General features: G+C 40.2%; 5 protein-coding genes and 1 pseudogene across 10 annotated transcripts; 4 read left to right on the top strand and 2 right to left on the bottom strand.

Annotated features, from left to right (window-relative positions):
* Positions 1-8,325: 8,325 nt before the first annotated feature.
* LOC103049317 (olfactory receptor 2A12-like) lies at positions 8,326-9,288 on the bottom strand. The gene has a single exon (XM_088138614.1). The coding sequence runs from the start codon at positions 9,262-9,264 to the stop codon at positions 8,326-8,328; it is 939 nt and encodes a 312-aa protein (XP_087994740.1). The 5' UTR covers positions 9,265-9,288.
* Positions 9,289-23,699: 14,411 nt separating this feature from the next.
* Positions 23,700-24,626, top strand: LOC103052410 (olfactory receptor 2A12-like). The gene has a single exon (XM_015891039.1). The coding sequence runs from the start codon at positions 23,700-23,702 to the stop codon at positions 24,624-24,626; it is 927 nt and encodes a 308-aa protein (XP_015746525.1).
* Positions 24,627-33,916: 9,290 nt separating this feature from the next.
* Positions 33,917-34,846, top strand: LOC103052172 (olfactory receptor 2A5-like; annotated as a pseudogene).
* Positions 34,847-40,345: 5,499 nt separating this feature from the next.
* On the top strand, positions 40,346-56,405 carry LOC148216223 (glutathione S-transferase kappa 1-like). 2 transcript variants are annotated; one of them, XM_088138576.1, is made up of 9 exons: positions 40,346-40,589; positions 44,286-44,367; positions 46,134-46,262; positions 46,462-46,562; positions 47,528-47,563; positions 48,745-48,861; positions 49,360-49,453; positions 52,009-52,073; positions 53,678-56,405. In XM_088138576.1, the coding sequence occupies exons 1-8, from the start codon at positions 40,461-40,463 to the stop codon at positions 52,050-52,052; spliced, it is 732 nt and encodes a 243-aa protein (XP_087994702.1). In that variant the 5' UTR covers positions 40,346-40,460; the 3' UTR covers positions 52,053-52,073; positions 53,678-56,405. The 2 variants fall into 2 exon arrangements, with proteins under 2 accessions (XP_087994702.1, XP_087994700.1); XM_088138574.1 differs by having other exon boundaries at positions 52,009-56,405.
* Positions 56,406-60,178: 3,773 nt separating this feature from the next.
* GSTK1 (glutathione S-transferase kappa 1) lies at positions 60,179-72,704 on the top strand. 2 transcript variants are annotated; one of them, XM_088138578.1, is made up of 9 exons: positions 60,179-60,422; positions 65,172-65,253; positions 65,474-65,602; positions 65,802-65,902; positions 66,389-66,424; positions 67,606-67,722; positions 68,221-68,314; positions 70,309-70,373; positions 71,361-72,704. In XM_088138578.1, exons 1-8 carry the CDS (start codon positions 60,294-60,296, stop codon positions 70,350-70,352), a joined length of 732 nt encoding a protein of 243 aa, XP_087994704.1. In that variant the 5' UTR covers positions 60,179-60,293; the 3' UTR covers positions 70,353-70,373; positions 71,361-72,704. The 2 variants fall into 2 exon arrangements, with proteins under 2 accessions (XP_087994704.1, XP_087994703.1); XM_088138577.1 differs by having other exon boundaries at positions 70,309-72,704.
* Positions 72,705-73,692: 988 nt separating this feature from the next.
* On the bottom strand, positions 73,693-132,534 carry LOC103055076 (rap1 GTPase-activating protein 1). 4 transcript variants are annotated; one of them, XM_088138573.1, is made up of 24 exons: positions 132,439-132,534; positions 117,247-117,340; positions 114,879-114,914; positions 113,074-113,121; positions 109,218-109,256; positions 108,586-108,777; positions 105,977-106,080; positions 105,519-105,597; positions 104,314-104,367; positions 104,141-104,224; positions 102,985-103,085; positions 99,054-99,183; positions 97,205-97,360; positions 95,838-95,909; positions 94,217-94,303; positions 91,907-92,041; positions 86,401-86,559; positions 83,688-83,791; positions 79,607-79,723; positions 79,215-79,344; positions 79,015-79,117; positions 76,027-76,112; positions 75,830-75,899; positions 73,693-73,899 (listed from the first exon to the last, which is right to left on the bottom strand). In XM_088138573.1, exons 3-23 carry the CDS (start codon positions 114,894-114,896, stop codon positions 75,876-75,878), a joined length of 2,022 nt encoding a protein of 673 aa, XP_087994699.1. In that variant the 5' UTR covers positions 114,897-114,914; positions 117,247-117,340; positions 132,439-132,534; the 3' UTR covers positions 73,693-73,899; positions 75,830-75,875. The 4 variants fall into 4 exon arrangements, with proteins under 4 accessions (XP_087994699.1, XP_087994697.1, XP_025029666.1 ...); XM_088138571.1 differs by lacking the exon at positions 132,439-132,534 and adding an exon at positions 122,190-122,475; XM_025173898.2 differs by lacking the exon at positions 132,439-132,534 and adding an exon at positions 122,190-122,475 and having other exon boundaries at positions 79,215-79,341.
* Positions 132,535-132,747: the final 213 nt, after the last annotated feature.

The following is a 132,747-nucleotide window of genomic DNA, read 5'->3' as shown; positions in this document are numbered from 1 at the left end:
TTAGGAGAAAGCAGCTTGTGCAGAACATCTTGATGCTATGCTCCTAAACATTCACATTATCTAAATGAGACAAAGGGATCCTATGCTATCCATCTATAGGTGTTGCACAGGGGTGGAGTTTTTACAAACTTTGACAGCCTTTTTGGGTGTGATTTTTTTTTTTTAAAAAGCAGAAGTTACTGAACTTCCCTGATGTAAAGGAGACATTTCCTACATAAAATAAAAACTTCTTGATGTGCGACACTAACCACAACATTAAGCTGTGCTGAATTACAAGACTCATCATCCCCACTCAGAATGGTGTGATAGAAGTGTAGTCCAATATATCTGGAAGGCATCAGGGAGGGGAAGGGAGTGTTAGTCTAGAGTTTTAGTAGTGGCTTCTTCAGGATGTCCACGTACTGCAAATTTTCACATCATCAACCCCAGGCCATCTTGGACCTACAGTAAATATCTGCAGTAGAAGAAACTGTAGTTTTCAGTTATTGTCAGAAGGAGAAAAAGCATCAATAGTGGCTTTTTCCTTACTTACCCAGATTAATGGTGATTAAAAGTAAGTGATAAGTTGATTCTGTTGTGGGTTATGTGCTACTGGGATCATTTGTTGAGGCCATACTAGCTTGATTTTGTAGTCATGTTCTTTCCCACCCAATGGGGATTAAGACCAAATAATCCTCAGAGGCAAGTTGAACAAAGAAGGGAGAATCAGTCTAAAAGAGAGCCTTGGCTGAATTTCTGAGGGACCTTTCTAATCTTGGTGTAAAAATCCTGCCACTTCAGGGAGGTGTTTCCAAAGTAATTGTCTGATAATTTTTCATTTTAATGAGCATTTGGGGACTAAAGTTAACCTGAAGTTTAAATCAGAACAGAGACAAATATGGGGACTGCACAATGAATGCTGCTAAATTGCATGAGATGGCAACAGACAGCTCTTTGTGGTGAAACTATCTTTGGAAGGTGTAGCCAAACTGTGTAATACATAGCTGGCAGATGAGGGAGAAATTTAGGGAGAACTTTGTGTTGAAGCTCTGGGCTGGAGCACTTTTAATCATCAGAAGCTCACAAAGAAGTTGTACCACTCGGTTGTAAGGTTTACCCCGTTTGTCTAAAGAAACTCGTGACACGTGTGTTCAACAAAGTTTATTTAAGCGTAACGTATGTAATTACAGACAAAGCCAGGACTGGCTTGGCACATTTTACAATACAATTTACAGTCCCCCTGTTCCCGCGCTTTGCTCCGTTGCTGTGTTACAAATCACCCGCAGTAATTCCCCCCTTCGCTGAAATGGCAGATTAAGTTCAGTTCTTTTGTCTTTGATTGCTTTTACCCTGTGGGCGTGGTCGCACCTTCGTTAGTTCTTTCTGTTGTGTGCAAAGCCCGGGTTTTCCTAATCACGTGCTGATCGCTTTGCCGCTCGCTGCCGCTCAACCCTTTGTCTGCAGCGCCCGAGGCTAATTGGCGCCAATGCAAAACATCCCCTCTGTGGTTTTAGTTAAGTGGTCCCAGCTGGCCCATTAATCAGTTCGCGGGAGTTCCACTTCCCCTTTTTCCTTTGTTTGCGCTCGGGCGGTGGAACTGACTCAGCGCGGCTGGGCAAGTCCCTAGCCGTGCCGCACCAGCTGAATCTGACATCGGTCACATCCTTTTCAAAAGCCATAAAGACATGGATCCAAATTTGTGGAGGAACAGAAAAATGGTGGAAAACCAGAAAAAATAATATTGTCTTCCTAATGGAAGTGTAACAGTTAAGAAAACTGTCTTAACAATATTCATTCTGTCACAATAGTACTCACCTTTAAAAACGTTTGTTTGAGATGCTTTTATTCAATTGCACTATTGCCACACTCTGAGATCCCAATTTTTAGGAAAATAATGATATTAACTGCAGTAGCTTCTGCATGTATAGAAAATGTTCTATGGTATTCGTCAACATTTCACAGAGGAAGAAGGCAACAAGGCCTTAACGTCCAGATCCATGGCCCCATCTTCCCTACCTCTTATCCTACATTTTCACTCAAACTGGAAAAATATTCCAAATAATCAGGGTCTTCTTCCTCCTGGCTAAGAAGGTGGAAGATGTTGGAGGAAGTGATTTTGTTTCCTGGAAGCAGGAAGCCAACCTCAGCAAGGACTAGCAAAGCAGCTGTTTGTAACTTTGACAGAAAGGCAGTATTTCAGAAAAACATGGGTGGGTGGGTAGGCAAAGCCTATGTCCCTTCTAGCGATATCTGATGAGAGAATGTCTGGGAGGGAAGATCTAGGCACGCAGGAAGCAGCTGAGAAAGACGGACAGAGCAAGCAGAGAGAGAGAGAGAGAGAGAGACAGAGAGACAGAGAGACAGAGAGAGAACCTCAAAGGCATTCCTGGCTCTCTGACTATCCCTGGGGTCAGTAGGTTGAGCAGTGCTGAAGGGTCACTTCCACTGAAGAGAGAAATGGACTGCTCATTGTCTCATAGGGACTGATCAGTTGGTGACCTCTATTTTCAGTAGGGTCACACAGTGTGGTCTCTCTCTCTTGTCTTTTCTTTACACTCTCTTTTCTTAATTCTTCTTTATCCTTCTTGTAATGATAATTCCTCAAAATCCAGCATATCTAGATCACCAACCAGGCAAACGTTATCCTCTACCAATGAGTTTGATCCTGAATCAGACAATGAAAATCAGGAAAAGGAATCAGCACAAATGGATGTCTCCACAGATAAACATTGATATGTTCTATAACTCACATAACTTGCATCTCAAAAGTATGTGTGGAACAAGAAATACCTGCTTCAGGAGTACCTTGTTTAAAATTGGTAATTAAATGTCCTGATGGACATTTACATAGGTGCCTTGAACATCTGTGTAGTTTAGAGCTTTCTGTTTTTTTCCAGAAGAACGTTGATCTACCTGTGCTGAGGATGATTGTCATTTTCCAGAAGCAAATTTTGCATGATAGAGAATAGTTTGCAATGTTCCAGACATGGCCCCATGCTCGGTTCGTGTCCTCTGATGTCAGTTACATACATGGGCAGCTATTATTATGGTTGGTCACACAGTCAGCAAGATGTTTAGACTGGATTTGGCATTTTTATCCACCGATCGAGTCCTTTCCAAGGACCTGGGATAGGCAGATGCTGTTGTTTGATGGTGTTAAAGGTATCGTCTCAGGATATAAGCTGTTCCATGTAAAGCTGCCTTTTGCAATTGACTGACAGTGATTTTGTCAATGCCGATGGTGCTCAAGTGGTGCTCCCGATACTTGGGGATTGCACCCAATGTGCCTATTACTATTGGTACTATCTTCGCTTTTTTTTTTTTGCCATTGTCATTCTACTTCTATTTGCAGGTCTTTAGTTGTTCTACTTCTATTTATTATTGATAAGTTTAGACCATACAAAAGAATAGATGCCAAAGGGAAAGTGAAATTTGTAAAAAAATATTACTGTTATGATTATTATCATTCATAAGCTTAAATAGTACAAAAGGAATCTGAAAAATATTTTAAAAATTAAGTGAAAACATTTTGAAGAAGAATTTTTGGTGGCACATTCTCCCCTTCCCTTCCATTCTTTTTCCCAAAAATACAGAAAGTTTTCTAACAGTTTCAAAGAGATTTTTAATTTTTCCCTCTCTAAACAGGTTATCTGAGGACCCGTCTCGCCCTCGTTACATCAGCCCGCCCCACTTGGTCCAGCAGAAGGGTCATGTTGTGGGCCACACCAGTCAAGGAATTTCGACTGGTGGGGTCTAGGAAGAGGGCCTTTTCTCCCATGGCCCCTGGTCTGTGGAACAGCTTACCACCTGAGGTGCGATGTGCCCCCACGCTCATGGCCTTCAGGAAGAGTGTGAAATCTTGGCTGTGCCAGATGGCCTGGGGGCCAGATGGGGGCTCGTAGCATTGGAATTGGCTCATGGGGTAATTGATTCTACCTCCCCGCATCATCTTCAATGTTTTTAGTCTTTTTTATGTATATGGCCTTTTTATATACAGTAGTTTGACTTTTTAACTAAATTAATGGGGATATTTATATTTTTAACTGTTATCGGGTTTTACTTTAATTGTGAGCTGCCCAGAGTCACCCCCGGGGGAGATGGGTGGCATATAAATTTAATAGATAAATAATAAATAAATAAGTAAACTGGCTTATTTCTGTGTGATAAATTATTACATTCAGATTCTGCTTCTTGAGGAAATGTTTAGAATGGTCTGTGTTTTAGTCCACTGCTGTGGAAATAATTAACAATGGAAGCAACCACTGACACCACATGATCACATTTTAAAACTTTACTACACAAAACTTGCACATGAATAATGCAGGGGTGTTTGGTGATTTGTCTTCTGGTGTAGTGCTCCAGAAGAGCAACCACTCCAACCTTTTTGCCATTCGTAGCTGATGCCCCAGTTTGCAGACATCAGGAAGGGCAGTTCATGGAACTGGCTGATAAAGTCTGATAAAGATTGCCCAATCTTGTTGTAAGGGTTGAAAGAATATCCAGAACATTTAGGCTACAATTTATGGCACGAGTACTTCAAAATTAAACATAATAATCGTGGGCATGGGATTATATCTGGTGTTCCCCCTTTGTTCCCCCAAAAATGACGATCACAGTTTTCTTGTAAAGAAAAGCAGAAATAACGTTTACTCACATGAAGTATTTCTTTCTTTTCAGAACAGCAGTTACAGTAGCAAGAAATAAATAAACAGCAAATTTAAACTATTAACTCAATTATAAGACTAGGCCATACTTTAGGCCATACTTTATCTCTGAGCTGAAGAGCTGAAGAGCTCAGACCTGTGCTTTTTCTTGAGAGCATGGTGGAGGAGGAAGTAACCTCACAGAGTCACCGCTTCCTTCCATGTGTCCATCCAGGAACACAGGATCTGTGTGTTTTGACTGCATTTTTCCTACAATAATAATATCACAACAGGAAACAAAGGTACAGCAACATATTGGGTAGAGGGACTGTGCATAGACAAACACTTCCATCAGACCCATCCATCAGAATTTGAAAAATAAGTCTTTCTTTGTCATTGTGTTACTGTAGTGCTGCATCATTCTGGCTATGAAACAAGGATATGCACAAACAAATAAGTGGCATTCCTTAAGAAGTGAGGAATTTGCAGATCCCCCCATTTTTAATCCCTCGAAACTCCTTCAGCCATGATTTTGCTGACATTTTGCAGTAGGAAAAATCAGCCAAACAAGTGTGAGGCCTAAAATAAAGTTTAAAAGGAAGGGAGAGGAGAAATACAGAAGGAAAATCTAGGCCTGTGAATACGATTTGGCAAGACACACGCCTAAGTCCACAGGGGACCACCACACCAAGAGCAAGGTGTGTAATATTCTGAGAGGTCTCAGAAAAGTCCAGGGTAAGGAACTAAAGACCTTGGTGAATGTCATGAGACCACCACCAAGAGAACACTAAACAACAATGGTGTGCATGGCAGGATTGCAAGGAGAAAGCCACACTCCAAAAAGAACATTGCTACCCATCTACAGTTTGTGAAAGATCACGTGGATAAGCCAGAAGGCTATTGGAAAAATGTTCTGTGGACAGATGAGACCAAAATATAACTTTTTGGCTTGAATGAAAAGCATTGCATTTGGTGAAAGGCAAACGTAAGCATAAGAACCTTATCCCATCTGTGAAACAGTGGTGGCAGTATGATGGTTTGGACCTGCTTTGCTACCTCTGGACCAGGACAGCTTGCCATCATTGATCAAACTATGAATTCTGAATTGTACCAGCAAATTCTATGGGAAAATATCAGGGTATCTGTCCATGAACTGAAGCTCAAGAGAAAGTGAGTCATGCAGCAAGACAACAACCCAAAAGTCATACAACCAAAGAATGGTTAAAGCAGAAAAAAGTGAACGTTTTGGAATGGCCAAGTCAAAGTCCTGACCTTAATGTTGCAGAAGGGCCTGAAGCAGGTGGTTCATGCGAGGAAGCCCACCAACTTCCCTGAGCTGAACTTGCTCTGTAAGGAGGAATAGGCTCCAAGGTGATGTGCAGGACTGATCAACAATAATGAGAAACATTTAGTTGCAGTTATTGCTGCCCAAGGAGGGCACACCAGTTACTGAAAGCGAAGATTCACATAGTTTTGCCACACACAAATATATAGCTTTGGATCATCTTTCTCAATAAATAAATGAACAAGTGTAATGTTTTGACTCATTTGCTTAATTAATTGGGTTCTCTTTATCTAGTTTTAGGACTTGTGTGGAAAACAGATCATGGTTTAGGTCACATTTATGCAGAAATTTGGAAAATTCAAAAGGGTTCACAAACCTTTAAGCACTACTGTATGCCATTTAAGTTGTTGCTCATGAAATCTTTTGCTAAATTCTCTCCTAGAACTATGAGGGTATAAAACAAAGCAATAGCACTAAAGTTGCATTGAAGAATGATTTCATTTTTCAACCACACATGCCATGGAAGACCATGATCTACTGTTCTGCTGATGTTATTATTAATCAAAACAGCCCAATGGGATCCAAAAGCATTACGTCTGGTGTTCAAACCCCAAAGGCAATGGAAAGTCACTTCTGTATTGTTACCAATAAAAAAACCATAGTCAAGCTCAGTTTGAAGGACACTTTACTTTTCATTGGACTTCAATGCCTCTTCCATGCTAGTCTAAACATATTAATATATGTTTAGAAATGCCACACATTTCTATTTGATACATGCTATTTCTCTTCTCTCCAAATTGTGTACACTTGATCTAGTGAGTTTCAGCTCTTCTGTCAAGACAGATTGATCAAAACAAGGCAGGTAACTTTTACTGCTTACAGTAGAACACGTAGCTCAGACATCCTGTAGAGTAGGTATTCCATGGCTGGCTGCTTGGACTTGCTGGGTACGAAAGTATGGGTCTAGATTGGGCTTGCTTGGTATAGTAATATAGGTCTTGAGTAGACTTGAGAGGTACCATGTTCTAAACCTAGATTGGGCTTGAGGGGTACTATAGTTTGGGTCTAGGGAGCATCTAAAATCATTGCTTTCATAGTAGTCAAGTAGAATGACTATTTATGCTACTATGAATGGAGGAAACTTCTGCAAAGAGGACGAAAAAGTGTCTTCTCTCAGTAATGTGCATAATATATGAACGGTTCTTGAAAACTAAACAAATCTACAAGAAGCCAGAAGCATTTTTCAGGGACCTATTTATTTAGCCCTTTATTGACCTATTTCTCAGATAGCATTAAGAGCAGGTCAGTTTCCCTTCCAGCAAAAAGAGAGCTTAAATAGATATCCTATCTTTTCTTGGTAGGAGAAAACCTCTCAAGAAACTTGTGGAAAGCCAATATTTCAGACAACTACTACTGACAAGGAAGCAGACCAACCTCCAGAGAAGTGTAGCTTCGTTCATCTGGCTATGCAAAGTGCAGATGCCTATGGAAGAGAGAAGGTCAACCAATTCAGCAGGACCATGGTGTGATTGCATAATTCTGGGCATTTGCATATAACCTAAAAAAACATATTCTAGGTGTCTTAGTTTGCCTTGCTGTGTGATCTCTATCTGTGTCTTGATTTTTAAACTTGCCTCGCAAAGAGCTTTTTTTTCCCCGTCATAGCAGTCTAAAGCTGAAAGTGTTGCCTGTTCTATTTCTAATGTTTGATATCCAGTTATCCAGAACAGGCATGGGTAGAGCACTTGTAATCTAAAATCCAAATGTTTCAACACGTACCAATGGTGTGACAGCTACAAAGTGGCAAGGCAGGACGGAGAGATTGCAACCCTTCCCTGCAGTCTTTGTTGGTTTGTTTTAATTTTGTCTTCTAACTGAGGACAAGGAGCATTTTCAATTGCTGTCACATTAATGTAGTCACATTTAGTAAGTTGGAATAAGGCCAAAAGGAAAACAAAAGCTGGCCATCGCAACAGTTGATTGACTTTTCTGCTTCTAGGAAAATCAGGTAAAGACATTTCCCCTTAACAGGACCTGTACTACATTCTTTTGGAGCACCAGTATGGGAATGATTTTTTCCTCCACTATCACACATCATCTCCTTTCCTCTCCAGACAAGAGTCTTCATAAAGGTGACCCTAACTATTGTGTTATTCTTTGGTCCTTTTCAAAATCTTTATAGTTTTCTATTCCATCCTTCGTTGTCATTCTCCAACTGCAGGGTCTGAGCAATCTCGTCCTACTTTGCCTCCAGCCCTGCATTTGGTAAGACCCTAAGAAGGCACATATTGCTTGGCTGGGATTACACTGTTATTAGGTCACTGGACATCTCAACGTTATCCATATAAAGCATCAACCAACACTTTCCAGTTAGACCTTATTTGTGCTGAACATTGCATTCTGATCCCCAAACAACTTTTAAGCCCCATGACAGACTTTGCACCTCTGCAGCATTTTCAGCATGGCCCCCTTCACTTCCTTATTCCTTAGACTGTAAATCATGGGGTTGAACATGGGAGTAACAACGCTGTAGAACAAGGAGACCATTTTATCCTGGTCCGCTGAGTGGCTTGAGCCAGGTCTCATGTACATGAACATAGCACTTCCATAAAACAGTGCCACCACAGTCATGTGGGAGGCACATGTGGAGAAAGCTTTGTGCCTGCCCTGGGTGGACTGAATCTTCAAAATGGCTATTACAATGTGGATATATGTGATCAGTATAAAGGAGAAGGGACACAAAAGAAAGAGGACCCCAACCACAAACACAATGATTTCATTGAGGTGGGTGTCAGCGCAAACAAGTTTCAGCAGAGCCAGGATGTCACAGTAAAAGTGGTTGATGATATTTGGACCACAATAAGGCATTTGAAGAGTCTGGACTGCATGCACCATTGCAAACAGGAAGCCGAATAGCCAGGCTGCTGCAGCCAACTTGATGCAGACTTTCTGGTTCATAATGAGGGTGTAGCGCAGAGGGTAGCATATGGCTACAAAGCGATCATAGGCCATGACGGCAAGAAGGATGCATTCAGTGATGGCCAGGCCTAGGAAAAGATAGATCTGAGCACCACAACCAGCAAATGAGATGGTCTTCTTTGGGGTCCAGAGGTTGGTTAACAGCTGAGGGACTGTGCTACTTGTGTACCAGATGTCCACAAAGGAGAGGTGGCTTAAGAAGAAATACATGGGGGTGTGGAGTTGAGAATCCAGCCAAATGAGCATCAGGATGATCACGTTGCCTGTTAAGGTGATGCTGTAGACAACCAAGAAAATCCCAAAGAGAACTAAGCGTGTCTTTGGGCCACTTGAAAGACCCAGGAGGAGAAACTCTGTCACGGTGGTTCGATTTGCCATCTCTTCCCCACACTGCAGTGGAAGAATTAACTTCCCCTGTAAAAAAAACAATGCCGTACACTATCAAATATACTAATCCCTGGACAGATCATATCAGAATTTACCACATTACTTCACTTATATTAAAACCAAAGTCATGAATAAAATCTTTATTAGGTTTTCTTTGTTCCCAAAAACTTTGCTGGAGTCAGCCCTGTCTGATAATCCATTATTACAAAATCTTAGTACGTCATGATAGTAGTACTTCATTACCAAATGTCTGAAAAATCCTTTTCCATTCTGTTTATCCATATATTAATACAAAGGCCCACGTGATTGAAGAGGCAGTCCAACACAGCAAAGATCCTATTAGAAATTGGGCCATTTGCTCACTTACATTAAGACCAACCAACCAACAATAACATCTTCACATTTCCTTGTTCCAAAAAGAATTACTGGAGGTGCATGTTACCTGGCAATATCTATAATACATGTTATAAAATCTGAAGGCTTTTATAATCATAACTTTAAATATATAAAGGAATTATATTCATTCATTTATTGAATTTATAACTTGCATGCTTTAGTCACAATGGTCTTGGGGTGACACGCAGTAAAAATATCATTTGAATTCCTTGTAAACACAAGAAACAAATGAACATTTTAAGCTTAAAAGGAGTCAAAGCCATAGCCAAAATGGAAAGGTGCATGTAATAAAGTGGTGAATTAATATTATGGCATGGAAAATTGATCAAACATTTATCAAATGATGCAAACATGAGTATCATTAATTTGTTCTCAAGGGAAGAAGAAGCAAAGTTTGTCTTAATGAACCTTCTTATTCATTAATTCTTCCACTTAAATTCATGATTTAGGAGAAAGCAGCTTGTGTAGAACATCCTGACGCTATGCTCCTAAACATTCACATTATCTAAATGAGACAAAGGGATCCTATGCTATCCATCTAGAGCTGTTGCACAGGGGTGGAGTTTTTACAAACTTTGACAGCCTTTTTGGGTGTGATTTTTTTTTAAAAAAAAGCAGAAGCTACTGAACTTCCCTGATGTAAAGGAGACATTTCCTACATAAAATAAAAACTTCTTGATGTGCGACACTAACCACAACATTAAGCTGTGCTGAATTACAAGACTCATCATCCCCACTCAGAATGGTGTGATAGAAGTATAGTTCAATATATCTGGAAGGTACCAGGGAGGGGAAGGGAGTGTTAGTCTAGAGTTTTAGTAGTGGCTTCTTCAGGATGTCCACGTACTGCAAATTTTCACATCATGAACCCCAGGCCATCTTGGACCTACAGTAAATATCTGCAATAGAAGAAACAGATCCCTCTGTAGTCTTCAGTTATTCTCAGAAGAAGAAAAAGCATCAATAGTGGCTTTTTCCTTACTTACCCAGATTAATGGTGATTAAAAGTAAGCAATAAGTTGATTCTGTTGTGGGTTATGTGCTACTGGGATCATTTGTTGAGGCCATACTAGCTTGATTTTGTAGTCATGTTCTTTCCCACCCAATGGGGATTAAGACCAAATAATCCTCAGAGGCAAGTTGAACAAAGAAGGTAGAATCAATCTAAAAGAGAGCCTTGGCTGAATTTCTGAGGGACGTTTCTAATCGTGGTGTAAACATCCTCCCACTTCAGGGAGGTGTTTCCAAAGTAAACGTTTGATAATTTTCATTTTAATGAGCATTTGGGGACTAAAGTTAACCTGAAGTTTAAATCAGAACAGAGACAAATATGGGGACTGCACAATGAATGCTGCTAAATTGCATGAGATGGCAACAGACAGCTCTTTGTGGTGAAACTATCTTTGGAAGGTGTAGCCAAACTGTGTAATACATAGCTGGCAGATGAGGAAGAAATTTAGGGAGAACTTTGTGTTGAAGCTCTGGGCTGGAGCACTCTTAATCATCAGACACTCACAAAGAAGTTGTACCACTCGGTCACATCCTTTTCAAAAGCCATAAAGACATGGATCCAAATTTGTGGAGGAACAGAAAAATGGTGGAAAACCAGAAAAAATAATATTGTCTTCCTAATGGAAGTGTAACAGTTAAGAAAACTGTCTTAACAATATTCATTCTGTCACAATAGTACTCACCTTTAAAAACGTTTGTTTGAGATGCTTTTATTCAATTGCACTATTGCCACACTCTGAGATCCCAATTTTTAGGAAAATAATGATATTAACTGCAGTAGCTTCTGCATGTATAGAAAATGTTCTATGGTATTCGTCAACATTTCACAGAGGAAGAAGGCAACAAGGCCTTAACGTCCAGATCCATGGCCCCATCTTCCCTACCTCTTATCCTACATTTTCACTCAAACTGGAAAAATATTCCAAATAATCAGGGTCTTCTTCCTCCTGGCTAAGAAGGTGGAAGATGTTGGAGGAAGTGATTTTGTTTCCTGGAAGCAGGAAGCCAACCTCAGCAAGGACTAGCAAAGCAGCTGTTTGTAACTTTGACAGAAAGGCAGTATTTCAGAAAAACATGGGTGGGTGGGTAGGCAAAGCCTATGTCCCTTCTAGCGATATCTGATGAGAGAATGTCTGGGAGGGAAGATCTAGGCACGCAGGAAGCAGTTGAGATTCACAATGTCCTGGAAAGAGCAAGCAAAGGTAGAGAGAGACAGAGAAAGAGAGAGAGAGAGAGAGAACCTCAAGGGCATTCCTGACTCTCTGACTATCCCTGGGGTCAGTATGTTGAGCAGTGCTAAAGGGTCACTTCCATTGAAGAGAGAAACAGACTGCTCGTTGGCTCACAGGGACTGATCAGTTGGTCACCTCTACTCTGAGTAGGATCACACAGTTAGTGCTCTCTCTCTCTCTCTCTCTTCTTTTGTTTACACTGTCTTAATTCTTTTCCCTTCCCTTTTATTTATTGATTTATATGGCTGCCCCTCTTGCCACAGCCAGTCTGGGTAGTGAAGAGAATTTAAATCAAAACCACAGTATAAAACCTTACAAACCTGCTGTGCTAAACATATAATTCAAAACAAAAAGGGCAGCCAAGAGTAGAAAGCAATGCAGAATAATATTAACAGCCCCAGGCTTCACTAACTGAATGACCCCCGTGCCTGGGTAAAGAACCAGGAAGGGTAGCAGGAACTTTTCCTCCTTTTCTTTCCCCCCTCTATAGCCGTTCCTGCATTTTGATGTAAGCCGCCCAGAGTCCCCCATTGTGGAGAGATGGGCGGGACAAGTCCACTAAATAAATAAATAAATAAATAAATAAATAAATAAATAAATATTAATCTCTAGTGATTTGGCTCATACTGTGGATGAGTGGGAGAACCATTTGGAAATGATTGATTCTCTTGCATACTTCTCCCCTGTGTTCCCACTTGGGGACATTGATCATGGTAGGAGACATGATCTGGAACATGTAGGTACTTCCCTGTACCTGCATGTCAGAATGTAGGTACTTCCCAGCTCCTCTTAGGATTGGGTCTGTTACATTAGTTGAATATAACTGGATTTAACATTTTTTTGGTTGTATGTTAAATTGGTTTTTGGGATAACCTTCATACATTCCAAAACAGTCTAATGAGAATTGGTTGTTTCTTGTCTCAACACATTAGAATTTCCCTGGGATTCTTTGAAGTTAATTTACTGTTTAAAGATTGGGCTGTTGAAGTTTTGTATACATCTAAAGTTAAGAACCTGACTTTGAAGAATTCTAGCAAAGTTTTGAGATTGGAATCATTTCTGCATTTTTATTACTTCATTATTTGTAGGGAGGTAGGATGCTTTTTTTTAGTTAGTCTTATTACCTTTTATGCATATAGTTCATCTCACAATAGTTTTATGATTTACATAGAAACATGCTGGTCAACAATGAGTGGATTAAGTCAGGAGATCATTCATAACATTGAATGTGATTTCCTATGACCAATTTCAAGAAACCTGTTGCATTTGTTTCTCTAGATTTACAAAAGTCTTTTGATTTACTGGAATGGGCCTTTTGATTAGAAGTTCTTCTCTGTAAGGCTCAAAAGGCAAGGCATGCCCAGGCTTGTTCAGTGCAGGTGCTGAGGGGTGGCGGGGTGTGAGTGGGCACGCCCGCTTTGGTGACCTACCCAAAAATGATTCTGCGCAACGCTGAGTGGAGGGCAGGCACGCCTAGACTTGTCAGGCGGTTGTGAAGTTCAACGGCTTAAACCCCAGCTTGCTTTTGAAAATAATATGACAACCTCAGATTCCAAAGAAGGTTCTACAGACTTTAGACATTGTTAGACCAACATATGGGGCAATTCAAGACCTCTTTTGATAGAATGCAAGAAAAACTGTTGTCGGGGTTTTGATGAAGAAAATGATTACTTTAGCCCAAATTTGTAGGGATGTTGTAAGCTGTGCTGTAATTTTAGTGATGTGGAGCCACAGAAAACCAACGAGATACCTGGTAATACTTACTGGGAAGAATGTGAAAGGCTAAATAGAACTTCTTTAGCTCCCAGCAAAGGATGTGGAGAGGGTAAGTAACTGTTTTTATATATTGTTTTGTAAATTCTGATGGCTCAGATAGCACAGTAACAGGTTGTGCGTTATATTTTGCAGTCTCTGAATTAACAACGCGTAGGAGGTAACCGGTTAAAAGCACCCTGCTTTTACATACTGGTGGAAACTGCAGCTGTGACAAATCTTCTATAGATTTTTCTGATCTAGAATATAGCAGCGACACTGTTCTATTAGAAAAGCCATGCTATTTGCACAGCGAGTTAAAGAACAGCAGCTCAGGTGAAGATTCACTTACTTGTGACTGTGGGCATGGCTTGTGGGGTACAGAATGTCACCCAGAAAGGGCAACTTACTATAAAATACCATGTTATGAGTCTTTATCTACTGATGATGATGAAGATAGTGATGAAGAGGGGCATTTTTCCAATGTCCTAGACATGCCCAACCATGCGTGAAAGGAAAATATGCAATCATTTGTCAGTGGTGTTTCGGTAAAATGGAGTATGAAAACATTGTAAGGGATGTTTATGATACACCTGGCTGTGTGGGGAGCTGTGGTGGTGTGAACACCCTTTTTCAGGAGGGCAGGAAATGTGATAAAAACCTAACCCTGAAGCAGGTCAAGACATGGTTTTCAGGACAATATTTTTATACCCTATATAAGCCTGCAAGAATTAATTTTCCTAGAAATAAAACAGTGGTGTCTGGCTTAGATCAACAATGGCAGGCTGATCTCATAGATGTCTCCAAATTTTCTAAGGAAAACCATGGAAAAAGGTTTATCTTAACAGTTATCAATATGCTATCTAAATATGCCTGGGCCTCCCCTTTATCTAATAAGTCAGAGTGTGAGGTGGCTGCAGCCTTCCAGAACATCTTTGATGCAGGACATGCACTGCAAAAGATAGACAGAAGCCGGTAAAGAGTTCTTAAATGTTCCTCTGAAGAAACTTTTAGCACGTTATGCCATTCATTACTTTGTCACCCATAGCGAGACTAAAGCAGCCATTATAGAGAGGTTTAATCGTGCCCTAAAAAATAAACGCTGGATGTCCTTTACAGCTAGAAACACTCACTGGTATGTGGACATTTTACCTGCTATTCTTCAGGGGTACAATAGCACCTTCCATCATAGCATCCAGGCTGCTCCTAATACTGTAAATTTGTCTAACGAAAGGGAGGTGTGGATAAGACCGTATGGGGATGTTTTAAAAAGTAAAAGAATGGAAAAACATCTTCAGGTGGGCGATCATGTCAGGTTATCCTGACTGAAGGGGAAGTTTGAAAAGGGCTATCAGCAAACTTATACAGATGAAATATTCATCATCAAAGAACTGGGGACAAGGGGGGAAAGAGTGGTGTATAGATTAAAAGATTATGCCGACAACCCTGTAAAGGGGTCTTTTTACCCAGAGGAGCTCCTAATGACCCACAACGTGTATACAGAATTGAAAAAGTGATCAGAAAAAGAAGGCGGGGGAAAAATAGAGAGATTCTAGTCAAATGGGCAGGCTGGCCAGAGAAATTCAACAGCTGGGTTAAGGAAAGTGAAGTACACTTTGATATGGTTGGGTTTTATATCACCCTTCCCAGCAGCGCTTCAGCTGCTGCTTTTCCCCGAAACAAAAGTTCTAATTTTGCTATTCAATTAGAGAGGGCATTGGATCTTCCAGGTTCGTGGGAAGTAGGATTAGTAGAGATACAGTACCCATATAGTTGGAACACACTAACTTCAACCAGACATTTTGGAATTCTTACCGAGAGAAAGAGGTGGTATTTTTCTTTGAAAAGTGGGTATTATGCCAGCATTGAGCAGTTGGTAGAAAATATGAACTAGCTTATATCAGACATTGAGAATGACCCTGAGGTGACCCTGCAGTATGATCATAGTTTGAAAAATTAATCTTACAGGAGGTGGAATATATACCATTCCAGTAGGTGAGGAACTTGGTCATATATGAGGCTCGTTCCCAGGATTCTGCGCCAAAAAACTCCCCTTTGCCGCAGATGTGACCGGAGGATTCAATACCTTATATGTTTATACAGACATCGTAGACCCCCAGATAGTGGATGACTTCCACGTACTGCTACTGCGTTGTGTGCTTGTGTGGGGGCAAGATAACAATTTCATTACAGTGACCTATGGTCAACCACATTATGTTCCGGTCAGCAAGCATTACATTGACACCATTACTGTAGAAATCAAAACCGATCAAAACAAAAACGGCCGCTTTTATCACAGGAAGGTGGTTGTGAAGGTCATTTTAGGCCTCAGAAAAGCGAAGGATGGCCTATTACATGGCGCAAGTCAGTCACAGCCTTGCAGTTTTCCAAGGAATCTGTCATATATGGGACAGGTTTAGGGGGGGTGTTTCGTGGACTTTTTCAAAAAGCAATGCTGTTTCTGAGGAAAGGATTAGATATCATTAAACCACATGTGAAATCTGCAGCCAAGAACATCATCAGAGATGTGGCAGGGCAGATTGTATCCTGTGTTGTTGAGGGTGGGCAGGGGGTCTTGGGTATGGTCGTGGCCAGGAAAAATTATGCAATGAGGCCACCTATTTCATTTAAAAAGAGAAAGTTTGTGAAAAAACCCAGCATACAAAGAGGAGACATGCACAGAAGAGGAAGCGCTGTGACAAGTGAGACATATTGTAATACAAAATGGCATTTATCCATGAGGCTTCAGAGGAATGTGTGAAATCAGAACTGGATCTTTTTCAGCTGTCACCTACACAAACCAGTATTGAAAACAGCATGTATGTTGAGATCCCCCCTTTATCCGCGCTATCACCCCATGCACCCTTGGAATTTTTTATCATGGGAAATGGTGAACATTACATGGATTTAAACAACACCCTGCTGTAGATGAGTTGCAAGATTGTAAAGGCTGATGGTACAGATATCGGTGATGGTGCCAGGATGGCACTGACCAACTACCCTATAGCATCGCTGTTTAACCAACTGGATGTCACCTTGAGAGATCATCTCATTACACAGAGCCACCATTGCTATTCTTATTGGGCCATCATTGAGCTGATTCTGAACTTTGGTGGTGATGCACTGGGTACCTAATTTACAACAGGTGGTTTTTACAAAGGTGACTTAACACTCATGGAGAGTATTCTGCTGACACCCGCAGGCAACTCGGGTTTCTGAGCGACAGCAAGACACACCCAGTGGACATAAATGGGACCTGCTTGGGCCTTTGCAAGGCAACCTCTTTTTTCAAGACAAGCTGCTGATTAATGGAGTAGATGTGAAAGGCAAACTCACAAGAAGCAGGAATGAGTTTTGCCTGATGAAGGATGACAATGAGAATTACAAAGTGCAAATCCTGTCAGCTTCTCTCGTAAAACACGTAAAAGTGGCACCGGGAGTGTGCTGGGTCACGCAGAAGCTTTGCTCACATCCAATGCCAAATATCTCATTGATCAAGTGGGAATGAAGGTTTACAGCATTCCGTCAGGCAGCCTTGTGTGTAATCAGGAAAACCTATTTCTGGGCCAGCTACCTAAACAATTAGTGATCGGTTTTGTGGACAATGCATCCTTTAGTGGAGATTATGAAAGAAACCCATTCAATTTTCAACACTGCAGTGTCAATTTTTGTGCCCTGTATTGTGATGGTGAACAGATCCCTGCAAAGCCTCTTCATCCTGATTATGAGCACAACCTTTTTGTGAGAGAGTACATGCAGATGGTGCAGGTATCAGGCAAAGGAATGAAAGATAGGCTGTTGTTAATCAGTCGGGAAGAGTTTGGCCATGGCTATACTTTGTACTGCTTTGACTTGAGCCCTGATCAGGGGTATTCTGAGCACTATTCTTTGATCAGGAATGCTAACCTCAGAGGAAAAATTAGATTTGCACAACCCCTCCCCAATACCGTGAAATGATTCTGTACGCAATCTTTGAAAACCTTATTGAAATAAGTCACATAAGGAACATGCTTTTTGATTACATGTGAGAATGGACTCCCTACAGCTCCTCTGTTTGTTCTCTGGAAATACTGCCTTTCTAGGAGTCTACTCTTGTGACCTGCTACCCAAGAGAAAAATCTCCAAAAGACCTTTTGGGTTCATTGTAAACACCCATCCTCAAACTCTGCCTGGTGAACACTGGCTAGCCCTCTACTTCCCATCTCCTGGATATGGTGAATGTTTTGATACTTACAGAAGACCGCCAGATAGCCCCAACTTTCCTGGATTCATAGTGAAGTTTTTAGAGCTGCAAGCTGAGAAGTACACATTTCACCAAGCGTCAACTGCAACACTCCCGTGCAGTGACTTGCGGACAACACTGTGAGTTTTTTCTCTTCTTTAATCCTTGTTCAGTTGTGTAGTGCACAACCCATAGGTTGAATCAAGTAAGCTGTTGAAGTCCTTTGCAGAGTAGCAGACAGGACAACCATGAAAAAACCAGCCATTAAATTCAAAGGTTGTTGGGGTTCCATTTATGATAGCAAAACCATCCAAAAAATAATTACCCACTTGCTTTTCACCTCCTTGCAGGGCATGCTGAATATTGAGCTTTTCAGTGTGTGCTATATACTGTACATCAGCCATTGTATGGCAGGTGCAGAATACCTTTTCTGGGACTTCTGGTCCCAAGGGGTTAGTGCAATGACGTTATTTTCCAAATACATGAAGCAGAAGCGTGCCATGCAGACAGAGGCCAATGTCAGGTACTGGAAGGGATCAATGCATCAAATCTCAATCTCCTTGGCAATATCTCCTCCGCAACCATAAAAGTATGGTTTTATTGTCATTTTTTTCTGTGTTTTTTACTTTGTGAACCGCCCAGAGTCTCTGGGAGTTGGGTGGCATACAAATTCAATAGATAATAAAAATAATAAAGAAATAAGGTTATAATGTTGACCATGAAAGACCTACATGCTCAGTGTTCTGGAATACTTGATTAGTTCATTGAAGGAACATTTCCTTTTCTTTCTTTTTTTTTGTATAAATTTTATTAAAAGTTTTAAAGAGAAGATAAAAACTAAGAAAAACTAATACAGAATAAGGAAAACAAAGAAAGAAAGAGAAAGAGACAAAAGACAGAAAGCACAGGTAAAAAGAAATAGAAAGAAGACGCTTTGTAGCAAATACAAGTATGATTACAAAGTTCTCTCTTACTCTATGGTTACAAAAAAAAAAGCTCACTTTTTTCTATTATCTAATTTTTTTTCTAATCATCAAAACCACAAGTCAAAAGTATATTTTTTTCTGTTTCATGCAAAAAGTCTATAAGGGATTTCCAGTCAGCCATAAATATACTTGTTGTCTTTTTCTTTAATCAAGGAAGTCAATTTAGACATCTCTGCAAATTCCATCATCTTCACCAACCATTCCTGTTTTGGGTAGCATTGAGCCTTTCCACTTTTGAGCATATAATAATCTTGCTGCAGTTGTTATATATAAAAACAAAGTTCCATGTCTTTTTTCTAGCTGTCTGTCCATTAGTTCCAAAAGAAAAGCCTCTGGTTTCAATTGTATATTAGTCTTTAAAATCTTCTGAATTAGTGTAGATACCTGTATCCAATTTTTTGGGGCTTTTTTACATGCCCACCAGACATGATAAAATGTCCCTTCATGTTGTTCACATTTCCAGCATAAATTCAAGGTACCTTTATACATTCTAGACAATTTCTCTGGTGACAAATACCAGGAGTACATCATTTTAAAAATTCTCTTTAAGATTAGAACATTATGTAGATTTCAATCCTTTCAACCACATATTTTCCCATTGATCCATTTGTATATTATAACCAAAGTTCTTAGCCCATTTTATCATACATTCTTTTACTTGTCTTTCTTCTGTCTCAAATTTCAACAAAAGCTTATACATTTTAGCAATATCATGTTCATCATTTGTACATAATTCTTTAGCTTTGTCATACCATAGATATACATGCCACCCAAATCTCAGATCATGTCCTTCTAACTCAAGTAGCCTTCTATTTCTCTGTAATACCCACTCTTTCACCCAAGCTAAATAGCACACAGCAAAGTATAACTTCATATCAGATAGACCCAATCCTCTTCTTTCCTTTGTATCTTGTAATACCTTTTATTTAACTCATGTTTTTTTCCCCTGCCATACAAATTTTAAAATATCTCTTGGGACATTTCTTGTTCTGGAAAATCTGTATTTATTCTTTATCCGTTTCTGTCTCCATATTTTCCTCCTCCCAATCCAGAAAGTTTGCCAAGACTTTAATAATCTGTTCTCTAATATCTTCATCTAAAACCTCTGGAACAGCTCTGAATCTCAAACAAAATTCTTTCTCTCTCAATTCCAATAAAGCCAGATTATCTAATTCTCTTTCCAGCTCTCTGCCTTGAACTTCTGTCTTACTCTTTATCATTGATTAGTTTTACCTCTCTAGATACTGGCTTTATAGATCTTTCCATCTTTTTAATATCTTCTTTCATCTCCTCTCTCAACTTTACAAATCTTGCATCCATTCTTTTGTCAGAAGCATCCCATTTATTTCCCATCTGTTCAAATAATTTCTGAAGCATGTCTGGTGTAATTATTTTTTCTGCACATTGCTCTACTGAGCCTCTCTTGCCCTCTCTTGCCATTTTTCTGGTAGCTGCCATGGTATATTATAATCCAAAAGTGAAACTGTCTCAAGCAAGCAAAAGGAAAAGACAAGCCTCTCCTTTTTTTTTCTTTTTCATTTTAGTAGCTCTCCGTAATTTCAAGCCACAACACGCACCACATTTCCAGACATCACAGTCTAGTTCATCACCTTATCTTTTGTTATGTAGAGTCTACCAATTGGATGCAGTCTTTAACAATAAACAGCAAGCATTCCCATGAAGGTCTGGTCTCTTTAACTGGCTTAGTGCAAATTTATACCAAAGCGCTTTCATCAAAAGTAAAAATGATAAAAATTAAAAATTAAAAAAGACTATCCTCTCATCCTTTTTAAAACTTTCTTAAATCTTCTTTGTTAAGCTTTTTACAAAAGTTTCTTGAATTTTTAAATCAAAGTCTCTCTTTCTTGTTTTTTTGTAATCCCAAAAGAAGGTTTAACTTACCACAAAGAATCTTATCTTTGCCATAAAGGAAATTTCTTTATATCTGTAGATTAATTACTTCCCCAAATGATTAAGAAATGAGGAAGGCAGGGCTTAATGTCCGTATAGGCTATACCACAGTTAGGAGCCTGGATAGAATCCCAGGACTCCCAGAAGCTCAACTCCCAAGCTGATTGCAAAAACTCTCATTTTTGCAGTTTACTCACAAGGAGCCGTCATTGGAGTGCAAATGGATTATCTCACAATCTCCCTTTGATTCACAGGGATTGCACTAGCCAGAATCTGCCTTTCAGCCAGTATTCTTGACTGCAGTATCTCTCCGCTCCTTCGGAGACATCAGCCCATCATAATTCCCCATCAGAAACCTTGAAGGAACATTTCCTTAAGTCCCACATGGCTTAAGGTCAGTAAAAGAAGAATGCTTGCTAATACGGCAATTATTTTTTGTTTATTTGTGCTTGGGTGTGCATTATTTGAGAGGGGCAGTAAAGATTTTAGATAAATTCCAGAAAGAATACCTATGTTGAACGAAAATACTAACTTGGTTATTTCTTAGAAAGTAAAGTATTAAAAATAGGGATCTAATAATTATTTAGAGATCCAAGAATCTAAAGGGATCTAAGATGGATCAGCACATATTTGCCAATGATCTTTTAATCTTTTGATTTACATAATGATCTGGATGGGTCCCATTCCATGGATTCCTCCATTTTCCTAGGAACTTATCACCTATCATCTCGTAAGCATTATACATCAGTATTTCACTAGGGCAATTAAGTGAAGTGGGATTTAATTTTCAGCCCAAGTTGTTATAGCAAGGAAGCATGGGACAAGCTCTCTGAGGGAATATTTGTGTTTCAGATAAACAAGTTGGAAAAGGAGTGGGTTGGCACAGCTTCCGCTATTCCTTTTTCAGGAACACCTTGTTGATCATAGCAGTGCTGCAAGTAAAGGGACAGTCCCAAGCCGCAGTGAGAATAGTTATCTGATGATGGTTCCTTTCTGGCATATCCAGGAAGAGGTCTTTAGAAAGGGTTGATCTACACATTACATGCAACTCTGGTAGTTGGGTGAGATTTGCATGAAAGGCCACTGGGAGGAGCACTGGGAGCATAGAACGGGCAGGTAAGGGTTGAAGACTAAACTGAGAGAAGAACCCAAAGGGAAGATGGGCATAACTTATTAAAAGTACTGCTAAGGTAGGTATTAGTTATGTGTAAGAATGCTGGAATAAAGAGTTGGAACATCCCATATTAATAATTCAATGCCTAAGCTCTTACAGAGTATTAAAATGTTACTCATAATATTTAGATGAAACTAATTCAACAAACGTTTTTCTTTTACATTTATTCGATGCCTGAAACCAGTGTTTTTCAACACTGGCTGGCTGAGGGAGTTGAAGTCCACCCACCTTAATGTTGCCAAGGTTGAGAAACACTGCCTTAAACTATGATGCCATGTTGAGATATTGTTAGACAAAAGGATTGACTGTTATGTTGGAATTATAAAACAGAGGAAGGGCACTTATTCATGATAAGGGCCTGTCTCTCATTTCATCTGATGGCAGCAAACTCTACAGTTTAAGTATGGGTGTGCCCAGAAAAATTGCCTTTTGTAAGTCCAGAATCCCCCCACATTTCGTTTCAGTGAGTTTTGATATTGTAAAAGAAGGGGAGAAATTTCATTATCCCATTTCTATAATTTGTTTGGTCATGTTTGTCCTTACTCAACTTTGTTCTGAGATTAAGAGAATGGGTCACTGTTCTGGCCCCCTAACCATTTGGGGTTTGGGGGCAGTTATCTTTTCCAGCTCTACCATATTTTTTGAGGATAGAATTCAGAAGTGTATACAGCATACCAAGTGTGTTCTCACCATAGATTTATGAAAGGGCATTATTATATTGGCAGTTTGCCTTTCAGCTCTGTTCTTATTAAGTATGAAGTTTGCCTTTTTTACGGCAGCTGTACACTCTGGACAGCCCCAGTTCCATTCATGTATATGTGGAATTTGGGTATTTAGAGCCAATATTGTTGTCTGATGGATGAAAAATTGCAGCTATACAATAAAATTACATATACTGATCAATAGCCTTAGCTTTTGTATGAGCTGGTGATAATTCGTGGTTACTTAATCTGTTTCACCATAAGAGGTTATAATTTACCAGATGTGATAGACTGGAATGGAGGAAGGGGGGTGAAAACGGTGCTCTCGTCTCTAGAGCAACGCTCTGGAGATAAGCGGAGAAAGCTGCCGCATCCCTAAACATTCCAGAAGATAGTGAATAGCTGTGCCTGGGAACTAGTGGTCAGTCTGAGAAGATTTCTGTAAACAGGCGCTGGCTAATAAACCTTGCTGATTGAACCTGCATGGTCTCCAGGAGTTCTTTGGGCTAGGCCTGACATCAGATTTCTCACCCCTTTCCCAAGCACCTATGGCTTTATTATTGCTATATTAAAAAACTACCTGTATTATGACCTTTAGAGTATCGTATACCCGCGGATGTTTAAGAAATCATGATCAGCATCGCATATCTCATAGCCATAATGTTTTTTCTAATGGTCATCCACACATGTATCTTATGGTTGGAAGAGGAATGGTACTGCCCAATGCTCTGTGATCACTGCAGTGTCTGCAAAGGGAGATCCTTGCAGGTGTGCATAGTCTTTGACAGTCTTTATCGTGCAGGGGTCCTGGTTGCATGGAAGTGTATGTCTACACACGTAGGCTTCTTTCCCTTTTCAAATATTGAAGTTAATGCTGAAAATATATAAGAAGGCAAGGTTTTTTTTCACACATTGGGATACATTGGGCAAATTGTCTGAAGATGTTTGTATAAGATTTATAAGCATGATCAATGGTTTTTGTTCCTCATGTATATATGTACAGATCCCTGCCCATACATCCAATGAGACCATAAAGACATCATGAGGAACCAAACATCTGTGACTGAATTCCTTCTGCTTGGTCTTTCCAGGAGCTTGAAGATCCGTCTTTTATTGCTTGGACTTTTTTCTGTAGTCTATGCTCTCACTCTGGTGGGAAACGCAATCATCCTGATGCTCGTCTGGCTGGATGCCCGACTCCACACCCCCATGTACTTCTTCCTGAGCCATCTGGCCTGTGTGGACATCTGCTATACTTCCAGCACAGTCCCCCAAATGCTGGCCAACCTTCAAAGCCCAAGACAAACCATCTCATTGGCTGCATGTGCCATACAGATGCATATTTTTCTGGCATTGGCTATTACTGAATGCATTTTGCTTGCAGTAATGGCATATGATAGGTATGTAGCAATATGCCACCCACTGCATTATGTCTTCCTTATGAACAAGACAGTGTGCATGAAATTAGCCATGACTTGCTGGACTAGTGGCTTTTTCTTGCCAGTGATCCATTCAGTTCTTACTTGGCAGTTGCCATTCTGTGGCTCTAACTTGATAGATCACTTCTTTTGTGAAATGCCGGCTTTGGTGAAGCTGGCATGTGCCGATACCCAAATGGTTCAAAAGGTTACTTCAGTGGGGTGCATTTTCACCTTGCTTATTCCCATCTCCTTTATCTTGATGACTTACATCCGCATCCTAGCAACCATCTTGAAAATCCAATCTGCACAAAAACAGCGCAAAGCTTTCTCTACATGTGGTTCCCATATGACAGTTGTGGTGCTTTTCTATGGCAGCGCCATATTTATGTATATGAGACCAGAATCCAGCCACTCTCCAGGCCAGGACAAAATAGTCTCTCTTTTTTATAGCATTGTCACTCCCATATTCAATCCCATGATTTACTGTCTAAGGAGCAAGGACGTGAAAGATGCCTTTCTAAAAAGGCTGCAATGGTACAAACTTTGAATGACGACTGGATTGCAAAAAGGGCTGCTTTCTGAGCTATAATGCCATGTTACCCAAATAACAGTCTCACTCTGGCACTGGAATAAATATAACCTGTAATGAACAATAGTCTGTATTATTATTACTATTGATCAGAAATGATTAAAGGTAATCTATATGAGTTTTGATTAAGTAATTCTTCATAAATGTCCACATTAGAGAAATAATGAGCAATTTCTGACCAAGCCCATTTCTCTGTGAGCTATCCACACCGGTTTTAAAGGATTAGGATGTCCTCTGGAAAACATTTTGGGAACGTACAAGATGCTGCTGTGCTGGGTAGGGAAGAGCGACCAGGATAAGTCCATTGTGCAGGTAGCAGTCTGCCCACATTTAGACACTATTGCAAAAAATCGTTCCTTTGTTTTTAACTATATAATTGGGCATTTATTTACATTAGGTAGCTTCTTAGAAGCAGCATTTCCTTAAATGCACTAAAGTAAGAACTGTTTATGTAAAACAGCACTGTATTTGTAAGCTTTTAGTATATGCAATCGCTTTTTTGAAAATAGAAAATCTGTTGTCTGATCAAGAAGAAAACTTTTAATCAATAATCAGTAATATTTCCACAAAGTACCATTAATTTCATTATGCTTTCTCCCTGGTTATATTTGACAAATCCATTAATCTGTACAACAGAATTAAACATTGCAGCGACAGTGATCAAATATCCAATCCAAAGACCTTTACAGAAAAACCTAATCTTCCTTCTCCCAGACTTAACTGATGATGGACTAAACCATGTTGATTAATTATCATTGCTGCTGCCCACCCTGGTAACATTTGTTGCAGGCAAATCACAGGAGACATGTAACTGCAGTAGCAAGTTCACACATCCTCATGAATTACGGTGAATAGCATCAAGTACTTTTGTATGTAGACAACTTGACTTCTGAATAATCAAAGGGATGGACTTTGCAGATGAATCCCATTATTCCAACATCACCAGTGCAGCAGTGGAAGCTAATAGCACCATAGCCATTAGAAACAAATGAGGGTGGAAGAACTGCAGTGTCTCCTATATGCTCATGCAGTGCCTAACGTTCTTCTGGCACTGCCAGAGCAAATTTAATTTATCCACTCAGATTAAAAAGATTGATGCTGGTTGAAATTATTGATGGACAGAAGGTAAGAACTGGACCAGTGCATAAAGCCCAACTCCCTTGCAGCTGATGATACAGGATCACAGAGAACTCTTACTGCTCTATGTGGCAGTTTCCTTACAGGTGCCCATCGTGCTAGGAATTGATTGGCTGCAGTTACATAATCCAGATGTGCACTGGGAACAAGGAACTATTTCATTCCCATCACCAAAATGTCAACAACACTGCTTATACGTTTTTCAATCTCAACCTCTCTCCCCAACTATGCCCAGTCAGCACAGGGACTCTCCTGCCTTGCGAGGGAAATATTCTGGCTTGGCAGATGTGTTTGGGGAGGAGGAGGCTAGGGCATTGTAACCATCTTAGGGAGAGAGTTGGAGTAAATTAGACATATGCAGCTTTATGCATTTATTTGAAGCATACTCTTAGGGATTAAAAGATGGACAGCCTTGTCTCATAAATGGTGGAGAGTGTTGGAAAGCAAACAAAATCAATGCTATTCTGGAGACTTGCCTAGCTGCAGTTTCAAGCAGGGAGTTGCATTCTGTGCCATCGCAGCTCCACATAGAGCCAAATGCAGTGGTCCAACTGAGTGATGCTAAAGCATGAATCACTGTCTTGTCCAGGAATAGTGGACTCACTAAAGATGACCAAAGGCTCTTTTAGGCACAGTTTTCACCTGCTCTTCCAGCAGGAGACATGAACCTTCAGAGAGTAGACCAGCTATTTCAGGGAAAATGTAAGCCCATCTAGAGCAATAAATGGAATATCCATGGAACCAGAGGGCTTCTGTACTGAAAGTAATTTTGTCTTGCTAGGATTCAGTCTTAGTCAGTTTCACTCCATCCAGTCCCTCATAACCTCCAGGCATCTTCCACTGCATCCCCTGCTCAGCTTAAAATAGAGATGTAAAGCTAGGTATCATCAGCATATTGATGATGCCAAATCCCAAACTGACAGATAATTATTCCAGAGACTTTGTATAGATGTTAAACAAGATGGGAGAGGACCAAGCTCTGGGTACTCCACACTGGACTGCCCAAGGGCTCAACCACTCTTCCTGCAGCAAAATCAAATGGAACTACCAGGAAGGATCAGAACCCCTGCAGAACAGTATCTCCAATCTCCAACCCTCACAGATGGTTCAAATGGCTACCATGATTGATAGTGCTAAAAAAAATCTCTGAAAAAGCCACTGAAAAATCTCATAAAACAAGAAAAGGTGGACCACACCCCTCAAAGTCTTGCTGCAGGTCATCCACAAGAGCAACCAATGTGGTTTCAGTCCCACACCCACACCTGAACTCTGCCTGGAAGAGATCCAAATAATCTGTCTCATCCAGGACCCCAACCACCTTCTCAAGAAATGCCCTTGAGATTGGAGACTGTCCAAGTTACCTAGGATTGCTGAGTAAAGATATAGCTTTTTGAGAGGGGCTACATCTTCATCTCCTTCAAGACAGACAGAAACACCTACTGGGATGTCTTATTTTGAAAGATCAGTCTGTACTCTCTTTAGAAGGAATTGCTGATTCCCCCACAGGTTCCCACCTAGTATCCTGTTCTAGCAGTACGCTGGCATGATTAGGTAAAAGGCCTCAAATATACAATTGATGGCATATCTGTATTAGAAACTTAGAAGGGAATGGATGTTTGCTACAATGGTGAGCACAGAAACTTAGGGGAATACTAGCGCTTTACTTTATTATTGTGAAAAGAAGACAAAGGTACATGCTTTGGCGCAGTCGTGAAGGAATAGAAAGTAACAGTTATTGATCAAAAAGAATGACCTATGTTTTCTGCGTGCAACTACAGTATTTACGCAAAAGGACAAGCACTGATTAACTGGTGGTTCTTTAAATTTTAGACAGACAAATTACAAATGCACCAGGGATCATACTTATCTTTGTGTCCCAGTAGATTTGAAAATAGACAACACATTATAGGTGTAGTTAAACTGAATTCAGTGGATTGGTAGATGGAAAGGTTGATATTATGAAGAGAACTTAGTCATATTTTGAGAGGATCCATTGACTTCAGTAGTTTTCTGCTCCATATATGATGATCTAGATCAATGTTTCTCAACCTTAGCAACTTTAAGATATGTGGACTGGGGAATTCTGGGAGTTGAAGTCCACATATCTTAAAGTTGCTAAGGCTGAGCAACACTGGTCTAGATCTAAGAGCAGGTCTCCAGGGCATCACACAGCAATTTTTATTACATAAGCTCCATTGAACTTGAGGTCTTCTTCAGAAGAAGTATGTGATCTGCCACTGGAGCCCTAGTCCCTCCCAGAGCATCAGAGCTTTAAGAGTGAACTGAAGAAGCCTCTCTGCCCATAAATGAAAGCAGGAAGAAACACTGCATGCAATTCAGGCAAAAACAGAATAACTCTTTTCACAATATTGAAACCAACAGGTGGGTGCATTTCAGTACTGTGTTTGTATTTTGGTTGAAAAACAATATACAGTTTTAACAAAATGTTTAACTTTTAAAATATATATATATTTTAAATACAAAATAGAAAAAAGGTACAGTACCAACATAAAAAAAGTTAAATTAAATATGATAAATTAATATCATTTTAAATCATAAGATATATATTTTTATGGACCCATTGATTCTCCAAAATTGGGTATTCTCATTTTTCATTCCAAAATTTAGATGTATAACTAATACTAACTGTCATTTTACTTTTAAGTTCCTTTTCATACTGAATTGTTGGTTTTATTCAAGTACTGCCTCTCTTAAAGATCTTTAAACTGTAGGTACCATGCCGAGCAAAAGTTGTAGGAAAGTCATATTCATCATACAATCTTTCAACATCTTTAAAACAATCATTAGGAATCCATTTAAAGTACTGACTCCTTGCTTGGCCTAAGCATTCTGGTAAACATTTTGGTAAATCTTTGTGCTATTTTCAAATTTGTGTCATTCTACAACATCAATTTCTCCTGATTCGGAATCAGAACATCAATCTGCTTAGCAGTGTTCAAGGCTGGAAGGGAAGATCCCTGTTTAATGTACCTGGATCCTAACCCTTGTCAAGTTTCCAGGGGTGTAACAAACTTATTCTCCAAAAAGGCCCACAGAGAGGAATATTCATAAAAATCTATGTCCTAAAAGAGTATAGTTTAAAATCTATAAAAATGTTCTAAAAGAGTATAATTGTTAAAATAAATGCCCAATTATATAGTTGAAAATCTATAGCCACCATCATTGTAACTGATCTCAGTTTGGCCAAGGATATTCAGGGGCTTTAACCTGCCATAAAATATTTTCTCATTAACTCTCTATGCATGAAAATATCTAATGGGGATTAATATTGAATACCTCTTAAAATACATGTTAAGCTCCATGTAGTATTCATTTTGATATTAACCTTACCTCAAAACTTAATGGAAGTTTTAACCACTGAGTTATATCTACTGAAATTGTAGCTAGAAAACTGAAATGTATCTAATTCAACATATTGTATTAAGTGTACATGTTATTGTTATGGTCTACTCAGCCATCCCTGATTCCTGGTGACTGCATGGAAAGTCCCTGCAGTTTTCTTGGCAACATTTTCAGAAATAGCTTTGCCAATACCTTCTTCCTACAGCTGAGAGATAAGGAGTGGCCTAAAGTCACCCTGTGGGCTTCCATATGAAGACTAGACTAGAACTCATGGTCTCCTGGCTTCTAATCCAGCACCTTAACCAATAGAGTAAACAAGCTTTCTAATAATATATACTTCTATTATATTAATAGAGATGTCTAAACCTATAACAGGGATTTCCAAATATTTTAAATTTAAAGAGCTGAGCAAAACAAAACAAAAAAACCCCCCCAAAAAACAAAAAACCCCAGTCCTTAACTGGGGAAAGAACAGTACAAACACATTTCTTTTTAGTCTCTTATCAGAGTTCTCTGATGATTCCTAATGATAAATTCCACTACTATATTACAGGATGAACCCTCAGTAAACACTGTAGGGGTTAGCTTTTGTAAAAGTTTTTAAATAGTACTATTATAAGATTTAATAATATTTGTATAAGCAGCTCAAAGATTGTAAAGAGTTAGGTAATAGAAATGGGACTGGACCCAGATTGAATCATATTTTTAGACCAACTGAAGTCAAAATAAATTAAATTCCTTGAATCTATTTGAATTTAGTGAATCTTAACCAGACTTACTAGACAATCTGGCAAGTCTTCAGAAGAGTCATGTAGTGGGATTACCCAGGTAGGAAAGAGACAGCAAATCTTGGTAGTAGGTAAATTTCCATGCACCCTGAATCTATGCCATACATTCCATATACCATACCACCTAGCTGGTGGAATGCAGGCAACAGCACACTGGCTTGCAAGACAGTCTCTAGATTAGATATCCCAGCTTGCATAGAGCAGCATGAGAATGCTTGGGATACATCTGGGCTTTGGTTGAGCTTGTGGGATATTGGCCAAAGTGTGCCAAAACTGACTGGTACTGCCCTTAGTATAAGCAAGGAATACTGAATGGCATGCCTCCTAAGGCAGTTAACCTTCCTTGTTATGCTAGAGAAGCATTATATGAAAGCCATAAATGTCTAATGATCAATATTTATGAGCCCATCTGGTAACAACCACAACATATGGAAGATTGTGACTTTGAATGTAAGAGAAGTAAATGGTAAAGAGCATGGATGAAATGAAATGAAATAAAATAAAAACAAAAATGTTGTGTGCCTGTGAAGTTAAGAAAAAAATGGAAGGATATAATGCATCTGATTGAAGGTGATCAGATCTTGTTAAATTGAGTTGATAAATACGTGCATGGAGCTGAAATTATAAGTTTAATTATGAATAAATTGGCAAAAATATCAGCAAATATGAACTGGAGACATCTGGATTGGAGACAGATGCATGTCATACTCTAGTGAATGAGGATAATGAAAGAACAGGAATAAATTTGGGGAAAAATTGTTCAATATTATGAATGAATACAATTCTGGGGAGAAAAATCTTCTATTAGGTGGCATGAGTGGGTGGGTGGAAATGAAATGGGAAAATACAAAAAAGTAATTGGGCGATTCAGAGATGCATGAATGAATAAGAACGGCGACAATTTGGTATCTGTTCAGAAACAAAATCTGTTTTTAAAATGCAATTTAGATTTAAGTGTATCCACATACACACATGCTAGAGGAATGAATAAAAATGCATGATTTATTTAATTGTTTATGAAAAAAGATTGAGGAATTTAGTGACAGATACAATGATGACAGATTCTGAATGTGGGACAGACCATTATTTGTAAGTTTCAAAAGTGAGATTTAGGAAAAACGATGGGGGAGGGGGAAGAAGAAAAAATGGAAGAAAAAGAAGGAAGTGAAAGAAACATGGAATCTTGGAACAGAGTGAAAAGAATGATGTTACAGCCTTCCAGACTGCCACAGAAGTGCATGGACTTATCAGAACTAAGAAATAGGATGCTCAGTAGAATAAGGTGAAAAAAGCCTTCTATTATATCACTAAACAACTAACTCATAAAGAGAAAGGAACAGATCTGTGATTCAGGATTGTAAATCTGAGGTAGCTGCATCTTTCCAACATTGAATAGTGATCTTCTTTGCTATCTGCAATGCCCCCTTCCCCTCCCCCAATTCAAGTAAGTGATTCACATTTTTGGTGCATAATTCAAATGTTCATTCATATCCTTAAGTGGTAATTATGTTTTTAACAATCATATAGCTATGAGCCAATAATCTTATGGATGTTAAACAACTCCCAAGATATTAAACAAAAATAAAATGTTAACAAAAAAGGCCCACAGAATATAAGCATCTCCTCATCCATGTTACATTTCCAGCATAATTAAGTTAATAATCACTCCTTTCAAAACATTTTCTAGAGAGTCTAGTAAACCAAAAGAATAATTAATGTATATTCCATTGATGATACTAACAGAATGCTCAAGTCATTGACTGTAATAGAACAGAGGAATAGATGTGGAAGGCAACTCCTACATACACAGTTCACAACTCAATAATTGTAAGATTAAACAGAGGAACATCTGGACCCAAAAGGTGAACACTTAATGAACTTTTTTACTATAAGAGGATATTTATTTATTTATTTATTTATTTATTTATTAAATTTATATGCTGCCCATCTCCCCCAGAGGGTGACTCTGGGCGGCTCACAATTAAAATCCAAAACAGTAAAAACAGTAAAAATATAAATATCCATATTAAAATTAGCTAAAAATAATTCTATATAAAAAGACTATATACAATTCAAGATATCAGAAGTGTCATTGGGAACTAAAAATCTATTCCAAATTTATTCCAAATCTACTTAACCTCAATGTTTCTTTATCCAAATATGGGGGTCTAGTAAAGCACTTATGAGAGGACTGTTTATCTCTCTGGCATCAGACAGAAGTAAAGCGATGCAGAAACAGAAGGACATATTGCTGAATGATTTTAAACAATGAGAATCAAGACATTAACATAATTCAATCTGAGATTTAGAATAAATAAATAAATAACAGCATGCCATAATCAGTTAGATTTAATTGAAGTAAATGACACTTATAAGTTGAATTTTGTTAAACAGAAACATTTTGAAAAGGGTAAGAAGGAAGATAAATTGCAGCTTTATCAACTGCATAAGATTTTAAAAACCTGTTACCTCTATTTGGGATGGAATTAGAAAGGTTTCTGCAACAAAGGAGATGAGGAAACAATTTGTTAAATATTATTCTACATTATATAATAAACAGACATCTGATCTGGAAAATTATCAAAGGATATTTGAAAAAAGCATCGCTTACAAAATTTACTGATCAACAAAAAGAAGTTATTAATCATCCTGTAACTAAAGATGAAACTAAAGAAGCCTGAAATTGAATGAGTCTGATGCAAAGATGTTTCAGAAACATGTCTATTTCTTTTTAACAGTTTCAGCAAAATAGCCAAAATGTATGGATGTCATGGAAGTGGGGATTATACATTTTATTTATATTATAAACTGACATACAAGTCCAACATTTTATTCCATAGTAAAGAACCTTTGATTTAAGAATACAAAGTAAGAATGCTTCAATACCGATCGTTTTAGCTTAGCCTGCAAAAGTAGATGGCATTTGTATACAGGAAAATAATTGCCTTTGTCCTCCCCTGTCTCGTATATGAATGCTAAATTTTCTATCTGCCTGAGCTCAGTTACAAGCAGATAGGAGGGGAAATCTATGAGGCGCTGCATAGCCAGCGGGCAGCTTAGAGGAATGTTTAAAGCCACCATTTTTCTTCTTCCCCCAAAACACAGTAATGGGGCTCTTGTTCTGTCATGGAGTCCACACAAAGAATCAATACAGGCAAAGTATTACAATTCTTATATTGATTCATTCTGCAATCATTGTTTTCCTCCACATAGCCTTTCCTTGACGTTCTCAAAAGCAGATGGCAGGGAGTTCACAGAACAAAAAATATCTGTAATGAAAAGCAAACTCATGTTTAGGCCAGGAAAAATGGTTTTCTGTACTGAAATGCCCAGAAATGTTTAAGCTGTTTCCCCTCCGATTTTAACCAATCACCACAGGTATATATGTATGTTTTTATTTATTTTAGTAAATTCCCTTTGTTCCTAGAGAAGAGCCAACCTCTCATGTACTCAAATTTTCATGGCCCTTTGATGCACTGCTTGCATTTAATGAGACAGACATCAAGTTCTGATAAAATGAATGGGGATGTATTATGTTTGCACTGAATATGCTCCTCCCACATCCTATTAAAATATTTATTTATTTCATTTTAACAATTTGTTTCCAATTCTTTTACTTGCCTTTGCTTTGGGTGACTGACATTTCTGTTGATCACGAAGAAATGTTTGATTTTCTGTTTGTTTCTTAGTTATCCATGTAAAATGGACCAACAACCCTGCAGGAAAAAAAAAGGGGGGATTACATACTGGTAAATAGCAAAGAAAAAAGGAAATGTATATAGATCAAGAACGTTTGATAAATGTATTTAATCCTGACTTTTATGGGACACATGACATTTCAGATATTAAGTCAATTTCTTTTTTTACAGCAATGGAAGAGACTGATATTCACTGCTTCAGACATACTGTAGTTGAGAGAATTTCCCTCTTATGCACATAAAATGAGATTGGGAAGCTATAATGGCAAACCAAACATTCGTGGCTGAATTCCTTCTGCTTGGTCTTTCCAGGAGCTTGAAGATCCGTCTTTTATTGCTTGGACTTTTTTCTGTAGTCTATGCTCTCACTCTGGTGGGAAACGCAATCATCCTGATGCTCGTCTGGCTGGATGCCCGACTCCACACCCCCATGTACTTCTTCCTGAGCCATCTGGCTTGTGTGGACATCTGCTATACTTCCAGCACAGTCCCCCAAATGCTGGCCAACCTTCAAAGCCCAAGACAAACCATCTCATTGGCTGCATATGCCATACAGATGCATATCTTTCTGGCCTTGGCCACAGCAGAGTGCTTTCTCCTTGCAGTGATGGCATATGATAGGTATGTGGCAATTTGCCATCCACTGCATTACACAGTCCTCATGAACAAAAGAATGTGCATCCTTATGGCCATGACGTGCTGGGCTGGTGGCCTTGTCCTGCCAGTGATCCATTCAGTTCTTACTTGGCAGTTGCCATTCTGTGGCCCTAACTTGATAGATCACTTCTTTTGTGAAATGCCAGCTTTGCTGAAGCTGGCATGTGCTGATACCAGAATTATTGAAAAGATTACTTCGGTGGGGTGCATTTTCACCTTGCTTATTCCCATCGCCTTTATCCTGATGACTTATATCTGCATCCTAGCAGCCTTCTTGAAAATCCAATCCGCACAAGGGCAGCGCAAAGCTTTCTCCACATGTGGTTCCCATATGACAGTTGTGGTACTTTTCTATGGCACTGCCATATTTATGTATATGAGACCAGAATCCAGCCACTCTCCAGGCCAAGACAAAATGATTTCCCTGTTTTATAGCATTGTCATTCCCTTGTGCAATCCCATTATTTACAGTCTGAAAAATAAGGATATGAAAACAGCCTTGGCTAAAATTCTGCAGCTGTGAAGGTCTTGTTGAGTGCCAAATAAATAAGATGCCTTGTAGTGGTCTATAAAGCCCTGGGCTGTTTCTTCTTTTGGGCAACAGGTCTTTATGGTTTCAGGCAGGATCTTTCTGCTATCTATGGTTGCTGCTCTTTTTATTTATTTATATTATTGGTGATAGGGACTTAATCTGGAATCTTCTAGGACAGTGTTTCTCAACCTTAGCAACTTTAAGATGTGTGGACTTCAACTCCCAAAATTCCCCAGCCAGCATGGGGATACAGCAAGTCCACACATCTTAAAGTTGCTAAGGTTGAGAAACACTGTTCTAGGAAGTATTCTATTCTGATCTATGATCCTCCTCTTTCTAGGATTAAGTGAGAATATACTTTAAAATTTTGAAACAAAAACTTTAGTCAACTTTTGTTACATTCATCGAATAAATGATTGCTGCAAAAAATACTGTAGTGCGGCAGCAACAGGAGATGACACGTACAGTTCTTAGTTTAAGAAATTGGAGATTTGCTCAGATAACAATATAATGGTACTATTTCGTTCTGGTTTCTTAAGGCATACCCCCACAAGATCTTTGCAACACTCCAAGATTACTTTTGCATTTGTCTGATCTCTGTCATTGACACCTGAGTTCAGCTGCTGAGCCAATTTATTTCTGGCTCAGACACAGTGTATTTGAAAGAATAAACACAATCTTTTCCTTGAAACATTGTGTCTTGATGGAGCTTGTGGGCAATCCATTTATCCTGTTGGCAGGATCACTTGCTTCATTACACCTCCCAGCTCTTTAAAGACAAAAGATAGTTTGACAGCTTTGCAATTCCCTCATTTAGGTTTTTTTAAAATAGGTACAAACGCACATGACATAAAATATAGCTGGTTGATGATAGAATGGAATTTTATTTCCTGTTTGCATGGAGTGGGGGCTGAGCAGATTTTTGTTATTTCAGGATCTGTGACAGATCAGGCCAGGGCTGTAAGTATGTTTGGTTTTTTGCTCCTTGTTTTCAGTGTTTCAAGGTCAGCGAAAGTAAAAAGGATCAGAGATTGCTTCAAACTATTTTTGAGGGGTTGGAGAAATGAAACAATTTTGGCATTTGGCAAGTACCTTTCCATTCTTTATGCTGATGTATTTTTTCTTGATGTCTTGCATGGATTACGTCAAGCCCCGTACTGTGATCAAGGCAGCAAGAATCACACAGACTTCAGTACATAAGGAGTTTTAATGAAAGAATCCAGGCAAACACAGATTTTTGGAAATTGTAATAGGAGCCTGCAGCTCTCATCCGTAAGTGGAGTCTTTTTGAATGTTTAAATCTCTTCTTCCCTGGCTTTTGGCAACTGTCTGAGCTGTTGTTTTTGAAATACAGCTAACAAATTTCTTGTCCATCTGTTGGTTGCTTATGTCTAACATGTTTCCTGATACTTTTATTATTATTTATTTAAATTTATTGGCCGCCCAACTCCAGTGGACTCTGGGCAGTGTACAAAACTAGAGAAAACATAAAAACAATTAAAAACATTAAATCAAACAGGCAGCCCAGACTAAAAAAATCTAATAGCAAAATCAACAAAACCAAACAAAGGCCATTGAACAAATAAAAAACATTAACCCCAGGCCTGGGACCAAAGCCAGGCCTTTCATAGCCTCTTCATAAGCTCCCACAGAATATTTTATTTTGTTTGTTGTTCTTCTTTCAGATTTGCTAGCTGCAAGAAGGTCAGCTAGTACTGCTTCCACTCCCTGCATGGAAACAGAGTTTTTGGTTTTTGTTTTGCTTTGCACCATGCAAAGGGGAAGTGGTGGGAAGGAAACCTTTTTGGGATATCCTCGGAGCTGGTGAAAGGAGGCTTGGAGTGTAAATAAAACTTTCCTGATGAGGAAAAAAAATGCTTCTTTCTTTTTCAAAAGAATACAGCCAAAGTGTTAGTAAAGGATGCTGAAGGATTTTTTTTAAGGAAGTCCAATCACTGATTAATCCTAGTTTTATTATGATAATGATAATCTGTATCTGCTAAATATGAGTATTCTATTCTCAACCAGACAGTCTCTTGCTAGCAAGAGAGACCACATGCTCCCAAACTTGACAATATCTACATTGTCAAGGAGATCTCCAGGCTTGTCAGCAGGCTGAGGACCACACCTCCAGTTTAGGAAGAGCCCGGTGGAATAGCAATTTAAATAGGCAGGGCTGGGATTTTTCTTGCTGTTTTCCTGGATTTGGGAGTCGAGTTTTGATCTCCTGCCTGCCTGCCATGTTAAGCCTCCAATTAACCTTACTTTCTACATGTTCTTTGCCTTTCTTGCCTTAAAATGGCAGAAAACTACTGTAGGGAACTCAAGCATCCCATGAGTGCATGTCAGCATTCCTAAGAATGAGAATCTGACTTGAGCAATGATTCGTAAGGTGGATTTTATAACCTAAAGGAGCTTTAGTTACTGAAAACACATTATAGGGCTAGACATTATAGTGCTCTAGACATGTGAGCCTGTGAAGAAAGGTAGAAGAAAGAGATCACGATTAGCAATCTCCTTTAGAGCAGGCAGAAAGACAGACAAAGAAGGGACACTGCCACTGCCCTCATGTGGTCAGTGGAAAGTGGATTCACACCTTCAACAGCCAGACCACCTGTTTTCAACAACTGTGATGAGAGAAAGCATTGTGAGCCACAAAAAGCGGGATGGCGGTGTTTGCAGGCAGCCTTGAGGTTGCCAGTTGCCCATCCTTGCTGTAAACCCCTTGCTGCAATGATAACCTGTGTACTAGACCAATTTGTTCATATAGTTCAATATATATATTAAAAAATCAACTTAGGAAACTGCATTGTGTGGAGGCAGCTTATTTATTTATTTATTTATTTATTTAACAAATTTATATGGCTGCCCAACTCCCACACAGTGACTCTGGGTGGCTTACACAGTAAAATCCCCAATACAAACCCCCCATCAACTCCCACTCCCTGCAGTGGCCAAAAACACAGTCAACACAACCCCTTGATCGTCTCCTTTCCACTTGGGGTCCCCAGGCCCGCTGGCAAAACCACATCTTCAGGGCCTTCTGGAACAACATCAAGGTGGGGGCCAATCTTATCTCAAAGGGAATAACATTCTACAGGGAGGGAGCCACCAAAGAAGAGGCCCTTCTTCGTGGTCCCATCAGATATACTTCCCTCAATGATAATAAGTGACTGTCAACAGATTCTTGATTTAACTAATCAGCATTCCTGAAGCCATTCTATGCTCTCATGTTTCAAGAAGTTTGGGATAAAGAACACATGTCTGCAAAGCATATGTCTACAAATCAGTTATGGTGAATCCCCTTCTAACATTGAAGCTTCTTACAACCTACCAAGAGCTGTCAGATGCTCAGTCATGCTGGGCAAGGAAGGGGATGGACCCAGAAGCTAGAATGCCATTACTTGGGCAGAGAGTTGAAGAAAGGGATGGTGTTGCCGATCAAGTCAGGTTTTGGTAAATCAATTAAGGACAGCAGAAGAAGTGGTAAAATCTAAGGGGAGGTTTGATTATTTTTTTTTTAAATTCAACCCCCGTCTCCTTCTCCATCATGCTCCACTCTATGACAGCAAGCAGAAGTCATGCATGTGCTCAGAGAGGACTGGTGTGACCTAATCTTTGCCCTCATCATTAATACTTTGTTTCCAGAGTTCCGACCCAATATCTGTTTCTTATCCCTGTTTTTTGAGTCTTCTCCAGGCTTCAAACAAAATAGAGGAGATCAGATTCTCATATCATATTTCATTTGGAGAAGAAGAGAGGTGGTATTAATTACATTTCTTCTTAACAATATTTTGAAATGACCAGATCTCCACTCTTTGTTTGGAGAGAAAGAGGGATAATTTTGGTGCTTTCTTCTAGAACAGTATTCCAAAGTGTATATTCAGAGTAATACTCTGAAATATATCTATCCAGGGTGTGTGCCAATTCCCTGCAGGTACTTCTGAATTAGTGAGATGCAAATGAAGTCACTCACCTTTTACTGGAGGAGCATAACCTCCATAAGGTTTCTGCACCTTATGGAGAAGAAACTACTCCCATCCAGCACTGGACAGCAGAGTCCACAGAAAACCCTGAAACAATCCAAGATAGAGGACTTTTTACCAGCAAACATAAATGATGGTGCTCATATTCAAAAATAAATTTGACATATTATGCCAACGTGAGTCACACATCTCCCTCCCACACCATGTTATGTTTCTTCAATACACCTCAACAGGTTGTGTGATACCAACAAACTATTCTTAAAACTAGAAGTTCTGGAGTAAAATATTGCCAGATGGGAAGACCTCCTTTCTCTTTATATAGGAAAATGTTCTTTTTATTATCCACTCACAGTTGAACACAATGTCTGAAGGGTCGATGAAAGTCCTTGTTCCTTTCAAAGACATCACCTGGTAGCCCAATTTGGAGGGGAATTTTTCAAAATGCAATCTCTAACCAATCAAGACACCATTTCTTTGAGGAAATCCAGGGTTTTCTATCAACTGATTGATTGACAGAGGATCAGTAATTTCACAAACAGCAACTATAACAGAACACAGGTATAACTCCAGTGAGCTTCTGCGGCTGAGGAGAGATTTGAACCTTTTAATCATTGTGAAGGGATGAAAAAGTTTACAGACAAAGTAGAAAATATTTTCTGTTGATACAGAATAGAACAGCCAATTCTATCAATATGTCTCCATTTTTCCTAATGTTTGCACAAATGCAGAGGATTCTAAGTATTGTAACATATTTATTTGAGATAAGCACATGGGGAAATTTCAAATTTCGCTGGACGAATCTCAAGTGAGTAAGTTTGCATAATACTGTACATGGGGGGGGGGGATTCTCTCTATTTTTCCCTGGGTTTGGGAGGTAGTGTGTGTGTAGTCTTTGTTTTTATAAACCAAGTTAAGATTATTTGGGGTGTATCCTGCATTTTTTCTTTCCTAACTCAGAGTGATAGGAAACTACTATACCACTGATTTTCTCTAACTCTGGCTGAAGGAGCTCCAGGGCCACAAGGAAAAAAAACCCCAGAAAACAAAAACGGAGGGGGGCAGTGCTTTAGCGTTGATTCAGTGTGTGTGAATCCAGCCTGTGGCAGGGTAACACAGTGCCAACATTACATAAAGTATCTTGGTGTCATGGTGTTTTTAGAAATTACTCATAAAACACAAGGTATTCACTTCCTATTGTAAAAGTCAAACAATAGGCAACATATGAAACTCTTTTCTCAACGACATTTCGTTATGATCGTGGAATCCTAACCACCCTGGACTTGAGATGACCAGGAAATAAAATTTGCTCAACCTGAGGCAGTTTAGAAGCGTTGCACTACGCTTCTCGTAATTCTCAAATCTAACAGACTGGAAAAGCACCAACTTGCGGAGGGTCCATGTGTGCAGATTCCAGTCGCTGCACGCAGCCTCCTGTATGTTTGAGGATACCAGCGTTTCCCTCCGAGCAAAGCCGACAGTTGTTACTACTGCTGCTCCCGCCGCCCACGTGACTTTCCCACGTGCCGAAGGGAACCGCCGGAGGACACGGGAGTGGGTCGCACCCAGAAAGCAGCAGGAGAGGACGTAAAGTGCGTCTTTGGAGCTGTGTGTTTCCCTTTCGCTTTGCACGCATGTTAACTCGCAGGCTTTCCCCCCTCAACTTGGCTTTCCGACGGAGCATGGCTACGGCGCGCGAGAGCAAGAAGACGGTGGAGTGTTTCTACGACGTCATATCCCCGTACTCCTGGCTTGGCTTTGAGGTAAGAGCGCTGGGAAAAGCCGTGCTAAAGCAAGCCGCTCCCTCTCGCCTCGCGTCTTCCAGGCCAAGCAGAAGCTCGGCTGCTCAGAAGCCTTCCTGGGGGGCTTCCGTCCGATTTCCTGCCACGTTAGATACGATTTGGAGTAGGGTAGCAGCAATATTCGTAGTTTTCTTTATTATGCGCGTATAACTAAGCGCAGCGAAGACTTAGAAGAGTAACTCTGCAGTGCAAGAGAGATCCGCTCGGATTCCTGTACTGTGAATTGCAGCTTCAGATGACCAGAACTTTATTGTTTCAAAGTCCAGGGTCATGCTGTTGCTAATGTGGAAATGCAGGGCAGGGACACTGGCTGACGGCCTTTTGCAAACGGGACCTGCTTGTATCTGCAACTTGCAGCCTGGAGTGCGCCTCCTCTCTCCTTCCGTCAGCTGGGCCGTCCCCAAGAGACTTCATTTTAATATTCTTTGTTCCACCGTTTAACTATTTTTCTTAACAGTTACTATGTGTTGTTTGCTGTCTGTCCTGTTGCTGTCTCCAGTAAGTTTGTACTTCTGCAACTTTGGAATTCCCCCAGCCCTGCAGAAAAGCCTCTGTAGCTCTTTGCCCTTGACAGAGGTTTGCAACTTCTGGATAATGTTCACTCTGTCATAAAATCCTCATCTGGAAATACTCCAGGCTGGAAAAAAGGGGAAAGGAATAGAGGAAAGCATTTTTTTAGAAGAGCTGTCAGCAGTTTTCACAAAGGCTTCAAGGGCTCCCTTGGTTTCAACTTTGACCCACTTTTCTCTGGCTGCTACAAACGTTGCAACATTTATCATGTCTGCTACATATATAGATTGTGGGTGTGTCGGAAATTTAGTGCAATACTAAACCAAGCTGTGTACCACTTGATTGGCACATAACTCTGACTTATTTGAAAGAGGGGTTTGAATTTTAGGACATTGGAAATATTTGTGAATGTGGAGTATGTTGCTGTGAGTTAGATGAAAGCAAATCCTGTCATATATGAATAATACCTCAAAATGCTCTTGTTGAAATGGGGTGGAAGTGGATCGTCCAGCTCACTTGCTCAGTATCACACATGGATTCATTAGATACAGCACGGCTAGTATATTTGGTCTTCGGGAATCCAGGTCTAGATGTCTGGGGGTTTCTGCATCTTTGTGCTGCCTTCTAGTGATGATCCCTATTTTTGCAGTCCGTGTATGGGGACCCTAAAGTATGCCAAATTCAGTGCGATGTGAGGTCAGTATGAATATCGAAAAGCAGATCAATGGCTGTCCTGTTCCTCTCTCCAGTAAGTTTGTACTTCTGCAACTTTGGGATTTCCCCAGCCCTACAGAAAAGCCTCTGTAGCTCTTTGCTACAGGAGTAGCAGTCAGGAGTACATGCTATATACAGTATTCCAGTCTTGTGTATGATTACACAATATGGCTTTCACTGCCAGTGTATCCATAAACCTAATGTATTATTTCTGAACTCTGTCCACTTTACTTCAGGTATGAAAATGAGTTTAACTTAAAGCATCATAATATTGCTCCTGAATGCTTGCTTTTCTCAGTGCAATTGCAATTCCTGCTCTGAAAGATCTGGTTTGTAACTAGCAAATGGGTAACTTTGTTTATTAGGAAAAGAAAGCCATGTTCATTATGATATTCTGATTTCTTTGTCTTTGCTAATATAGATTCTTTAATGCTGCCTTTTTCCTGCCAAGAATGGTTTACATCTTGGGTGGTTTTATGTCAGTGGTCTTTGATGCATAGCATCACTTAAAGCATCAAACTACTTTATTCTTATTTCAAATTCCAGTTATATTCATTAGGAAGAACCAGAAAAGGTACCTACGTTACTAGTATGTTGCAATAAAAATAAATATTTGAACAATATAGAAGTTAACTAAATGTAATATTTGTTCCAAATTAAAACTGGTACGTTTTTGTACACTTAATTTTAATAACTTAAGAGTTTCTACTCCTAAGTGTTTCCTCCTATAAAATTGTGTCCTGCTTCTCATATTATCCCACTTTAAACCATTACTAGGAACATTCTGGGAATGACCTAGTCAAAGTTCAGCACTTTCCATTTTGATCAATTTCTGTTGCACAATCATAATATAATATATAATAATAATAATATTTTGTTGGCACCATTGCTGTTGAGATCAATGGAACTTTTACTTGGTTGGATCATTCCCAAAGTTTGGCGGCCACCTCTTTCTCTGGAGATTGTCTCTTCTGGAATCTGTAGAAAATTAGGGAACTCCTGTCAACCCTACAAGGTAGACTAGATTAAGAAACATCTCTATCTTCCTGTGGCTTAAGCCACATTTATCTGTTCATTGCCGTTGTAATGGATCTTCTCTCTCTGTTCGTCAAGGCCATCCTCTCTATAACTCCTGAACTTCATACCAACTATAGTTTTGACAAAACTGGAAATATTCAAAATAAAAGTAGTTCCTGGATTTTTACACCAGGTCACCAAATGAATTAGTGTCCTCTTTTACTCATCCAGACCTGCTGTGTCCATTTATGTGACTCTGTTTTTCCTCACTCTTTCCTTCAAGAGTTTCTCTTAAATATAGAAACCTTGTCCGGTACAAAGATCATGACTAGCACATATGCAGTAATTGTGGTAGCATATAGACCCCAGGTGGGTTAATGGTGCCCTGGGGCCCCTCCTAGCTAGGAACTCTCAAGATGTATTAGATTTCAGTGACCATAGTACTAAGGATAATTGGAGTTATATTCTAAATCTTTTAGAGCAGCGTTTCTTGCCCTTTCTTCTCTCAGGACCCCTTCCCACTTTTAAAAATTATAGAGGACCCCCAAAGAGCTTTTGTTTGAATGGGTTATATTTATCAATATTGACTGTATTAAAAATTAAAATTGACGCATTTGCTGCTGCTACTGCTTCTCATGATTGTTTGATGGGATTTTAATACTGTATTATTTTTCAGCCTAGGCTGGCAAATAATTTTGATTTTGCGGACCCCGGGGAAGGTCTTGGGAGACCTCCAGGGGTTCCAGGACCACACTTTAAGGAACACTGATCTAGGGGGCCTCAAATAAAAGACAGCTGATTGTTCCATTTTGGAATGTATAGAATATATGTTTTCTCCTCCCCCATCTTCATCCCCAATTAATTCTGTGCAAAAGCATTTTTAAAGTAATAGCCACATTTTGTGCTTAGTTCCTGTGATATTTTATTTTTATTGGATTTATCTCGTAATAAAACCTATACCTGCTTTTCTATGTACATATTCTGGTAGTGTTGCCTATGAAGGTTCATGCCGAATGATAAACTCTTTGCTTCTGGAGTATCACCTTTAAATAGATGCTTGTGGAACCAGTGTGGTGCAGTGCTTAAGGTATTGGGCTAGGGGCAGGGAGACCCGGGTTCTAGTCCACCCCAGCTATGGATATTCTGGTGACTTTGGGCCCGCCCAGCCCAGCCCACCTCGCCTCACAGAATTGTTACTGTGTGGAAAAATAGGAGGAAAGGGTGCTATGTATGCCAGCTTGAGGTCCTGAAAGAAAGGTGGGATACAAATCAAATAAAAAAAGTGCATTCATGACAGCTCTCTTTTCCTATTGCTAGAGCACACACACTCTTTTAACATCTAATCTTGCAGATGTTGCTTTCCGTTTTCTGATTTCTAGTTCTAAATAATTTTAATAATCCCCATCATCCCTGTAGATTATTTGCAGGTACCGTCCCATCTGGAATATAGATCTGCGTTTCCGGCCAGTTTTCCTTTCGGGGATACTGAAGTCAACTGGTAAGTACTTAATTGTTCAACTGATCTTAATTGAAGATTAGACACACTCCTGTACCAACTAGTTACAAAAGTTCATTCTAGATCAGTTTTTCTCAACATTAGCAACTTTAAGATGTGTGGAATTCTGGGAGAAGTCCATATAGCTTAAAGTTGCCAAGGCTGAGAAACACTGCTCTAGATCAAAGAGGTTGGTGAAGCATTGCATATTTGTTTTTCTCGTGTCTCTCTTTAAAGGCTTGGGAAGAGTGTTGTCATTTCCCTGTATTTTAAGACCTGAAAGTCCAGTCTCACTTGGTGTTTATTTTCATTGTTTCTCTGAATTTGTTTTTAGAATGACTTGTTCTCTGTTTTTTTTTTTGTAATAATTTTACAAAGCTTTTAAATAGACATAGCAAAAACAAATACAAACTAAACTGAAATATTAAAGAAAAGTAAGGAAAGTTTAAAAATTTCAAGAGAAAGAAAAAAAACAAAAAGAAAAAGAGACAATAATAACGAAGTGGCTTCCAACCTTCATCACACTGAGCACATGCTAACATAATAGCTCCCCACCCTCTTTTAAAATTACAAACAAAAAACTCTTCTTCCCATAATCTAACTCTATTCACAATCCAGAAATCTTCATCTTTTCAGACCTAGGTCAGCAAAAAGTCTGTTAGAAGCTGCCAGAAATATCAAACATATAATTTATCCCTAATCAAATACTCCAACTTTATACTCCTTCCTTTTGCATTTTACAATCTTGGCCTTTAATTCATTCCAATGGAGTTGCAGGATTTGATCTTTCATCAATCTTTGGCATTCTAAAAGATTCTTCAGATCCTTTTCTAAGCTACTTTGTAAATCCAGTAAATAGGCACCGTCCAGGATCTCTTGTCGCAACTTCTCCTTTTTAAAATCTCCCTTAACATCTAGAGTTTTAACCATTGGAATCTTTATGCTTTCTTAAATATTAGTTATTAATATCTTAGTCCATTTTTCAAAGAACTCTTTAAGTAACTCAAAAGTTGCACCAGAGTTGGCTATTTTAAAACTTCAGTTTAAATATTGATAGATGCACTTTTTCTTCTTTCTGCCTGGTCCTTTAGTCCCCTCTAGTGTCCATTTGCAACATTCAAAGAATCTCAGTTCCTAATATGGATTTAGTTTGGTTCCCACAGGTGTATTATTTAATTATATATTTATTTTTCAAATCTTACAGCAACAGTACAAGTTCTTCTGGTCTCTTTATAACTTTCTTAAATCAATGTTTTTGCCAATTATATATTGTTTTTACACTCTTAAGTCTCTATTTAAAATTCCTTGTATCAAAGAAGATAAAACTCACCAAGTGTCAAATTAAATTTGGCATTTTGAAGGTCTCTAATATCCATGAGCTAGTTAAATAGATCATTTCCGAAAGTGACTAGAAAGTGAGTGCTGTTGGCTTAGTGTCCTTTTTAAAGGCTCTGCTACAGTTGAGAGCAAGATATTGTCCTGCAGGGAACCGCTGTTTTATGATCCCCTCACGAGAGCTGCCTAGAATGACTTGTTTTCTGTTAACGGTATACTTGGCTATTCTGTGACAGCTGAACTTGATGGGGTTTCTTAAAGTAAAACACAACAAAATATGTGATTTCTTGTCTCCAGTAAAACTGATGTAAGTGCCCAGTGTTCAGGTTTCTCCAGTCCTATCCTACTCCAGCTTCCCATACTTTGATGGAGGAACACAAAATTAAAGGCTTAATACTGAAATTGCCTTTTGTGATTTGCTGTTTTTGCTACAGGGAACCAGCTTCCAGCGGTGCTTCCCAAGAAAGCAGAGTATGTTATGAAGGATATCAGACGAATGGCAAAGTATTGCCAAGTGCCACTGAGTTTACCGAAGGATATCCTAGACACTGTGGTTGTGAAAGGTAATGAAGGAGATTGCTTTCTCCAAATTGGTGCCAGTTAGGCATTTTGGAGATGGTGGTTTCTACGCATCGGGAGGACATCAGGAAGTAGAAGGTCCAATGAGTCCTTTTAAAAGTAAGGGAGAGGGTGTGTTTGTCTCCCCATCAGCATTCATGCAGCTTCTCTAGCGCACCTTTGTGTCTCTCTCTACCTCCACAGGAAGTCTGCCTGCCATGCGTTTTATCACAGCTGTGGATGTAGCAGAACCCCAGTTTTTGGAGCCCGTTTCTAGAGAACTTTGGATGCGCGTTTGGTCCCGGGTAAGTACAGTGGTACCTCGGGTTACGAACGCCTCTGTTAACGAACTTTTCGGGTTATGACCAGCTCCGGCCGCAAAAATTTACCTTGGTTTGCGAACTCTGCCTCGGGGTATGAACAGGATACGCGGCCATTTTCCCTCCCGTGACACGGTCCGCGGCCATTTTTCCGCCCTGACACGTGGTCCGCAGCCATTTTTCCGCCCCTGACACGTGGTCCGTGGCCATTTTTCCACCCCTGACACGTGGTCCGTGGCCATTTTTCCGCCCCTGACACGTGGTCCACGGCCATTTTCCGCCCCTGACACGTGGTCGTAGGGAGGGGGACTCTCCCTCCAAGCAATAGCCGCCTCCCTGTCCTCCACACCAGAACGGATTAACGGTAATTACATTGAACCTTATGGGGAAATTTCCTTCGGGTTGTGACCAATTCGGGGTGCGACCAGAGTCACAGAACGAATTAAGTTCGTAAACCGAGGTTCCACTGTATTCAGATCGTGCAGACAACTGTGTGTCTCTAGGCATTTCTCTGTCCCTTCTGCTGATCTCTTTAGGATGCTTAGGTAAGAAAGTTGAAGCCACCTGAACTAGACTTGCACACATTTCAGCCAAGTAAGCCAAGTACAGACCTATATGGGGGCCTCCAGGAATTTAAGCATTGAAGTTGTTTCTGACATCCAAGAACTGCGACAACAAATTGTTGTGGGCATCTTTAAGACCAGATTAAATGAATAGGGCAGTCTGGAATTTCGGCCATACCTCACTTTTCTCTTCATTCCCTCGGTTTTAGGTAGGTTAGGTTAGGGAGACTGGCCTAGTGGTCCAATTTCATTTAGACAAAGAAAATGGCCATGGGGTTGTTGTTTTTTTCGTCTGCTTGTTTTGTTTTCTTTCGCTTACTTACCTTAGTGTTTCCATGATTCATCTTATCCACGAGCGTTATTAATCAGTTGCTGTACTTTTTCCAGGATGAAGACATAGTTCAGCCAGAGAGTATATTGGCAGTAAGTTCCTGCTCCTCGTAATGCTCTTCTCCTACAAGGTGCCTGTTCTGTGGTTTGGATGCAAAGGGCTGGTCTGTGGAGGTCTGCTGGGTGGATAATTCTTCCATTTTGAGAGAAGTTTAAACTGCAGAGTTTTTAGAGGCCTTGCCTTCCCACTCTGCTGTCCTGCGTGTGGCACTCTTGTACTGTGTAATTTGCTTTTGGGGCAGTATTGCTGTCAGGGAGGACTGTCCATGCAGAAGGGAACTTGTGTGGCTTTGTCCTCTTCCTCAGTCATGAACTCCTTGAAGGATCTAGAAGCGTTTTATTCTTTTAAATTAACAAATCAGGAGAAAATTATTTTATGACTAGTATTATCACTAGGTCTGACACATGGAAATGCAGTTTTCCTAGGCCTTAGACTGACTATTGAATCCCATGTGATCTGTAGCTTATTTTTCTAAAGTATTGTGTGCTGCTTAACTTACATAGGGGATGAGCTCAAGGTCAGTAATTGCTCTGCATGTCGAGGGTCTCAAATTCATTCCTAGGATCTCTAGGAAGGACGATCTCAGCCTCACACGCTGGAGAGCCCCAGAGAGAAGAGGAAAACCCTAGCTAGATGGACTAATAATCTTACTTGGAACAAAGAAACAGGAGGAATCTGGTAGTACCTTTCCAGGCAACAAATGTTATGAAAAGGCATACACTTCCATGCGCTGCAGGTTATTTCATCAGACTTCATCATGAATTGCAGCACACAGAAGCTTATGCCCTTTCGTAACATTTGTTACTCAGAAAAGCTGGTAAAAGACTCCTGATTTTGGACTACCGTAGGTTGTCCTCTTAACGTTGGAGTAAAGAAAGAAGACTTATGTGAAAAAAGAGTGCACTGTCTATAGAGAACTTAACTACTTTAGTAGTTAAGAATAGAAGTTGTATCAATGCCAGCAAACCACAAGGAAGGTATTCCACAGGTGTTGAACAGTTTGAGTTGGGTCACAGTTTAGTACATCCCCTCTGTGCCAGGCATTTGCTTTCCAGTTCTATTAAGGAGTGTCAGTGTGGGGTATTTTTGCAAACCTCTTCTTTCCTTTAAAGTATCTCAGGTGGGTTCTGTGTCTCTCCGTATGGAAAGCTGCCTGAGGTTTTATCCAGTCAACTTGGGCTGCGTGTTCTAGGATATCTGTCTTTTTTCTCAGGCTGCAGAGAAAGCAGGGTTGCCCTCAGGCAAAAGCCAGGAGCTTCTGAAAATGAGCAGCTCAGCTGAGGTGAAGAATCGCCTGAAAGAGACCACAGACGAGGCCCTGAAGTTTGGGGTAAGGGCCAACGTTTTGTGAAATATATCTGCCAGTCAGAGTCCTTTTCCAAAAAGATGATGTGGGGATTTGGGAAGCTGAACTCTTTAGCGCTCTGATGAGCAACTTTATTGGGTAATGACGTCACCTCAGAAGACTTCATCTGCAGAGAACCTTCTGGCTTTTATGCATCTTCCTAGCTATTATCCATGGCTGGCATTGAAATATTGCTGCCAGATTTATGAAGAGCAGGGAAGATGGGCAGCCTGACTACCTATTACTTCCCATTGAGCGAGTTATTTCACAAAACTATTCCACGCACAGTAGATGCTGGCATCTGAAGTGGCGTGAAATCATGCACAAGATCTGTTTATTAGGAAATGCGGAATAAATGTGCAGCTACCTAACACAGAAGCTAACTGGCACATTTCAACTCTTTGGTTTGCATCTGTTACCCTAAGCTGGTTAGATGAAGTACAATTTTCTTCTTACATCTTTGTGTTGGGTTTTCCCACGTAGGCATTTGGAGTGCCGTGTTTTGTTATCCAGATTGATGGAAAGCCCCAGCTTTTCTTTGGTTCAGATCGTGTAGAAGTACTAGGAAGTTTTTTGGGTGAGTGTTACTAATGTTTTTGTTGTTTGTTATTGAAGAGTTTTTTAGGCTCTACAGTGGACCAACACATTACAAAAGTGGGTCTTGTTTGTTTGCGGCTCCCATAAAAATGAAAAGGAGGAAAATGTTTTGCCACTGCCTTCTTCTGATTTTTTTTTTTTTTTTTTGACTTTCCAGTTTGTCCACAGCCCTAAATCCTGGTTAGCTTTCTCAGAACACCCAGGTTGGCTAGGTGCTGTCATCCAGCTGGGCACCCTGTTACTTAAAATAGCTTTTTATTACTGTGCTCTGTCTCTGAGGACCTTAGAAGGCATATATAAGTCTTGTGAAAAGAAAGGGGAGAAAAATATTGTGTCTAACCAGAATTTACACTAAAAAATGCTAAATCCCCATTTTGTAAACATTATGGAAATGGGTTGTAACTTACCTTTTGTATAATTCTACTTTTGTTCTAAAGCTCATGAGAGAGGAAGAGAAAGGGAACTCAATTTTTTCCCTGACTATTGATGCTTTGATCCAAATTGCTTTCCACTCAGGAATCACTTTAGACAGCAAAAGTAAAGAGTCTGAATGGAACTTCACTGGGGCAAACCTGGAGCGGATAAACTTGGAGCAGAGAGCAATTTCTTTTCTAAACTGCCAACTTCCTTTACAGGGGGAGATAATCTATTTTGGTGTTTCTATAATTGAATTGACCTAATAGGGTTTTTTTTAGTGGAAATGTTGTTAAGGTTCTCCCTGTGCATTTTAATCTGGAAATACTGTTTGAATGCAGAAGGATTTGAGTTGTCAGAAAGCAGTCTAAAATTGGGTGAGATGATGCAGAGTTTCAACTAGCCAACAGATAATCCTTTGGAGACACTAGAAGAAAGCTGCTGGAACATAGTGGCTAGAAACGTCCTCTGTCCAAAAGCATTTAAAATTCATTACAAAATTTTCCAGCTGAGACTATCAAACAGACTTGGTTTATCCATTGGTGTGGATCTAAGCCTCATTCATATGTTACTGCAACAGAAACACTCAACAAGTGAGCATTCTAGATACATTCTGCTCTGGGCTGAGATCACTCAAATGATGGCAGTGTCTTGCAGGCAGTTGTGCATTGTGTAAATTTAATACCAGAAGATTTAGGCTGACTTATGAATTCAATCAGGCTTTTTTGGAGGGGGGTTTGGCTTTATAAGGTGGGGAGAATCCTTGCAAACTTGCTCTGAATTGAATTTATAAACAACCTTTTTGTACAACTTGTACACCTGAGCATGGTAAAAGAGAAGACATGGATCTATATAAATGTGATTTTTTGTGTGTGTTCACACTTTTACAATTGGATGTCTTTCCGTCATGCCAAAAACCAAATATGAAAGAATAGCACAAGTAGTAAAAGACAGGAAGTCCTCAAAGTGTCTGCAAAGTGCTAAGTATAGATCAACCATATTTCAGATCTCAGAGCCTTCCTTTGCTTTGTAACAAAGTTCCTCTATTTCTCTAATTCTGGAGGAGTTTTCAGTACCTTTGATAAAAGTTCTGGGGTCTGAAATACTTTGGGCTGCACAATAAATACTTCTCAGATACTTAGAGGATCACCTCTCCATCTCTTTTTGTGTCTCCATACTGGTATTTTAGGGTCAGGGTTAGAGTAGATTAGAGTGTGAGATTTGCCCCGTTCGACAGAGAAACTCTCGTGACGCGTGTGGTTCACAAAGAAGGTTTACTCATGCGTAACGTAGTAGTCACAAGCAAAGCCAGGACTGGCTTGGTACAATTGCATCACTTGTTATATTCCCCCCTTCCCGCGCTTTTTCCCGCCTCGTGATCGCGTTGCGGCTGTGGGCTATTAGGCCCCCCAATGTCCCCCCTGATCGTTCATGATGGCAGGGTCGGTCAGAGTCCATTGTCCTTGATTGCCAGTCCCCCTCCGGCTGGGTTGGCCCCTCCCTGCTACGTGCAGACCCGCGGGTTCTGTGCTGCGTTACGATCTTGTTTCGCTGCCCTGCGGCCCCGTTCCTTGCTTGCTTGCGCCGTTATCAGTCCGTAATTAAAAGCTTCCGCTGCGGTTTTCCTGTTTAGCTGGCCGCAGGTGGCTCGTTAATTAGCGGCGCTTTCGGTTCCTCTTTTCCCCGCTAGCTACCGCCGGTGGATTCCGCGTGGTCTGGTTGCGAGCTTCCCTGCAACCCCGTGCTTCCCTGAAACCTCGTGCTGACCGAACCTGACATAGAGTAGGTACAAATCATACCTTGGACTCAGGTCTTGGACCCAGTTGGGTAGCCTGGAATTCTGAATCAAACTGGGTCTTGTGATGTAATGTATTGAATTTAACCAAATTTTGTATTGATAATTAGAGGTGTGTGTAATACTTCAAGCTCAAACCATTTTAAGCTCAAAATGCATTCTGACTTTGCTAGAAGTGTCCCAAGTTCCAAACGGCCCTTGGAACAGGGTTAGAACACTTCTGGTACGATCAGGACAACTGTTCTGTGTTTGAAAGGATGAACCTTTTAAGTCCTCTTTGGTCTTCTGAATTTGATTTTTTTGTCTGGTATCGATTTGCTTTGCAGGAGAGAAGTGGCTGGGGCCGGTTCCCGCATCTTCTAAGCTCTAGTTCTCAGGAGCAATGAGAAAAGTAAGCAACGTAGTACAGTTGTAGGCATCCTACCCTTCCTACTTCCACAAGATGACTGGCATTCGAACTGGCATAATATAAAACGTCATGATAGCTGCCTTCAAATATCATGGATCTAACTAAACCTAGAAGATTTCTACATGAGTATTTTGCAACAGTTTTTCACACTATTAAACAGGATTAAGAAAGTACTTAGCTGTTCAATTAGCTTTACTTATATTATGAATGTGTCCTGCAAGGTAAGCCAATGCTATTATCTCTACAGGTAGTCCCTGCTTAATGACCGTTCGTCTAACGATGGTTTGAAGTTATGATTAGCTCAGAAAGGGTGCTTTACAGCCTGTAAAGCATTTTATGGGCCACAATGCTCTTTCGGCCATTGTAAAACGTCACGCTGTTCCCCTTGTGGTCATGTAGCCGCTTGGCAACTGGCTCACACTTACAACCGGTTGCCAAGTGCCCTGCGATCATGTGATTGCCCTTTGCAATCTTCTCTGCTGGCTTCCCCAGAAAGTCAGCGCAGGGAAGGTTCCAAGCGGAGGGGACGAGGGAAGCCTCGTAGCAGTGTGCAGTAATGGAGCTCAAATCCTGAAGATTTGAGCTCTGTTCCTCCAGCCCCATGAAAGACTTCCCCGGTCCACTGAGGGGAGGGCAAACCCTTCGGCAGGCTTCAGGAACATTTGAAAGCGAAAGGGCTGCCTGCTGGGCAGCAGAGCTGAAATCCTTCAGCAGACAGCTCTTTCGCTGTGTCTGCTTAACGACTCAGGAGTGCCTTAACTGCATCCGGGAGTGCCTGCGTTGTGGTTGTTGAGCGAAGCAGTCATGGGGCATCACACTTAAAGAGCACTTTGCTCAGCGATTGAGATTCCTGTCCCAATTGTGGTTATTAGGCGAGGACTACCTGTATATTGATAGGTCATGCTTTACAGCAGCCATTCAGATGTCTGTGTGTATAGCCAAACAAATCCACATCCACTTTGGTGATTTCACATACTTTATTTGCTTTTGACTTTTTGCTTGTCTGTTCAACTGTTGAGCCTCCAGCACAGTAGCCTGGAGGAGGAGTGTAATGTACAAGAGGGTTGTCTGTACCCCTTCTCTTTGGCTGGAGATCAGCAGGCATGCAACCTTTCAATCCCTGCTCTCTCCCCCCAACTGCCTGGTTAGGGTTATTGGTGAGGTTGTGGCAGCAATTTAGTTTCCTTCCATTTTGTGTGTAGTTTGAGCAAATGTTGCTCCCGAATAGTCTCTCCCTCATACGCTAGAGGCTATCAGAAAGATCTATATAGTCCACCTCCCCTTAAGCTTTCAGAGTGGAGAGTTATGGATAGATAAGCCTGTATATATCCCTTCCTGCAAGCCACTGAGTGCCAGGACCTAGATGGTTCCTAAAGGTAATGCACCATATATTGTCATTTAACTGCAAAGGTCCATGAGTTCAGTTCCTGGTAGAATAACATCTGTCTACCTACAACTGATGATTCCCGGATGAAGGATGAAACCGGTAACATGGTGGTCAAGGTAACTGACATTCTCCTGTTGATCAGCCAGAGAGACAGCACTGATTGGCTTATGGTGTTCCCTACCTGTTTTCTGTGTTTCAGTGTTTCATTGAAGATCATCACAGGTTGTTGTCAAATTGGAGTAGAAACACTGCAGTGGAAACGCTCATTTATTTGAATGCATTATTGTGTCTGTCAGTATATTGTACATGTTTATGGGTACTAATATGGCCATTATGTGAAAGCTTGATTTCAGAGGCCAATTATGAGGGAGGGGGTGTCCATTAGAACACAAATTCCATCATTCATGGTGATTTACAGTACATTTGGAAAGTGTTCAGACCCCCTTCACTTTTTTCAATTTTCTTATGTTGCAGCCTGACAGTACAATCGTTCAAATTTGTTTTTTTTCTCATTAATCTACATTCAGTACCCCATAATGATGAAGTGAAAACAGAATTTTAGAAATGTCTGTAAATTTATTAAAAAGAAAAAACTGAAATATCACATTGGCATAAGTATTCAGACCCTTTGCAACAACACTTGAAATTTAGCTCAGGTGCCTCCCACTTCTCTTGATTGTTGCTGAGCTGTTCCTACACCCTGATTGGAGTCCACCTGTGGCAAATTAAATTGATTGGACATGATTTGGAAAGGCACACACCTCTCTATAGAAGGCCTCACAGCTGACAATGCATACTGTGCCAGAGCAAAAGCCATGAGGACAAAGGAACTGCCTGCAGAGCTCAGAGACAGGAGTATTGTAAGGCACAGATCTGGGGAAGGCTAGAAAACCATTTCTGCTGCACTGAAGGTACCCAGGAGCAGAGTGGCCTCTATAATTCTCAAATGGAAGAAGTTGAGCACAAGCAGGACTCTTCCAACAGCTGGTCGCCTGGCCAAACTCAGCAATCAGGGGAGAAGAGCCTCAGTAAGAGAGGTGACTAAGAACCTGATGGTCACTCTGACTGAGCTCCAGAGATCCTGTGTGGAGATGGGACAAAGTTCCAGAAGGACAACCATCACTGCAGCCCTCTACTGATCTGGGCTTTATGGCAGAGTGGCTAGATGGAAGCCTCTCAGTTGAAAACACATGAAAGTCCACTTGGAGTTTGCAAAAAAGCACCTCTCAGACCGTGAGGAACAAGATTCTCTGGCCTGATGAAACCAAGATTGAACTGTTTGATCTCAATTCTAAACGTTATGTCTGGAGGAAACCAGGCACTGCTCATCACCTGCCCAATACCATCCCAACAGTGAAGCACGGTGGTGGCAGCGTCATGCTGTGGGGGTGTTCTTCGGCAGCAGGGACTGGGAGACTGGTCAAGGTTGAGGGAAAGCTGAATGGAGCAAAGTACAGAGATATCCTCAATGAAAACCTGTTCCACAGCGCTCAGGACCTCAGACCGTGCTGAAGGTTCACCTTCCAACATGACAACGATCCTAAGCGCACAACCAAGACAACACAGGAATGGCTTAGGGACAACTCTGTGAATGTTCTAGAGTGGCCCAGCCAGAGCCCTGAGTTGAACCCTATTGAACATCTCTGAAGAGACCTGGAAATAACTGTCCACTGACGGTCCCCATCCAACCTGATTGAGCTTGAGAGGATTTGCAAAGAAGAATGGCAGAAAATCCCCCAATCCAGGTGTGCAAAGCTTGTTGCAACATACCGAAAAAGACTTGAGGCTGTAATTGCTGCTAAAGGTGCTTCAACAAAGTACTGAGTAAAGGGTCTGAATACTTAAGTACATGTGATATTTCAGTTTTTTCTTTTTAATAAATCTACAGACATTTCTAAAATTCTGTTTTCACTTTGTCATTAGGGGGTACTGAGTGTAGATTAATGAGAAAAAAAGCAAATTTGAATGATTGTAGTATCAGGCTGCAACATAACAAAATTGAAAAAAGTGAAGGGGGTCTGAATACTTTCTGAATGCACTGTATATCATGTGGGTGGTATTGTCCTTGACCAAGTGGTGTAAATGATGTCATTTCCATAAATTGACATGAATGACACAATTAGTCATTTGCAGGATGACATCATTACACAAATAGTGTAGATCACTACAAATGACATAAAATTAGCATAAATGTAACTGCCTTATGCAGAATATTTTGAAACAATGGACTTTTAAGGGGATGGCCAGATAGAAGTTTGGTCCACGGCCTCCAAAGTAGTCTGGATGAGGCACTTGAATGGGGTCTCTGAAACTGAGGTTTCCTTTTAATACAGAAGCTTCTCTTTCAGTTACTTCTCATAAGTTTATTTGTTTCTTCCTTGGCCCTGGAAAAGCAGTTGGACAAGTAATATCACAGAACCAAATTCTGTGCCATTTTAAGACATATATTAAGCCAGTTACAAAAACCACTGCAGGTGGTGCAGGGCTTGAGCGCCCGCAGCTGTCCTTGGGGCATCTATTGATTGAAATATAGATATAATATGCAATTTTGCATTTAATTTCTCTGGAAGGGCAAGGTTTGAGGAAAGGGACAAGATCTAGTCTGAGGGGTGGGCTGAATGAATTCCCACTTGCTCATGAGGAGGGTTTATGAAAACATCTAGGCTTATTGCACCAGTCAAAGAAGTTAAGAGGTTTTCTGATCGTAATACAACTGAGAACAGTCTTTGATTGGGTACAGGAGAATTTTAGACTGGTCGTTCCGCAAAAAAAAAAGGTTGCTAAGACCTTCATGCCTTCTATTCACACTGTGCTTTCTTTGCTAAGATTTTTCTTGTATTAGCTATTATCTTTGTTTTCTGATTTACCTGAATGTTTTAAAAAAAGTGTTTTTATCTCCAAATTAAACATTCAATTTGAATCTTAAATTGTGGTTTCTTATTTGAGAAACTTAGGCGGCTTTAAATCTGGAAGACCTACCCCGCCTCTTTCTTTAGCATCCTGTAAGAATCTATATTTTATTCTTGGTTTTTTACCTTGCATCTTTCTTTAGCATCCTGTAAGAATCTATATTTTATTCTTGGTTTTTTACCTTGCTATATAAATTTAGAGATACCTTTTTGCCATTGTTTAAATGGTAGATCAGTTTTCAATATCGGTATTGTCTGGAAAACAAATAATCCAGGTAAAACATTCATCTGAAATTCTTCCTAATAATGACAGTGGTAACTTATCCCATCTCAGTAGATATTTTTTGATATCATTCCAAGCTTTAACATAATTATTTTGATACAACATGCAATTCATATTAGTCAAGTATTTAAATTAAATTAATATTAAATTAAATATGAATAAATAAAGGTAATCATATTAGCCCAAGTATTTAAAATTTAATGAAGTTCTTTAAAAACTGAGAAACTTAGAAGGGAAGTCAGAGCTAGGGATCTTAGCTATGGATCCATTCAGACTTTGTAAACCCTTAGCTTGGGTTTACAGAACACGCTTCGATTGGCTACCAAGTAAACTCATTTTCTGAGTCAGACAATTCATTCAATCATAAACTAATCAAATTGGCTGGACTTCTATATCACACCAAGCCATAGAAAAACTAAGTAGGATTAACATGCCAGTTCAGCCATTAAAATGCCATGTAAACCCAGTCATTCTCTTGATTACTCTCTCTCTAAAGTTAGAGATCTTCAAAGCTGCAGATGGATTGTACATTATGAGTTGCAAATGGGGCCATTCCAAATGTGTTGGAATGGTTTCCTGGCCAGCACGGGCTGAGACATCTTGCCTGTGAGATTCTCCTTATGCCGCTGATAATTAAGTAGCGTGCCTATTTGTACTGCTAAGGGGTGGCTCCTACTTTGTTTCTAGTCATACAACTGTGAAGCTGTGCAAGCAATGGATTTGATAAAACGTATGAACAAACTGAGAGACAAGTGGTCTAATAAGGCAGGAGAAAAACACTGAAATAGTAAAATGTTCTTCTAACCTTTTGTGTGGGAGTAATTGCTTTTAACTTCAAGGTTTTCTTCCGTTCATGTAAACATGTTTCCTCAGGTATTTTAAGCTGACTGGTATGTGCTATTTTGTGTATTCTGCCTTTATTACTGTAGTTTAAGGTAGGGAGCCTATGATCCAGGTAATTTCTCACCATTTTGCCCCCCTTCAGACTACAGGTAATCCTTGTTCAGCAACTGCCTCGTTCAACAATTATTTGCAGTTATGATGGTGAAGAAAAAGTAACATTGCGACTGGTCCTCACATTTACGACCTTCACGAGTCCATAAAGCAAAGGAAAGCTGAAGTAAGGTCATAAGGACAGTCGCGGTTTCATTTAGCAACTGCTTCACTTAATGACCAAGTTGTGGGGTCCCATTGTGGTCACTAAACGAGAACTACCTATAAGGCCCTTTTCCTCTCTGTAGTAAAAGTCTGCCCCTTGACCATACTGCTTCAAATGTTTCTGTGATAAAAATGAATGTTTTGCTTAGAATGATGTTTTTGTTTCAGACAATACCTGTTTTGATAACTGATGCACCATTTAAACAGTGGCAGAAGGATATATCTAAATTTGTGTGGCAGGGGAAGAAACACCAGTTAAATATAAGGTATTCCAAGATGCAGAGGAAAGAGGAGGATGGGGTTTACCTGACTTGAAATTGTATTTTGCAGCTTGTTGTTTGGTTTGGATGAAAGAGTGCGTGTTGCTGAGAAATAGAAGGCTTTTGGAATTAGGATGACACGACATGAAATTGGGGTGGAATGGATATTTGTATTTGATAAGGATAATGCTGAGAAGGGAAGGACCAGTGGGAAAAGGACCAGTCAGTTGTCAACAATCTATGATACACTACTGGCACTTTATCTGGGATGATGCTCATCTGGTAATGCGCCCTAGTAAAATTCTACTTTTCTTTTTACCATTTGAAGGATATTTGAAGATGTTCTTTTGATTTGCAATTCCAGGATTTAGAATTTAAATTTCAAGGGGGAGAAGAACATATCTTCCTCGGTATATCTAGGAATGAGAAAGAAATTAATCTGATTAACTTTTTAAGGTGAAGTTACCCAGTTTGCACTGAATGTGTATGCTGAGATCTGCTCTTGGCTGAATATTGTGAAGCAGTCTATTACTAAAAATACACACACAAGGGAAACTGTAAATGTGTAATAATGTATATTAGAAAAATACTAATAAACATGGTAGGGAAAAGTCCATTCCAAAATGCAATCCTTCAGAAAAATGCATACAAATGTTCAAACTTATCCTAAACTGAGGAATCAGGGACACCAGTCTTGTCCTGGTCATCAAGTAAGACCCTCCAGAATTTATCTTCACTGAAATCCAGAACAACCATAATATTCCATGTTTTGGTTCTGCCAAACTGTAGCCCACCCAAAACAATTTGGCAGTCTTGAGATACAATGTATTCATTTTGGGAATGAACTCATTTCAGTGTTTACCTGGTGAGCTGGTTCTACTAGGTGTACAGACACTGTACCATGCTTCTGGGGACCTTCAAGAGAACAAACACATCAACTCTTGCACAAGAAAAATGGGAAACAGCTTTAGAGGGCACTTAGAGTATAGCTGGAAGATTGCTTCTATGAAAGGGAGTAATAAAAGATCCCACACTGACCGCTTCATTCTCCTCCTCTGATGTTTCATTCTCTCTCACTGCACTACAACAGCTGGATGAAGAACGGGAAAGGGGCTGCGTCACGCAATACCCTCACATCTGATTGGAGAGGCCTCTGCTGAAGGAACACAAGCTCCACAGAATCACTGTCACAATCCTCAAAAGCTATTTGCCCATCCATGTGTTGAAGTCCACACATCTTCAAGTTGTCAAGGTTGAGAAACACTGGTCTAGTTTGATAAGAAAAAATGAATTCTTGCCTTGTGTTTTAATAGGAATATTCTTTATTCTGTTTTTAAACAGCCAGAACAAAACAAAAAAACAACCACCTGGTTTTATATTCCTTCCAGTCCATGAGCTACTTTGACCCAATCCAGCCCTCCAATTCCTTCCTCCAACCCATCTCCAGGTGACATGTTTTGTATCTGTGCACTGCTCAATTACAAACCAAGATGTAGGATTAGAAATCCCATGTTGTGTGACAACCTTTCAACCTTTCCTTAAAAGGTTTTCAGAGAATCAGCTGGAAGTTGAAGGACTCCCAATACAAACCAGCATGTCTTGGGGAATGTCCAAGCTTTGCATTATTCTGAGATAATATCTATACTTCAGCTATATCTATTTTATATGAACTTCATATTAAGGCTTTCTAACAAAGAAACCAAAGACTGAAGTTGCTGAGAATGATCAGTTAGAGGTCTGTAATACCTAAATACTTACAAAAGAGTATGACCATTAAAAATGTAAAGCTACAGTCCCAAGCACGATACCTAGCGAGTATTTCCCATTAAAGGTGGTGGGATTCCCTTTTCATCCTGCCATCACTCCACTCTGCAGTCTGAATCGGTATAATTGTACAACAGCTCCTCCTCCAGTTCTTTTTCCCTACCTCATGACTGGGAGCGAGGGATGATACCATAAAAAGATTTACCCTAGAAAGGTAAATGGAGTCACCCTTATCCAAGTGTGAGCGTATTAGCGCTTCCCTCCCAGCAAAGTCAGGTGTTTTTATTGCTGCCGCCGCCGCCCCCCACGTGACTTTTCCCTTCCTCCCACGTGCCGAAGGGAACCGCCGGAGGACACGGGAGTGGGTCGCACCCAGAAAGCAGCAGGAGAGGACGTAAAGTGCGTCTTTGGAGCTGTGTGTTTCCCTTTCGCTTTGCACGCATGTTAACTCGCAGGCTTTCCCCCCTCAACTTGGCTTTCCGACGGAGCATGGCTACGGCGCGCGAGAGCAAGAAGACGGTGGAGTGTTTCTACGACGTCATATCCCCGTACTCCTGGCTTGGCTTTGAGGTAAGAGCGCTGGGAAAAGCCGTGCTAAAGCAAGCCGCTCCCTCTCGCCTCGCGTCTTCCAGGCCAAGCAGAAGCTCGGCTGCCCAGAAGCCTTCCTGGGGGGCTTCCGTCCGATTTCCTGCCACGTTAGATACGATTTGGAGTAGGGTAGCAGCAATATTCGTAGTTTTCTTTATTATGCGCGTATAACTAAGCGCAGCGAAGACTTAGAAGAGTAACTCTGCAGTGCAAGAGAGATCCGCTCGGATTCCTGTACTGTGAATTGCAGCTTCAGATGACCAGAACTTTATTGTTTCAAAGTCCAGGGTCATGCTGTTGCTAATGTGGAAATGCAGGGCAGGGACACTGGCTGACGGCCTTTTGCAAACGGGACCTGCTTGTATCTGCAACTTGCAGCCTGGAGTGCGCCTCCTCTCTCCTTCCGTCAGCTGGGCCGTCCCCAAGAGACTTCATTTTAATATTCTTTGTTCCACCGTTTAACTATTTTTCTTAACAGTTACTATGTGTTGTTTGCTGTCTGTCCTGTTGCTGTCTCCAATAAGTTTGTACTTCTGCAACTTTGGAATTCCCCCAGCCCTGCAGAAAAGCCTCTGTAGCTCTTTGCCCTTGACAGAGGTTTGCAACTTCTGGATAATGTTCACTGTGCCATAAAATCCTCATCTGGAAATACTCTTAAGTTATTTCCTCCTGTACAGTTGTGTCCTGCTTCTCATATTGTCCCATTTTAAAGAATTACTAGGAACATTCTGGGAATGACCTAGTCAAAGTTGAGCACTTTCTATTTTGATCCATTTCTTAGCATCATCATCATCATCATGCTGTAATGAAAGGACTTGTAATAACAGCAGAAATGGTGGAGAAAAGAGCAAGGAAGATTAAGAATTGGACAGCACCAGATGAAGATGAACTGCATGGTCTTTGGTAGAAATATCTGACTGCTCTGTACCCACTCATTGCTAAGCAGTTTAACAACATACTGCAAGGAGGTGAAATTGAAGATTGGTTAACATCTGGCAAAACCTACCTGATAATGAAAGATTCAGTAAAAGGGGCAGCACCAGACAACTACAGGCCAATTACCTGCTTGCCAACAACTTTCCAATTGCTAACTGGTGTGGTAGCTGATGCAGTCCAACAGCATCTAGTTGAAAACAAGCTCTTTCCATCTGAGCAGAAAGGAAACTGCTGAAATAGCAAGGGACGAAAGATCAGCTCCTAACTGACAAGTTGATTTTGGAAAACTGCAAGAGAAGGAAGACCAACTTGAATATAGCTTGAATTGATTACAAGAAGGCATTCGACTCCTTGCCACATGACTGGATAATCAGGTGCCTAGAAATAACAGGAGTCATCAGTAACATCAGAAGCTTTGTGCAAAGATCAATGGCACAGTGGAAGACACGGTTGTTGGTCAGTGGCAATAGACTGGGAGAGGTTAATATCAAAAAAGGAATTTTTCTTTCAAGGAGACTCACTGTCACCGCTAATGCTTGTCATTGCATTGATTCCTCTGTCAACAATACTGAACAAGGCAGGCCATGGCTATCAAACATCAGAAACATCTGCTGGGTTATCGCAGCTCCTTTACATGGACGGTCTGAAGCTGTATGGAAAAAAACCATCTGAAGTGGAATCACTGCTCAACATTGTCTGAATATACAGCTAAGATACTGCAGTGGAGTTTGGACTGGACAAATGTGCCACCCTTACCGTCAACAGGGGAAAAATAATGAAAACTGAAAGAATCAAGATGTCCTATGGAAATAGCATCACGAGTCTGGATGAAGAAGATTACTATAAATACCTGGGCATCCTTCAGGCTGACAACATCAAGCACACTGAAGTCAAGAAGCAGGTTAGTAGTGAATACATCAGAAGAGTGAAGAAGATCTTAAAGTCCAAACTCAGTGGTGGAAATACCATCAAGGCGATTAACACCCAGGCAATTCCAGTCACTAGATACACAGCTGGAATAGTGGGCTAGATTCAAGCTGAACTAAAAGCCCTGGATAGGAAGACCAGAAAAATAATGGCAATGAATCATGCCCTTCATCCACACAGCATTGTTGACAGACTCTACTTACCAAGGAACATAGGTGGGCGTGGAATGTTGCAAGTACCCCAGGCAGTTGAAGAAGGAAAAAGGGCATTGGAAGAATATCTGAAGGGCAGTGCAGAAGATGCACTGAAGCTAGTACACCATGAAGGCTTACTAAATACCAAAGAGGCCAAACTGGCCTATAAGAAAGACCAAATGAAGAACAGAAAAGAGACACGGCAAGGCAAAATATTACATGGTCAGTACACACCCACCCACACAAAAAATAGCAAGCAAAGCAGATAAAAGCAAAACCTGGCAATGGCTAACAGCATGAAAGTTGAAGAAAGAGACAGAGGGGCTAATTCTGGCTGCACAAGACCAAGCCTTAAAAACAAATGCATATAAAGCCAGAATTGAGAAGACAGCAACAGACAGCAAATGCTGCCTCTGCAAAGAAGCTGAAGAAACAGTGGACCACCTAGTTAGCTGCTACAAGAAGATCGCACAGACAAACAGTGGCATGACAAAGTAGCCAATGGTGCATTGGAATATCTGCAAGACATACCATTTGCCTGCAAGCAAGAACTGGTGGGACCACAAAACATACAAAGTAATAGAAAATGAAGAAGCTAAAGTGCTCTGGGGCTTTAGAATTCAAACAGACAAGCACCTGCCACACAACACCCCAGACTTAACAATTGTTGATAAGAAAGACAAAAAAGTCTGGATAGCGGACATTGCAATACTTGGAGACAGCAGAATAGAAGAGAAAGAACTGGAGAAAATCACAAAATATAAGGACCTGCAAATAGAAGTAAAATGATTTTGGCAAAAGAAAGCAAAGATAGTACCAATAGTAATAGGTGCCTTGGGTGCAATCCCAAAACATCTGGAGCACCACTTGAACACCACTGGAATTGACAAAATCACCATCAGTCAATTGCAAAGGGCAGCTTTACTTGGAACAGCTTAGAACCTGCAACAATACATTTAGCATCATCAAACAACAACATCTGCCTATCCCAGATCCTTGGGAAGGACTTGATCAGTGGATAAAAGTGCCAAATCCAGTCTAAACATCTGGCTGACTGTGTGACCAGCTATAATATAATTATTATATTATATTATATTATAAAAATAACAATTTTTATTGGCATCATTGCTGTTGAAATCAATGGAACTTTTACTTGGTTGGATCATTCCTCTTTCTCTGAAGATTATCCCTGCTGGAATCTGTAGAAACTTAGGGAACTCCTGTCAGCCCTACAAGGTAGACTAGATCAAGAAACATCTCTGCTTCCTGTGACTTAAGCCACATTTATCTGTTCATGCCTTTGTAATAGATCTTCTCTCTGTCTGTCAAGGCCATCCTCTTTATAACTTCTGAACTTCACACCAACTATAGTTTTGACAAAACTGGATATATTCAAAATAAAAGTAGTTCCTGGATTTTTACACCAGGTCACCAAATGAATTTGGGATCTAGCTGCTTAGTCTCTGATGATTGGATGATCTTTTACTCATTCTGGCCTGCTGTGTCCATTTATATGACTCTTTTTCCTCACTCTTTCCTTCAAGAGTTTCTCTTAAATATAGAAACCTTGTCCAGTACAAAGATCATGACTAGCACATATGCACTAGTTGTGGTAGCATATAGACCCCAGGTGGGTTGATGGTGCTCTGGGGCCCCTCCTAGCTAGGAACTCTCGAGATGTGTTAGATTTCAGTGACCATAGTACTAAGGATAATTGGAGTTATCTTCTAAATCTTTTAGAACAATATTTTTACCCTTTCTTCTCCCAGGACCCCTTCCCACTTTTAAAAATTATAGAGGACCCCCAAAGAGCTTTTGTTTGAGTGGGTTATATTTATCAATATTAACTGTATTAAAAATTAAAATTGATGCATTTGCTGCTGCTACTGCTTCTCATGATTGTTTGATGGGATTTTAATACTGTATTATTTTTCAGCCTAGGCTGGCAAATAATTTTGATTTTGCGGACCCCGGGGAAGGTCTTGGGAGACCTCCAGGGGTTCCAGGACCACACTTTAAGGAACACTGATCTAGGGGGCCTCAGATAAAAGAGCTGATTGTTAAGTTTTGGAATTTATAGAATATATGTTTTCTCCTCCCCCATCTTCATCCCCAATTAATTCTGTGCAAAAGCATTTTTAAAGTAATAGCCACGTTTTGTGCTTAGTTCCTGTGATATTTTATTTTTACTGGATTTATCTCATAATAAAACCTACACCTGCTTTTCTATGTACATATTCTGGTAGTGTTGCCTATGAAGGTTCATGCCGAATGATAAACTCTTTGCTTCTGGAGTATCACCTTTAAATAGATGCATGTGGAACCAGTGTGGTGCAGTGCTTAAGGTATTGGGCTAGGGGCAGGGAGACCCGGGTTCTAGTCCACCCCAGCTATGGATATTCTAGTGACTTTGGGCCCGCCCAGCCCAGCCCACCTCGCCTCACAGAATTGTTACTGTGTGGAAAAATAGGAGGAAAGGGTGCTATGTATGCCAGCTTGAGGTCCTGAAAGAAAGGTGGGATACAAATCAAATAAAAAAAGTGCATTCATGACAGCTCTCTTTTCCTATTGCTAGAGCACACACACTCTTTTAACATCTAATCTTGCAGATGTTGCTTTCCGTTTTCTGATTTCTAGTTCTAAATAATTTTAATAATCCCCATCATCCCTGTAGATTATTTGCAGGTACCGTCCCATCTGGAATATAGATCTGCGTTTCCGGCCAGTTTTCCTTTCGGGGATAATGAAGGCAACTGGTAAGTACTTAATTGTTCAACTGATCTTAATTGAAGATTAGACACACTCCTGTACCAACTAGTTAGGATGTGATTTCTTGTGTCCAGTAAAACTGATGTAAGTGCCCAGTGTTCAGGTTTCTCCAGTCCCATGCAACTTTAGCTTCCCCTACTTGGATGGAGGAATGCAAAATTAAAGCCTTAATATTGAAATTGTGTGATCTGCTGTCTTTTGCTACAGGAAACCAGCCTCCAGGACTGCTTCCCAAGAGAGGAGAGTATATGCTGAGGGATATCAGACGAATGGCAAAGTATTGCCAAGTGCCACTGAGTTTGCCGAAGGATTTCCTAGGCTCTGTGATTGTGAAAGGTAATGAAGGAGATTGCTTTCTCCAAATTGGTGCCAGTTAGGCATTTTGGAGATGGTGGTTTCTACGCATCGGGAGGACATCAGGAAGTAGAAGGTCCAATGAGTCCTTTTAAAAGTAAGGGAGAGGGTGTGTTTGTCTCCCCATCAGCATTCATGCAGCTTCTCTAGCGCACCTTTGTGTGTCTCTCTACCTCCACAGGAAGTCTGCCTGCCATGCGTTTTATCACAGCTGTGGATATAGCAGAACCCCAGTTTTTGGAGCCCGTTTCTAGAGAACTTTGGATGCGCGTTTGGTCCCGGGTAAGTATTCAGATCGTGCAGACAACTGTGTCTCTCTAGGCATTTCTCTGTCCCTTCTGCTGATCTCTTTAGGATGCTTAGGTAAGAAAGTTGAAGCCACCTGAACGAGACTTGCACACATTTCAGCCAAGTAAGCCAAGTACAGACCTATATGGGGGCCTCCAGGAATTTAAGCATTGAAGTTGTTTCTGACCCCCAAAAACTGCGACAACAAATTGTTATGGGCATCTTTAAGACCAGATTAAATGAATAGGGCAGTCTGGAATTTCGGCCATACCTCACTTTTCTCTTCATTCCCTTGGTTTTGGGTAGGTTAGGTTAGGGAGATTGGCCTAGTGGTCCAATTTCATTTAGACAAAGAAAATGGCCATGGGGTTGTTGTTTTTTTCATCCGCTTGTTTTGTTTTCTTTCGCTTACTTACCTTAGTGTTTCCATGATTCATCTTATCCACGAGCGTTATTAATCAGTTGCTGTACTTTTTCCAGGATGAAGACATAGTTCAGCCAGAGAGTATATTGGCAGTAAGTTCCTGCTCCTCGTAATGCTTTTCTCCTACAAGGTGCCTGTTCTGTGGTTTGGATGCAAAGGGCTGGTCTGTGGAGGTCTGCTGGGTGGATAATTCTTCCATTTTGAGAGAAGTTTAAACTGCAGAGTTTTTAGAGGCCTTGCCTTCCCACTCTGCTGTCCTGCGTGTGGCACTCTTGTAGTGTGTAATTTGCTTTTGGGGCAGTATTGCTGTCAGGGAGGACTGTCCATGCAGAAGGGAACTTGTGTGGCTTTGTCCTCTTCCTCAGTCATGAACTCCTTGAAGGATCTAGAAGCGTTTTATTCTTTTAAATTAACAAATCAGGAGAAAATTATTTTATGACTAGTATTATCACTAGGTCTGACACATGGAAATGCAGTTTTCCTAGGCCTTAGACTGACTATTGAATCCCATGTGATCTGTAGCTTATTTTTCTAAAGTATTGTGTGCTGCTTAACTTACATAGGGGATGAGCTCAAGGTCAGTAATTGCTCTGCATGTCGAGGGTCTCAAATTCATTCCTAGGATCTCTAGGAAGGACGATCTCAGCCTCACACGCTGGAGAGCCCCGGAGAGAAGAGGAAAACCCTAGCTAGATGGACTAATAATCTTACTTGGAACAAAGAAACAGGAGGAATCTGGTAGTACCTTTCCAGGCAACAAATGTTATGAAAAGGCATAAACTTCCACGCGCTGCAGGTTATTTCATCAGACTTCATCATGAATTGCAGCACACAGAAGCTTATGCCCTTTCGTAACATTTGTTACTCAGAAAAGCTGGTAAAAGACTCCTGATTTTGGACTACCGTAGGTTGTCCTCTTAACGTTGGAGTAAAGAAAGAAGACTTATGTGAAAAAAGAGTGCACTGTCTATAGAGAACTTAACTACTTTAGTAGTTAAGAATAGAAGTTGTATCAATGCCAGCAAACCACAAGGAAGGTATTCCACAGGTGTTGAACAGTTTGAGTTGGGTCACAGTTTAGTACATCCCCTCTGTGCCGGGCATTTGCTTTCCAGTTCTATTAAGGAGTGTCAGTGTGGGGTATTTTTGCAAACCTCTTCTTTCCTTTAAAGTATCTCAGGTGGGTTCTGTGTCTCTCCGTATGGAAAGCTGCCTGAGGTTTTATCCAGTCAACTTGGGCTACGTGTTCTAGGATATCTGTCTTTTTTCTCAGGCTGCAGAGAAAGCAGGGTTGCCCTCAGGCAAAAGCCAGGAGCTTCTGAAAATGAGCAGCTCAGCTGAGGTGAAGAATCGCCTGAAAGAGACCACAGACGAGGCCCTGAAGTTTGGGGTAAGGGCCAACGTTTTGTGAAATATATCTGCCAGTCAGAGTCCTTTTCCAAAAAGATGATGTGGGGATTTGGGAAGCTGAACTCTTTAGCGCTCTGATGAGCAACTTTATTGGGTAATGACGTCACCTCAGAAGACTTCATCTGCAGAGAACCTTCTGGCTTTTATGCATCTTCCTAGCTATTATCCATGGCTGGCGTTGAAATATTGCTGCCAGATTTATGAAGAGCAGGGAAGATGGGCAGCCTGACTACCTATTACTTCCCATTGAGCGAGTTATTTCACAAAACTATTCCACGCACAGTAGATGCTGGCATCTGAAGTGGCGTGAAATCATGCACAAGATCTGTTTATTAGGAAATGCGGAATAAATGTGCAGCTACCTAACACAGAAGCTAACTGGCACATTTCAACTCTTTGGTTTGCGTCTGTTACCCTAAGCTGGTTAGATGAAGTACAATTTTCTTCTTACATCTTTGTGTTGGGTTTTCCCATGTAGGCATTTGGAGTGCCGTGTTTTGTTATCCAGATTGATGGAAAGCCCCAGCTTTTCTTTGGTTCAGATCGTGTAGAAGTACTAGGAAGTTTTTTGGGTGAGTGTTACTAATGTTTTTGTTGTTTGTTATTGAAGAGTTTTTTAGGCTCTACAGTGGACCAACACATTACAAAAGTGGGTCTTGTTTGTTTGCGGCTCCCATAAAAATGAAAAGGAGGAAAATGTTTTGCCACTGCCTTCTTCTGATTTTTTTTTTTTTTGACTTTCTAGTTTGTCCACAGCCCTAAATCCTGGTTAGCTTTCTCAGAACACCCAGGTTGGCTAGGTGCTGTCATCCAGCTGGACACCCTGTTACTTAAAATAGCTTTTTATTACTGTGCTCTGTCTCTGAGGACCTTAGAAGGCATATATAAGTCTTGTGAAAAGAAAGGGGAGAAAAATATTGTGTCTAACCAGAATTTACACTAAAAAATGCTAAATCCCCATTTTGTAAACATTATGGAAATGGGTTGTAACTTACCTTTTGTATAATTCTACTTTTGTTCTAAAGCTCATGAGAGAGGAAGAGAAAGGGAACTCAATTTTTTCCCTGACTATTGATGCTTTGATCCAAATTGCTTTCCACTCAGGAATCACTTTAGACAGCAAAAGTAAAGAGTCTGAATGGAACTTCACTGGGGCAAACCTGGAGCGGATAAACTTGGAGCAGAGAGCAATTTCTTTTCTAAACTGCCAACTTCCTTTACAGGGGGAGATAATCTATTTTGGTGTTTCTATAATTGAATTGACCTAATAGGGTTTTTTTTAGTGGAAATGTTGTTAAGGTTCCCCCTGTGCATTTTAATCTGGAAATACTGTTTGAATGCAGAAGGGTTTGAGTTGTCAGAAAGCAGTCTAAAATTGGGTGAGATGATGCAGAGTTTCAACTAGCCAACAGATAATCCTTTGGAGACACTAGAAGAAAGCTGCTGGAACATAGTGGCTAGAAACGTCCTCTGTCCAAAAGCATTTAAAATTCATTACAAAATTTTCCAGCTGAGACTATCAAACAGACTTGGTTTATCCATTGGTGTGGATCTAAGCCTCATTCATATGTTACTGCAACAGAAACACTCAACAAGTGAGCATTCTAGATACATTCTGCTCTGGGCTGAGATCACTCAAATGATGGCAGTGTCTTGCAGGCAGTTGTACATTGTGTAAATTTAATACCGGAGGATATGGATAGGATTAGGCTGACTTATGAATTCAATCAGGCTTTTGCGGGGGGGGGGGGGGGGGTTGGCTTTATAAGGTGGGGAGAATCCTTGCAAACTTGCTCTGAATTGAATTTATAAACAACCTTTTTGTAGAACTTGTACACCTGCCAAAAGAGAAGACATGTATAAATGTGATTTTTTGTGTGTGTTCACACTTTTACAATTGGATGTCTTTCCGTCATGCCAAAAACCAAATATGAAAGAACAGCACAAGTAGTAAAAGACAGGAAGTCCTCAAAGTGTCTGCAAAGTGCTTAAGTATAGATCAACCATATTTCAGATCTCAGAGCCTTCTTTTGCTTTGTAACAAAGTTCCTCTATTTCTTTAATTCTGGAGGAGTTTTCAGTACCTTTGATAAAAGTTCTGGGGTCTGAAATACTTTGGGCTGCACAATAAATACTTCTCAGATACTTAGAGGATCACCTCTCCATCTCTTTTTGTGTCTCCATACTGGTATTTTAGGGTCAGGGTTAGAGTAGATTAGAGTAGGTACAAATCATACCTTGGACTCAGGTCTTGGACCCAGTTGGGTAGCCTGGAATACTGAATCAAACTGGGTCTTGTGATGTAATGTATTGAATTTAACCAAATTTTGTATTGATAATTAGAGGTGTGTGTAATACTTCAAGCTCAAACCATTATTTATTCAATGCTCAAAATGCATTCTGACTTTGCTAGAAGTGTCCCAAGTTCCAAACGGCCCTTGGAACAGGGTTAGAACACTTCTGGTACGATCAGGACAACTGTTCTGTGTTTGAAAGGATGAACCTTTTAAGTCCTCTTTGGTCTTCTGAATTTGATTTTTTTGTCTGGTATCGATTTGCTTTGCAGGAGAGAAGTGGCTGGGGCCGGTTCCCGCATCTTCTAAGCTCTAGTTCTCAGGAGCAATGAGAAAAGTAAGCAACGTAGTACAGTTGTAGGCATCCTACCCTTCCTACTTCCACAAGATGACTGGCATTCGAACTGGCATAATATAAAACGTCATGATAGCTGCCTTCAAATACCATGCAACTGCACAGTTTACATGCATCTAAACCTAGAACATTTCTACATGAGTATTTTGCAACAGTTTTTCACACCATTATATAGGATTAAGCAAGTACTTAACTCTTCAGTTAGCTTTATGTATATAATCAAGTATCCAATACTGTTAGCTTACAATAGTAAGCCAATACTATTATCTCTATATTGATACATCCTGCTATACAGCAGCCATTCAGATGTCTGTGTGTACAACCAAACAAATGTGCATCCACTTTGGTGATTTCACATACTTTATTTGCTTTTGACTTTTTGCTTGTCTGTTCAACTGTTGAGCCTCCAGCACAGTAGCCTGGAGGAGGAGTGTAATGTACAAGAGGGTTGTCTGTACACCTTCTCTTTGGCTGGAGATCAGCAGGCATGCAAACTTTCAATCCCTCCTCTCTCCCCCCAACTGCCTGGTTAGGGTTATTGGTGAGGTTGTGCCAGCAATTTAGTTTCCTTCCATTTTGTGTGTACTTTGAGCAAATGTTGCTCCAGGATAGTCTCTCCCTCATACGCTAGAGGCTATCAGAAAGATCTGTATAGTCCACCTCCCCTTAGGCTTTCAGAGTGGAGAGTTATGGATAGGTAAGCCTGTATATATCCCTTCCTGCAAGCCACTGAGTGCCAGGACCTAGATGGTTCCTAAAGGTAATGCACCATATATTGTCATTTAACTGCAAAGGTCCATGAGTTCAGTTCCTGGTAGAATAACATCTGTCTACCTATAACTGATGATTCCCGGATGAAGGATGAAACCAGCAACATGGTGGTCAAGGTAACTGACATTCTCCTGTTGATCAGCCGGAGAGACAGCACTGATTGCCTTATGGTGTCCCTACCTGTTTTCTGTGTTTCAGTGTTTCATTGAAGATCATCACAGGTTGTCATCAAACTGGAGTAGAAACACTGCAGTGATTGGCTTATGGTGTTCCCTACCTATTTTCTGTGTTTCACTGTTTCATTGAAGATCATCACAGGTTGTTGTCAAACTGGAGTAAAATCACTGCAGTAGAAACGCTCATTTATTTGAAAGCTTGATTTCCAAGGCCAATTATGAGGGAGGGGGTGTCCATTAGAACACAAATTCCATCACTCATGGTGATTTATATCGTGTGTGGTATTGTCCTTGACCAAGTGGTGTAAATGATGTCATTTCCATAAATGAATGAGGCAAATTTCCCCATAAGGTTCAATGTAAATACGGCTAATCCACCCTCCGAATTTGGTCGCACCCCGAGGTAAATTTCCCCCATAAGGTTCAATGTAAATACGGCTAAACAGTTCTGAAACATATGCATTTTATTTTTAAACCTCAAAAACATGAAAAAAAGTACAGTACACAGTATGAAGAGGGAGGTGGGAAGGCAGTTATTGTCCCCCTCCAAAGGGACATCAGGGAGATCTCCTTCAGGGTTTTCCTCTCTTCTTTGCCTCTTAGCTGCAGGCTCAGTTCTGGGGAAAAACCTGTCTAAAGTCAGTTGCCAGCCTGGTCTGCATTTTCTTTGGAGCCATGCTGACAAGCACACCAAAAACCTTCCAAACGCCACAAAACATACCACAAGCCTCACCGAACGTCTCCTTGTTACTGCGATCTCGCCCACAGGAAGCCGCGACCGCGTGGCGGCAGGGAAAATGGCCATAGATCAGGTTCATAACTCGAGGCGGAGTTTGCAAGTAGAGGTAAATTTTTGGGGCCGGAGCTGGTCGTATGTCGAAAAATTCGTAAGGAGGGGCGTTCGTAACTAGAGCTACCACTGTACCTACAGCTGAAGAATGGATATTGAAATTAATGGTGGAGATGGTGAAACTGACTACTTTGCTCAAAGAGAAGACACTGTCTAGCTTTGTTTCTAATTGGAAACCACTCAGATTTTTTGCTTGACACTCAAAAAAATGCAATTTTGATCTTGGGATTTGATGATTGATATTATACTTATAGAAATATCTTGTACAAATTATATGTATTATTGAAATAGATCAATTTTAGGACTTTCTTGAATATTACATCAAAAACTATTTTTCATTATGTAAACTTTGAGATAATAGAATAAGAGGCAAATATATCTTACATTAATACCTGTACCAAGGAAAGTCAGAAGCTACTCTTTCTTTTGTCCTTTTGTCTTTTTTCTTTCTTTCCTTTTTCTTGATTTTTCTGTATTTTAACTTTTTGAAAATATAATAAATTTTTTTTAAAAGAACCCTGATTTACATAGAAGATAAGGGGAAATTGGTGGCAAGTAGTTTTAGTTTAATGTCAATTGGTAATCTGTCAAGTCTATTCTCATTTGTGAATGGTAACTATTAGGAGTTTCTTTAATGAAGAGCATGTGAAATCAGCCCTAGGACTATAAATATAATAGTGATATTAAAATAGCTTCTTACATTCAACAGTTGTTAAGAGCCAGGGATAGCAGAGCTGTTATGTTGTGACACAGACTTTGAGAATGTTTCTTACAGGTTCTGTTCAAATAATGCAAACCATGTTATTGTATTTAAGAGTTTCTATCAAGGCATAATTTGCTGGAATACATTTCTGCTAGGGTTGATGAACTCCCATACTTCAATAGTTTAGCTGAATATTTATCAACTAAGTTACAGATCACTCTGATTCCAGGCCTCCTCCTCTGATACAGGAAACTGATGTTTGTTAGCTTTAAAGAGAAACCACAATAGTGAATTGGTCACAGTAGTCTTTTATTGCAAGCCCAAGACACCACAGACATAACAAGCATGGACAAGGAGTCAAAGATTCACATTTACAGGTTTTGGTTCTTGATGGCACAAAGACTCAGGGAAGAGGGTGGCAGTGGTACAGTGAAATATTTAACATCTGGGGGATCTCATGAATAGTGAAACAAATATTAAATGTCATACACACATGCTTTTTGGCACCGTGTGTCCTGCCTATGCTGCATAATGCACCTCTGATGTTTTGCTTATGAACCAGGTATAATCCTGGGAGCTCTAAGATATACTCCTCCTAAGTTCTTGAGGTCTTCATGCTGAAGAAGGAACACAAATACAGCCTTTCTGAAAGGGGCCTGTAGGACACCCACATCCTTCAAATGGGATCTTGGATATCCAAATTTTAGCTGTAATAACAGAAAAAAAGCACTCCTCTTGTTTGCTTCTAAAGCTATGTCAGATGGGAGGCCCCCCGTCTTTTTTTTTTTTTTTAGATCTAGATTGGTTCTGCCCTCCTGAGGTTGCTGAACTGGAATGATACATATGGGTGAGTAAAATGCCACATTTGGACTCTGATTCCTGACTGCCTGTGGTGCAGCTGTCACTGAATGAAGCAGAAGGGCCAGGTCAGGTGTTTCTGGGAATCCAGCATCATTTCCTCCGAATTCCAAAGTGAACTGCTGTGAGTTCTCACTTCAGCAGCAGATCCTACACACAGAGAAAAGATGAAGATAACTTCAAGAATCAACTGATGGATAGATGTGGTCACTAGATATTGAAGGGACATTTTCCTCCTATACTTCAGCTGAGATGGATAAGCTTAATGAAGAGAAACCATCTCAGCTATGAATGGCCATATAGCTAAGTCTTACACCATTCAGCATAGCAATTGGGAAGCCAAAACATCCTTTTCAGCATCCTCCATAAAGAATGACCACTTGTAAATAAATGCATGGTTGGGTGAATAAAGCTTCCTATAAGGTGGCCTATTTTACATTTGTGGTTTTGAAAATAACAGTCCTGGAAAACAGTCTGGTAATTGACCAAGCTGAAGAAACCTGTGATGTGGTACCTATAATGTTCAAGTACAACCAGAGAAATCTGGATTAAAACTGCTAGTAGACCTTGAGGTTTGCTGGGCAACCTAGGCTCAGTAACCAACTCACCCTACTCAATCTCACATGAAGGCTGTGAGTAAATACAAGGAAACAACCACACAGATTGCTCAAAAGCTTTTCAGAATACTTATTCCATTGCAGAGGATATGGTATTCTACAAAATAAGAATAGGGAAGCTACAAGAAACTATAACCTTGTATTTTATAAGGATAATGCTGAGAGGGAAGTCACAACTCCACTGGGAATGGTTTGGTGAAACTTTTTAAACATAGCTTTAAATTACAAGTTACTAATCAGTTTTGTTGGGTCAGTTTGAAAAAGTGAGCTAATACTGCCATATGACATTTGATCACTCAGAAAAGTGACCAAACTTGGAACAACCAATGATTTTCAGAAGCTATATGAGAAATGCAGGAAAGATTTTCAAATGAGTATAGTAGACTTAAGTAAGGCTTATCCTTAAGAGATCTTCTGTGAACTCCATAAAGCTGCGGGTAACAAGTAGATGACAATGGTCAACCAGAGCTGAGTTCAGAGGGTTGCCTATTAATTGCTGTAACATCTTTTGCCTTATGAAGCTGTCAGAATAACTTGATAACTTGATATCTATTCAGCACTCAAGGAGCTTAAAACATGTCTTTCTGCTATGCTCAGGGGACAAGTAAAGTTTCATCAGTGAAATGTGTTACAAAGACATTATGACTAATGAAGCAGCAGCATATTTTCATTCAAAAGTCCCCTCACCCCTTGGGAACTTTCTTCTCTCTCCCCCAATCTGGACCCATTTCACACCTTCTTGGAAAATAGTAATCCACAATGGATGAACACCTACCAATGACAGTGAAAAAGCAGAAGTAGACAGAAACACATACACAAAACTAGCCAGTGAGCCAAGAGATGATTCAGCAAATAATAAGTCACAGCAATGCAAGGAGATGGGCCGGAAAAGGGCACTGTGGGGATCAAGAGGATATTAAGGAGTTAGCCAAGAGACTGAACTTGATAGATACAGGTAGTCCCCAGTTTAAGAACAAGTTCGGTTCCCAAGGTCTGTCCTCAAATTGAATTTGTATGTAAGCCAGAACAGTATTACTGTATAATGCTGTATAAGCAGTATTGTGTAATGAACACGAATCATTGTGTATTTTAGTCAAATTTGGCTACAATAGGCTCTGTTCTTAACCATGGGTCATCCTTAAACTGGGTGTTCTTAACCCAGGGACTACCTGTGCATGGAAGTGTGTTAACGAACTATGTTGGGCAAGGACAGAGTGGCTGCCTTAAAAAATGTTCCAAATTGTTGTGGGTTGAAAAAAATGGAGACTTGGAAAGTATTATAGGACTAAAAAATATACAAAACCAACAAACTTTACTTTTGACAGCATCTGGCTCTGTTTTTCAAGTAGGAAAGATATGTAGAGAGTAGCAAAGATAACCAATTCTCCTTCTATTACTTTTTCCCTACGTGCCCTTATCCCCCTGTGTCCTAGGGCTTTGAGACCCCCTAGGAAGCAGATTACCTGTGAATTACCCAGCATGCACTGAGATACCCCTCCAGCGATGGCATCACACACAGCATAAAATGGAGGCCTGTGGAACAAGGAAGTGGCAGTTTCTTTAACGTTCTTCTCCTTGCCCTGATTCCCTGTGTATGAAGAACCCACAAATCACCTCCCTGCCTGAATTTCCTATATGCATAAAAAGTATAAAAACATACTGGACTGTAACGTTGAGCATCGACTTTACTGCTTTTTCCCTTTTCCATGGAACCTGCAGCATTGCTAGAAGGGAGCAGCTGAGTTACTGAAAGGAACCAAGCACAAAACAAGAGTACGTTACATCAAGATATTCTGGGGGCACTCAGCAGTGACTGGAAAAAGTTTGAATGGGAACACGATCAGTCAGTTGTCAACAACCTATGATACACTACTGGCACTTTATCTGGGACAATGCTCATCTAGTAATGCTCCCTAGTAAAATTCTACTTTTTTTTTTCACCATTTGGAGATGTTCTTTTGATTTGCAATTCCAGGATTTAGAATTTAAATTTCAAGGGGGAGAAGAACATATCTTCCTTGGTATATCTAAGAATGAGAAAGAAATTAATCTGATTAACTTTTTAAGGTGAAGTTACCCAGTTTGCACTGAATGTGAAATAATGTATATTAGAAAAATACTAATAAACATGGTAGGGAAAAGTCCATTCCAAAATGCATTCTAGCAGCCTTCAGAAAAATGCATGCAAACGTTCAAACTTATCCTAAACTGAGGAATCAGGGACACCAGTCTTGTCCTGGTCATCAAGTAAGACCCTCCAGAATTTATCTTCACTGAAATCCAGAATGACCATAATATTCCATGTTTTGGTTCTGTCAAACTGTAGCCCACCCAGAACAATTTGGCAGTCTTGAGATACAATGTATTCGTTTTGGATTCAAAACAAAATACAGTTTGTGGCTTATGTATGCCCCTACTTTTAAGTAACATATAATGATCTCAGGTGGTGGCAGTGCCTGACCAATCTTGTCTGAGATTGGGTCGTACCTGCTTAGTACCTGGGCTAGAGACCACCAGAGATTTGTAGGGCTGTAGACTAGGCTAGGAAGTTGAGAAAACTTCCTGGAAGAAGGCAGTGACAAATTACTTCTACACTACTTCAAGCAAACAGCATGGATATGTCCATGTACTAATCAAAAGTCAAGCTTACTCAAAGGAGCCTTGACTTGGTTAATGTGTAATGGGTGGGGGAATGCGTCCAAGGAAATATTCTTGGTGCTGTACTTCAGCAGGTTTCTACGTTCAGTTGATTGCATCCCACACTAATAGCCACCTTGGTTATAAAGTTAGGAGAAGCATCTAGAATAATCATAAGCCCAAAATTAGTGGGAAGAACAGTTACACTTTTAGCAACTTATGGCAGAAATCAAGGCCACTTGTAATTGGATCCAATATTGTCACAGGGCTTCTCTGGGGTGATTGACATTGGCTTATGGTTTGCAGATATACTAGCTTGACCATACTGTAGAAGAAAGGAATCCATGCTATCTGGAGGGATGACTGTGGGAGAGAAACAAGCTGGTGAGCATTGGAGGAAGACTGATGCCAGCTGGTCACTCTATTCAGTTTCAGGAGAAAGGTCTAGAAAGGAAACCTAAAAAGTGGCCTATGGCAAATTTCCTGATTTCCTGTTCATACAGAGGGAATGTGAAAGGATCAATAAAAAGCTCCTGACTGAATCTGAAGTCATCTTACTCTTTAAGATACACTCCCAATTGGTCAACCTTCTGTGGCCCTTCAGTCCTTCAAGATGCTCCTTTTTTTGGGGGGCGGAGTGGTCCTTTATCATTTCCTTTCTAAATAAATGTTGCGCTCCCCCCAACCTCTGTGCTTTCTTCTTTCTTGCCTGAATGCTAGTATAGCTTATTTTGGGGGGGGGAGGGGGAAGGGGAAATTCTGAGCTTACATAATTAATAATAAAGCCATTTCTGTCGTAAAATTCTGAGAATTTGGTGATGCTAAATGTGAGCTCAGCCTGGTTTCACCCTAGCTTTAGAAACTCACATAGCTCACAGTTAGGTGCTGAATGCCATTAAGAGAGATCTAGGAAAAAATAGTCACAGTCTGTACATCCACCTCCTGGGGGAGAACACCCATTTGACATCCAAGGTAGTTTCAGCCCCCAAACCAGGTCAAAAATTATGCTGAAATTCATTTAAATAAATGGTTTCATCCAGAAATACTGGAGACCAAGATGTTAATACATTCTGAAACACTTTCATATAAGTTGATTATAATTCAGTTGGGTACTGAAATTAAAAGACTGCACCATCTTTTATTAACTACCTTTAAGATCCATCCAGACAGATTTCTCACATCTTGGACCAACTAGAACTAGCAAGGGTCAAGCATACACATTCCATTTCTGTTCTCTAAGTAGCCTCTCCATGTCCTCAGCTGAACAAGTGAAAAAAAGTTTCCATTCAATTCTACCAGCTAGAACCACTACTGTATCCATTCTAGAAGATGGTAAAAATATTTAAAATCTTTCTGAAAACTCTACTGGTAAACATCTAATGTAGCTGGTTGACAGCAGGTTTAGAAATTGTAATACTTCACATAATACATTAAATAAGTTACAGTGTTTGCTGTCACATGATGTTCTTTGGGCCAAGTGAGCAATAGTCAAATGCAGTCACAAGCTTACAGTATCTCTGTTTTAAAAAAGGAGGGGTCCCACTCAATATCAGGACTGGGGGGGGGATTAATGCTGTGCATCTGTGCCATTTTCTCATCTGCCATTTACTCTAGAAGGGAAGCTGATCATTGTAGAATAGCTGAATCATCAGGGATAGAACTTTACTCATAATGCTTCCCCTCCCAGTTGATCAACCTTCTGTGGCCCTTCAGTCCTTCATGGTGCTCCTTTGGGGGGGGGGGGAGAGTGGTCCTTTAGCATTTCTTTTCTAAATAAATGTTGCGCTCCCCCCAACCTCTGTGCTTTCTTCTTATGCATGGGTTTTGATTACATTTCTCTCAGGGAGGGCCATCAACACAGAAAACTCCCTAATCCGCATGATTCACTACCACTGCAGTGTGGGATGGTACAGGCCAGTTACAGTTTTGTGACAACACCAATTATGTAAAAGGAATCTATTAATCCTGCCTAGCAGATCTGCCCTAGGAATGAACTCATTTCAGTGTTTACCTGGTGAGCTGGTACTACTGGGTGTACAGACACTGTCATCTAACCATGCATTCTGAACCAGGGAATCCTGCTTCTGGGGACCTTCAAGAGAACACATCAACTCCTGCACAAGAAAAATGGGAAACAGCTTTAGAGGGCACTTAGAGTATAGCTGGAAGATTGCTTCTACGAAAGGGAGTAATAAACAATCCCACACTGACCGCTTCATTCTCCTCCTCCTCTGATGTTTCATTCTCTCTCACTCCACTACAACAGCTGCTCACGTTGGATGAAGAACGGGAAAGGGGCTGCATCACGCAATACCCTGATGTCTGATTGGAGAGGCCTCTGCTGAAGGAACACAAGTTCCACAGAATCACTGTCACAATCCTCAAGAGCTATTTGCCCATCCTTAAGATTAATCTTCCCTTCTGATAAAGTCACCCTATGTAGCATAGCAATCTTAATTGCTGCATCTGATGCTCCCTGGTCCTCTAGTAGATTGGAAAAAGTGTCTTCCCTAGTAACATTGGTGAGTGCAATGATTATATTCTGCTGAAATAATCTCAAGTCTTCCCTCCTCCTGCCATATGATCTTTCACATTCAACTCACTTGCTCTTCCTGTTGGGGAATTCTGGTGAACTAGGACTGGAAGAACCATCTGATTTGAGATCAAAGAAGGGTCCAGGACTCTCCAATACCTTCTGTATCCTTTCAGCCACATCTTTGCTAGAGAGAAAAGAATAACTGTTTATTACAGAGAGAGGAGCCCTTCTATGAAGTCTGCAACATTCACGACTAACCTTATAGATTCTCCAGAAGTTCTAATCTCCAGAACAGAGATCGGTCCTTTCCCACAAATCCAACTACTTTTTATAGTCTTAGGATCCCCAGTGTAGAACATGGAATACCAGGATGTTCTGGACAACCCTCTTGGAACTTGTCAGATTCATTGCCCCATATGACTGCTAATAAATAAATAATTAAATAAACAATGGGAAGTTGGCTAGCTGTAAACCAAAATATCAATCTCCTGCATATTTTTTACTTCCAAAAGTGCCTCTGGGCACAGTAGAGTTTCTCAGAAAAATGATGGGCTTCCGCAACTCAGTGCTTGTTCAGAAGTGGATCCTTGCCCAGAAAAAGGACAAAGATAAGCAGGGCTTATAGAGAGTGCCTGGTTTTGTGGTGGTGGTGGTTAGGGGAGGCAGCAGTAGTACTCTGATAAATCGGTCCTTTGAAAGGGGTTAAATTTCCCTAGCAGCCATCATGTGAATGAGTAAGCCTCCCAGCTGCCATTTTGCAAAAGCACTTCTAATATGATAAATTTCTGAAAGCGCCCACAACAGCAAAAAAACTCTTCTTACTTGTTCTTTTCCAGAGTATTTAAATTTTTTTTCATTACAATTATCTTCCCAGTTTGTTGTAAACCCTATGTCCCTAGATTGGGGCTGAGAAATGTTTTTATGGCTGAGAGCTGCACTATTTTTTAAACATACATACATACATACATACATACATACATACATACATACATACATACATTATTAAATTTGCATGCTGCCCATATCCCGCAACAAGTGACTCTGGGCGGCTCACAATTAAAATTATGCTTCAGGTTACCAGAAGCCATGGGCTCATGAGAGTTATGTCCCTCCCAGTTTTTTGTTTAGATAAAGAAAAATACATGTGGACCCCGGCCCACGTTGTATTTGTTTGGACGGCGACTGATCAATTGATAGATTGATTTACGCAATGCATAATTCAACTTTGGAATTTGCTACAATGAGATGTTATGCTGGCTACTGGCTTGACTGGCTTCAAATAAGGGTTGGACTCATTCATGGAAGTCATGGGGATCAATGGCTATTAGCTTTGAGGGCAGTGTGATTGCCTCTGAAAGCTGTCTGCTGGGAGACTAGTGGGCTTCCTTCTGTAGGTGGTTGGCAACCTTAAGAAACAGACTGCTTAAGTCCTTATTCCCATGTTGTCAGAGCTCTTTAGCAGTTCTTTTGGAGGTAAGCCAATTATATTCCTGCTCAGCTCTAGCACAGGAAGAAAGACTGCAAAGATAGTATTGTGATCTCAGGAGACAGGCTGCTGTGTTGCCTATTCGTACTGATATTTACTTTAAAGCAACTACAGCATATGCTAAATTTAATGTAAGCCTAACTGAAAATATACAGTTTTGCTTTTCTTCCTTCAGAAAAGTCACTGAACCCACATAGATTTTTCTTTGTAGGAAGAAAACAAGTTCCCTGAGTTTTGCATTAAAGCAAGAACAAATTCTCTCCAGAAATACTTTTTGGATCTCCTGTCAAACCTAACATGAGTTGATGATTCTTTCACTTTGCAAAAGGTACATTATTGTTGCCACATCTGCCAGCCCAGCAGGAATTGGTTCTACCCTGGGTCCTCCTCCTTATCCCTCTTGACCAGTTGTTGGATTTTATCCTAGATCTTGCCCAGCAGGGAACCAAATTAACTTCATTCCCCAAACACCATTCTGCACACACCAACAGGTATCAGCAAGGGTGGAGGCAAGGAAAGTGTGGAGGTGAACAGCCCAGTTACTTGAACCATGAGCTTTCTGCTCAACCATAGCCTGCTGGCCTCTATCACTTCCTTGGAGGAAGAGGAAAAATTTAATCACCCCCAAATTTAAGAACCGGACCAACTGCACAAATAACACCCCTAAAGAAGGACTTGTATACAAACTTTAACACCAAATTACAGTAGCATGACATTTTCAATGTAGCTAAATTTGCAACATTTTCGCATGATTTTGCAAAAACACATATGTTGCTTTTATGACTGAATACTGCTTCATTTAGAAAGTTTTTATTTCTTGTGCTTTCATTCCATTTTTTTCTTCTTTTTCCATTTTCAGGCTAGAGAGAGAGAGATTTTAGGTTTTGTTTGTTTTTATCCTGAGAAGTTGAAGAGTGTACAACAGTGGCTTTGTTTCCATAAGCTGTATAACAAGCTAAAATGTCGGTGAGGAGCTTCTCAGAGTAATTAACAGTACTGTTCCAAAATAATTACTATTACTGTTCCAAGATAATTACTCTTACTACCAGATGAACAGATTATGTTCATCTGGTAATCAGACAAGCTGAAGCAGGTAAATTAGCCAGAGGAAAGAGGAATATGGTTCAGGTTCATAGTTATTTACAGCTACAAAGCTCATTGTTAATATCCTATGGAATGAATATACAAAGAATATGTTATTGTTCAGCTCTTCAAAAATTACTAGCAATGTTCTTGTACATGTATCTGTCTATCTCAGTGTTTCTCAACCCTGGCAACTTTAAGAGCTGTAGACCTCAGTTCCCAAAATTCCCCCAGCCAGACTGGGGGAATTCTGGGAACTGAAGTCCACAGATCTTAAAGTTGCCAAGAACCCTGGTTTATCTAGACCAGCAGCAGACAATCCAGAGACAATCCCTCATCTTGTGCTCCACCCTCCAAGATCAAGCTACCAAATTTAAGTGAAAAAAATCACCGATGTTCAGTGGCACAACTTTGACATTAGACAAAAGGGCAAAAAAAACAGCAGCATTAAGCCTCCCCACTCAAATATCGAAACCTGTCAATGGGCTAAACAAATTCTGTCTGATTACATCACCACATCATTATCATGCCCTCGTTGGCTCTCAGAGATCACTCTGATTTTATGGTAAGCTCAGCTCCTAGCCAGAAAACATCTATCCTGATCTAAATCAACAAATGCATTAATGTAGTCAGTTTCTTTTATATCTTTTTGTTTAATTTGTGGTGCCACAGTATGTCCCCAAATCAGCTTACTATTATTTTGGAGCATGTTTATATATTTGATCAGAAAAACACAGTGAGTTAATCTGTATGGGCACAAATACAAGCGAGGACAATGCCTCTGTTCTCTCACCTTTAATCCTCACATCAACCATGACATTTGTTCCTTCCTCTCTACTACTTTCCCCTTGAACCTCTCCCATGTCTCTGTTGAGACTCCCTTCTTCTCATGGGTTCCACCTAGTGCTCTGTTAATCTATTTCTTCTGCAACAAAATGCTACATCCTATCCCCACTTCAGAACTCGTGTTTTCAGTTGTTCAAGAAGTTGAATTCAGAATTGATATGAAATTGTCCCATGAAATGTTAACGTTTTATTGCAGAAATCATGCAACTGTTATGAAAGTCATCCTGATACACTCCGGGATGACACACTAGAAAACAAAGCAGCTGACACAGATACAGAGGGAGAAAATGGGGTCAACAGGCTGCGTGATAAACAAAGAGGAATACTCCAGTTGGGTTTGACTAGCAAGTGACTTTGGACAGAAGTGTTCTTGGTTCTTGGAATAAAATCAGAGCCCATGAGTCACAACAGTAGATTAAAAATCACAGCTGAAATTGTTACTCAGTGGCAAAGAAAAGTGCGTTTCACGTTTCACTACAAATTGGGAGCACTAAAGACCTCTCAGGCCAACAATTTACATATACACATACTAACCCCATCTTCCAAAATTAGTGCCCTTCAGGTATATGCAGGCTGCAACTCTCTTACATGTAGGCCATACTAGCTATGAATTCTGGGAGATGCAGTCCCACCACACCTGGAGGGTGCCAGGCTGGATTAACCTTTGCAAAAAACACTGTATTTCCTTCCCCTGCTCTAGTTCTAGCCTTGCCATCCCTCCCATGGTCCATACCTCTTCTCCTCTTGGATGTTCTCAATGCCAATGGCACTACTACGTCTCCCATTGAAGCGGCTGCCTCGGTTGCGTGATGGGCTTCTCCCAGGAAGGGCAAAGGACTAGTGGAGAGGAAATGACAGAAAGAAAAAAAAGAGGGAGGAGAAGGAAAGAAGTAGAAAAGCAAGAGTTGGAACAGGAACATAAGATGGAGAACTAGATTTCCAGATTCTGCCTTTACATTTAATGCTAATCTGTGCAGCATGCCATACAGTACACAAGGTGGAGCTGTCAAACTTAGAAGACTAGATAAGCTAATTCAATAGAGAAAGCGTGGGATAAGAAAAAGCAATACACTAAAAGCAATAAACTAGTAACTAAAGGGACAACAGTGAGAAATACCTTAGATACATAGAGTGATAGTGGCACCGAGACAGAAGACAATATAGATTGAAGGAGAAAGAAAAATAGAGGGAAAGGTATCCAAAGCCACTGTTTGAGCCAAACTAAGCACTAAGGTAAAAAGTTCAGCCACTACTGAAAATGATGCTCTAGTGTCATTCCCTTCCTAAACGCCCAGCAGAGCTTCCCTCCTCCAAGATAACTTTTCATTATGTCACTGGTAACAAGCAACACCCATCTTGAACAGAATGTCAGTGTCTACTGCATCACCCTAGCATTTTTTTCTGTGGCAGCTGCTTTTCTTGCAGGTATGGTACTGCCTTTACCTACAGAATTTCTCCAGATGGAACTTTCCTCTCCTGGCTTTCTTTCCGAACAAGTAGTTTGGAACCTAGAAATGTACAGCTCTGGCCAGAGAAAGGAAGTAATTAGCACTTTGGCACAGATTTGTAACCATGGATCTCTGCAGTGCCATCTTCAGGCTAACAATTAACACTGTAGGCCCCTAAGAGGAGTGATTCCAATCCCTAGGGCTAATTGTAAGCTACAGCGTCACATGTGTGCCCTGCTCCCAGACATGCAAGTTCAGTGCTGAGAGAAAGGCTTGCTCTTGATTAACACTGGAGTGAGCCATGGCTGAATGGAAGAACAGGTGTTTTGAATGCAGTAGATCCCAGCCAAAAACTCCAAGTATATCTGTGCCCAAGTCAGACTAAACATTAATCCCTATATTTTCAGACAACAGTGGCAACTCAAACCTAATTGCCCAGGTTGTCTACAGAAGGGCTTTCTCCACATGCTTTCCATGCCTGTTAGATCAGAAACGTTAACTTCCATACTTAGAAATCCCTCTGAACTAGTTCAGTGCACATCTAATAGTCGATCAGCAGCACTAATGCCTGGTGAAAACAGCTATAAACAAACTTTTTCTAGTTGCTCATATTTCCTTCATCTCAGGCTGTCACCTAATTGTGAAACACACCTTATTTGCTATATACTCCCATCAAATTGTCCTTAGTAAAAACATGTTAAATTAAAGATGCAGAAAACTGCCAAAACAGAAAAGAGCAGGGGAAGCCCAACTGTTTTCATTTGTTCTGACTTTCAGTATCATGGCATTCTTCTATTTGGGTCCCTTCCCAACTTGCACCTAACCTGGCACAAATATGCCCTGCAGTCTCCTTTTTTCTGAGATGCCCCACAACATGGCCAATCAAGAACCCAATGGAATTGGCTGGCAATGAGAGGAAACAGAGACCACAGAAGATAAATTGGGATGAGTAACAGGGATAGTAAATTTCATGCTGGTATAGATTTCTGTTGACTGAAGGATGGGTGGAGAACACTTCAACTCAGCAGTGAGGGAAGGTCTTCAGGTGGGTTGGATGGGGAATTGAGAACATGACGTTTTGGTAGGATTGGTTTTAGAAGGAAGTGCCATGAAATCACAGTTTAGACTAAGGCATTAACATGAAATAATCCCAAAAGGTTCCATCTGGTTTCACACACTTAAGTATCTACAAGAAACCACTCGGTCTGGTCATCTGGGATTTTCAAGGTGCCACTGATATGCTCCTTCATTTAAAGCATATCAGTGCTCACTAATTAAGCCTTGTTACTGAAGACTCAAGGGACATTTTATTTTTTTTCCAGAGATAAAATGGCCAGGATTATCTATATTTTGACAACCATCAGACTACCAGAAAGTGCATATGACAACCCACTATCATGTACAAAGCCATTTACAAATACAGTTCAGAGTTCCAGTGCTTTTCTTGTAAAGCACTCTCCATCTTGGGTCTTGGTTGAATTTCTCCCAACATTAATCTTTCTTGCGTCAAGATCTTCTCCCAAAGCCCTCCTCTAATGCCAGTGGCATCTGAAGCTGGTGGGAAGCAATCTGATATCTTTTGAGTGTTAGGATAAAAGTGTTATTTTCCAAGCTTTTAACATATCTGGGATATTTATGGCGGTAACACTCTTGGTTGACTTTTGCCCTGGATTTTTTTTTTTTTAGTTGAAGGGCAATATATAAATTAATATTCAGTTTCTCCATAAAAGTGACACTATCCCCCACTGGTCAAGTTCTCCCACTGTACCACTTATCACATTAATGGAGCTGGATTCCAGACACAGCGGGCTATGATTGACAAATGAACACAAAGACAGGAAAAATAATCCATACAGACATCCACATAGAGGTATTTTTACAAAATTACAGCTGCCAGCAAAGAGTGTTGACAAGCAGCAGGTCCAGAGAAAAATGGGGAAAAAGGGGCCTGAAGACATGCTGATTAGCTTCCTCAGTCCCCACCCCACAAAACCTTACCGCAGCAATAGCCTTGGGACCCTCGGCGACACTTGGGTTGAGGGCAAGGCCTGCAGTAGCTGGGCGGCTGGGTAGAGTTGATGGGGTCTGCTGCTGCTGCTGCTTCCTCATGGCTATCCCCATAGTGTCCAGGCTCTGGCTACGGCCTCGGATCACCCGCTGGAGAGAAGGACAACAGGGAAACAGACACAGAGACATTGACATACACACACAAGGAAAGCACAGAGAGTACCAGAGATGCTGGTGGGTAAGGACCGGGAGGCAGAGAGAACTAACCCTGGACTTCCTCTCCCTGTTGGCTCTCAAGCAGACAAAGTATTTTTTCCAACCTCCAAGTGGACAGAATCTGCCTGAACTATCTGAGGCTACCGTCTTCACTGAAAACGTTGTTCTTGCTTTCCTCCAAGAGATACTGTCCGGGTATAATTATGATTCTCTAGTATAACACTTTCCTCTGCTATATGAACCTTGAAGGGCCAAGCTGGGACACCAAATCAGCATTACCAGAGGTAAGATGTTAAAACAAAAGAAATACGAATTCATTTTCTAGCTTTTTATGGATAGTTCTATACAGGCTGGTCAACCCAGGCCATAGAACTAACAGTATAATGAACTATTATCCAGAAAACAAGCAGAGGAGTCACATATACCAAATTCCTGAATCTAAGTATTAATTACTCCTTCTGATGCTCTGGGGGGAGGCTCCTCCCCCATCTACCCTTACATTTAACAACTTTCATGTGAAATTTCTATAATATTTATCCCGAAGGTGAATTTACACACACTGGTTCTTATCAGAAAATGTCATCACTAAAAATTATGTTTTCTAAGATAGTACTTCCACTGCAATTACTGAAAAAATTAATTAAATATGAAGTAATTAAATTAAATTAATTTAATAATTTAAAACAATTGATGGTCTGTTGTATCTTAAACCAAGTTACTATCTTAAACCAAGTTACTCATGATCATCTCTTAGTGGCATAAAAGAAAAGTGATGCTGGTTTCCATTAGGTTGGAAGCAGTTTTACACATAACTGCATCCCTATCTTTAACTTTTTACTTCTCTAAGAAACATATTTCTTTCGGTTATTCTACTGCTGTTCCACAAAAATTATGTCATACCAGGCAGCACTGCAAATAAACCAGGATTATGTTGAAATGTCTATCCTCTATCCTTCAATTTTTAGAATATTGACAGTGATAGTATCACTCTCAGCCAAGAGATTGTAAAACTTGCCTCCTAAAGCCCAGACTTCCTCAGCAGTATGAGCATCTAATAAATTATTTCTCACTGATAATATTTATCATATATGTAGCATCCAATGTTACCATTAATCAAACATCTAGTTCAGTGTTTCTCAACCTTGGCAGCTTGAAGATGTGTGGACTTCAACTATGGGAGTTGAAGTCCACACATTTTCAAGTTGTCAAGGCGGAGAAACACTGGTCTAGTTTGATAAGAAAAAAATGAATTCTTGCCTTGTGTTTTAATAGGAATATTCTTTATTCTGTTTTTAAACAGCCAGAACAAAACAAAAAAACAACCACCTGGTTTTATATTCCTTCCAGTCCATGAGCTACTTTGACCCAATCCAGCCCTCCAATTCCTTCCTCCAACCCATCTCCAGGTGACATGTTTTGTATCTGTGCACTGCTCAATTACAAACCAAGATATAGGATTAGAAATCCCATGTTGTGTGACAACCTTTCAACCTTTCCTTAAAAGGTTTTCAGAGAATCAACTGGAAGTTGAAGGACTCCCAATACAAACCAGCATGTCTTGGGGAATGTCTGAGCTTTGCATTATTCTGAGATAATATCTATACTTCAGCTATATCTATTTTATATGAACTTCATATTAAGGCTTTCTAACAAAGAAACCAAAGACTGAAGTTGCTGAGGATGATCAGTTAGAGGTCTGTAATACCTAAATACTTACAAAAGAGTATGACTGTAAATGTAATGTAAAATGTAAAGCTACAGTCCCAAGCACGATACCTAGCGAGTATTTCCCATTAAAGGTGGTGGGATTCCCTTTTCATCCTGCCATCACTCCACTCTGCAGTCTGAATCGGTATAATTGTACAACAGCTCCTCCTCCAGTTCTTTTTCCCTACCTCATGACTGGGAGCGAGGGATGATACCATAAAAAGATTTACCCTAGAAAGGTATCCCACTTCCTTATCCAACTTTCTTAGGGAAATGTCTCTTTACAGCCAGACTTCATGACTTTATATTAGACTTTCTAATATTTTCCTGCAGAAGACTTGCAGGATGTAGACACAAAACTGTATACTATAAGTCTTTTCAAAAACTCTCTACAGATATATGTCAGACACACTTGAAAGAAGGCATGTACAGGTCTTATCATTCTGTGCAAGTACCGAAAAATGGAACACAACCAAGATTTCATTTTTTTGGCAACAAGCTTCCACAACCACAGAGATTAAAATATATATTCTTCTAGCATTTTCAGCTTCTGAGACACCTGAGATATTAGAACAACTTGTTAAATCCTTTAAAACTAAAATACTGACTATTAGTTTGTATAGATATTTGTTATCAATAGATCAATTTGTTATGCAGATGCTAAGGGATGAGTGAAATAAAGAATTAGAGGTTTCTATATTGCCTAGACAATGGGGGAGTGTCTTAACTTCTATACCAAGCATGTCAATGTGCCTTAAATTACAACTTATACAACAAAAAATAATATTTAGAATTTATTGGACTCCACTACGTCTGTATAGAAAAGGATTGTCAAAAACAACTTTTTGTTGGAGATGTGATAAGGACAATGCTTCTTTAAAACATATGTTTTTACAATGTCCTATAAAGCTTTGGGAGACAGTACTGGACTATATAAATATGACTGTGCAACAAAAGCTAAAATTTTCAGAGGATAATATTCTTTTGAACTATATACTGTACCTAGTACATGGAACTTGACAATTGGACAACATAAATGGATTCTCTGTGCCCTTACTATGGCTGAAAGACTGATATTGCAACATTGGAAAGATAAATATATGGCCCCATTTAGTATATGGATTGAAGACCTGATTACACTTGTTACTTATGAGCGGATTGCCTATAGACATAGACTGTGTACGGACAAGTATAATGAAATATGGGACTCATTTATACAAAATACACTGGATAGTCATATAACTTTATCAGAAATATATACTGTATGTACTTTAATAATATTTGTATTAGATAAGCATATATAGAATTGGAACTGTGTACTATTATAATATTAACTTTTTTGTTGTATTTTTTTTACTTTTATGTTAAAGCACTTTTATGTTTTTTTCCTTTTTTTGTAATACACACACACACACACACACACACACATTCTTCTATTTGAATAAAGAATTATATGGCATATATAGTAGCACTGGACAGAAAGCTTTCTTCTCCTCTTGTGCCCAAAGAAAGCTAGCTAGCTAGCTAAATAATTAATAAAAATTTCCAGGCCTGTGACATCAATACAGCAGCTGATCATATACCAAGTGAAAAACAGTATGTCCCCTGTCAGTCTAAAAAACAAAACAATTACCTCTATCATTCCACAGAGCAAAAAGAGCCAATGTAATATTATTTGTGACTTCCCCACCATTGTCCAAAATAAGGCCTCAAACACTAGGCTGAAATCCTTCAAACCCTTGATCTGATTTACACATGAAATACCAGAGTATGCATTTTTATGCCACTACAGGTTGGAGTTGGGTCCTATTTCATAGCCCCCATATTCACCTCACTCAAAGTAAATATATAACATATAATATAATTGATCCCAGCCATTCCTATATAGCTGTGGAAAGAAGTACCCTGTGAAACACAGTTAAACTACCTGTAATTTTGCCTATTTCAAATACAGGAAGGGGGGGGCAAGCAGAGGTGACAAAACATGGACCATGACACCAACTCTACCAACCATTTTCATACAATACAGTGATGCTAGTATGAAAGGGCAGCTCTTATGTTGTGGTATCACAACATACATTTCAGTATTTTGGCATCATCACGGTTAGGAATGGCATCATCATGGTTATGCCTCCAGATTTCCAATATTATTTCTCCAACTTCTCATTCCCATTCTTCTCCACTGTACTGTAATGGGAGTAGGGAATGCAAGGTTGTACATATTGGACAAAAAAAGCATATTTGAGAATTTCCTCCGGAATGTAAAGTGTTTGTTGTATTTCCAATATAAATTACTTGCCCTTCCACCTAACTTACAGACATAGATACAAACACACTCATATGTCTATATGGATATTACAATTTGTCCTCAGAGCCTGCTATGATATAAACATATGTGGTGGGGATTTTCTTTTGCTACTTTTCTGAGAAAAATAAATATACTCATAGCTAACTTAGCAGCTAATAGACTGAGCTCTGAGGTGGGAAATTCTGTGGCTTCCTTGTACATTAGTTGTGTCCATTCCTGGAGAGGAGGCTCTGGTCATGGTCACTCACACCTTGGTCACCTCCCAAATGGACTATTGCTATCAAGCTTTCCATGGGGTTGCCCTTGAAGAGCATTCAGAAGCTACACCTGGTGCAGAATGCAGCTGGGTGGACAGTTAAGTGCACTCCTTGCTCAGTGCACATTACGCATTGGCTTCAGGCTGGATTGGTTGCCAGTGTGCATCTGGGTGCAATTCAAGGTGCTGGTAGTGACCTATAAAGCCCTACATGCATGGGGCCAGGTTATCTGAGGGTCCACCTCTCCCCAGTTACATCTACCGATCTCATTAGGTTTGGGAGGAAGGGCATACTCCAGGTTCGGTTTATTAAGCGAGTGCCGTCTGGTGGGGCTTTTCTATTGTAGCACCTGCTGCTTGGAACATAGCTCCCTCAAGATTAGATTGGCTCGGACTCTGTTGGCCTTTCATGTGGCTTTCAAGACATAGCTCTGTCACTGGGCCTGGGGATCTGGGGGTGCGTCTGAGCTCAAGCAACGGCTGTGCTGATTTGTGTTGCAGTTTTTTTACTTCAGCAGCAGGTTGTTTCTTTATTGTTTTATGTTTATATGCCGTTTTGATTGCTGTTAACTGCCCAGAGTCATGAATTAGAGATGGGTGACCATATAAATTGAAATAAATAAATAAATTTAATATACATTTGAAATAAATAAATTAGAGCCACTTTGGTGTAGTGGTGAAGGCATCAGGCTAGAAAGCAGGAGACGGTGAGTTCTAGTCCCACCTTAGGCATGAAAGCCGGCTGGGGGACTTTGGGCCAGTCCCTCTCTCTCAGCCCAGCTCACCTCACAGGGTTGTTGTTGTGGGGAAAATAGGAGAAGGAAGGATGTTATGTTCGCCGCCTTATTTATAAAAATAATAAAGGCAGGATAAAAAAAAAATCTAAAGAAAACGCTGTCAGGGCACCAACAGCACTTATAAGCATCTTTTAACTGCACTCCCTCAGAGCAGCATGAAATAAGTAAATACAGAAGGACCATGAGAAATTCAGCATTTACACCATCTCTCACCTTGAAATTCTCAAAGAAGCCACCACCCCCGTTCTCTATTTTGTCCTCGTCCCCAGCGGCCAGGCCCATCATACTGCGGCTACGAATTTGCAGTTCTTCGTAAAGGCTCTCCAAGAGCGCACTGCGGGTGCGCTCCTGCCCCAGAAAGAGAGAAACAAAGAGAAGCAAGTGATCAAAGATTTCAAGAGGAAGTATGGGAGTGCATGTGCACACACATACAGCAACAGAGGAAGGCCAAGCAGTGCCAAGGCAGGACAGAAGGCCATTTCATGTCTGGATGGGTTCCAGAATGTGCTGAGTCATCGTTCTGAGCTTACATCCTCCAGTGTTGTCCTCTTTGATGTTGTGTTCAGGTCAAAAGGCCCCTTCTGTTTATTTACTTACAGTATGTTAATTCTGCTTTTCATTTTAAAAAGGCCAACGCTAGAAAATTAGGAGCAAATTAGAGTAGGAGTAAGCAATGGGATACTTATGGCGACATCCTGCCTGCCTGACCCTCCTTCTAAAAAGTAAGAATAAATAGGAACATGGCAGGTGGACATCAGTTCTACTTACAAGAAAACCTCTGGAACCAAAATCAGTCCTGTAGGCATTCTTAGAAAAGAAAAATGATGGGAAACTGCAATGGCCTGATGCTTTGTTTGGAAAGCCTGCTCACCAGTGCAAGAAAAAGAGACTAAAAGACACCTTCCTTTGGGACTACTGTCCAGGGTTGGCGGGCACAGAGCAGCCTCCTCTTTGCTTTCTAGTAAATGGGTATTTTGTGACTGGCCAACCAGAAGGGCAGTCATTTTGGGAGAACACTCAGGCATGCTTTCAACAATCCAAATTCCACTCCAAAAAGACTGCCCACCCCTGCCTTAGGAACTATTTACTCTCATAAAAGCCTGCCTGAAAACTAACATTAATCTCAAAAGTGTCAATCTAGAGGCCTTCTCAGAGATTCAGCAAGAGAGCTTCTGAGAAAGAAATGTTTCTGTGGTGATGCTATGGAATGTTCCCCAGCTGAAATTCACCAGAAAATGAAGACCTGTATTTTGACAAATTGTTGATGAAAATGATAATTACTAGCTTTAAGGTATAATACAGTTTATTCTTGTTGCCAGTAAGTTCATGTTTTGCTTTGATTTTTTTTTTGGTTATTGTTTTTACTCTTATTTTACACATGACATTACTGTATACCACAAAGTCAACAGAAATAACATAATATTATTGAAAAACTGTTTTTCTGGGTGGTTTCACCCTAGGCTCCAAGTAACAGTCTGAACACATTTGCTAAAAACTAGGAACTAGAATGGGAAGGATGGCTCCTAAGCTAAGCTTGGGGAAAATAAAATAAAAATGCCCATCTTCTCCAGCAAAATCTGATCAAGTTTACTATACTAATTAAAAGCTTTCGCAAAAGTATTTTTATTATTTCCATTTTAGTTAGGTAGAAATCTTTGGGAAATGGCAACACAATGAAAAATAATACAAATGCAGCCTTTCATTTTCTTTTCATTTAGCTCTTCTGAACATTCTTTAAAGAAGCCTACTATATTATCAACCAGTTGGATTTTAGCTCCTGTAATCCATAGCCAACAGGGGCAAAAGTGGGCAAATCCAGAAGGCAGCAGGGTGGGTGGCTTTCTTAAAATGAAAATAAGAACATCTTTTTTTCCTTTGGGTTTGCTGAAGCTTTAATCTGTGGTTTCTCAGTTTTGTGAATTCAGTGGTTTAAACTGGGGCACCTAGGAGAAACAAATTAGTAGAAATGACTGTAACTTCTCTATTTAATTTATTTCCAAAAGCTCTATGCCTGTACAACTAAACTAGTAGCAAATTAAGTGAAAGTGACATCTTACTGGACAAAAATTCATGCAAGTAAACTGCCGAGAGCATTCAAGCAGATTTGTATGGACCCAACTGTACAAGGATTTCAGGACAGAGCCTTTAACCACCCACCCCACTTCCAAGTACAGCTGATCTCTGTCCAGCTTCCTCCAAATGCTCCAGGGTAATTGATTATTATCTTAAGACATTAAGGCCAGAACTGGTGGCAAAAAATGCATGCCATTTGATTCTGTCCTTACTTAAGAACTCTCCTTTTCTTGAGGGAAATGTTCATTTTAAAAGGGCATCAAATTCTTCTCATCCATTCCCAACCTTTAGGAATTTAAGTTAAACATTGGGAGGCATTTTCCAAAGCTGGTATTTCAGCATGCAATTTATGTACATTGCTGATTGTGCATTTTATTTTTATTTCTTCCTGCTTTGCATACAGATATTTGCTTCAGAAGTTATTAATACAAATGCAGGTAAGCGACTTACTTCCAACTTGGCAAATTTCTCGGCATGGTAACAGCTATACTCTGCATTGATAAGCTTTGCCAGGAGAAATTCACGGAACTCTGTGCCCTGTAAGAAGGAAAAAAGGAAGGCTCCATGTTGGACGTTCTATAAGGCAGTGTTTCTCAACTTTAGCAACTAAGATATGTGGACTTCAACTCCCAGAACTCCCCAGCCAGCAAAGTCGTCAAGGTTGAGAAACCCTACTATAGAGTCTTTTCTCATTTTAACCAATGATAGTCACAACCATTCTGGTTTAAGAATGGAGGCTTTGGGAATGCTGTTTGGTAAACCAAATTAACTCAGACTCTATAGAAATATCAAATACAGGAACAGAGAAAATCCCAAAGGGCGCCTTAAGAATATGATTCCATTCACAGCATATAGTTGATGAATGCATTGAAATATACTTTAATACAGCCCTGTTTGGACTGTGCCAGTATAAACCCGCCCTCTCTCATGATTATGTACATGATTTTCGTAGAAAAAAAAATCCTCCTATGGGTTTTTGTGAGATTTTTTTCAGGTGTGGAATTCTTTTGCACAGAGGAGAACACAGATGGCCGTGTGTATAAGATCTATAAGTGTGTAAGTGCCTAAGATCTGAGAGGGAACTACACCATCTAGTGGTGAAGTAGACTATTATACGCATGGCTATTGGAGGGAAACCCTGTACTACATGGAAGGCTGAAGGAATGATAGCTAGCTGAGAGGGGGCAGAAGGCTGCATTTCCTACTAAGAGTTTTGCTTATCTGACATCTCACTGAAGAATCTTAATTGATCCTGTTGCCTCACTACAAGATATCTTGTTCACTACAAGATATCTTTCAAGCAGTTGCATCTGACTAGCACACACATAACCTAGGAACAGCAGAGACAAAGCTATAAAAATCCCCCTGCTTGCTGAGTCCTTATTGCAATAAACCCCAAATTCTTGCAGTTGGAATTTGCTCTGTACCTCACTGTTGGATATAGATTGAAATGTCCCCCAAATCTGAGAACATGGGCTTCAAATTTGCCCAGGTGGGTCTAAAAGGTAGAAAAGCAAGGTTTGTTTCTAAAGTTAACTGTATGTTGTTATTCTTGTTGTTAACTGACTCACTGTTTGGCAATGTGAAATGAACTGCAATGGTTGCCTCCAAATTAGATAAACAGATAATTAGATAAAATAGAGCCAGTTTGGTCTAGTGGTTAAGGCACCAGGCTAGAAACTCAGAGACTGTGAGTTCTAGTCCTGCCTTAGGCATGAAAGCCGGCTGGGGGACTTTGGGCTCTCTCTCAGCTCAACTCACCTCACCTCACAGGGTTTTGTTGTGGGAAAAGTAGCATGAGGAAGGACTATTAGGTATGTTCGCCACCTTGAGTTATTTATGAAGTAATAAAGGCAGGATAAAAATTTTTTTTAAAAATTGGGGTGTTATGTTAAAAACAGGAAGATGGATTACTACTCAGACAGCCAAATTGCATACTACAGAATCATGGATTAGATCTGTAAGAATATTCGGCATGAATGTATGATTTTTCCAGTCCTGGACAACTGTCTGCAGGGATATCCAGCCTACAGTGTGGGAAAAAACTACTCTAGGGAGTGGAGATACAAACCTTTTTGAATATTGCTGGATTTGGAAGAGGGGGGCCAAAAAAGGGAACATCATCGCGGGCAGTCACAGAAACCTGAAACAGTCATAAGTAACAGAGTGAGAGAGAGCAGAGAGGCCACAGCAGCCTTAGGACAAGAATTAATAATCACAGAGTAAATCAAGATACACTTCTGTCGACTGGTCTCCAAAATATGGAAACGGCAACATTCCGGTTATAGATCTCAGGAGAAGGAGGAGGCATGATAAAACTGGTTTTAAAAAATCAAACATTTGGTAAAGCTGTTGCTTACTGAGTTTCTATGTTCTTTGCAACTAATTTTAATTTATTATGTTTTGATTGCTTTTCATATTTTTGTGGGTTCCTTTGAACACTTCCTTATTGGAATGGAGAAGTGGAACAGAGTTTTATTTAAAAATGAACATACCTCTACACCCCAATATATTGACCTATACATTTCCAAAATTCTATGGGGGAGGGGGATTCTGTCTTGCCCAGATTTCATGGACTTTATTTTTTTAAAAATTCTGTTTAATATAACATCTACTATGTTATAAAGATGTATAAATATAAATTTACTGATTGTTTAGTATTGGGGATTTCGTCCTGATAAAGTTCTTATTCTACTGATGTTTGGATTTTAAAAGTTCCAGTCAATCCAAGCAGTGCCATTCTGAAAAGCTAGATGAATCATTAGTATCCTTTAGCTTCTTTTACTTCCCTTATCCTTTTTAGGTTTCTGAATGCCTGATCTACATACCTAGTAAGGCCACAGCATCCACCGGGGGGCGTGGTGGTCAAAGCAGCCAAGATGGTGGTCATACCATTGGGATTGAAGACTGACCCCTTTGCAAGCAAACCCACACAAACACAGAAGTTGTACACTACTACTTTACACGGATATTTACAGAGTACTGACTCTAAAGTAACAGGCCTATCGTTTTCTGGCCTGCTTTATTCTCTTATTTACACAATTGCAGTACTTGTAACTATCAATAAGAATAATTTCTCTCACAGTGTTATGGCTAACGGGTATATTGTACCCTACTCATGAACAGAAGAAATGCATATATTTTACAGTGGATCCTCTTTGTTGAGAAACAAGAACAAGAAAGGATTGGAGGTTCTGAAGGAAGAAAAGGGGGAATAAGGTGTTTCTCTTGACTCCTGTTCAGTCTCCCCAGAATAAAATAGCTACATGTGAGCATAGACTAATGATGGTTGCTGTAGAATAAAAGAAGGATGGTCTAACAGTAGCAACGATAGAAAAGTTTATGGAACCGTAAAACAGGAACCAAGAAATGCAGCAGGCACTATAAGACCACAGTACATTCCCCAAGAATGGCAAATTGTGGACTGTGTGTGTTTACCTTGTACAGAGTCTCCCCAGTGGCATTATGATGGAGTTGCACCACCACATAGGCATGCAGAAAATTCGACGCAATCATATCGGGCACAAAAGGGGTATTTTCATCTTGGAAGACAATGGCCACAATATCGTTCCCGATGTGGCGCTTGCGCTGGAGCTGAAAGGGAACAAAGAAGATTGCACAAAATAGTAATGTATCCTGCACAGTTTAGGCAATCCTCAAGCTCCTCTCTCAACTTAAAATGCAAATCCATTCTAAACTACTAATTCATCCAGTCCCTAAAGAGTTGGCTCACTCTTCTTTTCCCCAAGTGCAGAATTCTGCAATTACCTTTCTGTCACATTAACATAAATGATCTATTGGCATTATTCTTGAACAGTCATAGTGGCTAGTATTACTGGGAGTCCTATTCCAAACTGAGGAGTGTTTTTATAAAGCAAGAATCGATAATCTACAGCCTGAACCTTTCCTCCTGCATCCCTTCCAATCTCTACTGCTGAAAAACAGCAGTGTCGTTCTGTTATTTTGGAACAGGAAACCTAAAAACTGTAGTGTAATAGGCTTAATGAAGTTTAAAAACAAAGAACACTTGCCAAATTCCTGCCCGCCAAATCCAAATTACAAAAATCACAGCTCTGGCTGGGTACATATACATCACAGACTATGGCTTTTTCTAAAGGTTGTTCAACCCTGGGCCAGGGTTTGGATGTCAAACTCTCTAAGACAGAATATGTGTATATTTTGCACCTATACACATTTTCTCTTCTCTTTTCTTCATATAAGCAAAGACACAAGGCAGAAAGCCATCATGGCTTTCAGTTACAGCTAAACTGGGAAGTTTATGAATGACTTCAAAATGACCCAGGTAATAGAGCTTGGATTTAAAACTAGGTTCTGAATCCTGGCTTGTCATTACCCTCAAATTCCAACTCAGGCACAGCTGAAAGTTAGGGTTAAGTACAGATTCCTGGCTTCTTGCCCAGCTCCTGCAACCAGGAGAGGGGAAGCAGTTGGATTCAGCGTCTGCAAGTGCACAAAATTCATACACATACTGGCTTATTAAGGCAGGATTTAACATCTCGACACATTTATTCTGTCTTTATCAACCATTAGCAAAATTACAAGAACACGCATCAAACATAAAACAATGCCTGGTCATCTTTGCAACACCTGTTGCCTAATTTTCACGGCTACTGTAAGTGTATTTGGCTAGCATGCAGGTAACAGAACATTTGAGTCTAAAAGAAGCAATTTAACCTATCCATTCTGGCTGCGATGGAATGGTGTTATGAAGGCCGCGCTCGGGGAGATAAGCGTTTCCTTAGCCCCCAGCAGGAGCGTGGGAAGGTTAAGAAGATGAGACTGGCACCACCCTAAGGAATTCACGGTGTTGTGGCTGGCTGGCTTGGGAAGTTTAGATTCAGTCTGGAGAGATTCTGTCTTGAGGTGGAAGCTAATAAACACAACAGAACTGTATTTGCACTGTCTCGTGGAGTTCTTTGGGCTGAACCTGACACTGGCAGACTATTGGTATAAGAGGGGCAAAATATAACACAGAGATCCCTATAAATCCAGTATAATAGAACATGCTGCCTTGTTTCAATTTCCCCAGATTCATATGAGGAAGTACACTCAGCTGCTGGGGTTTTAGGGTATCTACCCTGCAAACATTGAAAAGGGAGATCATTCTGCCTTCTCAGTCTGAGGAAAGTAAGTGTTCATAGATAATTTGGAGGTTCCCAAGCAGATTTTGCAGCCCACTCTCTCCTACTCTGTGAGCTCTTATTAGCCTCATATTGACAACATCTGAAGACAAACTCGGTCCCCTTCCCAATTCTACTCAACATACCTGCTGGGCATCTCCCTCTGTGAAAGGCAACATTGTAGAGACATGGAACATGATCTCTTTGCCCCGAAAATTTGTGTAGATGGATTCCGTTCCTGTTTGACCTCTTGTAACATCCAATCCACCTCGGAATCTGAACAGAACAGCAGAGGGAAGGCAAAGGGAAAGAGAGGCAAGAGAAGAAAAAACATATAAAGAAAAGATTAGGTTTTTATTATCAGAGATGGGGACCTAATTCATGCCTGCGGTAATTGCATCTACCACTATTGGTCAAAACGTTTACTCTGATACAAGTCTCAGAAGAAAAAAAGGAGGCCACTAGGAAAATCTATGGCCATATCAGTGAAGATTGCTATTTCCTTGATTTCTCTTCCACTTTCAGTATTTGAGAGGAATCAGTTAACCTCCTATTAGCATATTACAGCACCTTTCCATCATTTGGGCTGAGCTTGAGCCAGAGGGGCTATTTTAAGATAGTACCAAATGAACTAACTCACTCAAGAACCAGTGTGGTGTAGTGGTTAAGACAACAGGCTAGAAACCAGGAGACCATGAGTTTTAGTCCTGCCTTGGGCACAAAGCCAGCTGGGTGGGCCAGTCACACTCTCTCAGCCCTGGGAAGCAGGCAAGGGCAAACCACTTCAGAAAAACCTTGCCAAGAAAACAGCAGGGACTAGTTCAGGCAGTCGCCAGGAGTCAACACTGACTTGAAGGCGCACACACATGCAAACAGACACACTAGGAACTTAGAGAGGAATTTATTTCTGAATGAATACATTTATATTTAATAAATATTTTTATGTTCAACCATTTTTTAAAACTTTTTAATTGTTTTTGCTGTTGGAATGTTTTACACCACTTACCAATTACCTACCACAGAATGCTACCACACATTAAAATTGCACCCATTCCTGGACTGGAAGGCCTTGCTCATAGTCACTCACGCTTTGGTCATTTTCTGTTTGGATTACTGCAATGCACTCTACCTGGGGCTGCCCTTGAACATCACCCGGAAGTTACAACTGGTCCAGAATGCAGCAGCACTCGCAGTATTGGGCATCCCTAGGTTTGCTCATATTACATCCCTGTTGTGTGAGCTGCACTGGCTCCCAGTTTTCTTCTAGGTGCAATTCAAGGTGCTGGTTATTACCTTTAAAGCGCTACATAGCTTGGGACCAGGCTATCTGCAGGACCACCTCTCCCTGAGGACATCTGGCCATTCCACCTGAGCAGACAGGGTGGGTACACTCCAGGTCCTTTCCCTTACTCATTGCCATCTTGTGGGTCCTTGGAAGTGTGTCTTTTCTTTTGCAGCCCCTGCCCTTGGAACACCCTCCCTGCTGAGACCCAACAGGCCCCTCCCCTTCTATCATTCTGGAGAGCACTTAAAACCTGGCTCTTCCCCCAGGCATTGGGACAGAGCAAGATCAGGATAGGATCAGAATATGGATCCGCTAGAGCAGGGTGACTGTGGCGCCTTTCTATTTCTAGTGTTATTGTTGTTGGTTTTGTACTAGTTTATATTGTTTTATACTGTTTTATTGGTTGTAAGCCGCCCAGAGTTGTTTTTAAGATGGGGGAGGATATATAAATGTTTTAAATAAGCAAATAAAAATAAATAAATTTTGTTTCTTGGGATGGGCTCACACATCACACTAACCTGAAAACAAAAGAGTCATATTCTGGGTTATCGTTTTGGGCCAGGAGGGTGTTGTGGGAGGCTCCACAAGGATGAGAGCGGGGAATTTTCAAGTCTCCCCTTAGCCATGTAGCTCATGAGATGACTCTTAACCAGTCACTACCTTTGAACCTAGCCAACTTGACCATTTGGGCCAAAAAATAAAAATTGAGATGTTGACCACCTGGGGTTCCCAAAGGAAAGAGGGCAATTGATGAGATGAATAAAAGAATAACCAACGCTCTCAGGCCACTTAATTATTCTTGCATCCCTATGGCCTATAATGTTTCTCAGCCTTGGGATTTAGGTTTGTGGTTCCTCATTTTTTCAGCTCTATCTCCATCTCCCATGGCTTGGTTGGCTCTCTCAGCTGCTACACACTTTTGCTCTTTTTTTTTTTTTTGAGGGAGAAGCATTTGCTTTTCCTTTCATACAGAGCAAATAGCCTCTCTCCCTTCTTTTCTGCTTTCTCTACCTTTCTATCACCTGCCCTTTATTAGGTTTCCCTTTATGAATACATATTCCACATCATTTTTTTCTTCTAGACTGCTTTTCCCTTAAAATCCCTCCCTATCAGGTGCCTATTTTGTTCCATGTGCAAACAAGCATTCTGAGTCACTTTGTACCTTTCAGGGTAGGTGAGAAGTCTTCACTGTTGGCTTCCGCTGTGAGTCATGGCTGACCAAAGATGTCTCTGTGAACGAGCGGACATGATGACCGCTGTGTAGAATAAAAGATCGGTGAGTAGACCAGTCCTTCGAAGCTCTCCGGAGAAGGAGAGAACAGGAGATTGCCCACAAGTGCTCTGAATGGTAGCTCCTTATGAGGAGACTGTAAAACAGCGGTCTCCTGCTGTCAGGAGCCGAGGGAGACGACATCTTTGCTCTCAGCAGCAGCGGAACCTTTCATAAGGACACTAAGCCAGCCACACTCACTTTCTAATCACATTCGGAAATGTTCAATTTAGCCACTTTATGGATATTAGTGACCTTCAAAACAGCAAGCTTAATTTGAAACCTGGTGAGTTTTATCTTCTTCTTTGGATTTAAGAAATCTTAAATAGAGACTTAAGAATTTAAAATATACAACTGGTAAAAAGCAAAAAAAAAAAAAAAAGATTTTGATTTAAGAAAGTTTTTAAAAGATTGGGAGACCAGGAATATTGGTTATTTTTGCTGTAAGTTCTGAAAAACAAATATATAATTAAATAATATACTCGTGGGAAATGACTGAAACGGAATTAAACCCATACTAGGAACTGAGGCTTGATGAAGGTTGCAAATGGACACTAGAGGGAACTAAGGGACCAGGCAGAAATTAAAATGGCTAAGCCAGCTATCACCTTTTCTTATCTCAAAAAGAGTTTTTTGATAACTGGAATGGGATATTAATAACTAAAATCTCAGAAAGGATACAGATTTCAATGGATTAATTTTTAGAAGATGATGAGAAAAAAATTTAAAAACTTTTACCTGATATAGACATTACAGAGTTTGAAGGCATGGAAGACAACAAAATTGAGATCACCAAAATGGGAACACAAAAGACAAATCAAGAAAAGGTTCTGGGCATGTAAGAGCTGCGACAAGTAATTCTGGATGATGCCTCTTTATGGGAAGAAAAGGATCTGGATTTGAAACAACTGTGACAAGAAATCCTGGACGATGCCTCTTTATGGGATTTACAAAGTAGGTTGGTGAAAGCTTTGAAGGTAGACTCCTCTTGAATGCCAAAGATTGATGAAAGATCAAATCCTGTGATGCCATTGAAATGATTTAAAGGTTAAGATTGTGAAGCACAAAAGGAAGGAATATAAAGTTGGGCTATTTGATTTGATTATTTCTTTAATATTTCTGATAACTCCTAATGGACTTTTTGCTGAACCAGGACTGAAAAGATGATGATTTCTGGATTGCCGAAAAGTTAGGCTATGGGGAGAAGAGGTTTTTTATTTGTAACTTTAAAAGAGGGTGAAAAGTTATTATATTAGCCTATGTTCAGTATGATGAAGGTTGGAAGCCACTTCTTTTATTATTGTCTTTGTTGCCTTTTTCTTTTCTACTTTTTTTTCCTTTTCCCTTTTTTCTTCTTTTTTCTGCACCTTATTTTTCTTTTTCTTTTAGTTTAGTTTGTATTAGTTTGCATTATGTTCATTAAAAACTTCAACAAAATTATTAAAAAAGAAAGGAGTCTTTCCTGTCAAGGGCAGTACAGGAGAGATGATTTGGTACTAGGCTTAACATGGAAAGCACTTACCCACGAAAATCCTGCAGCTGGATCCTATCTCCTAGGAGATCTAAAAACTCTAAGAAGCCAGGACTCTCGTCTGTATTACTGAAGACTTCCTCTTCTGTGGTCTGGGGAAAAAGAGAAGAAAAGGAAGTGGGAAGGGACAGCCATTTCCCAGTTATTCTTAAATTATCCTAGGGTCTTTTTGTACAACGGACGCAAGTCTGAAACGGTGGTTAGATGAGGTGCTCATGTTCAAATCACAGTAAGCTACTCCCCTCTATCATGAAAATGTCACTAATCCTATCACAAAGAAGAAAAGGCAAATGTTCAGACAAGTCTTGCTTTTCCTGCTCAAGCACAAACCTCTAGCAACAGTGTTTTGCCATTTTCAAAAAAGTTACTTTAATTTCGTTTAATTTTTTATTGCTGTTTGAATACTCATTTTCTATTCTGCACTTTAAAAAAAAGCATGAGAATACAGATGCTGGCAAAGTTATTGTGCTGTAAGCTGCAGAGATGTGGGATCAGAAAACTTCCTCAGATCAACATTTTCTGCAGAATATTTTCCACTTCCAACAAATTTAGCAGTTTCAAAACTGTACTGTATAAAGTTTGATTGTCCATTGCCCAACATTGTTTCCAACATTACAGTAAAAGCATTTTTTCTACACACATCAAAGCTTTTAATTTCTTTGAATGTACGGCTGATGCCTCGTCAGATAGACTAGATTTCATTTTTTTCACATCAAATAATGTAGCCCAAATACATGTACAGGATATTAAGATGGAATTATATTCTTTTGCAGAAGAAAAAATTACCCAATCTCTAATAATACGTATAATCTTTCTCCTTTATTAAGGTATATGAGGCAATTTACCTTTTCTAAAAATAGGAGGAAAATGTGTCCTGAAATAGGTCTGGACCTTTGAAGCAATTTTTTTTTTTTTTGGCCAGCCTTGCCTGTTATTTCCCACTGCTCCTGTTTTCAATTACTGAAGACAGGACGGAAGTGACTGAGAAGAGTTGGCATAAGATTAACCAGAAAGAAGTGGCTGTGTACAAGGAGCAGAAGAGGAAGAGGGCACAACGGGATGGATGGAAGCTTGCCTCCAGTTTCCCCATATATACGTACATTTGATTGAAAACCAGAGCAAGTATGGGAGCGAAAAGTACTTTTACCTGCCCAATTTTTTGGTAGATGACTCCAAACTTGAAGTTATTGCTGATAACGTGTTCATCAAATGCAACAATGAGTTGGGAAGCCTAGGAGATGGAGAAATAGCTTGGATTAGCAGGCAACTACTCAGAGAAAGAACACCTGTATGGTACATACAGAAACATAGAGGGGTTACCTTAGGATACAGCACAGGAAAGAAGCGGTCAACATTCACATCTTCACAGAGCAACTGCAAGGCAAAGTAGGAGGTCTTAGTATTCCTGATGTAGGAACCTGACTTCCTAACCAAAGGACAAATGCCATTATGATTGATGCAAATCAAAGGCGGCTTTCCAATATTTAATTCAATGAAATGCTTCAAATTTGTATTTTCAATAGACTTGCATTTGCAAGGGATTTGTCCTTTAATTTATTCCTTCTCTCGTTCTATTATTCAACTCATATTCATGAATTTTCAATGTGGTAAATGACTTTGGAAATTAAATATGGGCTTTAAACTTGTAATTGGTTAAACTGTCATATTGTTAAGACTGGATTTGGTGGTATTATGAGTTTCCTAGAATCACTTTTAAGCATGGGAGTTTTACGCACAAGTTAGCTGAAAAAAAATGATTATACCTAGCTTCCAAGAGCAAACCTCTTAACAATTAATGTCAATAATTCTCTGCCATTCATCGTAACAAAGGTTCCAAAGGGAGGAGTTGCCAGGCTAGGGAAGACTGCTGCATTAGGTGAATGAAAGTAAAGGATTCAGTGGGTATCTCCTTGCAAGGAAAGGAGCAGAAAGCCAAGAAACTCAGATCTAAGTTATTGGAAGCTTGGGAAAATCAGATAGTCATGCCCTAAGTTGTTTAGGAATGCCAAGGTCACAACCAACATTTTAAACTGCGTCCAGTAAGCAATTGGCAATCAATGAAGATCTCTTAGACCAGGCATCTTATGATTGATGTTCCTTGCAGTAATCAGTAGCTTGTCCGTTGCATTTTGCATCAGTTGCAATTTCTGGACGCTTTTCAAGAGCAGCCCCACATAAAGCAGTAGTCGGAACAGGATGTATCTAGGAGGTGGATTAGGACTGTAGGTATGACTGGTGATTGGCCCATTGCTCATAGGGGGTGGAAGAGCAGCATGTAGGTCCATGTGTGTCCGCCTGTATACACACATACCATCCCTGAACTGATAAAGATTCTCCACCCCAGCCTTTGATGGTGCTTTGATTGTCATAACTTGGAGATGTGCTATAATAAAGTAACTGAAGGAGTCACAGTCTTCATGGAACCTTTGAAACCATCACAGGGAGAGCAACATTAAGTGGAGAATTAAAAAGCAAAAACCCAAACTAGCCTTTGACAGTACAAGAGTAGAGTTTGGAACATTTACCTTGGCCATTTGGACAGCATTAGGAAACTCGTTCAGGCAGGATATGGGAATGAGATCATGCTTGGTACAGGCTCGAGCTCTATTTGAGCAACAGGAAAAAGCAGGATAAATTAAAGAGCAACCAAGCAACCAGGGATAGCTACTGCCCATTTTTCTCCCACCACCATCTAATCCGCTGGAGGGAAGGGCACCCTGTGGCAAATCCTGCTGCACAAAAGCTAATGATTTCACTAAGGGGGTTCCAGATAAGGTTTATGAAAGTTTCCTCTATCAGCAGTGATGGACTTAACCAAACACGTCACTGAGAAAAGCTTTGGAAAAAACAAACAGGGATAAGGACGGGCAATTGCCAAACTAAAACAGGCTTTAGAAAACCAACCAATGGAAGGAGAACCCCCTGAAAAGGCTGACTAGCCCTGTGATATCATGAGGGTGGTGGCATCAAAGGGGAGTTTTACCTCAGCAACAGGTAGAGATTGTCTTGCCCTTCAACCTGTTCGTACTTCACAGAAAGAACCAAGTAGCCCAAGGCCGAGTCATTGGCATAAAAATTCTGATGCTCCTAAAACAAAGACATCAGAACACTTGTCTGTCTCATGGTATTCCAAAATAAACAAACAAATGATTTTCCTACAAATGCTGGATAACCCACCTATAACGTAACAAGAGAGAGCCAGTTTGGTCTAGTGGTTAAGGCACCAGGCTAGAAACCAGGAGACTTATTCACATGCGTGCCTACATATATAACATATATATTATTTTATAATACATTATAAAGCATTGCAATATTATTCACATACATGAGACCCAGTCTGGTCTAGTGGTGGACCAGACTAGAAACTGGGAGGCTAGAAACTGGGAGACTGGGAGTCCTAGTCTCTCACCTTAGCCATGAATCCAGCTGGGTGATCTTGGGCCAGTCCCTCTCTCTCAGACTTGGGAAGGAGGCAAGGGCAAACCACTTCCAAAATCTTACCAAGAAAACTGCAGGGACTAGTCCAGGGAGTCACCAGGAGTCAACACTGACTTGAAGTGTTGACCCAATCCCACCAAAAAAAAAAAAAAAAAGGTAACAAGAAAGTTGCAGTAACATGTTTGAGTGCTGGGCTATTGTGACATAGGTACTTTCTCAAGGGGATGGCATATTGTTGAGGTTGCCAGTATAGTTCTGTCTGGTGGCCATCGGCAGCGCTTTCAGGGACTTCAGGAGCCCTGAAATTTTTACTATAGTTTTGACTTGTCTGTGTTCCCCTCTTTTCCAGGACTGGACATCTCCAAGATAGAGTGGGTGTTCTGTCAGGAGAGCCAACAATGGTTTTCTATACACACATATATCAGGGAAATACTGGGAGAACAAGACTGCTCTGCTACCAGTGGTATTTCTAAAACACTAAGGCACTATGTTTTTAAACATAGGAATGGAAGCTTTCAGCTTTGCTGTTTAAATTGATCTAGTTATTCTTTGCTCATTGATCTATGTCAGTGTTTCTCAACCTTGGCAACTTGAAAATGTGTGGACTTCAACTCCCAGAATTCCCCACCCTTCCCCTGACTGGGGAATTCTGAGAGTTGAAGTCCATACATCTTCAAGTTGCCAAGATTGAGAAACACTGATCTACATTGTATCACTTTATTTTTGTTTTTGTTTTAATTAGTACTGTAAGCTAACTAGTTCATTATATAAATGCCTTAACAAATAAATAAATAATTTAAATATATAAAAATTAATCAAAGAACTTTGGGTAAAAAAAAAATTACAATTGCTCAAATCAATTTGCACGTTCTGAAACAGCTTTTCTGAGACAGTGAAGTGGGAGAATTTGCAATGAAATAATATTGTATTTTTGATTTATTACTCTAGAAATGATCAGTTCCATAATACTTTGAAATATAAGTGCACACTCAACATTCAGCATACTGATTAAAATTGGCCCTCAGCAATTAATTAAAATATGTTTTAAATGGATCTACCAGGTACAGGGAGCTGTTACACAGTGCTTGACTACTACACACCAGAGTTTATGGAATTTATTTTTAATTATATAACTGTTTTACTTTTTCATAATAATCTTTTTATACATTTTTTTTATTTTAGAGTTTTGATATGGTCTATATATGGCATGGATGCATATGCCATTTTTCTTACTCACTGTCTTCAGTATTAATAATATCTAACCTATGCGGAATGTTAAAGAGCTGAAGTCTCCAGCTTAATGTCAGCTACTTCAAAAGATAAGAACTGAAATGGGGCAGAGAAGGCTATTGTAAGTGACTAATTCTAAATGTGCAAGAGGTATTGAGATCTTAACTGGCAGATTTCCTAAACTGATTGTTGAAGAAGAAATACCAGATAGAGGTGGTCCTAATTTAATGTTGGATCTAACAATAATCCTAATTTAATATTGGATCTAATATTAACAGGATTATTAATATGGATTATGTGTACAAGATGCTTATGTTCTTCTTGACTGTAATTCTAGATTATCAGAATGTATCAAGAATCTATCAAACCATCAAAAATTTTGAATTTGGGGGGCATGGGGCTGGCTAAACATTGGAAGAAAAAAAAATCTATTCCTGATTTGCAGCAACATATTGCTGATATGTGTGATCTGTCAATATTTGAATTCATTTTTTTTTCCAGTAGAGTGCAAGACTTTCAAGCAATATAATCAAAGTTTTGGAACTGTTCTGTTGATAATGTTCTGATAATTATGATAATGATAATGTCCTGATGATTTCCCAAGCCTTTTTTCTTTTTCCTTTTTTATTATTATGAGGTTGATTGATTTTGAGGTTATATTATACTGCTAATACTGTTCTATGTATACCTTTTCTTCTGTTAATTACTCTGATACAATAAAATTAAAAATTAAGTTGATGTATTAAAGTTCAAATTTGCATCTCTAATAAAATTACTTGAAAAATAAACATTTTTCCCATATATGCATAATGTTGTTTTGCTTTCTTAGCCGAGCTGTATCCACAGATTGATGTTGCAAACTATGATAAAGGACATATCTAAAATATAAAGGTTTGGAATACATTAAAAAATATAAACTTTTACCTTTCCTAGGAAGTGTTTGCGGTACAGCTTTGCTGTTGGGTCACACTCCAATCTCACTTTGCCACTGCAAGGAGATGGCAAGTCATGCAATTCGGGGCCTGATATGGGCAGGCTATGAGAGGTCCCTTCAATCCAGTAACCCCCAAACTGGGGTAAGATGATTAGGGGGTATGGCCAGCCCCTCTGTAATACCTTTCAAGAAAGAAGACATGGGGACCACTATGGGTAAAGAAACAAGGCAATCTGGACTATTGTTTTGAATGGATGTTAATATCTGAATTTGAAATGAATCAAATTCCACAGCTATGTACTCCTGAACACTTTAAATCAACCCTCCTCAGTCCACTACCTCCAAATGAATTGGATTACAACTCTTGTCAAGCACATCTCAGCATCCTCCCTTCTACTACACAGCTCAAGGAGTTCCTCCTTCTCAAGTAACTATGGACTAATTTCAATAAAAGAAGAACTAGGCTTGGACACATGAAAATCCTATCAAACAACTCAGATGTACAACCACCCAAAAGTGATACCTGATCCTTCTTTAGCTGATAAACCTGAGCCAGACTCAGTTTTGTTTAATTAAAACATCTGAACTCAAAGTCAAACCATGGTTGACTTGCTGGGCTCACCTCATGGATGCTGGGGTATGGGATGTATTCCTCTTCTCTCTGAAAATGTGAAGAGGCCATTAGTAAATATGCAGGGCAAAAGAACAGGAGAATACAGACCATGTATTATGTGAGTGACTCATATTCTAACACATGCCTCTCTGTTACTGTATTTGGCTGAGCCCTTAAGGAATATCTAAGCCACAAGGAAAAGGTAGTAATTGTGGCTTTTAATACCATGCCCTTTTTCTTTTCCTAAACGCATCCTGTTCCATCACACACCTATTAACCAACACCCAGATAAGCAAAAACCAGCACCAGATAAACAAAGTAGGAACCATACCCCATCCAAAAAGCAACCAAAGAAGAAACAATACCCCAATCAAAGCTGGTAGGACGAGCTACCACATCGTCATCGTCATCTAAATAGTCAGCAAATTCTACTCCCCCATTCAGTTATGATGTTGCTTAGTCTGATCATGAAACATCTGCAGGAGGAGAAGCAAGCTCAGAAAACATCAAAAACTCAACAATATATCCTTTCCATTGCATCACTATATGATTTCTCTTCACTATATTATGTAGTTTTTCTGGAAGAGAAAAGACTTGTTTTTCTCAGCTGCTGAAAACAATGCTTTCATTAATGCCAAACTTAGAAATGGCCACTTTATCCTACTATCATTCCAACTCTAAACCAGCAAAACGATCACAGAAGACTAGCTGGTGAGCTGGTGAACCTAAGACATCAAAGAATAGAATCAGCTGAAAGATATCCTAAATACATTAAACCACTACTTTAAGGCCTTTCCCCACTTCTACCTAACCATGACATAACATGACCTGACATCATCTTTTTTCTTTATTTAGTCTCCAGAACATGAGTAGACAGTTTTAAGTCATCCTTAGTTGGACCAGTGTTAAAGTAGTATAAAGCAGTATTTGTGGGTAGAGATTTTCATAAATTGTCATGGATGGGCCTCCATCCCATTATGTAGGACTTATTACATCGATCTTCAAAAATAGAGCTTTTGTGTGTTTGTATATACACACACATGGAAATGCAGGAGCTGAAGTGGCATAATAGATGATCAAAGTGCAATGGAAGCAGACTCAAGATAAATCTGAACCACTATAATATCGGTGCATGTTATGCTGAGGCAAAATGTGCAGCAAAGTAGAATTGTTTTGCACGTATTGCCTCTGCATGCTCATGGGCTGATGAATTGTTTCAGGTGTGAGAGGGCCAATTTTTACCTCTGCCATCTCCTCCCTTAATTTGATCACACAACCTTCAGTTACTTACTGTGATGCGTTTAATGAGGGGTTTTTGTAGATAATGTCTCTAGCATTCTGGACAGTCTGGTTGCACATTCAGTTATGAGAGTAATCTGGTAATTCCTTTTGTACAGAAACTAAATCAGAGTATACCAGAGAAACTGAATAGCTACTGGAAACAGAATATTCTACCACTAGTTCTCTTGACCTTTGCTCAACATGGCTTATAACGTTTAACCAGAAAGTTAGTACAGATGCATTCCAAAAACAAATGGTGCTCTACTCCTATGAGTACACTATAGTTTTCTTTGGCAACAATGGTTTGCCTGCTTTCTTCCAGGATGTTTTTTTCCCCCACTTCCTGGGATAGTCTATAGTGGATTTTCCTAGTGGTGTCCTATTTAAATACTAAACAGGTCTATCTGTTCTACTGCAGCAGAAATGCCTTAGTTAATATTACAAACACCTCTAGATCAGACTTAGAGTTAGGCATGAGTGCTGTAACATATTCTCTGTAATGTTGTCTATGCCTCTAATTCAGAAACTTCCAGTTAGTATGGAACTGTCAGCCTTATGAGGTAAAACAGATCAGGAAACTGACCCCACAGGAAGACTAAAATTATACTTTATTGAGATAGGCTATAGCAGTGTTTCTCAACCTTGACAGGTTTCAGATGGGTGGACTTCAACTCCCAGAATTCCCCAGCCAGCAAGGCCGCCAAGGTTGAGAACCCTGGGCTACAATAATAGGATCTTGCAAGACTCCGTGTGTTTTCCCTCCCCTCCCCTCCCCTCCCCTCCCTCTTATACCCCAGTAAATCAGGGAAGAAAAACAAGTCTTTTTCTGATACTCTTTACCCTCCACCCTTTCCACGTTTAACACATGCTTCTGCACCTATTGTTGCCCTAACAACTTCTGGATGCCTTCTCCAAGGTCATCTCCATGGCTCCCTACAGGAACCCAAGAGCTAAGCTGGTTTTGGAAAGACTTAAAGACACTCTTGAAGCATCCGTCAGTTTATTTCTAGTTAATGAGAAAGGCTGATTACCACCTTTAAAGCCTGTAATGTGCTTCTTGCTGACTTCAGGCAATTGACCTGTTTGATAGATTTTGAAAAGGTTATGTTTCAGTAGGTAATAGCATCTAACTAATCTTGGATAATCCCAGAAGCTAAACAGGATCAGCCCTGGTTAGTATTTTGATGTGGGATAACCTATAAAAGCTAGAGTTGTATGCTAGACTGGGAAATCAACAAATGCACCTGAAAACCACTTCCATAACAATGCCAAGGAAACTGCATGGAGGAAGTCATCAGGAACCAATTCAATTCAAGGGCATATTTACTTTTTTTTAAAATAAAAGGCTTTAAATGTATGTTTAGACAGGGTTGTAGTACTGAATAATTCTTCGTGTAGTATCTTTTATTTAAACTTTGGTTTTATGCTTTATTGTAAATCATAAGGACACTTTGCTAATCAGTGGCATGCATAAATACACAAACTAAAATAGTACCATTGCTAGGTTGGTACACAATTACCTTAAAAGTCACGAGAAAGCAGGAACCAGGTGCAAAGAGTGACCTTTCCTTTTCACCCTTTTCACTCCTGCTCTTCTAAGTTATTTGGAAGTATTATTCTATTAATGCCCCGTATGTGGTAGTATTGGCTTATTATGAACTTTGTAGCTATATTATTCTAGCCATGCTGGCTGGGAATTCTGGGCTCTACAGTCTCAGCACAATTACAAGGTACCAGTTTGAAAAGGTTAGTCTTTAAACTTTTTGGAACCCTTTTTTTCCCTGAACACTGAAATATCTACACAAACGAGGGTGGTTTTCCTGACTCTCTGTCTTCTGCCTTCCCTTTAACATTCTTTTGACAGTAGTTTTCCTTTATTTCTATAACCACTGCTCTCTCTTCTTCCCTCACCTGGACTATGGCTCCCTCCCTACCCCAATTTGCCTCTAACTCAGGGATGGATAATCAGCATTCACAGGGATGCCCGCAGGCCCTGGACCTTCCTCTGACAGCACCACTAAATTTTAGTGGTACCATTCTGAAAAGTCATGGTATATTTCTCTGACATTTTGAGCTGGGAAATTCATTAAAACTACAATGCAAGCCATACAGAGGTTTAACTTAAAGATGAAAAACAAGGAAAGAGGAAACCCAAATTGGGAAAAAATGGAAAATCCCAGGCCCACCCTCATATGTGAGCCAACCCCATATTCTGTACAACCCATTGTGGCTTCTGCCCTCCCAAAAGCTGTAAGCATTGCTCCCAGTCCTCTAAGGGTGTCCATTCCCTGCTCTAGCTCCTCTAACTCCACAGTTGTACACAAACAGAAGACTGCTATTCATTCCATTGTGGAAAAAGAGAGGATTCCGCTCAATTGGGAGTGAAGCCTATCTCAGTCCTTAAAAACAGAAAAAAAGCCCACTCCAATCTGCAAAGCCTCCTGCTGGGTTGTTCACTGATTGCAATCCTGCTAAAATGCTGGGGTGCAACTTGTCCCATCATACAATAATGTGCAGACTGTCTCTTGTGTTTATCATTCCTAATTCAAAAAAATCCAATGAGCAATAGAAAGGTTGAGCTGACCTTCAGCGGAGCTGGAAGTGAACATCTTTGCTCATCCAAACGACTTCTCTAGACAGACAGACAGACAGGAAGGAAGGAAATCAATCAATCAATGTGTTTTATTTTTCCCTCTGCCTCAGAGATGTGCTTTTTTGAGAGGGAAGGGGCTGAATGTCCATTTGACCTTCGAGTGGCATGCTGGGGGCAATACTTCAAACACTCTGGGGCCAGGATAACAACTAAACACAATTTAATTTACAATTTACATTTAACTATATTAAACACAGTTAATATAATTATTTGCCATATATTTAATACTTCTTGCATTCTATCATGTTAAATATTATAGTTTGGTGGCAACCTTTGGGGGCTTTAGAGGCTGTGGCTGACCACAACAAACCACTGCTCTTCCCCGGCCCAAGAGCCTCTCCACCAAACCATTCCACATTTCAGGAGCAAGGAGTAAGATTCTCAAAGTTCAATCGTCACTCCTGAATACATTCTGAAACAAAACAGGCAACATATTTAGAGAATGGGATTTCTGCCTTTGTCATACATACATACTCAAGAGTCCATTTCCTTATAGGTAATAGTCAGCCAAGTTGCAGAACAAATACAAAGTCCAGAAATGCAAAGGCACTTGAGAAAATCATCACATCATTGGTCTAAAATCCTGAGAACCAGGGCAGAGGGAAAGATGGCTCAGCTCTGATACAACAGGTGAGCTTTTTTGCTAACAAAATTATTTCTGTATGCTTTCTTGCTCACCCAAGTGATGGAATCAATCCATGCCCAAACCTAGTTACTATCTAAATGCCTGTAATGCAGAGAGATGTCCAAATGTTATTTTTCTCTCTAGCTGGTTCAGTTTAAACCATCCAGGCACCCATCAAAGTAGTTATCCAATGTAACTAAGTCTTCTCCTAATTTTCCCCTGCCCCGCCCGCTTTCTTCTGAGAGCTTCAAACGGAAAGAAAAACTGCATTCATCAAATTATCAAAAGTTTACTCTAGGTAGCACATCTACAGCATGTTAGGGTAAGGCTACATGTGATATCTATTACACAATTTGTTCTGGAAAGTAAGTTTTTTTTTAATTCATTCCAAAAAGTCCAAACTGAATTTATCAGTGATGTAGAGTGATTTCAGTTTGGATTGTGGTACAAGAGAGAGTGTGAACAGAGATGTGCATGAGAGGTGATTCAAAAAGCATTTCACCCAATATATTTCCCTCATGTAGGTATCCCTGCACATTTGGCCTCCTGCAGCCAAATAATTACCAGGTCTCGTCTCTTACCAGGGCTTTGGCACAACTACACTTTTGAGTTAATCAACAACTCAAAGATGGCCAAGCAACAGTTTTAGCCTCTATTGCTATCACAGGCCCAAATGCAGAAAGGGAGGTAGCCTACAGGCAGAGGAAGAGAACTAAGGTATCACTACATGAGAATACAGCTCTTGGAATCACGTGGCTTCCAGAAGTACAGCAGAAAGAAAGCCATCCGTTTTTAACAAACAGGCACTGCAGAGAGGCAAAAACATCTTCTGAAATTCCAAGGAGAATCTCACAGGAGCCAGAGGAGCCAAGAGAAAGACCATGGCAGGAACAGAAGGGTGAAATAGAGGGGCCTCAAAGCAGGACTGAGTTGCCATAAGCCAGCTGTACAGACTGGGTTAACAGCAGAGACAGCTGTAGATGGGGCAGAGGGCTTTGAGGTGGTTACTGGGTTAGGGTTACGGCAATGTTCAGGTGGCAGAGCGATTTTATAATAGAAGCAGCTTGTTATCAGAAGTTCCAAATTTGATAATGGAAGAAGAAAAACATACCTGCATTTTTTCAATCATTTCAAATAAGTCGACTACCTGTGTGGAATCACATAACATAAGAAATCAATTTGCAGACCACCCACTTTAGATCATAATTACTGTTTTACTAGGATGTGTCTTCAATTCTGAACAGCTTCTTATGAAAATACAACTGAAGTTAGAGTGCTTCCTGATCCTCACTGTTTCAGAAAAAGAAAAAACCCTATTGTATAAGCTCTAGTTATTTAGAAACCAGACTGATATGGAAAAGTCATGCTTCATACCTTTTTAAATAAAGAACTGAGCAGCTCATCACTATTGTATTTCTTACTCAGATATTCTTTTTCTGAAAAGAATCAAATATTTGGCCTTTTAAAGAGCAACCTTTAAATTTTAAACCTTTTAAAAAAATCAGAAGTGGAAGGGACCCTGGAGAGTCCAAGTACCTGCTAAAAGTAGAACACTGCTATAGCACCTCTAAGATATGGACACCCCTGTCCGGCTCTGCTTAAACACTTTAAGGGGCATCAATTATCCTATTTAAGGCAGTCTGTTACCATTAAAAGTCCTTCCTAAATTTTAGCCAAAAATTTACTTTTGGTTGGTTCCATATCTTTCTCATGGAGACAAAAAGAATTAATCTACTTCATTTTCAACATGAAAACCTTCCAGACTGTCAAAGATAACAGACATCTCTCTCTTCTTCATTTTATTTATTTATTTATATTTCAAATTTGTCACTGCCCATCTCACTGCAGAGTGACTCTGGGTGGTTTACAATAAAAACAGAATAAACATTAATTAAAATAGATAAACATTAATTAATTAAAATATGCCACAATAACAAACTTCCTATATCATACTTCCAAGAGGCTGATGTTAATTAGGTATTAATAAACTCAGGGAGCATCTTCAAGGCACCAGCCACCCCCAGGGTCAGTTGTATCTTTCCTCGCCCCATGCAAGTTGGCGGAGCCAAGTCTTCAATTCCCTCTGGAAAACTGGGAGGATGAGGGTTTTCTTAGTTTCCATCTCCCTCATCATTCTGGTTCCTCATCTCTGGGCATACTTAGTACCTGTCAGCCCTACTAAGTAAACCAGACCAGGAAATCAACTCCGCAGGAAAGCGAAAGCTACTTTTATTGAGATCGGCTATAAAAACAGAATCTTGCCATCTGATAGTACTGTGTCTTCACCCCCTTCTTACAGTTCAGTAAATTAGGGAGACACCTGCCTGAGCCACTAGATCTTATAGTTCTAGGCTTTAAAAATTATTATTAGATTTTTTAATATATACATTTGGTCAACTCAAGGTGGTGGACACACTTAATACTCCTGCCTCCTATTTTCCCCACAACAACTGCGTGAGCTAGGTTGGACTGAGAGAGAGCGACTGGCCCAAAGTCACCCAGTCAGCCTTCATGGCTAAGGGAGGCCTAGAACTCGCTAACTCCTGGTTTCTAGGCCAGCACCTTCACCACTACACCAAACTGGTTCTCTTCAGCCCCTTTTGCCTAAGCAACAGCGTCTGCTCATCTCCGTCAAGGTCATCTTCCTTACTCTCTACAGTACAAAAAGTTTGTATGATCCAGTCAATGAGACATGCCCTGAATCTGTATTTTGTGTGACTCCTGAGGCAAATAAGTACTGATTTGTCATGTAACACAACAGCCAAGCCCGTATTCAGATAGAGTATTTTCAGAGAGAAGGCTGGATGGAACCCTCTCCTTTGTTCATTAAACACCTGAATACATAGTTTTTCACAGACTAAACACAGGAAATATTATTGAGTTAGCAGTATATATGCCATTATGACTTCAGGGAAGGGAAGAGGAAGAACTGTAAGCAGTAAGGCCAGAAAAAAAACAACAATGCAGAAAAGCATTATATTATTGACAGCCTCAAATTGAGATGCAGAGTGTAGGTTTGTTACATGAACACCTTAACACGACCTAAAGAGATGTGAACTTAAGTGGGAAAGCAGCATGCTCCAAACCCTCCCCAAATCCATAAATATACCAGTTCCATTTCCAATCTTTCATATTTGGGTGCCAAGATCTGATGGTTTTAAGCTTATACAGCTGAAAGAGCTTAGAGTCCTCCAGCAGTGGTAACCCAGTTCCTGTCCCTGAGGAGGCTGATGTTAATTGAATTCAGCTTAGAAGATCCTCAGCCAGCCAGAAAGCTGTCTGGGTGACCTTAGACTTAGACCCTAACCCTAACCCATTCTCTCTCAAACTAGGTTGTCTCACTAAGTGAGTTGTTGTGAAGACAAAAAGGGGGAATGAGGATTGCCTGGAGCTCCTGAAGCAAAAACCAGAATAAAACTGGTTGAGTTAAGCACATTTGCATTATTACAGGCAGGCAAGAAGCAGGTGCGGCTCCTTACCTTATTCTGAACACCTGGATTAAGGGCAGCCTGAGGGTCCTGGATGGGTGAGTCTAAGATGTCACTGATGCAGTGTTCTGCTTCATCAGATCGCCTGTATGAAAAGGAGGCCATGCCAGTTAGCATAATAAAAACCCAACAGCTGTAGAAATGTCACCTTTCCCGGATGCTGACACCCTTTTTCATAAGCTTAGGAACTGGGCTGACTGCAGTTCAGACAAGGCCCAGACTTTACTTTTAAAATCCATTGAGAAAAAGTATACGTAATTTTTTTCAAGGAAAGATCATGACTGTTGGCAGGAAGAGAAGATTTTAAATGATATCTAGCCAAAGCACAGTGTTGAAGTACAGAGCCCCTGGGTAGATTTCCTTAGTTATCACAGGCATACATTTATTAATGTGTCTCATACAAACATATGGCACTGAACGTGGCTTTAGAGAGAAAGCCATCTTGCAATTAAACTTCACTCAGTAAGTAGTCAAACAGAAACATGTTTAAAAAGCAAGAACACTTTTAACACAGTTTTTACAGCTATGTGTGCAACCATAAATCATCTCTGCCAATCCACCATTGCATCCCCACTTCCCTTCTGATTTATTTATTAGACATAACTCACCTTTCATTCAGGAGCTCAAGGTAGTGTATACTGTATATGCTATCTTCTCATTTGCCCCCACAATAGCAACCCTGTGAGATTCTGAGGGGCTGAGAGAGAGTGACTGGCCCCAAGTCACCCCGGGAGCTTCTATGGCTGAGGATGGACTTGGACTTAGGCAGCCCCTAAGCACTAAACACTGTTTCTCCTCCCATTCTTGGGCTGAGACCTTCTGTATATAATCCTGAATGCCACTTCTGCTTTCTATTGCAGTTGCCTTATCACTTTCATGCAAAGCAACTGTTCGGGGAAAATGGGACTTTAACAGCACCGTTGAGTGAGAAATTGTTGAACTCACATGTATCAACAGGTTTCAGCCAATCTCAGAAGGTCTCAACAAACATAATGGGTTTTAACATACTACAATTGTTAACTGATAAAGTACTTGTAATCTGTCTCCCATGTAATCTGCATAACCACCCTTTCTTCCCCCCCCACCTCACCCCAATTTAAATCCTACATCAGCCTAGCCACTCTATGCATCTGATGAAGTGAGCTGCATCTCATGAAAGCTGATGCCTTTTAATAAAACGCGTTAGTCAGAAAAGGTGCTACCAGACTCCTGATTTTCTACATTCCATTTCAGATGCCCAGCACTCTGACTTGCTGCAGGACAGCTACTTCTCCATCGATTCTTCCATGCAAGTATTTGCATGGAGGCGATGTACAAGAAAGCATGGTTAGAAAGACAAATCCTGAAGGATTACACTGGGACAATTCATAAATAACAGATGAGAGTACTATGAATAAAAAATAGCATCATCCTGGAATGATTCCCCAAAAGATGCTTGATGTGGAAGTCCTGCAAATAATTAATTATTCAATCTGATTTAACCTTTTACAACAAAATGTCCTAGTCTCACCTAGAAAGGCTTCCTACTTGGCATGTGTGAAATGTGTGTTTCTATGCATACAAAAGCACAATGTAACACCCTAGGAGTTCTTACAATACATGAGAAAATACTTGACAGAATAAAACAAAAGCCCATCTACCCCAACTTTCTGTACCTCAGTGGCTGGCACGTACATTCGGAAAGTTCAAAATTAGGACATAATAGCAATAGCCTTCTTCCTTTGATTTATTTGTTTGTCTATCTCGCTGTCCTCAGCAACAGCCTTCTATGTTTAGTCTCCAACAGCTGGTATTTAAGATAGGCTGCATTTGATTCTACAGTAATTTACTAGACTAGTCGCCACTGAAAGCCCTGTCCTCCATGAACTGTCTTCTTTTAAACCCCCTAAACTTGTGGCCCCCCTCACCACTTCTTCCCTATTTTAACAGTTGCTGTATAATCATTTACTTCCTTGAAAGAGTCCTGAATCTCCTTGCCCTGGGCTCCAATGGAAGAGGGAGAAAAATGCATCTCTGCCACATTTTCCATCAATGCTGAACATTATTTCATGTGCCTCTGTTGTGTCTTTTCTTATCTGCCCTCATTCTAAGCCAAGAGGCCCAAATGCTTTAATATATTCCACAAGGTATATATTTCCTTGTGTATACAAGGTAACAAGATTTCCATGCAGGCTCTTTCTCTGAATGCCTGCCTCTGCAGATATCTGTCTTAACAGGAAGCAGGAGCTGAATTACTTATAGATGACAGCTCCCCCCCACCCTAAAAGGCACAAGATAGCTACCAGCAAGTTACCTCCCCACTCCAAAGTAACAGGCATTACCTGTAGCTGGTGGAATATGCTTGGATGTTAAGAATCGTTTATCAAAGCAATAAAAAGACTCATCCGGTGTTGTAATAAGAATTGCTTCTGAGTATGAGCCATTCGCACAGAGAATGGCAGGATACATGTTTTGCCACTCCAAATGCATTTCAGTCTGGGTTACTTCCAGCTGGAGCCTGCCATACGCTCTGTCTGGGGTTCAGTGACTAAGCTGTAGTTTACTTATACAGACAGCTTACCTGCATTAATAGCAGTATTATGTAAAGAGGAAGCAGGTCTGCCTTCACATCAGTTTCTCACTGATGGCCATGGAAGAGGGCAAGACAGACTTTGCACAGCAAGGAGCAATTACTGCTTCCAATAAACCCACTTACAGGCTTTCCTATAAGAGCCTGATCCACAGTCTGCTTCTAGAACAAATGAGCACTCGGGGAAAAAAATTACCTCATCATGGCTCATTCACATAGGTTAACCATTTGTGTCTAATGCAAATTAAATTGTTCATTGCAGGCTTTGTAATGTGGATTTAAAGCAGCTGGAAAAATCAAATAAGAACAGCTGGGTTGCCCAAAGTTGCCTTTTGCAAATCTAATTCTGAGACATCTCAACACTCATCAGAGTAACCCACTTCGAACTAAAAACATATCTGTTCCCTGAGGAAAAGAAATAATGGGAACTGAGCCCTGGTATATGGATTGATCAAAAGGAATGATAGGATCAACAGCCAAAGGCCAACAATAAAACTCTTGTTGAGTGGTCACTGAAATGTATTGGCTTTTAAAGCCTTCCAACACTGGGATAATTGATTGGTACCACAGAATAATGGCTAACTGGCAAGTTTCAATAGTAATAAAAAATGAAGAGAACATGTTTTATTACTATTGGAGAAGGCAGCTTGGTATCCTCCAGAGGTTTTGGCATTCAGTTTCCATCAGCCGTATTCAGCATGGTCAGTCAGTGACCAGGGACTATTTATAGTCCAAAACTTCTGGAGGACACCAAGTTCAGTCCCTCAACATTTCTATAGCATATTTGACTGCTCAAAGCAAGCATAATGTTACATTTCTGCAGGGAGCTCCAAGAGTCCAGACACAATCATGCTAATAATGATACCTTTACATGGAACCTTTGGGATTATAGTAAAACAGGAGCATTTGGGGTTATTAACAGTAAGTCCCATCATTTCACTACTCTTCCCAGGATCCTTTAAGTAAAGCCTTACCAATCAAAGGATTACATTTCCAGTTTCAAGCATTAAAAGTCAAAATAAATTGTGCAGTCATTCCATTTTCCACAAATTTTCTCCAATAAGAAAATGGAAGGAAATAATGGGACTGGACCTTCTCCTCCCCTCATAATAATCCAAAAGTAAAGGAGAGAATTAAACCCTCTGTTTTCAGTATTAAGAGGACTTGCCTAAAGCTATCTATTCTGGGTTTGTGGCTAAAGCAAGATTTCAAATAATGTCAGCCATAGCACTCTTAACTCTTAAGAATAAAAAAGAGAGGTGAGACCAAGGGAAAACCAACTTGCTCCACACCCCCTTCTGCTGATATTCACAATTGTCTACCATATTTTGGGGGTGATGGTCTGCAGCAAGGGGATTTTTGTATTTTTGGACATTCCTTGCCCAGTTGAGAAGGCAGCTTTCTAAATTGTGCAGAGAGCCTACATGAAAACAGAAGCCTTCTACACATGAACCAAACTGGTAGTGAAGAGATGGCTCAGCTTTGGTTTCCCACCCACCCACCTACCCACCCACCTTCCTTGTGTACTTCTTGGGTGTTCCCCTCCCAGGAGTGGGGGTCAAAACAGTTGATAAAATAGTTTTCTTCCACTGATTTATGGTGGAATGTGTGGGCAGAAATCCTTCCTAATTGCTCTTAGCCTGCAGTGCTCTGCCAACAAGAGCAAAACTCCATCTTCTCTGGGCTAATTGACATGAGGCACTTTAATTTACAGTTTATAAAAATAAATGTTCTATTAATATTAATATTAAATAACTGTAAACACATTTGGTTACCTACTCTGGGTTAATTTATATCGATACTCCATGCTTCCAGCATGCCATTAGGTCCCTCATAAAAATGTGAATGGAATGAAAGCATCTTTCACGTTAGCCCTCTCATCTCCAGTCTAATTCACAATTGAAGACTACAAAGCTGCTTCTGCATCTACACATATTCTACTTTAAATGCAAATGCCTTATGAACAATCAAATGTAACCATTTCTACATTTTCAAAACTATGTAGGCCAGCTCTCTATAACCTGGTCCCCTCCAGACTTACACTCATTAGGACAGCAACTCCAGGAATTCCAAACAACGTAAGCAATAGCTAGCAATTTTAGGAGCCTCATTTCCAACATCTCTGGAGGGAACCAGGTTGGGGAAGGGAGAAAGAGAACCTGAGGCAAAAGCATCCTGAAATAATGAAGCACGCTCCTCCCCCTCACCAAGGTGTAGGAAGCCGTACTTCTCTTGCAAGTTGCTCCAGATTCTTAGACATGCTAAAAGCATGTGGCATCCTTATTTCCCTGGAAAAAACATGGAAAGATATAACGCGGCTTGAAGGAATGCAGCAGAGTAAGCCAGGCTTGATATAGATACATACCCTCCGTAAGTCCCAAAGGTCAAACTACGCTTCCAAGAAAACATGCTCTATTCTTGTAGGCTCTTCTGTGCCCGTTGAGGCTTCTTTGGCCTCCTGCATATAGACTTTGTTCTTTCTGTGCAGCATACGCTGGCCAGCCTGTCTCCAGAGGGCACAAGTGCTGTCCCCAAATCACTGTTCCTCCCTGGAAGTTAAATCGCTACTGCCTTTCTTTCCTGAGGCACACTTCAGATGAGAAAAAGAAGAGCCTATCCTGTGCAAGAGCAGGAAACTCCTGGGGAGACACTGCAGGTTACCAGGAATGTGAGAGAGTGACCACAGGAAAAAACGAGAGAGGAGGGGCATCTCTTAACAGAAAATGGCAGGCAGAACTGAATGAGATAAATATAAAGGAGGAAAGTGAAAATACATTTTAAAACATAGCATATCCTCCATAGAAGTACTGAAATCTGGATCCCCATTGTGTTTATTATTTTATGGTTTAGATGCAACGATAATACACAGAGGGCTTTCTAGTATAACGTGCAAAATACATACTCCCTACTATGCTAACAGTTCCAAGGAAGCACAAGTGGAAAGAGGCAAAGATAGCAGCGAAGGAACAAATGTAATAGCATGTACTCAATCTTTATTGGAGAAGGGCACAATGATCCTCATTCTGAGAATGTATGCGGAATTTTTAAGGAACAGGCCAAATGTTTCAACGGTACTAACAATGTACAAGTATAATATAATTCCGTTTACCTGCCCAAAAATCTTTAATAGAAAACCTTTTCTTCTGACCCACCCCTACATCAAGTATAACTAGGTCTTCAAACCTAGTTTTCCCACCCTGAACCTCTAAGATACAGAAGATCTTTATGTCAAACTCTCCTTAGGTCAAGAAGATCTACTGACATCCTATGAGTCCTGCAAGTAGAGATCTTCACAAAGAAAATTATTTGGCCAGTGCCATTAATATTGACTGCTCCTATTTTGTCTTCAAGAATGTTTAGCTAGATGGGATAAGGGTTCTAAACCAGACTGCTTACTAAAATTTTTGTTCATATTAATAATTTGAATCCTGCTCTTCTATATCAGGAAATAACCCAAAGCATTTCACAAGATACAAATTAATAAATATATAGAACAGCAAAAAATACAAAATACATGACTGAAGCAGAAAAAAAAATACAAATTCTATTCTCTTAGCCACATCATACAGTAATAAATTTCAATTAGAATTACCCGTAGCTTATTTATTATTGCATTTGTGTCCCACTTTTTCTATGAAAGGTCAGGATGAAACACATGAAGGTATCACTCTTACTTTATCTTTACCACAGTAATTCTGGTTAGTAGGCTGAGCTGAGAGATAGGGCTGGTTATATATATTTACTAAGCCTTAATGTGTTTTTTTAAAAAAATTCTGGCTTATTGTGGTATGTAGATTTGCTAATTGTAATTAATAAACAATGATGAAATTATGGCTTAGAACGATGCACAAATCAGGCCAATGTCTGTCTCAAACGCAATCAGTGATCTCCATGATCAAACAGGGACTTGGTTCTAGTCCAAAACTTTGATCACTACATTTCATAATTAAGCATGATTAAACCCTGATATTAAAAGCTTTATGGAAGTTTGAGTCTTTATAACCAGTCAAGAACCCACAATTTTTGGAACCCACAATATCCACAAGGCTGATATTGCTACTTATTAAGATCTGGATCTATATACTATAGATGTCCAAATGGTATCTGGAGCAAATGTGGAGTGGAGAATTTGAAATACATATAGGGGGAGTCAAAATCTTCTGGCCCTAAATTTATTTAGGACTCTAAACATCAACTGAACTAAGCCATGAAATTATCAGGCAGCCAGTTCCTCTCAGTATATATAAGATTACTGTCTTAGGAGAAGTCTCAGGCTTATCTTTAATTATGATGTTGTTTTGAGATATTTTTCCCTGCTGTGCTCTCTCAGTTTTATTGATATTACCCTTAGGCCCTTGCAAAAAGTAAAAGGATCAAAAAATACATAATTAAAACACAAGCAACCAAAATCAAATTTGTAGCAGTCATTTAACAGCAAGAGAACTATGTCAAAATGGCTTTTTTTTCTGTCAGAGTAAAACCTTGTTTAGACATGAATGATCCAAAAGAAGTAAGTCACAGAAGGACATTCTAAATACCTTTTGCTTGGCTTCTAGCTGCAGTTAATGCAAAGAATGCCGCACTATATACTGCTCTATTGTTTAATATTTAATAAAATATTTAATAATATATTAACACTGATGAGAAACATCCTGCCAGATAAAAGGCAATAGGTTGTTGCCTACAAGTATGCAAAAGGTAGGGAAGTAAGTCCTTCTCTCCTACTACAATCTTAAACCCAATCATCATTGTTTGGGGTAAGTTTACTACAAAAATAAGTATTAGAAGGAAAACTAAAACAACAAGATATAAAAAGTCTAAAAAATGTCAAAGCCGCAGAGGAAAAGACAGATGTTAAGTTTAGCCTGAAAAAGAGATGTAGTTCTCTTCAGCAGCTGGGTGCACACATCTCACAAGCCATAATGTGTTACTGGCTTAGCACATTATGGAATCCAACCATTGTAGTTTATTCAAGATACACTACTTAAAACAGAATATCACTTACCATGAGGTAGATTCTCCTTTGCTGAATACTATAAACCATGGGGCAGATTGTTCTCTATGTTTTAAGCAACCTATACTAATAAAGCCTATATTATTATTAGTTCTGAAAGGCATCCCTGAAAATATAACCTTATAATAAAGTGTGCTTTATTTGAAAGTCTGAACTCACTCTAATAACAACCTCTGGCCTATTTTTTGGCAAGAAACCCTAATCTAAAACTTGGTTTGAAGTTGGCTTATGCATCCTGGCTTTCTGATCTCATGGCTGTCAAAAAATCAGAAGGACGGCTCTCCTCCTACATAGCTTTGCCATTATTTCTGAATCTAGAATCTTGGCTTTCTGTTCAGAAGATTGCATTCCTTCCCAAGAATCCTCAACAATAGTCTTCTGATCCTCAGAGACCAAGGAAGAAATGAGAATCTCACTTCCAAATCCCAAACTACATCTTTGGCATCACCAATGTAAGAAGATCCCCATTTCAGAGATGAGAAACTAGAGATCTTTGCTTTATTTTTCTCCAGCCTTCAGGGATGCACAGGGTTTTAGTTCTGAAAAGGGAGAGGACAGTGGGGGAAAGGATCAACCTTCTCCATCTGATATACAGGAACTCCAACCGCCATCAGGAAACTGTGATTTTGGGGGGTTGATTTGCAGGGAGGGAAGGAAAAGGAAAGCCAGCAGCAAAGCAAAATCAGAAGTGATGACCAGGCCAAAGATTGCTAGAATACCAACCAGAAATGAGAGGCACAACCAATCATCATTGGCTGTGGTTTGCAGCATCACACAGGACACAATTCTCAGATTACGTGCCTTTACCATCATTAATGCTAAACCACGGTTAGTATGCTGTACAAACAGGGCCACTAATTCTTACTTCTCCAGGAACCATAAGTAAAACAAATCTTGGTAATAGTGTGTGAATGCAGACAAGTTCCCAAGTGTGATTACAAGGTCTACCTTCACAAAGCCAGGCACCTAGTGCTCTTCTGGGTTCCTGCCAGCAGGCCTAAGGTAAAGGAAAAACCGCCTTCGCAACCCTCCATGTTCCTCTTCTTATTTACAGTATTTATTTTAAGGAAGGGAAAGGCATTTCTTGTAGACCAGCAGCTCTAACTTGGAAGGGAGATAGGGCCATCTAGGACTCAGAGTAGCAGATTCTGTGAAAAGCAAGAAAAATGGAGATGGGTAAGATGGAGAATAATGATGTACTTGAGACCCTAACTTCTCTTCCTACTTGCTCTCTTCCTCTAGCAGTTATACACCTATAAAGTGATGAGGTTCAGGGGAAACTGCCTGTCAGTTCTAATTATGAACATTTTAATGCTATAAAGCACACATGGAGAAAAGTTCTAGAAATGGAATGGGGGAAAGCACAGGGAAGTCTCCTTTCTGAGCAATAAATAGTAGTAGAAGACTCAAAGTCCTGAAGAGGAGCAAGGAGCTGGAACTGTATTTCAAATTTTGTTTCAAGCCTTTACTTATATTAATTCTACAAGAAGAATAGCGTTCCCCTCTGTCCTTCGGGGAACAAATGCTGTTATATAACACCCTTGAATTATAAACTAATTTCCCCACCCCCTAAAAAACCTGGATAACAATTCTCACAGTTTTCTAGCTGGGGATAGTAGGAGTTGAAATCCAACAAACAGAGATTGGAGAAGGCTGTAAAAAACAATTAGCTTGGCTAATTTCTTAGCAAAATTAAGCAATAGATATGTTTCCAGATTGGAGATCATAAGATGAATAAGGCAAGTTTCAGATGAAGCCACTTTTCTATGGACAATCATTGTAGATTACAATAGTTGTGGATTTTAAGGCAGCTTCAACTCAAAAAATGTAATGGGAGAAATTTAATTTCAGGTCCTAAGTGCTGCTGTTAATAAAAGTTCTATATGCAGCTTGAGAATGACTTTTGCCTATTAGGAAAGAGAATCACCCTGACTTAGGTAATAAAATTTCTCCTTTTCCATAAGTGTCTCTGCCAAAAAGAAACTCTATCTCCTTTTTTTCAATGGCTTTTTAAAATTTTTATTTTACATGCAAAAAAGGAAAGAGACAAAAAATGCTCTTACAAACATATTCACATCATAACACAATTAAATTGTTCACATGTAATAGTCTGTGTAATACAAAAAGAGGGGAATCAAAATATAAACTAGCATACACAGATCAAATGTCTAAACAGTCCTCAAATTAAGACTCTTTATCAATAAAATCCTTGTTCAAATATAGAAAGAGAGGCAAGTCCTTCAGACTACTGTATAACTGAGAGGAAATGTATGTCCTTCCAATTCTGTAATATCAGGTTTTCGCTATTATAAATACATGCAGTATCCATTTTCATTCTTCTGTTGGTTTCCAAACCATTGTTACATAATTCAAAATAACATCAGTATGTGTGTGTGTGTGTGTGTGTACGCACGGGTTCCCCAAAACAAAATGAATGTGTTAAGTATCTTATATCCAAAAGAGAACCATTACAGTCCATGACCATGTCTTCAGCAGTTATTAAAGTTTTTAGTTTCTTCCTCAAAAGATATAGATTCTCTCTCTCTCCTGACAATCATTTTGTATGTATTTTAGGTTTACATCCTGCCTTTCCTCTCAAATGGGTACAAAAAATGAAGCCCAAGGGCCACATCGTACTACAGCATCATTCTATTGGTCTTCACAGCTTGCCCAGAAAGTAGGTGGCATGTTTGGGTGGGAGCTTATGGGACAATTGTATGTTTTAAACCTTCCCAATGCTTACAGCATCCATATCAGCTTTTAAATCTTCCAAACCTCCATATTGGTTCCAAGACCTACCCATTGTTTGAGTGCAGCCCTCAACAAAATTTTGTACGGTCCTCAAGATGACCATTACTCTGCTCTCCTGCTTTAGAAGTTCAAGGCTCAGACACAGTACTTGCTTCTCCATTTTTATCTTCAGAAAACAAACTTGTCAAGTAGGCTGGGCTAAGAGATGGTAACTGGGCCAAAGTTACGCAGTAAGCTTTCAATCTAGCCACTATATCAAACTGGTTCTTATAAATAAAAAGATAGGATCTTCCTCTCCTGTGGCCAGGTGGGCTATGATAATTGTTAATCATCTCAGGAGTTTATTGCCATTGTAAAAAACTGCCACTCTGTAGCAAAAAGTGCAATGATAAAATTGTTCACATTCACTATGTTCTTAAATATGGGCAGAGTCAAAGTGGTGCCTGGGGCAACGTTATGCATTTATCTGAGATGCCTTCCAGCCTGTGGATGCCAATGAAGTGGGTAGAGTGTTCTCTGATATGACTTCTGCCATCTGACACTTGGATCCATGTCCATCAAGGCTCTTTTGGGTCATTGTGCGTATATGTGTGTGTGTGTGTGAGAGAGAGAAGCTGGTCTGGGAGATAGTCAATGTCGCCTTAAGGAGGAGATGATGCTAACCACCTTGAAATAGACAGTGGTATGCCATCTCCTCAAAATGCCTTTCCTGGACCTAATTATTTTGGACAACTACTGCCCTGTCTCCAATCTTCCTTATTAGATTTCTCATGCTATCACTGACCACAATTTCCTTCTGGACCATCTGCAAGAGTTGAGAGTTGGAGGCACTGTGTCACAGTGGGTGGGAGGGGAAGAGAGGTTGGTCCAGTGGGGGCTCACTTGCGGGGTGCCTCAGTGTTAACTCTCTCCTCCCTGCTTTTTTTTTTAATTTTTAAAAATATTTTTAAACGTTTTTCAAAATACAAAAAAAAAAAAGACAAAACATCTAAATACACTAAAAAAGAACACACAGTTAAATGAGACAGTGCATAAACTTAATGAAAAAAAAAATAGTAAAACCAAAGGAAAAAAAGCTTTAAAAAACCCCAGGAAGAAAAAAATCTACTTTACATATTAAACTTATCAATAGCACTGATTTAAACACCATACATTACTGTAATATAATCAATACAAAATATTATTGTAAAATATCACAAAATCTCTGCTATAGTAGTACATATTGCTTCATCCTTTGATTAGTAGAAAATATTGCCTTTTCCAAAACAGGTAAATCACACATTTTCAAAAGCCATTCCTTAACATCTGGAATAATGACTTTTCTAGTTTCGCAATATAATTATTTTAGCCATCCCCCATGCTTGATACAACCATAATTTCTGATAGTCAGATTCCAAAGCTTTGGTATATAATTCAACATCATGTTAACATCTTAAAATTTAAAGATTTTTCTTTGAATCTATTTATATACATTAAAACAGTATTCCAAAAAGATACCAGATGATCACATGACTAGCTCATATGGGTTAATGAACCCTCAAGTTTTTTTACGCTACCAATGTAGAAAATCTGACATCCATCCTTTCAAATGCATTCTTTGGGGCATCCAATACACCCTGAATACAATTTTTGATTAATCAACTTTAATCTCAAATCTGTAGATACCATTTAAACATTTTTAAGGACATAATGAGGTATTATCAGAGACTTTAGTTCTTTAATCCATGTTTGAAATATCCCAGAAATGTCCACTTTAAAAACATTCTTGAGCATTTGATAGAGCTATGTTATAGGTTTTACTTCTGTCATGGATTTAATCATATAAGAGAACATCTCAGATACCTCCAAAGCAGCCATAGTATCAGGCCCATATTGGTCCATTAGAACATGCTTAAATTGAGGATATCACCACTCTCTTCCTTACCTACATGGAACTCCTGAAGGAGGTCATCTGGGGTGAGGTGTCATCAGTATATCTTTTGTCTCTCTCTTTGTCAGCTCCATCTAGGTGGGGTAGCACTACTTCTGAAGGAGCATGTCCATGACTTGATGCTCCTGATTTCTCAGCTAGATAGGTAAATGAAAGCCATGACCAGGGTAATTTGCCCAGCTTCAGCTGGTTTACCAATTGTGGCCTTAGTTGTAGTGCTAAGCTTTGGCAACAGTGATTTATGTCGTTAACACCAAATGCTCGGATTAGTGCATTGCATTCTACTTGGGGCTGCCCTTGAAGACTACTCAAAAATGTCAGTTGATGCAAAATGTAGCAGCGTCCATTGGCTATCCATAGACTTCTGAGTACAATTCAAAGTCCTGATTTTAACCAATACAGCCCTATATGAGTTTGCTCCTGGGTGCCTTCAGGACCATCTTCTTCACATAGAATTGATCAATCCAGTGTGTCCTCTCCAACAAATCATATTAATACTTTCCCACTTCTGAGAGATTAAGAGGACAGGAGCTCACAGACAGTACATTTCTATTATGGGCCCTGTTTTAAGAAATGTCTTCCTTGATGGTGTTCTAGATGTTAGTGAAAATAGGTCTTCCAGAAAGCATCTGAAGGATGATAGATCAGTGCTGTCTGGATTACTGGATGTTGTTTTGGTTTGGTTTGATGTGCTGTTTTACTGATGTGACCCATCAGGAGTTTGTGTAGGTTGTGGTGTTATGCAAAACAAACAAATAAGCATGCTGAATATGCTGGGGGGAAAAGCAAGCTGCTATTCCTTAATTGGGCTAACTGGAAAATAAATCTCAATCTTGCACATCTGAACGTGCAATAATTCCTATCTGTAATTAGGAAATTTTAGAGGCAAGGAAGTAGGCCTGCACTAGCACAAGGGAAAATGTATGGCCCACTTAGAGAACTCTGTTTTGGGACACCCTCAATATAAAAGAATAAGACTTATCTTGGATTTCCATTAGTCCCACTGAAAATGTAAATGGAGATGCTCCCAGCCGAGAGGAAAATATAGCAATAGCACTTTTGGTTTAGCATATGTCAGACGATAGCATCTCTGGCGTCAGACATTTTCAAAAAGCAATTGCATTCAAACTCCTCCAGATTGTCTAACTGAGCTCAGAACACAGCTTTACTAATCCAATCATGTTTCCCCTTTAAAATTACTTGTCAACATCCAGTTGAAATAAAGTAGAATTTATTCAGCTGTTAAACTGGAATTTAAGTGCATACTGGGAGGTTTTTATTTTGGTGCAGTGATTTATAAGCAAACCTTAAAAAAACCAGCTTGATGTAAAACCGTAAAGTTTTAGCCTAGTTGTCCTTAAATTCACTTGCCCAAGTTTTCATGGAGAATGGTGTTTACACTGACAATGTTCCAGGAAGTATCCTCTTCTGTTCCTGATGGATGTTATAACATTCTTTTTAATTTGCATCTGCAGTAAGGAGGTAAGAGGAAACTCTATATCCTTTACCATGCTATCTGGTGTGTGTCAGAATGGATTTCTCTGTTGTTGATGAAAGGGCATGATTTGGGGTTGCATGAGTAGATCAGACAAACTGATGTGCCATCCATCAGTTAAATGAATGGCATCAAGATTGTACAAGCCTGATGTGAAATAGAGGAAAACAGGACAGAGCCATAGCCACTGAGACATCAGCTTAAAGCCTTCTTCATCCCCCTGGAAATGTATTTCCCAGCCTAAGGCAACAGCGATGTTTGATGAAATAGGATCCTCTTGACAAAAACTTATGCCACAATTAATCTGCTAGTCCTTAAAATGCCATGGAAATCTCTCTCCTGTTTTTGCTGCAACAGATCAGCACAGCACAAACATCTGCTCCATGCCAAACAGCAGAACCAAGACATGAATATCGTCATCTCTTTTTAATGCATGAAAATGGAAGCAAATCCTCTTCATTCATACCAAATGTATAACGATGCCTACTAGGCAGATGGAGTTGGGAAGATCAAAGCCCCTTTCGGTTCACCACCGATTCCGAAGCACCTCAAAGACCAACGTAGCTGACTAGCAGGCAGACACAAATGGCGAGCGATCTTGAAACCCATTTCTTTTCAGGCTGATGAATTTTAACAAGGTGGGACAGTTTTTGCCTAGACATGAATTCCTCTCCCTGTTTGTCCAGAGAAAGCTATTTTACACCTGCTCAGGAAGGTTTTAAGAGCAGCAAAATCCTCCTCCTGTTTCACAGATGAGCCTTACCACTGAAAAACGTGCTGGGGCTAAACACTGCCGAGTCCCTGCGCATACAAAGACCGTAATTAATGGTGCAAGAAATCAAGACCCCTTTTGGATATCTGCCTCCCCCCCTTCTAGCTGGCCAAGGACCGCAAAGATGCTTGTGCCGTTTCTCCTAATACCGTCCCTTCAACGATAGCAATGACAGGCAGCAGTTCAAGAGGGGCATCAACTTGCAGTCCTGAGGAGCAACTCTTACTGCATTTTCTGCCTGCAATGTTTTAAACTGCCCCAGAAGAAAGGGTAGGGGAGAAGTGGCAACTCTTCTGGGCCAGTGTCTCTGACCATCTCTCCTCCTCCTCCTCCTCCTCTCCACCTGGGGAGGGATGTGATGGGCGCTCAAACGAAAGGTCACTCCGTCCAGGTATTCACCCCTTTATTTTTCAGAGAGGAGCCTGAATGTCACAGCCCTTCCTAGCAAAGGGTACGCAGGGGTACACTGCTTCTGAAAATGGAAGCTCTACTTATCTGTCACGGCTAAGAGCCGCGGCCGGCTCCCTCCTCCTCCTCCTCCTCCTCCTCCTCCGCCCCCTAGCAGCGCCCCCTCGGTGCCTGCTTCCCTTTTCCCGCGCCTCCTTAATTAGCCTGGCAGGAGAGGCGCCACGCGGCGGCCGAGCTCTCTTACCTGCGCGCAGCTCTCTCATCACCGGCGACCAGGCAAGCGGACGGCGGCCACGACGCAGGGAGCCCGGCGCCCGGCTGCTCCTCCGCATTTGCGAGCTCCCCCCTTCGCAGCCCAGCCTATCAATTATTCAAGTAGGTTGCGGCGTCCTTTTCTCCTCCCCTTCCGCTGCCGCGACTTTACCTGCAGACGAGAGCCGCTGCTCGGCGGAGGAAGAGGGCAATTTTGCGGGGAAAGGGAAAGGGAAGGGGCGCCGGGGGGGGGGGGGACGGCGGCGGGCAGCGGGAGGGCGGATTGGTTGGCTGTACCCTC

The sequence above is a fragment of the Python bivittatus genome, unplaced genomic scaffold, assembly GCF_059951505.1.
Source record: "Python bivittatus isolate LINGU-HERP-01145 unplaced genomic scaffold, Pbiv_v1 ctg000270_np1212, whole genome shotgun sequence".
Taxonomy (NCBI): Eukaryota; Metazoa; Chordata; class Lepidosauria; order Squamata; family Pythonidae; genus Python; species Python bivittatus.
Note: the sequence above shows the minus strand (reverse complement) of the source record. Positions and strands in the feature narration are given on the sequence as shown.

What these genes read in the sequence shown, in the direction of transcription:
- LOC148216223 (XM_088138576.1), top strand. Translation starts at nt 40,461, where the DNA reads ATGTTAACTCGCAGGCTTTCCCCCCTCAACTTGGCTTTCCGACGGAGC. An exon ending in GGGGATACTGAAGTCAACTG is followed by an intron (nt 44,368 to 46,133) that starts GTAAGTACTTAA and finishes TTTTTGCTACAG; the next exon opens with GGAACCAGCTTCCAGCGGTG. An exon ending in AGCCAGAGAGTATATTGGCA is followed by an intron (nt 47,564 to 48,744) that starts GTAAGTTCCTGC and finishes CTTTTTTCTCAG; the next exon opens with GCTGCAGAGAAAGCAGGGTT.
- LOC103049317 (XM_088138614.1), bottom strand. Translation starts at nt 9,264, where the DNA reads ATGGCAAATCGAACCACCGTGACAGAGTTTCTCCTCCTGGGTCTTTCA.
- GSTK1 (XM_088138578.1), top strand. Translation starts at nt 60,294, where the DNA reads ATGTTAACTCGCAGGCTTTCCCCCCTCAACTTGGCTTTCCGACGGAGC. An exon ending in AGGCTCTGTGATTGTGAAAG is followed by an intron (nt 65,603 to 65,801) that starts GTAATGAAGGAG and finishes CTACCTCCACAG; the next exon opens with GAAGTCTGCCTGCCATGCGT. An exon ending in GGATGCGCGTTTGGTCCCGG is followed by an intron (nt 65,903 to 66,388) that starts GTAAGTATTCAG and finishes TACTTTTTCCAG; the next exon opens with GATGAAGACATAGTTCAGCC.
- LOC103052410 (XM_015891039.1), top strand. Translation starts at nt 23,700, where the DNA reads ATGAGGAACCAAACATCTGTGACTGAATTCCTTCTGCTTGGTCTTTCC.
- LOC103055076 (XM_088138571.1), bottom strand. Translation starts at nt 122,233, where the DNA reads ATGTTTTCTTGGAAGCGTAGTTTGACCTTTGGGACTTACGGAGG. An exon ending in TTCCTGTGCTGTATCCTAAG is followed by an intron (nt 104,225 to 104,313) that starts GTAACCCCTCTA and finishes TCCATCTCCTAG; the next exon opens with GCTTCCCAACTCATTGTTGC. An exon ending in CAGCTGCAGGATTTTCGTGG is followed by an intron (nt 99,184 to 102,984) that starts GTAAGTGCTTTC and finishes TGTTCTGTTCAG; the next exon opens with ATTCCGAGGTGGATTGGATG.